This window comes from Danio rerio, chromosome 14, assembly GCF_049306965.1.
Source record: "Danio rerio strain Tuebingen ecotype United States chromosome 14, GRCz12tu, whole genome shotgun sequence".
NCBI classification, from domain to species: Eukaryota; Metazoa; Chordata; class Actinopteri; order Cypriniformes; family Danionidae; genus Danio; species Danio rerio.
In genome coordinates, this window is record NC_133189.1 from 16,883,963 (window position 1) to 16,998,883 (window position 114,921).

The 114,921-nt window shown below is 35.6% G+C and overlaps 7 protein-coding genes across 15 annotated transcripts in view; 2 read left to right on the forward strand and 5 right to left on the reverse strand.

Annotated features, from left to right (window-relative positions):
- The window catches only part of rab9b (RAB9B, member RAS oncogene family), a 9,465-nt gene extending 8,068 nt beyond the window's left edge, over positions 1-1,397 (reverse strand). For both annotated transcript variants that reach the window (XM_001339226.9, XM_009307804.5), the window contains exon 1: positions 1,336-1,397. The gene's annotated coding sequence lies outside the window, so the exon portion shown is untranslated. The remainder of the gene's footprint in view (positions 1-1,335) is intronic.
- A 263-nt stretch (positions 1,398-1,660) lies between these two features.
- On the forward strand, positions 1,661-16,653 carry fut11 (fucosyltransferase 11 (alpha (1,3) fucosyltransferase)). The gene is given in 4 exon segments (NM_001077174.1): positions 1,661-1,770; positions 3,015-3,687; positions 11,001-11,623; positions 15,799-16,653. Coding segments are annotated over 3 exon segments (1,452 nt in total). The 5' UTR covers positions 1,661-1,770; positions 3,015-3,021; the 3' UTR covers positions 15,962-16,653.
- Positions 16,613-36,847, reverse strand: znf185 (zinc finger protein 185 with LIM domain; the record flags this gene model as incomplete). Its single annotated transcript, NM_001077536.1, is given in 21 exon segments — positions 16,613-17,140; positions 17,309-17,411; positions 19,294-19,359; positions 20,135-20,185; positions 20,274-20,336; positions 22,171-22,197; positions 24,660-24,694; positions 27,917-27,974; positions 28,116-29,634; positions 29,743-30,161; positions 30,245-30,304; positions 30,468-30,524; positions 30,669-30,749; positions 30,839-30,919; positions 31,008-31,055; positions 31,194-31,253; positions 31,343-31,375; positions 33,400-33,504; positions 33,611-33,722; positions 34,037-34,072; positions 36,790-36,847. Coding segments are annotated over 20 exon segments (3,087 nt in total), but the record flags the coding sequence as incomplete, so codon positions are not given.
- A 3,540-nt stretch (positions 36,848-40,387) lies between these two features.
- On the reverse strand, positions 40,388-58,351 carry nsdhl (NAD(P) dependent 3-beta-hydroxysteroid dehydrogenase NSDHL). 3 transcript variants are annotated; one of them, XM_073921411.1, is made up of 11 exons: positions 58,233-58,351; positions 55,377-55,396; positions 52,904-52,947; positions 52,693-52,807; positions 52,416-52,466; positions 49,923-50,084; positions 49,683-49,829; positions 46,909-47,037; positions 46,616-46,758; positions 44,556-44,658; positions 40,388-41,006 (listed from the first exon to the last, which is right to left on the reverse strand). In XM_073921411.1, exons 3-11 carry the CDS (start codon positions 52,906-52,908, stop codon positions 40,674-40,676), a joined length of 1,188 nt encoding a protein of 395 aa, XP_073777512.1. In that variant the 5' UTR covers positions 52,909-52,947; positions 55,377-55,396; positions 58,233-58,351; the 3' UTR covers positions 40,388-40,673.
- cetn2 (centrin, EF-hand protein, 2) lies at positions 55,784-59,605 on the forward strand. Its single transcript, XM_001345030.7, has 5 exons — positions 55,784-55,811; positions 56,227-56,385; positions 56,579-56,707; positions 57,381-57,518; positions 58,634-59,605. Exons 1-5 carry the CDS (start codon positions 55,809-55,811, stop codon positions 58,721-58,723), a joined length of 519 nt encoding a protein of 172 aa, XP_001345066.1. The 5' UTR covers positions 55,784-55,808; the 3' UTR covers positions 58,724-59,605.
- A 1,559-nt stretch (positions 59,606-61,164) lies between these two features.
- gcna (germ cell nuclear acidic peptidase) lies at positions 61,165-81,436 on the reverse strand. Of its 3 annotated transcripts, none has more exon segments than NM_001013573.1 (13): positions 61,165-61,794; positions 64,370-64,574; positions 64,651-64,786; positions 68,684-68,828; positions 69,401-69,569; positions 71,863-72,213; positions 75,604-75,680; positions 75,779-75,845; positions 76,976-77,025; positions 79,549-79,615; positions 79,721-79,892; positions 79,985-80,098; positions 81,326-81,436. In NM_001013573.1, coding segments are annotated over 12 exon segments (1,761 nt in total). In that variant the 5' UTR covers positions 80,075-80,098; positions 81,326-81,436; the 3' UTR covers positions 61,165-61,562.
- A 768-nt stretch (positions 81,437-82,204) lies between these two features.
- On the reverse strand, positions 82,205-105,321 carry ogt.2 (O-linked N-acetylglucosamine (GlcNAc) transferase, tandem duplicate 2). Of its 4 annotated transcripts, none has more exons than NM_001386799.1 (23): positions 100,077-100,234; positions 99,783-99,843; positions 97,865-98,015; positions 97,318-97,561; positions 96,650-96,718; positions 92,762-92,878; positions 92,602-92,681; positions 92,320-92,515; positions 90,698-90,838; positions 90,519-90,619; positions 90,270-90,423; positions 90,082-90,183; positions 89,819-89,998; positions 89,566-89,724; positions 89,402-89,491; positions 88,544-88,669; positions 87,951-88,121; positions 87,703-87,819; positions 87,458-87,622; positions 85,538-85,690; positions 85,089-85,341; positions 83,033-83,156; positions 82,210-82,957 (listed from the first exon to the last, which is right to left on the reverse strand). In NM_001386799.1, the coding sequence occupies exons 2-23, from the start codon at positions 99,817-99,819 to the stop codon at positions 82,777-82,779; spliced, it is 3,111 nt and encodes a 1,036-aa protein (NP_001373728.1). In that variant the 5' UTR covers positions 99,820-99,843; positions 100,077-100,234; the 3' UTR covers positions 82,210-82,776. The 4 variants fall into 4 exon arrangements, with proteins under 4 accessions (XP_068069340.1, XP_021336805.1, NP_001373728.1 ...); NM_001386798.1 differs by having other exon boundaries at positions 97,865-98,045; XM_068213239.1 differs by lacking the exons at positions 99,783-99,843; positions 100,077-100,234 and adding an exon at positions 105,247-105,321 and having other exon boundaries at positions 82,205-82,957.
- Between the last annotated feature and the right edge of the window lie 9,600 nt (positions 105,322-114,921).

The window sequence follows — 114,921 nt, forward strand, 5'->3', positions numbered from 1 at the left end:
TTTAAGACCTCGCAAACACCCTGACTATAATGGTTGTCGGTTTCCTACATTTTTCAATATATCTTCTTTTTTTTTTTTTTTTTAACTCAGACTGATTTGAAAAGAGTATGAAGACAGAATGTTGGAGTGAACTATCCCTTTAAGAATAATCTGCCAGGCATCAAACTGATGTCACCAGAGATTGAAAACCATTCTTGATCATGATTAAAAAATAACCAAGACAAGCTATGTTTTTGTGGATTAACTGGCACAGATTATTTGCTCACCTCTAAAAAATGTCAGGGTACAATAACAAAGTAAAGAGTGTCAATTTTGATACCCTTTAAAAATCCAAAATCTCAAAGCATTGTGATAAGTTTCAGGTGCTGGCAAAATAATTTCCTTCAAAGATTTAGCAGTGTTACACTGAGAACAGCGTAAACGTAACGTAAATTTAATTTTTGCTAATGTGACCAAAACATAGTAACATAGTAACTCAAAATATCAATTACAAAACACAACACATACAAAAATGGTTTATATTAAACTGTGAAAAAAATAAAAATAGGAGAGCTGTCACTGGGTGGCCTTTTGAAATTTGAATTTGAAATTTGTATTTCAAATGTGCATTTTTAGTACCTAAAATTCAAGAAGTGGACTCTTTAGGTACAAATGTGTTCTTTTTGAAGTACCACCCAAGACTCATACAGCTCTTGTAGCTTTATTTCTGAGTGTGTCTAGCACCTGCTATATTTGTTAGCACTCCAAAAAAACTAATAATAATAATAATAATAATAAGGGATTTCCCTTTCTAATGTGAAACAATAAATTCTAACATTGTACCAATTTCGCCAGAAAAAAATGGTTACCAAATGGTCACAAACTGCTGTAGTACTGACAGCTTAGCTACTACACAATAAAGGCGGAATTCAATACGCTATTTTAACATGTAACAGTTACTTATTTTTATTTTAACGCATACAAAAGCAGGAAGCATATGATTTTTTTTGTCTCTGCGCATGCGCAAACATGCATGACAGCTCTGTTTTTAGCATACAAGTGCTCAAGCTAAGGCATATCTTACTTATATTAGACTGTATTCCACAAACTCAGCTCGCACTATAATGAATAAACATTTCAAATACTTTTGTTTTGCATTTGTTGTCATTTAACATGAGCAAATTCCCAGCCCCGTTAGCTCCATTTAGCTCAATGACTAGCAGTTTTTCATTGTTTATTAAATAAACTCCAGCACAGTTACGCAAACGTAAATCTACATCAAGAAATTCGTTGCTTTGGGGAAAATGTATTCTAGTGTTAAAGGACTTGAATCATGTAAAAAGGTCTATGAATTACCTCATATTGTACCGCGAGCAGTGCTGTTGGCAGCAGCAGCAAAGATTTAACGCGCTGCGAGTGAGGGAGGGAGAGAAAGAGAGCGATAGTGGAGTTTGTGTGAGATTGAGTGATTGAAGTGAATAGCACAAAAAACTGTCCGATTTGTTTTTATTACATACATTTTAGTTATGATTTTCATTTTATCGAATGGTCAAATAAATTGACCTATAATTGAAATCTTTTGGTGTTTAATTTTTTAGACTATGGATTTTCTCATCCAGAACTCAAGGTGGCAGTAGCCCACTGTTTTGCTTTTCCCATTGGCATTCCTCAAAGCAGGAAGAAAACTCATGCAACAGCAGCATCCTGTGTCCATTCTGTTTTGTTACAAGATAGTAGTGAGGAAAAACAGTGGAAATGCAGCAACAAAACATACGTCTGTCCTGAAATAAAGTAAGCAAACACGCGATCAAATAATTCTAACGTTACTTAAAAAACGTCAGTGTTTTTTCGAAAACATATATTTGGATTTACCTTTTACTTCTTTATTGGAAGCATTTCTGGACATACAGGCACAAATTATGGCTAAACTGTTCTTTTATTAAGCTTTTGTTGAAGCCTGGGTAACTATTGGGCTCAGAAGGTTCTCTAAATTAGACGACTTTGTAGGTTTTAAGTCCCAAAATTGTAGCAGTTTAGCATGATTTGTGATGTAATTTATTTTCTGTTCGTTTACTATTACATGGACCTAAACTTTTCTAAATATTTTGTACGGCTCTATCACTGGAATATATATATATATATATATATATATATATATATATATATATATATATATATATATATATATATATATATATATATATAGTTTTCTACTCAGCCAAATAAACAAAACACACTAAATACAAATATTATTAAAGACAAGTGAACAGTTTTAAAATGAAAACAAAACAAACTAAATTATGACAAATTAAACAGAATAAAGCTGAAAATTAAAAACAAAAAAGACTTCTGTAACAAGCAGGAAAGAATAACACTTTGTATTTTTAATTTCACAAATTAATCTTTAATAAACTAATCTTATTCCTAATCTTTAATGACTAAGTTTCAGTCAAATGCAGTAAGTGGTTTTCACTTAGTCTTCTGAATTTTAGTTAATATTTTAAAGGCACTTCAGTCAGCATATACAGTTAAAATCAGAATTATTAAACCCCCTTTATGCAACCCTATTATGTTTAGAAATGTGTTACAAAAAATCTCTCTGTTAAACAGAAATTGAGGGAAAAATAAACAGGGTCGGCTAATAATTCAGAGGTTTAATAATTCTGAATTCAACTGCATTTTCTATTGTTTTAAAACCAAATGCACAGATATAAAATACTGGCACACCTTTTAGATTTCTTTCAGCTCTTTACAGACATTGACTGTGTTCATGAGGATACTCACCAAAAGAGGCATTTTGACATAATCTTGGTGTGTGTGTGCTCAAAGAAAACGGTCAATCTGTGAGAATATCCAAAGTCATTGTGCGAGGATTTAGCACTGACATATTCTAATCTGTGTTAGAATATGTCATGTACTGGTTTATTTTTGCCCTTGTTCTCTATTAATATTCATAGTACAGTGTAAATACTTGAATTATGTTGCAATATATAAATGAATTAATCCAGTGTTTTAACCAAATGTACTTTTCTCAGGTCAACTATGGCGCTTTGCCTGTGGCTATTTTTGGTCCTGCCAATATGCTGCTGGTGTCAGGGGGCAGTGGACCTAGGAGACAGTGGTGTTTTTCAGCCCCAGAGTGCCCTCACTGACATGGAGTTTGCCTCTGTCAGCACCTACCGCGGCCCTGGAAACACTGACCCTCGCCCAAATAAAGAGCTGCCAATCCTTCTATGGTGGAGCTCCAATCTGTTCCCACACTTCCCTGGAGATACAGAGCGTGTGGACTGTGCCCACTCATCCTGTCTAGTCACAAGCAACCGTAAGGTTCAGCTGTATCGCCGCACGGCATCTATTATTTTCTATGGCACAGACTTCCGGGCATATGAAGCTCCGCTGCCGCGGTTACCTCATCAAACCTGGGCACTTTTTCATGAAGAGTCACCCATGAATAACTATCTTCTGTCTCACAGTGTTGGAATCAGATTGTTTAACTACACGGCCACATTTAGGAGGGAGTCAGACTACCCATTAACACTGCAGTGGTTGCCCTCGCTGGATTATCTTCTGGCACCTACGGCTATCTCTCTGCAAGAAAAGAACCACTGGAGACAGGCTGGTCTAGCACCTGTTCTCTACATGCAGTCCCACTGCGATGTGCCTTCAGATCGGGACCGCTTTGTTCAAGAGCTGATGAAATATATAGAGGTAATGCTTAAAGATTTCAAACTTAGTTAACAAAATTCTATTTTTTCTCTTTAAATAGACAACATAAGTGTCCTCTTAGTGAATATCCTGAATAATGCATTTGTAAACATTAAAAATGCCCATATTATGGATTATTAAAGTTCTCTTGTGCATGCAAGGTCAAAAACATTTTCATTGTTTCATAATAGGCATGCCATGTAATAAGAATTGTGTGTAAACTGACACAGGAGCATTGCACAAGCGCTTAGGGCTAGACTGCTGGCATGTTGTTGTTTAAAGACTTTAAACATTGATTCCACACACACTTGTTTTTAGACCATGACAAACTGCTCTTTACAGTGCAGAGCACAGCGTCTTCACAGCATGATCCACTTCAGTGTTTAGGGGGAGGGGTTCAAATTTTCCTGGATTCCACAAGCAACAAGTAGGCTGGCAATATTTCACTCAGATGTCACCACAAAACTGCTTGGGATCCATTTGGAGAACAACTTGTTTTAACAAATCTTGAAAAGACTTTCTTTTGCTTTCATTACCTTTATTCATGATGCACCTTCAGTTTTAAATTTCAGCAGAATGTTTTCATTTATTTAGAAAATATAGGTCAATTTAAAAAATCCGTAACAGGAGCACTTTAATATGTAAATATGTACTGCAAGATTAATTCTGAATAACACAATTTACAGAGGGGCAGCCTGGACAACAGACGAAACATAAGATTATAGTAATGTGGATATGTTTGAACCAGCTTTGCCTTTTATATATCATCTTATATAATAGATTTTAAAGCCTTCAACTTAGTCATGTAAAGGTTAAAGAAGCCTTTCAGTGTCACATTTAATTTCTTTTTAAAATGTTTTTCAGCTTGTTCATGTTTTTACTTTTTTTCTTTCTTTTATTTTTTCACTTTTTTCAGTTGGCAGACCTTCACAGACTCAACAAAATGTCATAGAAGGTCAATTAATAGTTCAAAGGTCCTTTACAGACAGTTTGTTTTGGCAAAAATCTATGCTTCAGGTTTTCAAAGCAAACAAACTTTATTTTGACTAATTTTGTTCCAAATCACATCACAACAATTTTGGTTCAAGGATATTTTAGGGCCATATAAATAAAATGCACCACACAGTTTTTTGTCCTAAGTTTTCTCAAAAATTAAAAATGTATTTGATCAATTTTCTTGATTTTTGTCATTGTTTTAATTTTCATGTGTTCTATAATAATACTGACACATGCTATTTTAGGTAGTTTGTTGTTGAAGTCTTACAACAAGGATCGAACAGCCATGCACAATTTAGCTTCAACCTTAATTAAACAGACACAATCAAACTAATTAAGTTTTTCAGGCATGTTTGAATGCAGATATTACGAGTGACCATGACAACATCTGAAAAAAAGACATCAGCATTTCTTTCTACAGCTGAACTGCTCATGCAAAGTCATATCAAATATGACCATATATTTAAAATAAAAAACACCAGGGCATCAGTGAAACAGAGACAGTTAGCATAGGAAAACATAGCTTCTTGAGTTAATGCGTTATTTTACATTTAAAGTATTTACTTTTTTAAGTTTAATAGAAAAAGTAATGTAATGTGTGACATTTATAAAAAATTGTACACAAGTTCCCACTTTTATACACGTTGATCAGTTTTAATAGATGTAAAAGTGCACTTGTGTTTCTACCTTTTTTATTGATCAAGTGCTAGAGGTTGATTTGATATTTAGAATGTAAGCAGTATTAAACAATTTTTTTGAAAGAATAATAATCCCTTTAATGCAATTACAGTACATGTTGAAGGTCAGTGAATTTAAGCTAATTATTTATTAAAAAAGGACAAGCCATTCTCGGATTAATTTTTGTGTGACTGAAATGTGGACAATAGCTATGTTTCCATTCAAATATATTAATAAAATGTATGTGGAAAACTGGAATATCACATAAAAGAAATAGGAATAAAGCAGTGTTTCCATCCAATGAATCAAAGAGAACAAAATTGTTACTTCCTGATTAAACAGGTGCCAAATATCAACAGGTAAAAAAGAATTTACTGCCGTAGAAGCTACGTCAATCTTTTCTATTTTTAATAAATGTACTTGCGCCTCAGAAGACAATACTGACGCACCATGAATGCGTGAGGGCGGCGTTTGAAGCTATGACGTGGACAATGGAGAACAGACGCTCTTGACACGCTCCAGACACTCTGGAGGTCATTAATAATATAATAACATTAATACTGAAATGGTTAAGGTGTTTTAGAATGGCCAAAACAACATTTAAGATGTGTTACAGTGTGCTTCTCCCGCTGGTTTGTCCATTCACTCACATTTTCATCATCATATAATCTCCTATAACAATCATATTTTAATGCACATAATGTAATTTGTTCAGTAAAAGTGTTTCCATCGTAGTTTATGCACATCTTTTCTATCGCATAAAAGTTTATCCTACTTAGTTATGCACATGTTTTTATGCATATTTTCAAAAGTTATGTGCATAATGATGTTTCTATCAATTGTTTTTATGCACATCTGCAAAATTAGCATTAAAATAGGTTGGTGTAAACGTAAGGCTAAGGCGAGAAATACCGCTTCGTCTTTAAAAAAGGGGAGGAGACCGACAAAAACTCGAGTTTAGAGAATAAAACCTGCTCCTGACCAGGTTAGGTTCACGGAGTAAGTTACCACAGTAACTGACTCAGAGTAAAGTTACCTCTCTTTCAGAAACAGGCTTGACTTACCCTGCTCTCTCCAGTTAAACAAACCTGCCAGTTTGAAACGGAAAACCCAGAGTTTCTCTCGTTTCAGGGGTGAAATACTCTCAGTTTTCACTTAACCTCCATTCTGAAACGGGGCCTTAGTATCCAAGTTTAGTTCAAATTTGTTTCAACACACCTGCCAGGAAGTTTATAGTATGCTAGTTAGAGCTTAATTAGCTGGCTCAGGTGTATTTGATCAGGGTTGGAGCTAAACTCTTCAGGACATTGGCCCTCCAGGACCAAGTTTGGACACTACTTGCTCAGGGCATGTAGCTTTATCTGAAAAGAGTGCATTAATTCTATATGTCAATAGTTTTCTAATATCTACATAGAGTGTAAGTGATTTAGGTAAGAAACTTTTTTATGCTCATTTATAACCAAAGAATTTACTCCTGAAGTAAAAAGCTTGTTTTGACCATATTTGGAATGGTCTTGAATATTAATGAGCTTTGCTCTCATGCTCCACAGCTTGTGTCACTGCCACACACATTTGTACTGATATGTCATGAATAATGTACTCTGAAATACACAGAATAATCATACTTAAGTTGTCAAAAAATGTATTTAAGTTGATGCCTTGTTAAATGACAATTATTTCAACTGTAAGGGAGAAGACATTTACATTAGGAGCGAGTGAGCTGTCTTTATAACTGCACCTCAGTAATGTTTTATTGATAAAATGTTGGCTAAATTTTAATTCTACAAAACAAAAAGGACAGACAGACTTGTATTTAAAGTTGTATTTTGTAAGAGCTGAGTGACATAACAGTGCATAAATAAACTCTAGTTCAGCAGTGTAACATTGCTCTCTACAAACGTAAACGTGTCTGATGCCTCATTATGAGAATAAACAGTAAATTTTACAGTATTCATCTCAGGTGTCAAACTCAGCTACACGGTTTAGCTTTAACCCTAATTAAACAGTCCTTCACGATTGTTTGAAACCTACAGGTAAGTGTGTTAAAGCAAGGTTGGAGGACTGCAGCCCTCCAAGTTTGATGCCCCTGGTATATATCTTAAACTAACAAAAGATAAAGTAAACCTTTTCGTGGTTGCATTAAATTTATATGTCAAATTGATCTTTCCCATATTTACTGTTCTGAGTGAACTGATAAAATCTCTGTACCTGCAACATAGTGTGCCATTTTCAAAATAAGAGTCCCATATACAAAGCAAGCATAATACAAGTTCACATAAACTTAAATAAGGGAGAAAATAACATTATTGTAGACTCTCTAGGAAACCTTGTGACAACTCAAAACGCAGCCCAGGGCATGTATATGATCATGGTCCTTTGTGCATTGTAACAGTTGGTGTTTTTTTCTAATTGGTCTGTTTTTCACCAGGATTTAGTACTCAAAGAATTTACATGAGAATGAGGAAACTGATGTTTGTGACTATATGGTATTTCATATCCTTGTACTAAACTTATGCCTAGGTGAAGGGTGTGAAAATCTACACAGTTTAGTTCCAAACCTGCTCTAATACACTTACCTGTTGCTGTTAAACAAGCCCAATAGACTCAATTAGTACAATCAGTTTGTTTAATCAGTGTTTAATTAGAGCTGGAACTAATCTGTGCAGAGCTGCGGCCCTCCAGGAACTGAGTTTGACACTCCTGGACTAGGTATATCCAGATTTTCATTCTGTAGCACATCTAAAGTGTCTTTAATGCAAGAAAATATCTATAAAATCTGAATGAATCTAATTGAAAATAGTGTTGTCACCTTTTTACTCGAGTTTGCACTCCTAAAGGTCACAAACAAACAGTGACTAAACAGAACAAACTCATACAAAGAGTCAAAGGAAATTTGAATATGAATGAATAGATAAAAAATACGGTACAATGATGTGCAGGTTAATTAATACACTGGTTAGTATATGTATGAATTAGAGATTTTTAGAAGGTGTGTGTGTCTCTCTCAGTGTTTCTATGTCCTGTTTGGAAGAGTTTGCAGGGTTTTTTTTGGAGCATCTTATTTTGCTGTTGCCACGGTGACCAGAGAAATGTTCTGAGTTGAGATATAGAGGGTAGTAACTTTAACACATGGATTGCTTATTGGTTAAGAGGTGCTGTGGATTATATTTGTTAAATAATAACAAATAATTGTTTGTCTGGTATATCTCAGACGCTATAAGGGAAAAGCCTGATAGTTGCACGTGTTGAGCTTCTGTGTTTTTGCTAGGGCTGCACAATACAAAAATAGTCTTTGCTTTAATTTATCTATGCATGTTATTAATATAGACTGCACAGTGGGTAGCGCCTTACAGTCTCACAAGTCTAAAAACATGCGCTAAAGGTGAATTGGGTAAGCTAAATTGTTCACAGTGTATGTGTGTAAATGAGTGTATGGGTTTCCCAGTGATGGGTTGCAGCTATAAGGACATCCACTACATAACAAAAATGTGCTGGATAAGTTGGTGGTTCATTCCACTGTTGAAACCTCATATTAATAAAGGGACTAAGCTAAAAAGAAAATTAATTTTATGAAGATATTTATTTACCTATTTTTTGGATCGCTTTCAATTAGTGGTCATGGGAAATAATCAATCTGAAATCGAAGGGGTCTGCCATGGTGTTCCTCAGGGGTCGGTCTTGGGTCCAATATGGACTGGGAGTACCACTTTTATGCTGATGATACCCAAATTTATATCAGCTCCAAATCCAATCTGTCTGCTACTGCCTCAGTTTGCTCATTGTGTGCTGTAAATTAAAATGAGGATGCACCAATTTTTTTTTAATTAAATGGTTTTAAAGCAGAGGTTCTCCTTATTGGCACTCTCAAAGACAGTGAGTTTAAATTAAGTTTGGATCATGCTGTTGTCTGTCAATCTTACAAAGCAAGTAACCTTGGTGTGATTTTTGACACTCATCTGTTACTAGACTCAAACATTAGGAGCATAACAAAATTTGCATTTTATCATCTGAGGAATATTGCAAGAATCAGGTTTTTGCCTCACTCTGAAAGTCACATTCATGCATTTGTCACTTTTAGGATCTGGTTAACCTGCTAAATTAATCAAACGACTGCAGTACATTCAAAACTCAGCAGCACGCATTCTCACGCACACATCACTGGTGTGCTTTATAGCTTGCATTGGCTACCATTTCAGTTCTGTATCATTTTTATGACACTCACACTTGCATATAAAGCTCTACATGGTACAGCTCCTTCCTAGATCTGACATTGTCTCTCAGTACACACCTTCTCGTTCCCTGCGATCTGCTGATATGCTCACCCTTTAACAGCCACCCTGTAGATTAAAATCAATGGGGGAGAGAGCCTTCTCCGTTGCTGCACCCATATGGAATGTTCTCCGTTATTCTGTTAGAAATGCTTCCACACTAGATAGTTTTAAGATGTTAAAAACTCATCTTTTTAAGACTGCATTTTTAAAATTCTTGATTATTCTGAAGTGCATATATTTTAGAATTGTTTTATGTGTACTTGGGTTTTATTGCATGGTTGATTTCTCTGTTGTAGCACTTTGGGTTTTAGAAAAGTGCTTTATAAATAAAATTTATCATTATTATTATTATTATTATTAAGATTAAGATACACTGACCTATCAGATCACACTAATCAGTCTAGTATTCAAGACATGTGGTGAAATTTTATTCACACCACAAAAAATAAAACAAGTGCAATGTCACAACGACTGCATGGTAATGGAAAAAAAAAATATTTTGTCATATTTTGTTTTTCTGCAATATATTTTGCGATAAATACAATTTTAGATGACTTGAGTAGTTTTTTTGTATATATATATATATATATATATATATATATATATATATATATATATATATATATATATATATATATATAATTTTAGGTTGATTGGAGCAAAGATGCAAACCAAACAAAAACGGTGCTTGTCTGAGAAGTCTTATAGTCTTCAGACACAGAACTTGAATAATTAAATGCAAAATATCACAGTATAATCTTCATCGTATAAATAATCGTTGTAATCTAAAACTACAGTTTTATTGTAATTTCTTGCACTTTTTGTTCTTCACTTTCGTCAATTGGGGAAGTTTGTTCCTCGCCACTGGCTTGGTTGGTTTTGGGACTTGTGGAGCTGTGCATTGACAGATTTGCTCTTCAGTGTTTGGACTTTCAGCAGTGAAAATTAAACCCCACTGAACTGAACTAAACTGAACTTCAACTTTGAAAACTGGACAGACAAATTCAATTTACTAGAACTTGTATGTTAAGCTGCTTTGACACAATCTTTGTTGTAAAAGCGCTATAGAAATAAACATGAATTGAATGAAATGGAGTTTAATCTCTCTTGAAATGCTTAATAATAATCACAGGTCTAAAAACATGTAAATTATAAACTTTCTTTTTGGACAAACTTTGGAATTGTGAACTATTGTACCTGATTAACTAGACACTGCACATGCTATAATGTGACTGTCGTGGATATGCGCATTGTGATATTGATGCTTAAATTATATATTGTGCAGCTCCAGTTTGCACACATGATCGAATACAGCAAACTTTGATGTAAATGTATGCTTAAGCTAAATTATCATAATTTTTGTCTCCTTAGATTGACTCATACGGGAAGTGCCTTAACAACAAACCCCTGCCTGAATATCTGGAGGACACCAGCACAGCCACTAGTGAGGACCGGCGCTTCATGAGTTTTGTGGCCCGTTATAAGTTCCACCTGGCCCTGGAGAATGGCCTTTGTCCAGACTATATGACTGAGAAGCTCTGGCGACCCATGCACCAGGGCTGTGTGCCTATTTACAGGGGCTCAACAACGGTAGCCGACTGGCTCCCAAACAATCATTCCGCCATTCTCGTTGAGGATTTTTCCACTCCACGAGAGCTCGCCGACTTCATCAAAGCTTTGGATCAAGATGACGTGGAGTATTTGCGTTATCTAAAGTACAAAACACCCAGTGAGATCACTAACTTGCGTTTGCTGGAGGGGTTGGAGAGCAGAGAGTGGGGCGTCAATGACATGAGTAAACCAAACTACTTGAACGGTTTTGAGTGTTTTGTGTGTGACAAAGAAAATGAACGTCTGGCAGCGAGAAAAGCTCACAGAAAGAACCCGAAACAGAACCAACCTCCTCAACCAAAGATGGCCAACAGCTCACACATGGGCTGCCCGCTACCCAGTCCAGGATACGGACCTGTGGAAAATGTTGAACCAAATGATAGGTAAACCCAACTTCAATACCAATATTGTTACCAATAGCAATGCTGTATTTTGAACCTAGTGGGTTTTTCACGTAGGTTGTTTGCAAGGCTGGGAAGGTTAATTTTAAAATGTATTTTACTAAAGATTAGTATTTTATTGCACGCTTTGAAAAGTAACTATTAATGTACAGTGCATCCGGAAAGTATTCATACTTCATAGTGCTTCACTTTTTCACATTTTTTGTTATAGCCTTATTTCAGAATGGATTCAATTAATTTATTTCCTCAAAATTATACATCCAATACCCCATAATGACATGTGAAAATAGAGTCTTTGAAATTGTTGCAAATTTATTAAAAATAAAAAAAAAAAACTGAAAAATCACATGTACGTAAGTATTCACAGCCTTTGCTCAATACTTAGTTGATGCACATTTGGCAGCAATTACAGCAATGTCACAAGAATATGATGCCACAAGCTTGACACCTGTCTATGGAAAGTTTTGGCCATTCCTATTTCTCTTTGCAGTACCTCACAAGCGCTATCAGGTTGGAAGGGAAATAACAGTGCACAGTCATTTTCAGATTTCTCCAGAGATGTTCAATAGGATTTTGGTCTGGGCTCTGGCTCGGCCATTCATGGACAATCACTGAGTTGTAGTGAAGCCACTCTATGGATATTTTGGTAGTGTGCTTTGTGTCATTGTCCTGCTGGAAGATGAACTGTTGTCCCAGTCTGAGGTCAAGAGCACTCTGAAGCAGGTTTTCATTCAGGATATCTCTGTACATTGCTGCATTCATCTTTTCCTCTATCCTGACTAGTCTTCCAGTTCTTGCTGCTGATAAACATCCCCACAGCATGATGCTGTAACCACCATGCTTTACTGTAGGGATGGTATTAGCCTGGGAATAAGCAGTGCCTGGTTTTCTCTAAACGTAATGACTGGCATTCACATTAATTTAAGTCTCTTCAAACCAGATAATTTTGTTTATTATGGTCTGAGAGTCCTTCAGATGCCTTTTTTTCAAATTCCAGGCGGGATTAGCCTGGTGATGAGCGGTACCTGTTTTTTCCAAATATAATGCCTGGCATTCACTCCAAAGAGTTCAATTTTAGTCTCATCAGACCAGAGATTTTTATTTCTTATGGTCTGAGAGTCCTTCAGATGCCTTTTGGCAAATTCCAGGCGGGGAGTGGCTTCTGTCTGGCCACTCTACCATATACTCTACCACTCTACCAATTCCACCGAATTGGCTCCATCACCGTCTCTCCTCTCCACCAATAGCTGGTGTGTGGTGAGCGCACTGGCGCCGTTGTCCTGTGGCTGCCGTCGCATCATCCAAGTGGATGCTGCACACTGGTGGTGGTGTGGAGAGACCCCCCTCATGATTGTGAAGCGCTTTGGGTGTATGGCCATACACAATAAATGCGCTATATAAATACACATTACATTACATAGCCCTGATTGGCCAATTTCTGCACAGATGGTTGTCCTTCTGTGAGGTTCTCCTCTCTCCACAGAAGAATGCTGGAGCTCAGACAGAGTGACCATCGGGTTATTGATCACCTCCATGACAAAGGCCCTTCTGCTCCGATCACTCAGCTTAGATGGCCGGCCAGCTCTAGGAAGAGTCCTGGTGGTTTCAAACATCTTCCACTTGCGATGATGGAGGCCACTTTGCTCATTGAAACTTTCAGTGTTCTTGTCTTGGAGGTCTACAGACAATTTCTTTTTCTTCATGCTTGGTTTGTGCTTTGACTTGCACTGTCAACCCTGGGTGCTTATATGGACAGGTGTATGCCTTTTCAAATCATTACCAATCAACTGAATTCACCACAGTAGAACTCCAATTAAGCTGCTGAAACATCTCAAGAATGATCGGTGGAAACAGAATGTACCTGAGCTCAATTTAGAAATTCACGGCAAGGGCTGTGAATACTTATGTACATGTGATTTTTCAGGTTTTTTATTTTTTAATAAATTTGCTACAAACTAAAAATATCTTTTTTCACATTATCTTTAAGGGGTATTGTGTGTAGGATTTTGAGAAAATAAATCAATTTAATCCATTTCGGAATAAGTATGTAGCATAAAAAAAAATTGAAAACAAAATAAACAGATACACTGTATTTTATTAGATTAATCTGGTTTAGTTGCTTAAAGTGGTAGTTCACCCAAAAATAAGAATTCTGTCATTATTTACTCTCCCTTCGCTTGTATTAAGTCTGTTGGTTTTTAATTTTTTTTTTCTGTTTAACAAAATAAGATATTTTGAAGAAAACTGGAAACCTGCAACTAGGGGTGTGCAATTTGAGGAGTACATCTAATATTTTTTATTTATTTAATTTTTTTACAGATATTGCGATTCCATTTAAATTCAAGATTGAATTTTGCTGTCAAGCTTCAGTTCAATATTCGGTATCCTAGCTGACTTTGAAACCTTTTTCTTTGATATGATTTCATTTAATGATTTCATTTAATGCATAATGCTTCTGAAGCTGCAGTCACCATCATCCCACTTGTCAGCACTTTCCTGTTCGTTTTATTGTGGGCTTTCTACATAGTTTGGTTGCACAATTCTAAATGGGCAGAACGAAAGTGTGCTCACTCCATTGGCAAGTAAGACTGTCACACACAGATGGCAGTCAAGCATTTACTCTAAGTGGAAGAAATTATATAATTTATATATAATTTATATCACAGCCTCTTGCAATTAGCTAATCGCAATGTTTCCAATTGCCATTACGATTCAATCGATTAATCGCACAGCCCTACCTGCAAACACTTCCTACTATAGAAGCCAATGTTTCCAGGTTTTCAGCTTTCTTTCAAAATATCTTATGTTGTATTTAACAGAAGAAATAAACCTTTAAATGTTTGGAAAAATAATGTTTGTTATTTTTGGGTGAACTATCCTCTTAATATACACACTTTAGATACCTAACAAATTTAAGGATCTGAATTTCATTGTAATTTTAAATAGTGGTAACCAAAATACAGTTACATCTTAATTTATATTGTCACAGTTATAAATTACATTTAAATACATAAAGTCATTACATGTATTTTGATAAGGCCCAGTAAACTAGGCCGAACTCAAAAAATATATTAAGTAATATTTTTAATCATTTAACTGATACTATTAATCGGTTAAAAACGCACCCTATCGAGAGAGAATCGATTATTTTGAGCATCCCTAGCTTAAGCTCAACCTCTCTCATTGGTAGTATGTTGAGTATTGATAAATCAAAACAATATTGTCTGTTTTAAAAAAAAAAAGGAGGATTTACATTATGTACTACCCTCTCTTCATGCTTCAGCTCAGATTACATTAAACATTGAATAAAAATTTCAAAGCACTTCACGGGACCTATAGCACTACGGTGCCCTCGGCAAACCAAGTTTGATTCCGGCTCAAAGTCTTTTGCTGATCCATCCCCCCTCTCTCTGCTCCTCACACATTCCTGTACATTCTACTCGTTGTCCTGTCCAATCAAAGGTACAGAAAAAAAACTTAATAATATTAATAATTATAATAACAATAAAATAGCCAACAAGAACTTTGTTTAAAGTATACCAGGAACTTTACTCCATAGGCCTGGTTGTATGACTCTGCAGATGGACACGATGGTCTCTTTTATTTCATTCAAAGTATCACTGGCACCATCTTGTGCCTCAGTTTTCTGTGAAAAAGAAACCAGCAGATGTAGACCTTTGGTAATATAATTGTAGTGCTAGTCATTGTGCTGGAATGATTGTTTTCTACACTGTAATGAATGATTTTGCAATGGATCACTGCACATTTGACGCATGCATCAAGAATGCAGAGCGAGTTGTCAAAAATAATTTGGAGAAGCTTCTTCTTATAGGATAAGGACAGACAGTCTCATGAATAATAATGACAAACTGGTGCTTTAGCATTGATTGCTGTGCATTCTTTGATGTCAAACACAAATTGTTCTAAAATACCACAAGAATACTTAAATGTTACTTAAAGTTTTCTCCTATAAATAAATGAACAAATACCGCCGTTGCAACACAAATGCCTCTAAATAGAAAAAAAAACTTCAGCTTGCAAGATTTCTTTTGTGAAGTAACAATCAATTTTTTAGTCTTGAAACTTGAAATGTGTGGCAGTGCTTTTTGGTGTGGCTTTAAAGCAAGACATGGAGTGTGACGTGTGTTTGTTCTCAGCTGGCTCCAGATGTGGCCGCAGGACTACTGGCAGAGTCTGGATCAGGCAGAGGGTTTGGAGTCGCTCATCAGACACAATGTTTCCGAGCCATCGTTACTGTGGCAGCACATCCAGAGCATCGCTGTGAGGAGAGCCAGAGGCCTATCAAATGACTCGAGGTGACGGCTCACATCAAAACTTCCTCTGACAGCTCAAGACTCAACATATTTTTGGCAGCAGGTTTAATTTGACAAGCCACCCAAGGCTGATGTGCCGCTGTCAGAGTTTGTGCAATTTCTAATTCATCTTATGTTTAAATTCTCCTTTGAGTATTGTATATTATGTATTTATAATGAATGTTTTTTTAGCTTTTCAAAGCGCTGATATTGATTGCCTCACAAAATCACTCAGGCTTGCTTGTCAGAAGATCTCATAGAAGAAAATGACTGCAGTTATGATGAAATCTTTGGCTAATAGTTAATCTGAGGTAAAACGTGTCATATTTTTCATTACAAAAGGGAAAAAAAAACATGGCTTATTTTTAGGATGCTATGATTTTAACATGACTTTTTTTTTTTTTTTTTGAGAGTTGAGGACATTATATCCATTCAGAAATGCATTCCTTGAGGAATTTATCATTGAAATGAGCAATTTCCACTTTATAGCTACAAATTATGGTATTGAGACTTGTTATAGAATCACAAAAATGTCCCTTTTTTCATTGATGTGGATACATCATTTCATGATATTCACCTAGATTACTCCAGGAACTGTTTATTTATAGTGTTTAAGCATCTCAGTATTTCTTAAGCAGTATTTATATATATTTTTATTGCACATTCTTGTAACAAAAACAATAAAAGAATACAGCTTTATTCATGACAATGGTTACACATTTTATAACAATGCTACGGAAAAAGTTTCTTTAAAATATTCAATGATGATTAAATACAACTAGGATAAATACATTCTTGTCGATTTGACAACTGAACAAGGAACAGAATCCCCCCAAAATAGAAAGAAAGAAATCCTGGGATCCCTGCAACATACATTCCTGATGTTCTAACACTAGAAAACTTATTAATAAAAACATTCAGAACTCTAAAAATATTCTAAACCACGTGATATGCTTTAAATGTTTTGCATCAGTAAGGAAAAAAATCAAGTTGAATGTGTAATCTGTTAGTATAAAATGTAGCTCCCTTCAAAAAAATGAAGTAGACTATTTTGGTGAGGGTTTGTTTTAGGTAAGGTAAGATCTCATTATAGCAGGTTGGAATAGCAACTCTCACAATGAACTGTCCCACGATGCAGAAACATATTGTAGAGCAAGTCTCCCATTGGTTTACTGCAAATAGCACACTAGGGTGGAGGAAAAAAGAAATTCAATACATATTTCATGAAAACATGTTGTCATATAACTGAGTACAGAGGCGTAGTATTTCATTAACAAGATATAAAGGAAAAAAACCTGCACATTGTGCCATAAAATGTGAGAATATCTGGGGGAGAGCAGAAATTGTTCTGTACCTTAAAGCAGGATGGGTGACAGGATATGTTCAGGTGCTCAATTGTGATTTTGACATCACTTCCCACCTTTTCTCCACAGTACGTACAAGCGGTCATTTCACTTCTACATAGACAAAATGAGGTCATTAGGTAAAGCTCAAATGACTACGGTTATTAAAGTTAGTTAAAGCCATTTGTATTATATGCAACCATTTTATTTCAGCAAATTTTCAAGGAAACATTTCTTGTTTTTTAAATAGTTTAATTTTACTAAAACAAAATTTGTTAAGCTATAAGGCTGTTGAATTCTTGATTCTAATTGGCTGATGAACATTCATAGGTGTGCAATTATTTGCAGATAAACAGCTAGTTGCTGGCAAGTTCTGACCATATTATTGTTTCGAATCACTTCACTGAACTATTTTACTGCCTATAACAGTTGAATATTATGTAACGTGAAAGAATGTAATATGACATACAGCTTGTGGCCAAATCACCACTTGGATGTACATTATTTTCTAATAATTCAACTAGATAGATAGATCTAGATAGAACTGTTGTGTAAATGAAATATCACACACATCATAGCACTGTGATATGGCTGTATATCAGCACCTCTTTATTGTTCTCGGCTGCATGAATCACAGCAGTGTTGATATACAGATACATCGCAATGTTACTTTTGCTCATTTATTAAACTGCTTTCTTCAAAACTTGATTCTGATTGGTCAATCACAACATTTAAAAGTATGTTATTCCCAAATAACAATCTCTGATACTAATAACATAAGCTCTAATAACACATGGATACTACGAACAATCTTAACCATTAGTAAATACATTCAAGAACAGCGCATGACAGAAAGGAATATGAATGTTTGGCACCAATATTTGACTGAAAAATAAGTTGGTAGGCTGTATTTAGCCTTTTTTGTGTTAGCTTTAGATTTAATTATAGATTTAATAAATGATTACAGCTCAGATCAATGGCTGTTTCTCAATATGCGTTCTTGCATCCTTGTGTTCTCTTGTAATACCAACATCAACCATCGAAGTTCAGTTCCAAAACTCAAGACCGCAAGAACGGAGGAGAGTTCCCGAGCAGACTCGAGCATTAAACTCTTTCCAGAAGTCCCAAAAGTCATTTCTGCTGAATAAACGAGGTGGGAAGCGCAGCATTCTATACCTGTATGTTATTAAAGTTCAGAGATATAGCTTATTTATCTCAGTAGTTTACCCTAAATGAGACTGTGAAAGCAAACATTTATGAAAATCTTAATAAAGGCATGAACACATTAGGGGTGTTTATTTGCTGGAATTTGTATTAGAATCTGTCTGCAAAGTATATTTGTAAGGTTTTTATGCATGTTATATATACTGAAAAGGGGAAAAACAATAAATCGTTGTATAAATGCTGTAATGTTTAAATAATTTTCCCTTAAAAATACGTGAAAGACCATAGGAAGAATGCAGCATCTCCCGAGTTTGTTCTTTTAAGGTAACCTGGCAGTACAACTCTCCACAAGAACCCAAGTCTATTCTGTGTGTTCTTGGAATTGAGAAACAGTCATTTTGTCTTATTGTTTATGTTTTGTGTAGTAATAAGTGGGATAATGTACAATTAGCTGGTTATTTTCGCTGTAGAAATGCATTCTTACACAACTGCTGATACCCCTGTCAGGCTTTATACTGGGAGAACAACCCTAGATCTGCAGAAGTTAAACTATTTATGAAACCTACAATAGCATTTCAGTGATAGCATAACAACATACAAATCTAACAAAATTCAATCAATTTCCTATTTACTCATACCCTTCACTGCCTTTAAAACTGTCTGAATATTCATATGTTTTATACTATACAAAATGAGTTCTGGTACTCTGTATGGAAAATACATACGAAAGTCCTGTTTTGACTTTAATAACATTTAAGGCTTGTTTTGCAGCATTTATATAAGAAACCTCTGCCAATCAAAAACAGTTTAAAAACAAGTATAAACATGTTACCTGGTGTAGTAGCTGGGGCTGCTGTAGTTGTAGCTGGAAGTTGTTGATGACACATAATCAGAGCTGCTACAAAGGGGAGATTTGTTTAGTTGTTTGATGTCATTATGTATGACAAATAAAATTAGGTCAGTCACAGGATCATTTATTTATTTTGCATTACTACTATACACATTATCTACATAAAAGCCCAACTGAAAGTGTTGGGGGGGGGGGATTACAAAGGATTATTTTAACATATTTTTGTCTCTTTTTCTTTTCATTAAACAATTGTATTTGTATTGCTAAAATGTGGTATGCTTTGCACACTAATGAAGCATTTTTGCAGAAGTAAATGGAGCTGATAGAGATGCAACAACCTGATTGTCTAAAATTAACTTGAGCTCTGCAGCAAACATCCTGAGAGCACAGAATTTGCAGTTGAGAATTCTTGTGCTTTTGATGTTGTGCAGAGAATTCATATAAAAAGAGGATGTATGTATGGGTGCGGCCAATGGAGGACTGGAGAATCATTGACAAGTGATGTATTTCACTAAACTCCACCTGTTAATTTCAGCTGCCTATAAGTTGACGTCAGGAAATGAAGTGGTTGCGCATCCCTGAATGTAACTCTTGCATTGCATTGAGGATAACAGAATTCTGTGAATCGAATTATTCATTTGTATCCAATAAATTACAAATATATTTAACACTGAAGAGAAACTCTCCTGAACATGCATGGTATTGATTAGATATTCTACAAGCAACACTAGAAAGTAGTGTTGAAATCTGAAGTAAACTCAATAATAACTGGTGATCACTGTTACCATGTAGAATTATCTAATGGATAAAACGCCTTGCTTACCTGCCATCTACAGCAGAGTTATCCACATATTCCTTAACATAGACAAAGTTCCTAAAAACAGGAGAAAGGGGTTTCAGTTAGACAACACGCTCAGGTATTTCATGACCAGCTTTCGTTCCAATAACATAATCTCACATACTTCTTGGATTCAGATTCTGGTAACTTCCGGTCCCTCTCCTCTGTGCTGGTGCTGGTTTTAGTGCTTCAAAACAGAAATAGTACAGTATGTTATTAAACTTGTACTTCTTTGCTCTATGCCAATCAATATTGTAGTTTAACTGTATCTATATGTTCCTAAAGTCAAGAAACAAGATCTTTCAAGAAGCAATGAGTAACCCAAGACAAAGCAGGGCTGTTCTTATTTAGCTGTCATCCTAGTCAACCTGTCCTATATTCAAGTGCTCCTTTTTTGAATTTTGGACAAAAGATTGCAAACAGGAAATGTTGGTTTAACCCTGATGACCAATATTTTAATCCTAAATGACCAGATCAGAATGCTAAAATGCTTCTTGGCTTTTTTTTTCCCAGAAATTGAGCTACTAGAAAAAGACGTATCTGCTCTATTACAGTGGGTTCATTCTTAGAAAAACAATATTTGTGAGAATACACAAACAGCTCCCATGAGAGTTAAAATTGACCTTATAATCATAAGTCACATTTGCATTTCTCTCACTGTTGTTGAACCTCACGGTTCACGGTACTCATATAGACTTGTTTAACTCAGATGGTTTGTAGCAATCTTTTTCCTCAAACGTTGAGTTGACCTAACTTATTGAGTTTTACAGTACTCAATTGCTTTGAGTTCTCTTCATTTATTTGGTTTTACTGTGCTCAGATTTCTTGGTTTACTCAAATGGATTGAGTTCACAGTACTCATCTGGATTAGTTCTTGAACTTAAATGGTTTGTAGCAATCGGTTTCCTCAAATGGTTTGAGCTACCTTAACTTATTAGGTTTTACAGTTTGGACCTGTATTGGCTTGATATAACTCATACCTATATAAACTTAAGAGGCTTCGTATTATGGAACTGTCTGTGGCAAGGATGCAAAACTGCAATAACTAAGATAAAAGATTTGCTATTGTGATTTTGTTTTTGTCGAAAAAGTCCAATGTATCTACTTTTGTTAAAAGTGTTCTTGTAAAGAAGTTAAATGCAGAGGTAAATTAATTAATTTATTTACTTTAGTTATTTATTGATATGTATTGTAACTTTTATTATTATTATTTTTCTCTCTTCTTGTTTTTGGCTCTGATTTGTTTCTTTTTTTGTTTAATTATTTATTATTGTCGCCAAGGGTGTATGGGGTGGTGTATTAATGTAAACTGCAGTTGGATGTTATCCTTGTCTATAACAATGTATGCTAGATTATTTCCAACTGTTCATTAAAAATTGGATCACAAAAAAGGCATTATATCGATCGAAAGTAAACTGTGGGGTTCCCGCAAGGCTCAATTCTTGGTCCCTTGCTTTTTACATTATATATATAGTACCTTTTGGCAGTATCTTTAAAAACGTGGAGTTACATGTACAACACACAACAGTACTGTATATCTCCTCACAACATGATCATTTGTATGAATTCTGTAGTTATTCAGGTAATTACTGTACTATCCTGTAAATAAATCATTGTGTACTACCTTTGTAATATAAACATGCTCAAGATGTTAGTTTGCATGAAACATATCAACATTATGAGTTAGACCTTAAACTGGATAAAATCCAAGCTAGAAAATCTTCCATGAGGTCTACAGGATAACATAAAACTAAACTACAGAATCATCATGTTCAATTTAATACCAACCAGTTGTTCAAGCAATTGTGAAAACAAGCAGCAATGCTATAATTACAGCAGAAACCCGGTGTTTAGTTGTCCCATGACTTCAAATGTCAAACACTAAGTTCTTATGGAATGTTTACTTCAATCACCCATGTGAACAATGAGACGTGCTTGCATTTTTTAACAGTTAAACAGAAGCTAAAAAAATAAATCATTAATCTGTGTAAACTTTCATTTGAAAACACTACAACTCTTACCTCTCCATTTCTGTCCTCCAGGTACTCCTGTGAAGGAAAAAGCAGGTGTTACTTTCAAAAGAGTTTAGAAGACTGCCTTTATTTCCAGAGAGCGTATGCACTCGTGTGAAGTGCGCTTTATAAGTGAAAGCTTATTTATCTCAGGTGGAGTTTTAGGGTTGGGCTTGCTACTTCCTCCTCCAGGACTTCAACCCATTACGTTATTGACTTTTCATAGGAAAGATCTACATGCAAACGATATAAATCAACACAGACAGGTCTACCCTGCTTGTTCAAGAAATGAGTGCTGCTGCTAAAAATAAAAAGTCATCCAGATCCTTTTAGTGTCTACAGTCTTAGTGTCGCATACTATCAATACAAAGTATCAATATTGGTGTCACTTATAAAAGATAAAAAGTCTAAATTATAATTGAATCATTATATAGCAGGTCCAAAAATGTGTCAAGACAAAAACGAGACATTACATATGAGGTTGGGAATTCACTGATATGCGTACCTTATCTTATCTGTAACAATATATCTGTACTAGTGTGAATAATGCATATATATCTGACTATGGGCCACAAACCCATACAGTAAGTGTCATTTTTGGATAAACATCACTTGAAAACTGAATAAATAAACTGTCCATTGATGCTTTAAAGACATTTGATGCATATATTTGGCTAAGATACATCTATGTAGCAAATCCGCCTTTTAAAGAAGATTTTACATTCAACTGTTGGCATTGCAGATTACTAATCAAAAATGAAACTTTGACCGATTTATGGCAGGAAATTGACATCATTTTGACTTAATCAGCGTATCTTTGGCTATTAGCAAAAAACATAGTAAAAGAAATGTTTTTGTTGTCCAGTAAGACATTATTAATTGTTTTGAAATCATAGCACTGCAAAAAATGCCTTTCTTATCTTCTTGATTTAAGAATTTTTAGATATTTGGACTAGAAACAAGACAAAAAATCTAAATAAGAAATTTTTTTTTTTTTTTTTTTTTTTTTTTGCAGTGAGGATGAGCTACAATTCATTATTTCATAATAATGATAATGCATTTTATTTAAAGGCGCATTTCCTGACACTCAAGGTCACCGTACAGGACAGTCAGTTCAAATAAAATCAAAATAAAAGTCAATACAATACAATACAATTTTAAAAAAAAAGTGCAATTGAGTTAAAGAGAGTATGCTGTTTAAACAGATGTGTTTTGAGTTTGGATTTAAATTGTAAAAGAGAGTTTAGATTACGGAGATCAGGAGGACGTGAATTCCAAAGCTGAGGAGCAGAGTGGCTGAAAGCTCTGCTCCCCATGGTGACAAGGCGGACAGAGGGAAAAGTGAGGTGAATAGAAGAAGAAGACTTGAGTGTTCGAGAAGGTGTGGCGATATGAACAAGAATAGCAAAGTATGGAGGAGTCAAATTGTGGATGGCTTAAAAAGTGAGAAGAAGTATTTTATAATTAATTCTGAAGAAGATGGGAAGCCAGTGAAGCTGTTGTAGAAAGGGTGTGATGTGACAGATAGAGGGAGTTTTTGTGATAATACGAGCTGCAGCGTTCTGTACCAGTTGTAATTTATGAAGGGTTTTAATAGGGAGGTCAAACAGAAGGATATTACAGTAGTCTAAACGGGATGTGACTAAACTATGAAAAAGGTTGGCGGTTGAATGAGGTTTGAGGGAAGGACATAAATGATTTATATTTCGGGAGGTGGAAATAAGTGAACCGGGTGACACTATTAACATGTGCAGTGAATGAAAGAGTGCTGTTGAAGATGATCACCAGACTCTTAATGAGAAAATCATCTGTGGGACTAGAAAAGCTAAGGGATTTTGTTTAAAGTGGATTGTGTACCTATGAGAAGAAGTTCGATTGTATTATCATTTAATTTCAGAAAGTGAGGTGAACCAGGATTTGATATCTGAAAAGCAGTTAGTAAGGGATGAAGGTGTAAGTTTGAGGTTGGGTTTAGTTGATAGGTTGAGCTGGGTATCATCTGCATAGCAATGAAAATGGATTTGGTGTTTTGGTGGTGATTTGGAGGAAAATATAACCTAGTAGGTAGATGATAAATAGCAGGGGACCCAGAACTGAACCCTGGGGCACACAGGTAGTGATAACAAGGTGAAAGACTTTAATTGAATGAACCGAGTGCAACCTGAGAGGTATGAATGAAACCAGCTAAGAGGTGGGTTACCAATAGACATTATATTTATATGAAAAATAAAATGGTAAACCATTTTAATCTTAGAGAACCAAACAATGAATCACGTTTGATTTAATATAGCAATAATCCTAGTTTCATTAATATGAATATGTTTGAAAAATTGCAATATCATAAATATTCATATTTATAATTCTACAACAAATATGAATTAAATGAAATAACAAATAAATAGTCATGTAAATTGATTTGTACACTGACTGTGCAACCATAAAGCAAAACTGACAAAGCATATGGCAACATAGCCTGATTAACGTATGTGCCCAGTTACCTTGAGTCCAGGAGGTGATGAGGACTGTACTGAGAACTATGAGAAACAGAAAAAATACATTGGCTGCCATGTGTACACACAAGATTAATACACAATACATTGAGAATCGTCACCATCTCAATCATGCCATCATGGCAATTATTAAATATTTGTAAATGTTTCTTACATAAGTCTATAGGGAAATTTGCATTTAGAATTCAAGCCTCTTTGTACACATATTTAAATGAGGGCATCCATTTTACAGAGCAGCATCAACAATGTTGTCTTTGCATATTGCACTCCTCAGGGGTGCTAAATTAATTAACATAATAATCATATTTAAATACAGCTTCACTTACCCGTTGCCTGTAAGTAAATCCTGACTGAGCAGATCTTTTCCCGGATCAGCTTTCCTAGGACTTCTGAAAAAAAAAATACAATATTAACCTCTCTCTCCTATTTATTTATTTATTCATTCATTTTCTTTTTGGCTTAGTCCCTTTGGGGTTGCCACAACGGAATGAACCGCCAACTTATCCAGCATATGTTTTACGCAGCGGATGCTCTTCCAGCCGCAACCCATCACTGGGAAACTTCCATACACACTCATTCACTCACACACATTTACCACTACGGTCAATTTTAGTATACCCAATTCACCTGTACCAAATGTCTTTGGACTTGTGGGGGAAACCGGAGCACCTGGAGGAAACCCACGGGAACACGGGGAGAACATGCAAACTCCACACAGAATTGCAAACCAGCGACCTTCTTGCTGTAAGGTGAACGGGCTACCCACTGCGCCATCGCGTTGCCCTTATTTATTAATTTATGTAATAAACTTTTTTATGGTCAACAATTATCTGCTAGAGTGCTCAAATTCTAGAATGATTACAAAATATCAGGTTTCTACAATCTAAAGGTCTGTTATTACTACATAGTTTAATACATTTTTGTGTATTACACTATGTAGTGTATTATTTTGTAAAACTTCACACTGTCCACACCCTGTTTTTTTTTTTTTTTTTGTATTTTGTTTTGTTTTTTCATACTGTTTACATTGGACAGTACACATTTTTTATTTTGAAAACTTCGTGAAATCCAATACTATGCAAAAAATACAGAAAAAAATGTGGTTTAAAATGACTAGAAAACAAAAATGTTGTTAAATGTATTTCTTACAAGCAACTAATATAGAACGATAAATTTGAAAACAAAATTTATTTATTTACTTAATTTATTTGAGGTTCTCAACTTGAAAACTTACATAAAACTGGGTTTTAAATGGAGGTTGTGTTATTTATAAATGACTCTAAATGATGAGGAAAAAGTAATTTGGCTAATATAATAAAGTTTGTTGTCTGAATTTTGTTAGTTGTTGTCCTAACTTGAATATACTGATGCAAACTTTTATGTTATTTTTTTGTTTGTTTGCTTGTTCTAAACAATGTTTAGAGTGTATTTTATAAAAATGATATTGCTACATAATATAGTCATGTTCAACCATGTCACAGTAAATCTGCTGTTCATATATTTTTGATTTGAAGAGATAACGATTCTACAAAATGAAATATTGATGCTGATTATAAACAGAGTATGTATATAGTATAAAAAGGTGAGATTAGTTGACTTCATTTAAAAGAATTGATTAATCCTGTTGCTTTTAAAGAGATTTGTTGAATTTACTTAGTCTGTTAACCCACTGCCTTTAATTATTAAGTAAATGAACTAAGAATACAAACATATTTGTTGTACATAATTACAAAAATTATGTCAACTTAACAGTTCCAAAATAAATTTTATTTAAAGTAATGTCAACTTGTTAGGTGTAAAGGAACACTCCACTTTTTTCGGAAATATAGGGTCATTTTATAGGTCACTGAGAGTTAAACATTAGGGTTTTACCTTTTTTTAATCCATTCATCTCTGAGTATGGTGGGAGCACTTTTAGCTTAGCTTAGCTAAGTTAGTTTAGCTGCAGATGGTACAGCAGTAAAAGTCCTTGCTTATTACACCAGAATTGAAGTATAGTTCCTAGCCATATTTACATACAAAATATAGCAAGTATTAATTTTCTGTTGGTCTTAGTACAAGATGTAACTACCGTTTTTAGCATGAAACTTTAAATAGGAAAAGAAAAACTTGATTTTTTTCGAGCGAGATGTTAATGCTAACACATGGGGGGTTTGGGTGGTGTGAAAGACCCACCCCTCACTGACAAAGGTCCAGAATTTGTCCCATACATAAGCTGACTTCAGCTAATCAGGTTTGGCAATGCTAACAAAAATTTTCATTTTACAAGTTGATGCAAGTGAAGTCATCCTTCGCTACTGTATTGTTTTTAAACAAAGAAAACATTTTACTAGTAACTTTTCAAATCTTGGACTTATTCTTGAAAAAAAAAAAAGCGAACCATATTAAAATTAATTTGAATACTATTTTGACTATCCTTATCCATGAATTTACAAATGTACTTTTTTTACAAGAGAGGCAAGAAAAATCATGAAGCTCTATATTATTATTTTAATTATTATTATTGTTGTTATTTATTAATATTATTATTGTGTTTTCATAATTTTTTTATTCAAATGGCCAAATTGGGAGGAAAGTTGAATGTGCTGGCCAGTTTGTTATTTGCCTTTTAAATGAAAATAGGTTACACTTCTTAATTTAAAACTTTAACAGATTTATTTTTTTTCCTAATGATATATGACGCAATTCAATTTTATTTTAAAAATAAGTAGCTATTTGTCACATTTCTTTATTCTAAATCTTTAGGAAATATTTTTGGTAATCCAGCTAAAAATAGTGCTTGAAATGTCACTAAAATGCAGTATGATAATTAAATGGAAATTGAGGTGTATAACTGCGAAAAGGTCCAATTTTTGAGAAAAAAAGCCACCCCTTTCACCAGGCTGGCTACAGGCCTGTAATGGGCTAATCCGATTCAATAATTTATGCTAAACTAAGCTAAGCTATGTGCTCCTGTTAGACCTGGATATTGGCTGAATGAATTCCAAAATGGTGAATCTTATCTCTAAGTGACATCTAAATAAATAAATAGAGTAGCAAAATTGCACTTTACACTATATTTATATCTCTAATATTAAAGGCAGTAAGTGCGTTAAGTCAACATGACAGTGAGGTCATTCTTTGCTCTGAACCCATTAATAGTGGGATGCTTGAAACCCCTTTATATGTGAATGCCACTGAGATTAATGAGCATCATATTTACATGACAGGGCCACAATGTATTAATCAGATTGTCTTGTATACCTGGCAGGCTCAGTGTCGAAGGATATCAGGGTGTCAGACAGGGCAATCAGGCTTTCGGCACTGCAAATGACAAAAAAAACAAACAAACAAAAAAAGCATGATCAGAATGTAGCTCTAGATGTTTTTATCTAAAGAAACGTACATTCAACCTGATAAGGAATGAGTTCAATTTTATTCAATATGAACATTAATAGAGCAAACCTTTTGTCTGGAACTGGTTCAGGTTTGGGCTCTGGTTTGAGCTGAGTTCCAGATTTAGGTTCAGGAGTTGTTTTGGTCTCAGTCACTGGTTTAGGTTCAGATGTGGGTTTAGGATCAGTTGATGTTTTAATTTCAACTGCGGGCTTAGCTTCAGCTGTTTTGGGTTTAGTTTCAACTGCCTGAGGTGCTGTTTTAATTTCCACTGGTTTAGGATCACTTGCTGTTGGAATTTTTATTGTAGTTTTAATTTCTTCCACTAATTTAGAGTCAGTTGCTGTTTTAGTTTGTGTTGTAGGCTTAGTTTCAGTTGCAGATTTAGGTTCAGCTGTTGTTGTAGGCTTAGTTTCAACTGTTTTAGGCTCTGGTGTGGGTTTAGGATCACTTTCTGTGCTCATTTTTATCGTAGTTTTAATTTCTTCCAATAGTTTAGACTCAGTTGCGGTTTTAGCTTGTGCTGTAGGTTTAGGTTCAGTTGTGGATTTTGATTCAGTTGTTGTTGAAGGCTTGGTTTCAACTGGCTTAGGTTCTGATGTGGGTTTCGAATCACTTTCTGTGCTCAATTTTATTGTAGTTTTAATTTCTTCAAGTAGTTTAGACTCAGTTGCTGTTTTAGTTTGTGCCGTAGGTTTAGTTTCAGTGGAGGATTTAGGGTCAGCTGTTGTTGTTGGTTTGATTTCAACTGGTTTAGGTTCTGATGTGGATTTAGCATCACTTGCTGTTGTTGTTTTTATTGAAGCTTTAATTTCTTCCATTAGTTTAGACTCTGCTGCTGTTTTAGCTTGTGCCGTAGGTTTAGGTTCAGCTGTTGTTGCAGGTTTGGTTTCAACTGCTTTAGGTTCTGATGTTGGTTTAGGGTCACTTGCTGTAACTATTGTAGTTTTAGTTTCCTCCACAAGTTTGGAGTCAGTTGCTGTTTTAGTTTGTGTTGTAGGTTTAACTTCAGTTGTCTCTGTAGGCTTTGTTACAACCACTGTAGGTATCAGTGTTGGTTTGGAATCACTTGCTTCTCGAGTTTTCATTATAGGTTTAATTTCAGTTGTTTTTGTTACTTGTGTGGTGGGTTTAGTTTCAACAACTGTCTTAGTTTCTGATGTAAGTTTAGGTTCAGTTGCTGTTGTAGTTTGTGTTGTAGGTTTGGTTTCAGTTGCTGATTTAGGTTCTGATGCTGCTGTAATCTGTATAGTAGGTTTAGTTTCAGCAAGTGGTTTAGGCTGAGATGTGGATTTAGTTTCAGTTACCGTTGTAGTTTGTGTAGTAAGTTTAGTTTCAGGAACTAGTTTAGGATCAGATGCTGATATAAGCTGTATGGTAGGTTTAGTTTCAGTCTGTGGTTTAGGCTGAGATGTGGATTTAGGTTCAGTTACTGTAGTAGTTTGTGTTGTAGGTTTGGTTTCAGGTGCTTTTTTAGGATCAGATGCTGCTGCAAGCTGTGTGGCAGGTTTAGTTTCAGCCAGTGGTTTAGGTTCAGTTACTGTTGTGATTTGTGTAGTAGGCTTGTTTTCAGGTGCTAGTTTAGGATCTGATGCTGCTGCAAGCTGTGTGGCAGGTTTAGTTTCAGCCAGTGGTTTAGGTTCAGTTACTGTTGTGATTTGTGTAGTAGGCTTGTTTTCAGGTGCTAGTTTAGGATCTGATGCTGCTGCAAGCTGTGTGGCAGGTTTAGTTTCAGCCAGTGGTTTAGGTTCAGTTACTGTTGTGATTTGTGTAGTAGGCTTGTTTTCAGGTGCTAGTTTGGGATCCGATGTTGCTGCAAGCTGTGTAGTAGGTTTAGTTTCAGCCAGTGGTTTAGGTTCAGTTACTGTTGGTGCTGATTTTGAATCTGGTGTTTTTGTAGTTTCAGATGCTGGTTTAGGTTGTGATGCAGATTTGGCTTCAGGTGCAGTTTTAGGCTGTGTTGAGTTTTCTACTGCTGGTTTAGAATCTGTTGTGGGTTTAGTTTCAGTTGTTTTAGATTCTGTGCTAATTGCAGGCTTTGTTTCAGGTGCTGCTGGGTTGACCTCCTTCACCACTGGTTTCTTCACAGGGGATTCTTCATTACTTGATTTCACACTGCAAATAGAGTAAAACTCTATATGTAAGAGAGTTGATAAAATAAAGCATGATGAATTATTGACAGAAGTTGTGTATTTTACCTTTGCTGTGGCACAGATTTTACAGTTGCTGGAGTGTCATCATCATCACTGATAACTACCCTACAAAAGCATATAAAGTATATGGTAAAGTAGGAGAACCAAACTTAATTTAAGCATGTACAAAATGATTAATCTTTTTCTGTTCCATATAATTAATGTATTCACTTCTTATGTTTTAATCTACTTAATTTAGTACCAGTTAACCCAAATATTACTTAGGTACCTTTTGGCAACAAAGGAAGCACTAATGTCATCAGAGTTGTTGGGTTTGTCTGTAGATCTGAAAACATTTCACAGTGTAAACATTTACCATTTTACATGTCAAAAATCATGACATGCCCATGGTACCCTTCTAAATGCACAGCTTTATATTAGAAATTTCAAAACCATATTAACGTTAATCCTATTAACATAAGATACTTACTCATATTTCTTCGTAGCAGACATTACGTATGAACGTCGATTTCCTGACGAACCTCTAAGCACACTGGAGGCTGCCTCCATCCTACAAGCAAAGGAGACATATTTTAATGAATATGAACATGATATAATAAAATTAATAGATAAAAAAGGTAGTGATGTGTGGTCTTTCACCTCTTATCCATTTCCTCTGTACTCAAAGTTGGTTCAGACTGCACTGTTTTTCCATTACTGGACCTAATTGTGTGAGGTGCTCTGGAAGAATACAAAATATGGAAATAAACATAATTGAATTATATTAGTGTTAGAATATGTTCAAACACGTTGTTTTTGGCTTACTTACATTTTCTTGTAACTTTCTGATGGTTTTTTTGCCAAGTTATTTACTCCACTAAAAGAAGAGAAACACAAATCATACTTTACTTTACTTACAGTATACACTTTATATTCGCAGCTCAGTACATGAAATACATGCATGTTGATCTTACAGAATTGAATTAAGTGATAAAAGTCAATAGAATTAGCTTACACAAATCCATTGCTAAATGACGTCGATGGTGGTTTGGAATCAGTTTTTGTGTACACCCCTCTGCAAAAGTCAATTATTATATATAAGGAATTTCGATAGATAAGTAGTGTTAACAAAAACAATGTCAACTGACCAAGTAGTCTTATTACCTGATTATGTATCCAGATGTGTTTGTTTTTGATCTGTAAAAATAAAAACAGTGTTTACATTTTAAAAAGACAGCATTTCACAGATCTCATTTATATATTACAAATGTATTTACTCCATACACACATTTTCTACAAGCCAATCTACATGTTAAAAAGCACACTAATACATCATTTTAGATTTTTATGCATCTATTGAAAGAAAATCTTATACCTGAAATCACACATTGAACAGTAACCTTGCCAAACGTTGGAGTTTGTGAAAGTCAACTCACAACAATTTATGCTTATTATGAAGTAATTAACTGCAAAGCTCTTGACACGGTATCCTGCACTTCACATTATTTATAACAGAACTGATACATGCATTGTGTACCCCAGGGTTTGGTTATTGGCCCCTACCACTATTTTGAAATACACAAGACTGTAAATACTACAATACACTGTTTTTCCAGTACTATGCCAATAAAAAGGAGTTCTATTGTTTATTCCAACTTGATAATCGTACAGTGGCAGCAAAGATCTAGGGCTCTATCATACACCCGACGCAATTTGGCGCAAGGTGCGATGCAATTGTTGTTTGCTAGTTTCAGCTTGGCGCAAGAGTCGTTTTGACGTTTAATGCTACGCTGATTAAATAGCAAATGCATTTGCGCTCATATGTGCGCCCATAGGCGTTCTGGTCTAAAAAGGAAGGCGTGTTGAGGCAAATTGCTGGTGCATTGTTATTTTGAGAAACTATAATGGTTTATGTTCTATAGACCAGAACAAAGCCGGTCTAAAGTCCAGCTCAGTTAGTTAGTTGTGCGCCTTACTTACATACTGCTTAATACACACAAGATGTAGAGCAATACCCAAATATCTCTACATATGAAAAAGAATAAAAATATTAAGGATATATATAGGATATAATAAGGATACATAGGATATAAATGTAAAGGATTGAAATATTACAAAACATATTATTTTCTAGCCTACATAAATATACAAACCATACTTTCATGCCTTCTTCATCTCTGAGGCTTTTTCAGTTTATTCGTGACAATTTGCTTTTGTATAATGTTATTATTATTAGCAGTATTATTTATTATATCCATTATAAATTTATATTTGTTTTATTAAAAACAAGCTTAGATTTGCCCACCTGGCAGGTTTTAGACCATATGGTGCATAGCATGTGTATTTGGATATAACTCGTTATATCGTTATACTCGTTATATAACTGGTTATTATTGCTCATTTATTCGTTTGCTGGAAATTATAACTGAATTTAGAAATAGTTTTAAACAAATCTTTGCGCTTAACAAACAAAATTAATTATTTATAGGCTAATTGATGTCTGTGCATACAAGGTTTCCCTATCCACGAGAGTGAAAGTAGGCCTAAATAATGAGGAGGCTTATCTCTCATTCTTAAGATGAAGATGCTCTGTTTAACTGTTTTCTTGATAGAAAAACGCTGTTTTTCCACTTACGAAGTCCGTCATTTAAATAGCAAGTTTGCTATGGCGCGATGCAAAGGGAATGGGAGATGAGATCCATAACTTATTAAGAAAATAAGCTCAACACTTTTAGACCATGCGCCACGGCGCAAAGCGGATTTTTCCGTCCTTATATTAGCAAAAGTGGATTCTGACACGCCCTGAATGCGTTTGCGCCCTGCGCTTTTCACTTTGCGCATGGATTGTCAAAAAAGAGCCCCTTGATTTTTCTGGTGGTCATCTCAGTTAAAAACCTAGTGGAGTCAAAGCTTATCATCTTCTGATGAAGTTCAGAGCACACAAACATTTAGTTAACACATCCAGATCTATCAAAAATTTGGGTGTAGTGTTCGACTGGCAGCTCAACTCCACAGACAACATCCCAAAAGACAAGTCGTGCAGCTTTTTTTTCTCTTATTCCATTCTTCTGTAACTATAAACTGATAACATTGCTGTGCCAGCATAAACACCTTAAATAAACCCCAAAGAAGACTACACTTTCTCATTTAAACATTTGTAGCTCTGACCTGCTCATTGAATAAATACAAATATGGATGTTGTACAGGGGTATAGATCATACTTCTCTGTGTCAGTTTTGGGCTGAGGCGATTTGGTCGTGGGTGATGAAACAGGACTTGTTTCTTCGAAAACACTACTAGAGCGGTTTGCTCGCACCTCAGCAAGCCTACAAAGAAGAAAACGTTACAAATATTGGTAAGGCGTTACCATGTTTTCCCATTTGATTACATAGATTAATTAATGTCCTTGTAAATAGTACAGCAACTCCTCACCATGGTTTCTCCACGTCAGTATTTTCTGGCTCTTGTCTCTGTATCCAGCTGCCATCTCCTTTCAGAGCAGTGCGGACTTTAGTGGTTTGGAAAACCGACTGTCTGTCTCCCTCTGCAAACAAAGCAGTTTATCAATGCATAAAGACATCTTTTAATAGCACAAGACTATTATTTTAATTCATTCAGTGTCAGGATGACTACTCTAAATGTTCAAACGAAAAGGTACAAATGAATGTTAGTGAGTGTGTTAAGCAATGTGTGACATGCTGCATGACAGGATTTGATGCTGACGCAGGCTATCATTATTCAGGTTGTAAGAGTGGAATGCCATAAATTAATAGCAGTGACTTGTGAAGTTTGACTTGTTTCATAAGAGTTTCAGTAGCGAATCAAAACACTGGTATTTGAAACTTCATTGGTACTTACGTTTGGACATTGCTAATGGAACTCAGGTCAAGGCTTCTAAATAAAAAATAAAAAAGACAGTCATTAAACATACATTTTTAAAAATGTAATGATATTTATTATCCATTTAGGCCCACATATGGTAAAAACTTCAGTCAAATTGACTACATTAACAGTATAACTAAGGCAGACTATATTTACATATTATATACAAATATACGCACAGTTGATTATTAGCCTCCCTTTGAATATTTTTTCTTTTTTCAATATTTCTCAAATGATGTTTAACAGATCAAGGAAATTTTCACAGTATGTCTGATTTCACAGTATTTTCTTCTGGAGAAAGTCCTATTTGTTTCAGTTTGGCTAGGATAAAAACAGTTTTTGATTTTTTAAAAGCCATTTTAAGATATTTTTTTTTTCGATAGTCTACAGAACAAGACATCATCATACAAAACCTTGCCTAATTACCCTAACCTGCCTAGTTGACCTAATTAACCTAGTTAGGCCTTTAAATGTCACATTAACCTGAATAGAAGTGTCTTGAAAAATATCTAGTAATATATTATTCACTGTCTTCATGGCAAAGACAAAATAAATCTGTTATTAGAAATGAGTTATTAAAACTGTAATGTTTGAAAATGTATTGAAAAAAAACTTCTCTCCGTTAAACAGAAATTCAACTTCAACTGTATATGTATGTATTTACTTTTTCAGCAAATCAGCATTTTGAAATGATGTCTAAAAGATTGCTTGATACTGAAGACTGGGTTCATAGATGTTTATTCAATAGAACATTTGGCTGAGAGGAATTGATTTCATTTTAAAATGTATTTGGTCACACTTTATTTTAATGGTCCGTTAGTTGAATTTAAGTTACATTGCATCTACATGCCAACTAGTTCTCATTAGATTATAAGTAGACTGTTAGGTTGGGGTAAGTGTAAGTTTAAATTAACTTGCAAAGTTTCTCATAGTCAGTTAAATGTCTGTTGAAGGAGCAGTATCAACAGATATTAAGCAGACAGTCAACTAATACTCAATTGGACCATCGAAATAAAGTGTTACTGTAATTTTTTTAATAGAAAACAGGTATTTTAAACCTATATATATATATATATATATATATATATATATATATATAGATGAAAAGCTGTGATATTATTAAAAACATTCAAATTAAGTATGCAGAATTACGTGCCTGAAATGATCAATTGCAGGCACACAATTTATCCAAAAGCAGGTCATGAATTGTCCATTCAAATTAAAATGTCACACAAAAATGTTGCACTTCAAGAGATTGCCACACACTTCTTCAGGAAATTCTCTATGAAACTATTCATTTCAACATCACAATCGTGAATGGCACACTCATATAGTTTCAGTAACACTACTTAAATTACTTGTTTGATTCCTACATAGGCCACAAATTATTCTTTTTGGAGCTTATGTTATAGTAATCCAGCAACCAAAATTCCTAAGTAAATTTTTTTAATCACTTACACTGTAAAAAAAAAAAAAAATGAAATGCTAAGTTCCACACAACTGATTTGTGTTGGGACAACATAAAGGAATTAAGTTAGACTCAGACTCATCTTTATTATCCTGTTTAGGGAAACTAAAATTGCAGCAAGGTGCCGTAACACAGGCAAAGTTCCATTTACACATTAACAAAATAAAATATTACCACACAACATACAATACATAATTTTGTTGGTCCATCTCCCATTATAAAATAATTTCTAATTCTATTTGTCCTGCAAATTTAAGTTGATTGAACATTAAACAATTAAGTAGTCCCCCAAAAACACTCAAGAATTGTGATGTTTATGTTCATTTTAAATAAGTAGTCTGAACAAACAACAAACCACATTTTCTGAGTGTAGAAGAGCCTGTCCATCCTGCCAAAACACATACCCACAATATATAGTATGCACAAACTGAACAAATGACTGTTCTGAACATTTTGCTTGAAAACGTAATCCTGAACATGATCCTACCAAGTTTGATGACACTGGGAATGGCATTACCACCCATCATTTCTGTAATTGGTTGCTTAACATCCTTGTGTGTATTTGTTTTGTAACACTTTGTCACACTAATACTTTGACTCAACAGTCTACTTTCTCATGACCAACGCCATATGACGGGTGTCCACACTCGGTCCTAGAGGGCTGATGTCCTGGAGAGTTTAGCTCCAAATCTAATCAAACACACCTGAACTAGCTAATCAAGCTCTTATAAGATATACTAAAAACTTCCTGGCAGGTGTGTTGAAGCAAGTTGGAGCTAAACTCAGCAGGACATCAGCCCACCAGGACCGATTTTGGACACCTCCGCCATAAGAGAACCTTTGATTTATAACAAAATTCTAAATCTATCTCACCTGAGTGAATTTGACCGTTCTCGATTTTTCCAAAACAAACTCAATTAAAAATAAAGACATTACTATTATTAAAAGCTAAAACAAAGTCCAAACCAAAACAAAAGTCTCTCCTATAGCTCCCAATGCACAACAGCGACACAAAATGACCTTCGTGAGTCAACACAGCTTAAACACAAGAGGAAGCATGTTTGTATAGTGACAGTGACAGTCAGTCAAAGCCAAATCAACACTATCAACACAACGACACTTTCACTTGTACTATAGAAGATGAAACAAGCAGATATACAGTATAACTAGAATAAAATGGTAACCTCAAGTTTAATTAGCCAATAATTAGTCAGCAAACAGTCCTAGAAAATAAAATGTTAAGTTTTATCAGATGACCCACCTGATTAATATGATTCTATAGCTGCAGTTCGGTAACAGATGCACTGATCAGTGTAAGTGATTTAAGCTGACTGATTGAGCTGTGAGTTGAGCACACATTAAGGGGAGGAGTTCGCACTCTCCTCCAGCAAGCAGGTACGGGTGTGGGCACGAGACCTGCCCAGCCAGTTGGGTAGGCCTGGCCAACCAAACCTATAGGTGTGTACCTGCTTGTGTGTGTCTGTGTACTTCGTGTTTTGGTTGCAATTGGAGTTTTGATACTCTCTCTCACCTTTTTTTGCTGAATTATGTTGCAGTACATCCCAAACCGAGACATATCTGCAGCAAACAATTGCTGGAAGTGATGTCACTGGTTGAATCTCCTGTACAAAACAGAAAGATAGTTTGTAATCAAGCTAAAACAGCAGGGTAAAGATGAATTCCAATTCAAATTTAAAATTAGTTTGAATAATAATTTGACTATAGTTATTATTTTGGTCACTTTATTTTGATGGTCCATTTGTTAAATTAAGTTATATTGCATCTACATGTCAACTGATTCTCATTAGATTATAAGCAGACTGTTAGGTTGGGGTCAGGGTTAGTGTAAGTGACATAAACTTGCAAGGTTTCTTGTATACAGTTAAATGTCTGTTGAAGGAGCAGTATCAACAGATATTAAGCAGACAGTCTACTAACACTCAAGTAGACCATCAAAATAAAGTGTTACCTCTATTTTTAACTACACCTTTTGATTTATTAACCCTGTTTTACATCATATTTTGGTTAATGTTGATGTTCTATTCGAAAATAAATTTTTATAGTTTGATTGGTAGTTTTTATTAGTCTTTAAGGTTGATGGAATTAATGATATGCATAATGTCATTAGTTTTGGATGGAGAAAACAAATGGTTTATCTGATATTAATATTAAGTTGATACGTTTTCCTTTATTTGAAATTCAGAAATTCATCATAAAATGTGTTCAGGTCTTTGCTTGAGATAACAAATTAATTGAGCAAATTCTGTTTTACATCATTAAAAACATACAGTGTTCAGCATATACAAGTACGCCCCTCACAAATCTATCTTTTAAAAGCATATGTTTAATAGGAAACTAAACAATATTTTTTGTGCATATACGTTAGATTAGTCAGTACTGAAGCCAAATCTGGAGCTTACTGTATCTAACAATAAACTTACGATAACGGTCCAAAAACTAGTACACCCAAATTTATGTTTTAGAAAAATATTCAATACAAATTTTAAAAAGAGGAAAACTCAAGAAGCAAAAAAAAAAAAGGAAAGGAAAAATTTAGTTGACATTTTTGTAGGTTGTAATTTTTTCAATATTTTGCTTAAATTTAATTGTATTATCTTTCAAATTATGTTTGGTGACTAAAATATTAATTTAATGAATAAATCTGTTAATAAATCACTTATCATTAGATTATCTCTATTAAATGTAAACAGCTAGAGCTTTCGAAAGCAACACCTGCCTACAAACTAAGCTCATTGAACTCATTGGAGGTGAACGGCTGAGTCAGTGTTTCTAAATAAAGATTATGAGACCAATCTAAAGCGCAGTGTTTTAAAACCAGTGGAGTGTGTATACCGTCTCCAGGAGACTCACTATCCCAATGACCAGCATTCTGCTGCCATCAGCCACATTCACACCCCTGTGTACATACGAAGCAGTTTCACTGAGGGTTACACCTAGGCTATGAGACAGGAACAGGTTTGACGACTGTGGGTCATGCTGATAGCGATTCATATCTTGAAGCTGGGAATGTGAGTAATCTGAACAACACCCCCACCTCCCATCCAACGCCTGCTGGAGGAATCACAAAAATGTATCTTTGGTAAAACATTACAGTCATTTGCTTTTTTATGCAGGATAAACCATATCATTCAAGGATACCGAGCAAGAAATAATTTCAAGCTGATTTTGTAGAGACTACAGAAGCTGTTAGAGGCGTGAATATTCAACCGATAATTACTATTATCCCTATTTTTGTGGATCATCAACTTTTTGTTTTTCTGATCGTCATCTTTTTTCCCACAATTAACAACAATAGTGTCGTCATTTTACATACAGTGTTTGTATTTACAAACCCAAAAGTCTGGTCCATATTAGCATAAAATGCAAATAAATATATCTGTTAATTGTCTCATATTTTTCATCCATCGACTTAAAAGTCTACCAAATTACCTGTTTAGTATAGCATGATCATAGCTAAACAAGTTATCCTTTGTTTCTGGAAGACAAAATGTCATGAAATGAAAAATGAAAGAATAAGATTCCACTTCTGGGAATTTGAAATTTGATCAAATGTGGGATCCAGTCCTTTTTTTCCCCCCAAAAACACCATAAAGACTAATAGTGTTGTTTAATTTCTGAAGATTTGTAAGTTGTTGTTTTTTTTCTTTTCTTCCTTTACATCTATTGCTGTGTCTCTTCGTTGGGCATATATGTCCTATTCATATTAATCGAAAATTCAAATCATCTATTCAACTTGAATTTAATAACTTTTGGTCAATATGGTCTGTAGATTATGAGAATAAATTAACAAATTAACATTTGTCAAACCGCCTGGGACAAGTTTGTTCAAATGGGTTTTAGACAAAATTCAAAATAGTAAAAAAAATAGTTGTGACGAAAAATGATGTCATAGGGTGCCTTTGAATAAGTTTGAGCCAAAGAATCAGTTGAGAATTCTGATTGTAGCCTATTCGGTTCAAAAGTTTTAAAGATAAACACAAGTGTGACTCTGAAGACTGGAGTAATGAAGCTGAAAATTCATCATTAAAATGACTGAAATAAATTATTTAGTTAAATTATAAACTACTTTTAGGTGCGACGCAAGAAGGTCCTGGTTCAAGCCTCGGCTGGGTCAGCTGGCGTTTCTGTGTGGAGTTTGCATGTTCTCCCTACGTTCGCGTGGGTTTCCTCCGGTTTCCCCCACAGTCCAAAGACATGTGGTACAGGTGAATTGGGTAAGCTAAATTGTGCTGCTGGAAGGGCATCCACTGCATAAAAATGTGCTGGATAAGTTTGCGGTTCATTCCACTGTGGCAACCCCAGATTAATAAAGGGAATAAAGCCGAAAAGAAAATAAATGAATGAATATGAATTATTTTATAGTGCAATAAGAGTTCACAATTATACAATTTGTTCTGTATTTTTGATTAAATAATTGCAGCCTTAGTAAGCAGGAGAAGCTTCTTTTAAAACATTTAAAAATCCTACTGACCCCAAACTTTTGACACATTGTGTGCATAGATCACTTAAAATATGGTATACCTCATTTATTCGCCATGTTTGCTGTACTCTATTTGTATTAAAAAGTTTATATTAAATTTGTTCTCCCAGCATCTCTAAACTCATTTTTAACCATCAACTAATTTTAACGTACTATCTATGCTGGAACAGAAACCTCTAAGGTTTTGTTAAAAGAAAAAAGTTGACATTTATGTTATGTTTTGAGGATAAACAAAGTCACATGAGTTCGGTTGATGAAGGTGAGTAAATGAAGACACCATGTTCATTCTTCTTTGAGAACTATTAGAGGAATTAAAAAAGGGAAGATTAAGTATCTATGAAGAAAAACATGACAGTCATTTGCTTGATTCAAAATTTATACTGCCAAGTTTCCAAAAAAGTGAATACATAATAACTGTTACATAAAGTACATGAATTCTTCTGGACCAAAGTCAGAAAAGACATTACTCTTCTGTATTAAACATCATTGTTCATGTACACATCCTGTTGAAACAGTACATTTACAATAGGAATCATTAAGTGCTTTGTTAGTATAGCCTAGTAAACCCTGTTGATCCAACAGATCCTTCCTAGGCTCGTCTTGCAGTTCAGAAGAAGCAATGTCAGTCAAGCTTCACTGTGAAGTCATTCTCCGTTCCGCAGATGTGGGTAGCTCTCCACAGTGCGCACTACTGCTTCCTGTAAAGGCACCAGGGGCCGGTAACCCATGTCCTGCTTGGCACGAGCGCAGCTGTAGTAATGATGAGTGCCAGCAAGAGCTACTCGCATGGGGCTGAAGGTGGGTTTGAACTGAATCAGCGGTCGCAGTATGAGGGAAATAAACCACAGCAGCAGAGCTATCCCATAGACCAGCGCATAGGGCAGGTGGTATCGTGGAGCGCTGTAGCCCAGGCCAACCAGAATCTGAGACATGAAATCCCAGAATCGCACCGGCTCGTCATTGGTTATGTGGTAAGCCTGTTAGGACAACAACAATGGAATGGAATGTGGTGCAGATTTTGTGCTTTTACAATAATTATTATAAATCAGAATAAATTTTGCACTTAAAAGACACAGTGTGTAATTTTCACCTCTAGAGGGCGCATATTCACAACAAATAAAGGTGTAGTTTGATGACACCGTGACTATCATGGGCAGGGCTCGAGAATAAGGACTGCCAAATGGCCCGGGGCCAGCATGCGAGGCGCTCAGGAAAGTAGACAGTATAGTTACTCGCCCAATTGGGCCAGTGCTGCCTTGTCACCAAAGTTTAATTTGGCTGTGAGTCTGCGACTGATTGTCAAATGTGTGCAAAGAGGGTGCTTTTCACACCTAGACTTTTGTTTTGGAACCTGTCTATGTCCAGTTTGTGCAGTTCATTTGGCTTATGTGAATCCCGCAATTGCGGTTGGATTGTAGCGAGAAAGCAATATGATCCAATGAACTAACGAACCAGGCTATATGACAGTGTATTATAGTTGCTATATCACATTGAATTATGATTGTGTAATAGCCATATGCGGCTATATGAAAAGAGAAATATGAGTATGGCGGGATGTCATCATATCAGTAAATGTGCATTTCATGTGGAATACAAAAAGTGATAGCATGCTGAAATATTACAGAGTGCCGTTTATCCGTTAGGTAAATTGACAGAAATTTCTATCTGATAACTAATAATATTTTGTATTAGGTCTGTTCTATCACCTCGAAAGATTTTTTTTCCAAATTAAATTACATCACAATTGTAATTTTAATGTAATTTTAAATTGTCGGTTTATGCTGAAGTTATGTTTTGCTTTTGAAACATTTAAAATATGTGGCTAAAAAAAAGCTATTAAGTTTGTCTTTTTTTTGGTGGGGCCAGTGAAAATTTTGGCAGAAATAAAAAGTAAAAATCTGATCCGATCATGCCAGTAGAAAAAAACCTTAGCGTTGAACACTGATGGCAGTTGTAGTCTTCATTACATCCTATGCAAATTCTACAGAAATCTTGTTCATGGCTGAAGTATTGAAAATTTTATATCAAGACAGTATGAAGTAAGGCTGATTTATACTTTCGCCTGGCTCTGCAGCGTGAGCATCTGTTGAGTGCGCAAGCACAGCCGTGAACTGTGAAGGTTTATATACTTGAAGCGCTTATCATTGTACTATTATTTCTAATAGGGGACAACTCAGAGTAACTGTCATGAAAAAACAGTAGGAAAGAAGTCAGCGAGTTGCTAAATGAATGAATTTTACTATAAACAGTATAAAATGAATAGCTACTGGATAATATTGAAGGACACTTTTTAGAATGTTTGCTTTCAATACGGTTGTTTAAATGTGTAACTTGGGCTAAAACAACCTGTGCACAATATGCATTGTTTTTCCTCAAAAGCTAACCTAAAGGACTTCACATCAGGTAGTTGTTTTGGATTTCTAAAGGTGTTGCATGTACAAATTCGTCAGATTCTGCTCCAAGTCTTTCATCATCGGATGCGGAGCCGTGAACAAATTTACAAAAGATGTGCAAATCATGTCACATGCACCCAAAGTATATATATATATATATATATACACACATACAGTCTTCAGACTGAAAGCCATCAAAGTGAAACGAGACCACTGAAGAAACTTCTGATAAAAGACGAGCGTTATGGGAGACAAAAGCTGTAGAGCTTTTATTATTCTACATTTGACCACTTTGGGTTCTTCTGCTCGTGATCACATGAGAAAGCAGCAGCATTGTTTTATCATACCAAAAACGTAAAACACAAAACATATTAAAACATCTTTGGAGTTTCTCGGTATCTAAACAACCTCACTAGAAATGGAAGGTGTATGATATCATTAGCGTGGCGACACAGCACACTGCCTGTGTTACTAAATAAAATAGCTTATTTGGTTAGAATTTAACATTTTTCAAACATTCGGGATAAAGTACATATCTCAGCAAAACATTTACTGTAACACTGTTCTAAAGGTTTTTTAATATTTAAATGAAAAAATAATTTATATATTGTGCGGAAGTTTGCTATAATATTTAGTGTCAAACAAGTGTGAAACAGTTAATGATTGTCTGAAGTGACTGGAATTTTGTGAATGGTTCAGTGGATCATAAATGATTTGCCACAAATTACTCAAGAGTTTACAAAAGAATATTACTACTGATTTGAAAAATACATCCTCATAAAACATGCAAGAGTGTGTGAGTGTTTCCCAGTGTTGATTTGTGGCTCGAAGGGCATCCACTGCATAAAGCATTTGCTGGATAAGTTGGCAGTTCATTCTGCTGTGGCAACCCCTGATATTAATAAAGGGACTAAGCCGAAAAGAAAATGAATGAATGAATGTTCAAGAAACTGTGCGCGAACAGTCTGTCACACCTAATTTTCCCACAGAGTAAATGGTGCTGTCACGGCTGCTGCCAAAGTTACAGTGTATGATGTCATGATCTATTAACCACTGCTTAAAGGTACAATATAGTTCACCCAAAAATGAAAATTCTGTCATCATTTACTCATGCTCCACATATTCCAAACCTGTTTAAGTTTCTTTCTTCTGTTGAACACAAAGGAAGATACAGTATACTGATGATTTTTGGAAAAAAGCACACATTGACTTCCATAGTATTTTTTTTTTTTTGCTCCTACTTGTGTATTTTTTCCAAAATATACTTCATGTTGTGTTCAACAGAAGAAAGATATTCATAAAAGTTCAGAACCAACAGAGTGTGTGTAAATCTTACTTTTTGGGTGAACTATCCCTTTAGTGGATATAGCTACTGGGCTTCTGTGGTTACTTGCACAGTTCTCAATTCTTTCCCATGGAATATTAGTTGTGAAAAAAGTTTATATGGGTACAACATTTATGATGATGTAGCATGCTACTATCAGTTATTTGGCCAGCTAAAACGGGTTACACTACAAGATTACAATCATGCATTCGTATTAGTTAGACAGTTTAATTGAAGAATTTGTGCCCAACTAATCCTATAAAATGTACAAACATTTAAAGACAGTCGGATGCTCTATAATTTTAAACATCACACTAAAAATACTTTCTATTACATAGAGCATTTTCTCATTACTCATTATGCCTTGATAATGGATAAGGACGTGTTAAGAATCTGAATCAAAGCTGCATTTCTTAAATGACTGACAACCCTGTGGGAGCCTTATTTTTATAAATGCATTTTCCTGGAAATGGAAGCGCTGATCATTTGCACTTAAAAATAAGAACACAAAAGCAGTCACTGCTGAAATACATTTTCAAAGGGTATGCTTTTATACTTGTTTAGGTACTAATTTGTGCACTTAGGCTACTAATATGCAGCTTTAAGGTACTAATATGAACCTTTTAGGCCCAAAGGTGCAGGTTTTTAAAGATTTCTTTAAAAGAAAGGGTCTGTACCTTTATTTATAAGAGTGTGGCTTGTTTATACAGTACACACACACAAACACGTGGAACTAGATTTATGAATGCCCTTCTAGAAACATCTATTACTCATTCAGTCTCTCACATTCTCTCACACACATTCCTTACCTGACCACAGAGTGGAGAATCAGCCTTAAGGTGTTCTGCTGCTAAAATATGTCCATGAACTACATTCTCCACGTAAGTGAAGTCCACAAGATTAGATCCATCTCTTAAAATAAAGAGCAAAGCAGCATCAGTATGTGATTCATTTAAAAATCAAACCATGTCCAAAAGTTTAAGATCTGAAATCGGAGACTAATAATCTACTTTAATAAAGTAAAAATATGCTAACTAAAATTAAATAAACAGATTTTTGCACTGAGTCAGTGGTTAAATGAAAATAACCATTTAAAAAAAATAGCTTGAGAACATGATCGTCAATATTTTTTTTCTCCTTTTGCTATATTTATTTTTTACTCTTTTTTTTTTTTTTTTTTTAACTCTTATTACTTTAAATTAAATAAATAAAAGTAAATCCTCCCTTTACTAAACAGGACAGTTTGCCAGCATCATTATTGATAGATTATTAATAATATGTTCTTAAAAACCTTTAGTGAGGTTAAAAAAATACATGAAGGCATGGTTTGAACACTTTTCTGGAATTATTACAAGCCATTAAAACACAAAACTTCACTGGGTAAGACATCAAAGTGAGTGCATGATTCACATTTTCCAAAACACTGCATACTGTACACTATAGTGTGGGCAGTATGTCAAAACCTTTCCATCATAGTAAGCAGACGTTCCACCTCTGCATCATAGTCACTGTCACATGACAAATAAGCCAGAGGGCATAGTTATGATTTTTTTTCTTCTTTTGAACCCTGCTCACACTATAGGAGTTTTAGGCCTGTAACTAATGATTTACCAATGCTGAATATCTCATTTAAGAATCTTGTTTGAAGAATTTTAGCCTGTATGTGACATTAAAACAAGCTGCTTTTTAAGAAGACTTCAAGGAGTTTACACTTAGCTGATGATTGATTATAAGGTGTGTTTGGCATGCTGTCCCCGGAGAGATCCCCGAGTTCATAAGATCCTTCAGCCCAGTGCTCACCCCTGTTTGCAGGGCAAGAGGGGAGCTTGAGCTCAGGTAGATCCTAAAACCTACACTGCTGTGTACAGCTAATGAGCAATTAGGGATTGTTGTAAAGAGACAACTACTTAATAGGAGCACATCTATAGTGTCGATTTGGTTTAGTCAATTAACTTAAGTTGCATGTTTTTGGAAGGTGGGAGAAAACCGTAAAACCCACACGAGCAAGGGGAGAACATGTAAACTGCACAGAAATGTCAACTGGCTTGGTAAGGACTAGAACCATTGACGTTCTTGATGTGGGGCAACAGTGCAAACCACTGCCACTAACGTGCCGCCCATCTAGGAAAGGAGGAGGAGGAAGGGAGGAAGGGGGGGATTCATCAAAACTAAGATGACAACGGTATGGAACTTAGGTTATTTATGGAGACAGGAATTGTCTGATTGGTGAATCGAGGCAGTGGCGCAGTAGGTAGTGCTGTCGCCTCACAGCAAGAAGGTCGCTGGGTCGCTGGTTCGAACCTCGGCTCAGTTGGCGTTTCTGTGTGGAGTTTGCATGTTCTCCCTGCCTTTGCGTGGGTTTCCTCCGGGTGCTCTGGTTTCCCCCACAGTCCAAAGACATGCGGTACGGAATTGGGTAGGCTAAATTGTCCGTAGTGTATGAGTGTGTGTGAAAATTGTTTTTCCTACTATGGAAGTCAGTGGTTACTTGTCTCCAGCTTTCTTCAAAATATCTTCTTATGTTCAACAGATGAAAGAAACTTGTTCAGGTTTGGAACCTCTTGGGGATGAGTATGTAAGTAGTGACTACATTTTCATTTTTGGGTGAATTATACATTTACTTATTTGAGCAAGCTGCTGCTCTTTGCTGCTAATGTTTAATTTGAAACCATATTTATATTTAATTATACAGCATGTGATTTTTACCAATTTGTTCAGTGTGACTTTTCATATCAAAACGTTTGCTGACAGTGAAGCAAACTTTCAAAGTGACAGACTGCCACCTAGTGGATTAAACTAGCAGTGGCATTTCAATGGGGCGATAGAAAGACCTTCAAGAAGCTTTCCGCAAAATGTCAGTCTTGCTCACCCGATGATGAACTTCATCTTTCCTCTGCGGGCTGTATCTACCAGAATGGGCACTAACTGAGGGTCACGAGGGCCAAAAATGCCATGAGGACGAATAGCGACAGTAAGGAAACCCTTCTCTTTACTGCATGCCTCTAGCACCAACTGAACGGACAGATAACAAATCAAAATGTTAAATATTAGCACATCAAACAAACACAAATTTATTAAAATCTCAAGTGAATCAAATCAGTGGAGATCTATGATTTAAGAACAACATTATAGATTATAGGGAACTGTAATGGTCATTCCTACCTTCTCCTGTTTGATTTTCGTTTCTGTATAGTAATCAATTGGCTTTTTTGCATAAGGCAAATCTTCTTTTCCATTCTTGATGTCAGTTCCTTCAAACACCACACTAGCACTGCTGGTCAATATTAATTTCTGTAAAAAAATAGAAATAAAAAATAAAAATAAATAAATAAAAACATGAATGTCAATAACATAATTTTTAAAAAAATGTAAATAAACACTGTCAACCTCAATAGAAAAAAATCACTGTTAATCCCATGGTGGACACAGACAAAGGTCTAAATGAATCAATGCAAAAGAAATGCATGGGCACACTTTGGAATGCTGCTGAGTCTTACATTGCAGGGCCATTAAAGTGTCCATTTTTTATGAAGAAAGGGAGTTATATACACCACCTGAATTCAGATTTTTGGAAAACTATGACTTTTTTTGTAATTCTGAAAATTGTCACTTAAGTTACCATAGGCTACATTTATTCATTTCATTTTAAAAATAGCACAAAATAAAGTAATTATTTTAAATAAGAACAGAATTCTGATTAAATGTGTAATTCTAATTTAGGTCTAATTTATTCCAATTATGGAAAAGCTAAATTTTCATTTATAACCAAACTACCCAACTAATTTAACAAATAGATAAATAAAAATTGTGTGAACAACACTGTAAAATCTTATTACAAAAATATATTTATCCACCCATCTATGAATATATTTTACCAATTATTTTTTCTTACAGTAAAATGAAGTTCAACTGTCAGCAGCCATTCCTTCAACCTCTTCAGTGCCACATCCTCTTTAAGAAATCTTCCTAATATGCTGATTTGGTGCTCAATAAACATTTGCTGCCTAATATCTTTAAAGACAACTGTACAAGATTTTAGGGCTGGGCGATTTGGCCTAAAATTAAAATTGAATTAATTTTATTTGAACATTCATTCATTCATTCTGCATTTATTTTCTTTAAGGCTTAGTCCCTTTATTAATCCGGGGTCGCCACAGCGGAATGAACCGCCAACTTATCCAGCACGTTTTTACGCAGCAGATGCCCTTCCAGCATCAACCCATCTTTGGAAAACATCCACAGACACATACATAAACACACACACTCATACACTACTTACAATTTAGCCTAACCAATTCACCTGTACCGTGGTGCAAAGTAACACAATAGTAACAAACAGAGCAGGGTCGTGAGACTCCACATGGTAAGGTAAGTTATTGAAAAAAATGGACTTGGAAAAATTTGATTGATTATTGGTTCTGAAGGTCAATTTCAATTAATCGCCCAGCCCTACAAGATTTGATGTTCAATAAAATTGTTTAAATTCTTTTTTTACATTGCAACTCTCTAAAGTGTTACTTTAACATACAATGATGTAAAGTTAGTTAAGTGCATGCATTTTTGACAGAAAAAAAAAACATTTCTTTCTTTAAAAAAATTACTATTTTACTGACCTTTTTTTTTCGTAACGTCACAGTTCAACATATACAAAACAAGCAAACTGTGCAATGGACAGTACTTGGTATTAATTCAAATAACACAAATTTATGAAGTGTAACATGCTCCTGGATCAACAGAAGTGTTTATGTTTAATTAGGCTTACCATCAAGATTTAGTGCTTCTACATTATTGTAATACACCTATTATTTATTTTTGACTGTAGGAATAACCTACGGCTAGGTTAGGTTTAGGGTTTAGGGCAGGGATGTCAAACTTAGATCCTTGAAGGCCGCAGCCCTGCAGTTTAGTTCCAACCCTGCTCCAACACACTCACCTGTAGGTTTCAAACAAGCCTGAAGAACTCAAGTACTTTGTAATTAAAAAGTAAAAGTACGTAGAGTTTAGGGTTGCACAATACTGGGGAAAACGAGCATTGCAATGTTTTATTTTTCTCCAATACATATTGGGGTACTGAGTGTTATTCACTAGATGAAATGAATTCCTCTATATGGAAAGAATAGATAATTTTAGATGATTTTGCAAGGGAGTGCATCGAAATAAAATATAATAAACCAACTACAAGCATCGATACACACAGTAGAGCAAATACACCAATGAAATAAACAGTATTTTATGGTTTTCTGGGAGTCTGCAAATAATCAAATGTAAAATAACACTGTATTGACCTTATTCTGCGATGCAGAAGTGTGTTTGTTTTTGTGATTGTATTAGAACTTCCTACTCATTTCTCCTATAGGCAAATGAATTGGAATAATAAATGGCAGAAAACAATCAAATACTCGCTCTACAAACAAGCTTGTTCCTGACTATACATAAAAAGAAGAATAATATATTAAGAAAATATTAATATTTAAAACTTAATATTAATTTAAGTTGTTTTTAACTTCTAAATATCAATGGAAGTGAATGAGACCGGAAGTCTCGAGCCAAAAAAATTTCCAATGGATGTGCCCGGTGAAGAATAAGGTCAAGTCTTCATCGTATACTTAATTACAATTAATATTGAAGTTATAATCATTATACATTTTTGCTTTAAACTGGTTTAGATTGCTCAAAGTCACATGTCTTAAAAACACATGCAAACTAATTTTATGTTTAATAACTTTATGGTTAACCTTTGCAATGACTTCACAGGTAATATACGTTTTCAACTGTGGCTCCAACTAAAATACAGACTTGAGGTCGCAGATTCTGTGATGTGACTACTGCAGACGCACACATTGCAATATCAATGCTGAAACAATATACAGTGCAGCCCTAATACAAGTTCCATTTGATGTGTCTGCCAACACATGATTTTGATATGTAATACATGCCTGTACTCCTGCCTCATGGCAAGCCTGTATGACAGTCCGTGTCCCATCAATATTGACCCTCTGAAAGAGAGCGCCATCATCGCTTCCTGGTGCAGGTGAGGCACAATGAAACACTATAGAGACTTCTTTCAAAGCCATCACCAATGCCTGAAAAGCAAAGCCAAATATCAGGACAACGAGGTAAAAACAGTATAACAGTGTCAGCTTGATTCTGCCAGATCAATCTGAAACAATTCACACCTGTTTGTCACAGAGGTCCCCTTGGTAAAACGTCACTCCTGGAAGTTCATAGGCTTGTCTGATATCAAACACATTCACAGTGTATCCTCGGTGTACTAAGCGCTCCACAAGATGCCTGCCTAAAAATCCAGATCCTCCAATGACAGTACATCGCTTGCTGCTCTGCAAAGGAAAAATGTTTTTATTGTTACTTTTAGTTTTTGTTTTATTTAGGAAGATGTATTGGCTTTTGACATAAGTGTAATACTAAATATGCAAACAAATGCATTTGTAAAAGTACAACACAATTCACTACTTATAGCAAAAACAAATAATGAACATGAAGGAACAATGTTTGAACAGTCTGCAATGATTTGATACTGTGATCACCAGGGGCGGATTTAACCAATAAGCGAGGTAAGCAGCCGCTTAGGGCCCAAGGAAATCTGGGGGCCCTCAATAAATATCAAGAGTAGTGCTTCCCAAATTTTTTGGTGTGTGCACCCCTTTCTAATATTTGACATCTGTCAAGGACCCCTTATTAAACTTCATATTTTTAACTACAATAACTAAATACACATATTTTCTGTGTATGTGATTAAAATAAAAATAATAAAATATGTGAATTTAATGGACGAGCTTTTATGAAGTTGACAATTTTCACAGCATCAAGTACAAACAAACGTTCATCTGGCATGTTTTTTAACAGACATATCTTGTAAGTGGCTGTGTCTTGTTTTATAAGTGCCAGACCATATATGAGGGTTTAAGACTGCTATTAGCTAAAACCTCACCATAGACTACACATTGCGGATTTGGATTTTCTGCATCTCCAATCCATGTAAACCCGAAACCAATGTAACTGTCGCTATATTTGCGTTTCTTACTTAACATTTTTTTCACATTCTAGTGTAGGCCTTATTCTCTTCATCAGTACATCTCTGCTGGATTTCTCTGCTCCCGCCTGCACCTCATTCGTTCATTATCCTCTGAGTCCATATATTTAAGGCAGCTGCACATCTCCATAGAAAAGGCCGATGGAGATGGTTCATCCCTACTGTCACTTGACTCTTTTAAAGTGTCAGTTTTTAACCAGGTTTAAACCGCGAGATGAGGGAGTATACATTGGTTTTAAATTACAATTTGTAATGTGATTTCTCTCTCTCAGTGAATTTCTTTTCTCTAAAAAATATGACACGTAAAGTTTACTGAAGATAAATGCATAAAAATAAGAAATGATTTTACGCCATTACAAACATTCTTTCGCGCACTCCTGGTGGTCAGACTACGCACCCCAGTTTGGGTGAGTTATAAATACCTATAAACTAAATACAACATTTTTATCTACCATATTTTTTATGGTGAGAGTTAAACAAATACAATTTAAAAGTAATTAAATATTATTCATTCATTTTCTGCTTAGACCCTTTATTATTCCGGGGTTGCCACAGCGGAATAAAACTTTCCAGCACATTTTTTAAGCAGCGGATGCCCTTCCAGCTGCAACCCATCTCTGGGAAACATCCATACACACTCATTCACACTCACTACGTACAATTTATCTTACCCAATTCACCTATATCACATGTCTTTGGACTGTGGGGGAAACCGAAGCACTTCGAGAAAACCTACGCGAACGCAGGGAGATCATGCACACAGAAACGCCAACTGACCCAGCCAAGGCTCAAACCAGTGACCTTCTTGCTGTGAGGCAACAACACTACCTACTGCGCCACTGTGTCGCCATCTAATTAAATATTATTTAGTATAAAATAAAATATAATTTTATTATAATGTATTGTCATGTAATACTAATAAGAATATTACCAAATAAAAAGATCCATCATGAAGCAGTCCAGCTGTCAAATTTATAATAAATATATATATATATATATATATATATATATATATATATATATATATATATATATATATAATTATTATTATTATTTTATTTTATTGTAGTTTAATTAATTTTAAGAAAATGGATCACTTAAAATGAAGAGATTGCATTCATTTAAGATGTCTAGAAAGATGATTGAATGAAATAAAAAATAGTAGAAAGTAGAAAGGATGCATTTCAGGGCTTTGCCCCAATGGCTGGAATTGCTTAGGGCCCCAAAATCACTAAATCCACCACTGGTGCTCACCATATAAATACATCATATGCAAAACTTAATTTACAGATGTATGCATTTTTTGTAAACTATATATCAGACCTTTTAAATCCATGTATTGCTCAAATGAACAATTTATACAGATTAAATGTTTTACTGTCATCAATGATCAATTTATAATGTATTTCTAAGTTAAAAGCCCCAATTTATTTAGTAATCGTTAATGCTTTCAAACATTATGTTGTCATAATATTCATATAAAAATGTATTGGTTTTGCAGCTGAAATCTTGCCACCATATTTTATTACACAACACTGTTCTAAGGTGCACCGTTGAAATATGATAGACATGCAAAAGTTAATGGTAAAAAGCGTAAATCAGGCGTAAAAGTACTCACTGGTCTGATACGAGTTGCCATGTGTGCTTCTTCCAGCTCCCGACAGCAAGTCTATAGATCAGTTAAGAACATTCATCTGTTTAATTTCCATTCTTCAAAAGCATTCGTGTTGACCTTTTACTACTGAACATTTACTACTATCTCCGGATAACTTACAGTCTTAATAAAAATGCTCAGAACCGTTAACACCTACTTTTAAGAGCTAATTTTGCTCCTGCTCAATATACGAGAAATTACTTTTTCTAATTTTTGTAAAAAGAATTTAAGCAACACTCACCTGAAAAACTTGGACAAGAGTTACAGCTTTATTGATACTGGGCGAAAGACGAATATCCTCATGGTCAGAGAGCGGAGAAACGTCTGATTGGCCGAGCAAACTCTCAGCAATCAATCTGACAAGCAAGTTTAACCAATAAAATGAAAGCTACGTCAAAGAGTGCCACCGCACGGTCCAATCAGCAAAAACAATTTTAATATAGTCAACCAACCCCATGACAGCTTCTTCAGCCCATAGACTGCTTCAGCCACATCCCTACAGGAGATTTTTTTGCAGTTTATATTAGTGGCATGGCATTTAATATATAAACACAGCTTCACTCCCCATAGGCATTATATCTGGAATAACCATGATATTTGTTATAAAAATAAATCTATATTTTTTCCTAATTGGTTCAAGAATAGTATATAATAGTTTCCCAACTTTTAAAAAATAATGATCATTTACTTTCTCATTCTGAGATCATAAGTAAATACTGTATTCCTATAACCCCACGAGAGTTTGCCATAGTCATGGACGCAATTCCCAGTGGAGCTACTCTGCCTTTAAAAACAATTCTCTTGATTCTGTTCTCCCCTTTTACTTCATTAATTAATGCTTGTCAAACAGTGATTGGAAAAATTTGTTTCACGCTGAACCCTTCTCTCAGAAATAGAAAGATTCAGCTTCTTTTTCAGAATGAAATAATCTCTATTTCCCATGTCATATTCACTGGAATATTCTATTTCATGATATTTCTTGGAAGACTGTTGTGGTCTTTACCCAACAAGTTTTAATTACAAATAAGGTAAAGAGGTTTCCTTCAAAATGCTACATCCAGTTTATCCAGTAAATGTTTATATAAAACATGCTTCCTAAGAAGGATGCCTTTTGTTCCTTTTGTGAAATAATAGATGAATCTGTCGATCATCTTTTTCAGGATTTGCCCATGTTTTGATTTTTTGGAATGATTTTGGTTTATTTATGTGTCTCTCTTTTAGATATTTTTTTTCTATGTCAAACAAGGATGTTTAATTTGGTACTTATCATGTTGATGAAGTAAAAAATTTATATTTTCTAATTAATTTATTTATTTTACTAGCAATTTTTTATAAATAAATTCAAATTTTTGTCTGTGAAGCCCATTCTTCTTATTTTTAGTAAAGTTTTGAAATATTATTTGAATACAATCTTTACCTCAAGCAATGTTAAAGTTTTAAAATCAATAACACTATGTGACCCCTGGCATAATGTTTTGTTTCTCTTTTTGTTTTGTTCAGTTGTCTATTTTTTGTTGTTATAGGATTTAAACCTTTTCTGTATATTTTTTTACACTTGTTGAACGTTCCAATAAAAAAGGTGTAAGATTCCAGATGTAATAGGAAGATAATAATTGTATTATAGTGAGTTAGTGTAATTTGCTTGTCAATTACATTATGAGTTAATAAAACAGAAATAATTATAAAGATTTAAACATTTTCATACACACAGACAAAATACAAAAAGCTTACTACTCAATTATGTTATAAGACGGAAATTAGAAGAGTGGTATTGTGCTATTCTAAATTCATAATCAGCTTTCTGTACACAGAAACAGAATTACCAGTAACCAATCAGAAGTCATGGTGATAAAACATTGATGTGGGGAACTTGAATGAGGTAAAAAAAAAAAAAAAATGTAATGCAATTACAACAGTTAGAAATGGAAACAGATAGACGTATAGTACACAATGCAAACAACAAGAGATATGGCACAATTTTAAAGAAATATAGTAATGTAAAAGCAAAAGAAAAATAATGAGAAAGAAAAAGAAACAATAAAAAATAATAGTAAATAAAAAAAAAATAAAAGAGGGCACATGAAAAAATAACACAAATTAATGCAGTATATTAAATAAAGCACGTTTTATAAGTTTTAATTGCTTTCTTGTTATAAGACTTTATAATGGTTTTCAAGTATATTTTCAGTTCTTGTTTAAAAAATACAAAATTTGCTTTACATTGAGTACATTTTTATTTATGTATAAAAAAAATTCCAATAAATAATATGAGGTTTATACAAAAGTTTTAATTAAGAAATTGTTTTTCTTTAATGTAAAACCCCAACATTATATGTCTACAGCTTAAAGAAAAAACACCAAAAACCTCTGGTGCGATTAGAAAATTTGCCTCAGACCAGAAAGATTTAACAAAGGGACATTCCCAAAACAAGTGAGCAACAGACTCAGAAGTCTCACAGAAAGAGCAAGAGACGTCAATGTCATTTTTGGATTTCTGTAAAAATTGTTACAATTATTACAAAAAACCTGGATAAAATCTGTGAATCATTTTAAAATATATTTCTTTCTTTTTATTTGTTAAAAACAATTTTGGGGAAGTGACCAAATAAACGACCGTTTATTACCATCAAAAAGCTTGTTCCATTAAGAAATAGAAGAGAAATGAGGTAAAACTTTTTTGCAAATATGTAAAATTGGTGATTGATATAAAAAAAAGCCCTAAACTCTCTTCTAATATTTGTTTTTTTTTTTGGATTTTTCTAATCTAATTTAAATTTCAAAGCCCCTTTATTATTTGCTTATTTTTTCATTTATTTTTAGCAATTTATTTATAAAGCTTTTAATTTTTATTATTGAGATGCATAATATGTTAGTCCTATTTTGTTACTCAACCTTAAGACAATATGTAATATAGTATGTACTTACCATTTTGTTTGTATGTTCAGCTGGAAACAAACAAACAAAAAAGTTTATGGTAATAATAAAATCTTTAGAACAGAAACCCCTTATTAATGCATTAATTTTCAGAACATTTTTTTTTTAAGAAAAGGTACAATCATTATTGTAATTTTATACGAATCTTACTATGGCGAATAGACCTGAATTCGGGCTGTGCAGGAGATGCGTTCTGTTCTGAAGTGCTTAGCTACGTAGTCTAGTTATTATACATGAGCAATTTCACCCTGCGGTGTGTAGCTCTGGTTATGTGGAAGATTACTCCCGCCCACCGACTCCTTTCAGCCAATCAGATTGCCATCCCGGCAGAACGTCGCAGTACGTAATTAATATTCATACAACAAACCTTCCCCATAGTATGGTTATCATCATTCTCCACTTGCAGGTCTTCTCTCGGTTAAGATGGTGAGTCACGACGAATGCAACTATGCCGCAATCTGTGTGATTTGTGTTTGTACATTTTTGTATTGGCGTCGCCCCTTTTTAGCGAAGGTTTCACATCAATAGAAATATATATTTTTCCTTCCTCGTCATATACAGAAACCGTATGTGTGGCTTATTATTATCTTCCCATCGACAAACAATTCTGTGAAAAACTGCATGGCTAATTAAATGCTACGTTAATCTTGGTTAAAAGCATTGTCATTGTCATTTTTAACAAACAAGCTTATTATTTTAAGAAGAAGAATCCTCATATTCACGGCATCTCTTTTGTATTTATAACATATACTCTGTATTGTACATTCCACACTAACACTGTTCTCAGGTTTGTCTTATTTATTCATTTTTTTCATTATTTTTCTACTCTATTCATACATAGGCCACTAGTCCCAAAAGACCCTCACTGGGGGCTGTGGCCCCACGTAAAAAAGCCAGTCCAAAATCTGAACTGACAGAAGAGCAAAAGCAGGAAATCCGTGAGGCGTTCGAGCTCTTTGACACTGATGGCTCTGGTTATATTGAGGTGAAGGAGTTAAAGGTAAGATATAATGCCACAAACACACTCTAAAATCCCTCTGATCTCCTCTTAAACTTTAAAATGGTTTCAAATGAAACAAATATGGAAATTTAAGTTTTTTTAATGGTACCCTCACACTCTTGGACTACTGTCCCTTGTATAAATAAGCATAAATAAAAGCCTTTTGTGTAAATAATGAGTTATTTTGCTGCAGGTGGCCATGAGAGCACTGGGCTTCGAGCCTAAAAAGGAGGAGATCAAGAAAATGATTGCAGAGGTTGATAAAGAGGCTACGGGAAAGATCTCTTTCACTGACTTTCTGTCAGTGATGACCCAAAAAATGGTAAGAATGAACTAGAGAATGTTTTTTTATATGGTTAGTCAAATATTTTAGCCCTCCTTTTTCTCTTTTTCTAATATTTCCCAAATTATGTTTAACAGAGCAAGGAATTATTTACAGTATTTCTTTTAATATTTTTGCTTATCAAGAAAGTCTTATTTTATTTCAGCTAGAGTAAAAGCAGTTTTTAATTTTATTAAAACCATTTTAAAGTCATTATTATTAGCCCCCTTAATCCTTGTGCACTGTTTTTACTACCCTTTTGTCATATTAGAGATGAAAATACCCACTGAATTAAACTGCTGTAAAAATGCATGCGATATATTTATTTCCCCCCCCCATAAATCTGTTAATCAACCTCAAGTCCTGATCAAAACTACTATTGTTTAGAAAATTACAGGATTTGAACTCTTTAATTGCCAAGGTTACAAATAACGTGACTGATTTAGTGAAAAAAAAACACAAAATTCTTTTTATTTTAATATAAAAAGTAGTTGGTGGTCTAGATTTTTAATATTCTTTTATCAGTCTTCTTTTTCAATCTTCTTTCTGTCAAACAGAAAATGGATATAAAAATATACAGGGGGCTAATAATTCTGACTTCAACTGTATATAAGGAAATATGTTAATTGCAGGCAGATTGAAACAAAATGATTTTTACTGTCCAAATCTTTAGGCTGAAAAAGACTCTAAAGAAGAAATTCTTAAGGCTTTTCGGTTGTTTGATGATGATGAGACTGGAAAAATATCTTTCCGGAATCTAAAGCGAGTGGCGAAGGAACTCGGGGAGAACCTCACAGACGAGGAGTTACAGGTAACAGAAATCATCACATACGCAAATTTCTAACCAGTCAATCACATGGCAGCAACTCTGCATTTAGGCATGTAGACATGATCACGGCGACCTGCTGCAGTTTAAACCAAGCATCAGGATGGAAAAGAAAGGTGATTTAAGTGACTTTGAACATGGCATGATTGCTGGTGCCAGACGGGCTGGTCTGAGTATTTCAGATACTGCTGATCTGCTGGGATTTTTATGCACAACCATTTCTAGGGTTAACAGAGAATGGTCTGAAAAAGAGAAAATATCCAGTGAGTGGCAGTTCTGTGGGCGCAAATGCCTTGTGGATGCCAGTGGTTAGAGGAGAATAACCAAACTGGTTTGAGCTGATAGAAAGGCAACAGTAACTCAATCACTTGTTACAACTAAGGTATGCAGAAGAGCATTTCTGAATGCACAACCGTCAGACACTCCTGTTAGCTAAGAACAGGAAACAAGCTACAATTCGCACAGGCTCACCAAAATCGGACAATAGAAGATTGAAAAAAAACTTTGCCTGGTCTGATAAGTCTCGATTTCTGCTGCGACATTTGGATGGTAGGGTCAGAATTTTATGTTAACAGCATAAAAAGCATGGATCCATCCTACCTTGTATCAACGGTTCAGGCTGGTGGTGGTGGAGTAATGCTGTGGGAGATATTTTCTTGGCACACTTTAAACCCATTAGTACCCAAAGCCACAGCCTACCTGAGTATTGTTGCTGACCAAGTCTTTCCCTTTATGATCACAGTGTTCCCAATTTCTGATGGCTACTTCCAGCAAGATTTCATTAAGCGCATCTCAATCTAATAGAGCACCTTTGGAATGTGGTGGAACAGGAAATTCGCAAAATGCATGTGCAGCCAACAAATCTGCAGCAACTGTGTGATGCTATCATGTCAAAATGGACCAAAAATCTGTGAGGAATATTTCCAGTACCTTGTTGAATCTATGCCATGAAGGATTAAGGCATTTCTCAAGGCAAAGGGGGTCCAACCAAGTACTAGTAAGGTGTGCCTAATAAAGTGGTCGGTGAGTGTATCTTAGAAATCAGTGAGCTTGAAAACTGATTTTTTTTTTTTTTTTTTTACGTGCGTGGCTGTCTGTAGGAAATGATTGATGAAGCAGACAGAGATGGCGATGGGGAAGTAAACCAGCAGGAATTTCTTCGCATCATGAAGAAAACAAGTTTGTACTGAATGTTATCTGAAGCACATTAACTTCTATGTAAACATCATTTTTACTTATGATTTCACACGTTTGTGCACAGTACCATTCCAAAAACCTTGATGCCTGTTGAACCCAGTGGTCATTTCAGATCTGCGTGGGTTTGCCAAATAGCAACACGTCAGCTGTTTACACTATATATTCTCAAATATTATCAGTAAAGATAAAAAGTAGCATATAAACAGAGGTTGTATTGATGAAGTCATTTATTGATGCTTTATGTGGATAAATCTTACCCAGATAGAATTTTTTTGTGGGGTCATGTTTCAAAATAAATTAAATAATTATAAAATACTTTTCTATAAAAGCTTATTTGTTGATCAGATTAATAACTATCCCAAAACACTTTTTAAAAAATGCATTTCAGAATTACTACTAAAACTCTATATACAGATGAAGACTGTAATGAAGTTATTACCCTCCTGTGAAATTTTTGTTGTAGTTGTTTTTTAACAGAGCAAGGACATTTTTCACAGTATTTATCATTATATTTTTCTTCTGGAGGAGGTCTTATTTCTTTTGGTTTGGCTAGAATAGATTTTTTTTTTTATTTAAAATGTTTACGGTCAACATTATTAGCGCCCTTAAGAAATATTTTTATTGATTAGCTACTGAACAAACCATTGCTGTCCAATGACTTCCCTAATTAACCAAGCAAAGCCTTTAAACGGCAACTTAAGCTAAATACTATTAACTTGTTAAAACCTAGTAAAATATTATATTTTGTCGTCATAGCAAAAACAAAAGAAATTAGTTACTAAAACTATTATGTTTAAAAACGTGTTTATATGTTGTAAAAATGAATAAAATGTTTAACAAAAAGTAAAAAAATTAGAAAATTGAATAGACATTTCACAGATGGGTTAATTCTTTTGTCTTCAACTATATATATATATATATATATATATATATATATATATATATATATATATATATATATATAAACACACACACACACATATATATATATATGTGTGTGTGTGTGTGTTTATATACACACACATACACACACACATATATATATATACATATATATATATATATATACATACATATATATATATATATATATATATATATATATATATATATATATATACACATACATATATATATATATATATATATATATATATACATACACATACATATATATTTATATATATATATATATATATGAAAAAGTCAGTAATGAGAAAGTACGGAGAATAATATTCAACAAAGTGTGCTGCTTCATTTGAAATTAAAATATGGATAGAAAATGTTTAATTATCCTATCACTACATGAAGCAATGAAACGACCCCAAAAATAAACATTTTATGTGTAATATATATTTTTACCTTTTTACGTTTCTGCCTTATGGTTCGTAAAAGTTTTTTATGAACGGTTTAGAGCTCATTAAACAGTCGAACATACTGTTGAAGGATTATTGAAGTTTACACTCCCTTCGGTTGACTTTAGCATCAGTGCTCACTGCGCTTTCAGGGACGTCTGTACTACAAACCCTTCTCTGTGCCTCAGCCGCTTTAGAGGATTTCTCTGCAGTTTTAGTAAACATATACTGTGATCTATAGTAGTATTTTTCCTCTTTGTGTTTCTTTTATGCACCATCTACCTTCAAAATCAGTTTTGTATTTGTGTACATTTGAGACGTTAAGTATTGTTTAAACAAATAAATTATATTAAGCAGCTGGTATTGAGACAATCGGTGTCATTTTGTTGCATCAATTGATTTTTCTTTAGTTTGATTTCCATTATGATAATAATGCAAAAAATAAGAGAATGCAACACCTCCTTTGGATGAAACATTCATTCATTCATTCATTTTCTTGTCGGCTTAGTCCCTTTATTTTTCCAGGGTTGCCACAGCGGAATGAACCGCCAACTTATCCAGCACGTTTTTACGCAGCGGATGCCCTTCCAGCTCTGGGAAACATCTACAAACTCATTCATACACACAATCATACACTACGGACAATTTAGCCTACCCAATTCACCTGTACCGCATTTCTTTGGACTGTGGGGGAAACCGGAGAAACCGGAGGAAACCCACGCGAACGCAGGGAGAACATGCAAACTCCTCACAGAAACGCCAACTGAGCCAAGGTTCGAACCAGCTACCTTCTTGCTGTGAGACGACAGCACTACCTACTGCCTGTCTATTTATCTATGCTATAATTATTTTTCCACATCTATAAATGTTTCTTGAGCAGCAAATCAGCATTACAGAATGAATTCCAATGGATCATAAAGATTGTAATGGCTGCTGAAAACTGAAAAAAGTTTTACCATCACAAATGGAAAATTTATTTAAATTTTTATATTAAATGTTAGTACAGTTTCTACAATATTTTCTTTTTTTAAATACAGCAAAAGTGAACAACTACTTTAAAAACAAAGCATCCATTTGTGTAGATTTAATAAAGAACAGTTTATTATTTTTAAAAAATAACATTCAAACAAACAAAATATAAAGATAAAAACATACATATCCCTTAAGGCAGTCAATTTAAATAGTTAAACTCACAAGGAGGTAATTGAACATCTAAACATGGCTCGTATCATTAGGCTTAAATGGACTCCAACCATAAAGTCATTTCACATTATAAAACTAGTTTAATCATAAAAAGTCTGATGGAGGTTGACATGGTCATAAACGTCTGTTCAATTACCAGTAAGTTAAAGCTACATATGAACAGAACTCAAGCAACAGCAGAAGTCTTGATGGTTTGAGGTATTTAGGACTTTTGTGTGTGTGTGTGTGTGTGTGTGTGTGTGTGTGTGTGTGTGTGTGTGTGTGTAAACGGAGATCAACTTTGACTGAGACGAGTCTTGCTGGCAAAGTCGGCACTGAGTTTGCGCATGATCTCAGCATGACTCTGGCCGGTTAATTCTTGTTTAGTTGAGCCGTAGTTCTCTTTCACAAAGGTGGCGAAGGGTGTGGGTGCCCGAGGCTTCGAGGGAGTCAACAAAACCAGCTGTCCGGTGCATAAAGCACAAACAAACTTTGTGGTGTCCAACGATTTAGAGTGGCGCCCGATCCTGTGACCAACATTAGCATAGACAATTAGAGATATTAGCTGGAGAAGTTTGACCCCAAGTAATATAGACAATCGCTTTAGCAAACACTAATGTATTTTTACTGTGTAAACATGCTGTCAAATTTATACACAAATTGCATGTAATTTAATACCATAGATACTTAAAGGCACAATATTTTGCCACTAGAGGGCGCATATTCACAACAAACAAAGGCGTAGTTTAATGATGCCATGACTAAATGTGGAATCATGGGAGTCGTGGTCTTCATTACATCCTATGGGACTTATCATGGTAGTATGAAGCAGCGTCAGCGGCTGAATGTAATTGAAATAAAACAAGGCCACAGACGAAATTGCTAATTGTGGACTTCCAGTTCTTCCGGTCTTAGTCACATGGGGAAAGAGCAGCGCTGTTTTATGATAATAAAGATATTTTAAAGTTCTGATATAAGGCTGCTCTGTGCAGTCTATAAAATGCAAAACATATTAAAGCATCTTTGGAGTTTACCCATTTCTATAAAACAAAACCAGACATTGAGTGTATGACGTCTTTAGCATGACAAAACAGGACACAGTGCGTGTCACTCGATAAAATTGTTTATTTGTCTGGATTTGAACACTCTTCGAACATTTGGCTAAATATATAACACTGCTCTAGTGTGCTTTTAATTTAATACCAATAAATATAAAGTGTCTTTATTATGTCTTATTACATCATATAGAGAGACACCATTAACTAAAATAAAGGACTAGAAAAAGAAAACTATTTCCAATATAGCTTATAGATACTATTACACCAAACATCCTTTCTATTATAAATTACAGTCTGACTAGTAAACATCATTCTATTCTGGTTTCAGATCAGGTCACATCACAGAATCACAACACAGATGTTCTATTAGGTGTTGCTACCAGGTTCAGCCAAATCTTAGCTCAGCTTTTGATATGATTGACCGTAGTATTGAAAGTTTAAACTATTACGTGGCCATCCAAGGAACTGCTCTAAGACAGCTTGACTCTAATCTTCAAAATAACATATTTTCTATTAAAATTTGATTCTTTTCATCATCATTTTTATTGATTTTATTATGACTGGTGGGACCTCAAGGTTCCATTTTAGAACCAGTGCTATTTATTTGCTTACTCTTATTTCTATTCATATAAGAAATACAAGAACAATATCTCATACCAGACACCTTTTTCCACTCCTTCCAATTATGTCATAATCTTTTATTTAAATAGTAACTAAATATTTTCTAATAATAATAATTTACTAATACACGATGTGACTGTTTGGATGGAATACTGAAATATTAGATTGTGTCTTCTTAACAAACTCCTGGAATTTCTAAAGTTATAAAATCCTAATTGACTTTTTGAGGGACACTCTGAATCACACCTTTAAAAAAAAAAAAAAAAAGATTGCTGAATTGAAATTACCGTGGAGACATGGAAAGCGGTCTTGAACAGGGTTAACTCCTCCTCAATCTGTGCACGTCCCAGGCTAATACAATGCAAGGTAGTGCATAGAGCTCATTGGTCCAAGAGCAGGCTAGCTCGCATCAATCCGTCTATAGACCCTGAGTGCGACAGGTGTCATTCTGGTACAGCTACTTTATTCCATATGTTTTGGTCCTGTCCTTCCCTGCTTTCTTTTTGGAGACAAATATTTCTCTCGCTATCAGCTATTACCACTGTTGATATCCCACCATGTCCAATTATTGGTTTATTTGGGGTTCTTACGCCCGACCTTACTTTACCCTCTCATTTTGTAGACTTTGTAGCCTTCATAACTTTTCTGGCTAGGCGATTAATTCTTCTGAACTGGAAGAGCCCTCACCCTCCTCCTCACTTTTGTTGGATAAGAAATGTTTTTATTTTATGAAATTTAAAAAAAAAATAGGTACTCTCTTCACCAAACTAGCACTATTTTAAATAAATTGTGGGAACCCCTTCGCAAATATGTCCAAAATCTTCAGCTTGACCCTGCTTCTTCTGATTGAGTCCCCACCCCCTAATGCCCAGCTTTTATGGGAAACTATTTCTGGTCAACACATTGTAGACTTGTTTTTTTATGTATATAAGATTGCACTAGTGTTGTTGTTTTTTATTTTATTTATCTATTTATTTTTACTATCTTATTTTTATTTATTATTATTATTTATTTATTTTTATTATTATTATTTGCTCAAAATACTCTTCAGTGTATTTGCTTATTTTGTTACATGTTTTTGTCTTTGTAAATTGTTGTAATGTTTTACAATGTATAATTAAAACATTAAAAAAAAAAGATTGCTATCAAGATTCACTAAGCAGAATTTTAAAAGCACCTATCAACAACGATGTATGAAACACAACTCCCACAGAAGACATTTTCAAACCAAACAGCTTTGTTTTGGACAAAGCAGTGAATTTGTGTGAACATGTTGTTAAATTCAGTAGGATTTCACCTTCATGCAATTTTCATGCAATATTCTCACATACAACGATTGTTACTGTGATGACTGGATTTCGATTGTAAAAATTGAGATTCATTGACACTCAATGAAAAAAAAAAAAAACAGTTGTACACTTACGTGTTCTTACACCGGTTACACTGATACTGGAACTTGTAGTTGATGTCATAACTGTGGCAGCGGGAAACCATCGGGAGCTCAGGATGAGCCAGCATTGCTTTACGAGCATAAAGCCTCCAGAAGGGCCCGTGTCCATCACGAACATTGTTTATGAGCCATGTGGCCGCATGACACATTTCATGGATTAAAGTATCCCGTAACCGATCTGTAAGAGCAAACACTAGTGTTAGCTGCCAAGTGTCGAGAGATGATTTTAGTTTTTAAACTGTAATGACACCTACCTGCAGAGTCGCACACTTTGACAGACAGCTCAATACGGGCATATCGTTTCCCAGTGCCACGCTCCTGACCAGAGATGCAATATCCTGCAGTCTTACGCATCTTATTGTTCCATGTGACAGACATGTCGACAGGAAGCTGTGGAGGGGGTTGAAATTCAGAATATGCATGATTTTTAAACAATTTTAATAAAAGTCCCTGTGTAAACCTCAAGTAGCCAACTGAAACATTAGACTAACATTACAGAACTTTAACACTGTATTACAATGCATCTTGAACCATGAAACGTTTTTTTCCATCCCACTGACAATTTGCATGTTTATTTATTTTTTTTATAATAATTTTTTTCACCTTCATAGTATAGGACAGTAGGGTGGAGACAGGTATATGTTTAGGGAGAAGAGAAAGAGGGGAAGGATCGCAAAAGGACCTTGAGCCAGCAATCGAACTGGTGTCGCCATGACCACATCAGTGCTATGTGTCGATGCACTTAACGACTAGGCTATGGACCCTTTTTACATCAGCATTCAACATTTTTTTACTCATGTACATTTATATGTATTTATGTATATATTACATAATCTATTCAATAAATCACAAAAACTAATTACCACTTATGTGAGGTGTTTACAGGACAGTGAATTTGACCTTGTTCTCTCTTCTGGTTACAGGTATTTTTTTTTCCTTTTTCTGAAAGTCTTGATAACACTATCATTGAGTTTTTCTTTAATTGAGCAAATAGGATTGTAAAAAAAAAAATGGTGTACTCTGCGTTCTAAGTTTACCCAACTATAACGACATCCACTGCTAAAAATGTTAAAAGTTTTATAGGCTATATGCACACGGACAATTTAATTTAATAATTTGTTTTTCAGCCAGGCAGTCCGGCGGCTTCCGGTAAACTGTCTTTCCATTGCAAAATTGTCATGTTTAAGATCTAATTTCTTTAAAAATCAGCAATCTTTACTGCCTGTTAGATGTTCAATATGAAGTGGGTCTCAGATGGTCTCAGAAAGTCATTTCCCCCCCGCCATGTCTTTAAAATATGAGTTTATTTTACCACAGTATTTCCGATGGAATTTCTGGGCTAGCCTGTTGCTACTGATGGCGCTAGTGGTTACAACGGTCTTACATATCGTTTTACGCTTAAACAACTAATTGAATGGTCAAGTCTATTTAACTGAGTATTGCCTTACAACATCGATGCTGCAAAAACAACCTTTTGAAATTGAAAATAGTCACATTAGGCTTTCACCGGAAGTTTATAGTCGGCTTTAAAACTCTGGCTGTGCGCAGAGAACACCGACATGTTTGATGACAAGAAACAGGCAAGTACAGACACCAACAAATCTAATAGGATTTTAATCCTATTAAAATGTAATTTTTTATTTGTAAATGTCATTTTGTCCCACTGAGTCACAAAAACGCACATTGACGTGAATTCTAATTTTCTCCTTATTCAATAAGATTCTGTAATGCTGGTACAATAGTCTCTTTTTATCTTTTAGGTGCAGTTAATACAGTTAATTTATGATGAATTATTATGTCATTCTTACAGTTAATAAATAATAATGCTAAAGTTTATAATAAAATAATAAATGCAGAACATCCAACCACCTCTTTTTAACTTAATTACTTCCTTTTGGGGCATGAAAAAACACACTTGGGAAAAGAAACGGTAACAAGGATGCAAGACCCCTGCTCTTGCTATGCAAATACAAAAATGACATATACTTACACACGTTTATTTGAAATCAAATCTGTTGTTCGTGCTAGTCACCAAAAACTAGGGATGTCCCGATCAGTGTTTTTTTTGCCCTCGAGTCAGAGTCATTTGATTTTGAGTATCTACCGACACAAAAACCCAATCCGATACTTCTATAATAAATAAAGGCTTGGTAAAGACATGGGAGTTACAGTACAGACAAACTTTGTATGTCTGTGGTGAACAAAACATGGGGTACACCTTAAAACAGGACAAGTGGTTTGTCAGAAATCTTCTTCTAAAGGGCTGGCAGAGCTTTCTCTGTGAAATAGTGGTAAGACAGCATATCAAATCGAGGTTCTACATTTGTTTTTGAGGTGTCTTTTCAGGTTTGTTGTGTTAAATGTAGCCTTTTCCTTTTCATCTCTTGCAATACCAAGTGTTCATATCTCAGTATTTTAGCAATGGCAATTTTGTCATCATCAACTTTATAATAACTCCAGACCACAGACATAGGGCCTACTCACACTATGCCATCCGTACCGTGCCCAGGCCCGTTTCCCGGATCGTTTGAGAAGTGTGAGTGCGCCGAATCGGGCTCAAGCACGGTTCACTTGGCCGGCCCTGTCCCAGTTGGAAGAGGTGTGCCTGAGCGCGGATCACTTGGGCTTTGGCGCGGTACGCTTGTGTGTGAGTGCAAAACGCGCTAAAGCCCGAAACTGAAAGCGAGACGTGACTTTTAAGGGACTGTTTCATATAGATTTATTAATCATTACTGTTCAGTGAACGCAAACTGCCGTCGTTTATTAAAGACGCAAACTCCTCACTTCACGACAGCTGCGCGCCTTCAGCAGACCTCCTCATTCCTGCAGCACGAGAGCTTTATGATTGTTTATGAGCGCCAAAAGTGGCGGATCTGTACGGCAAAATATCTGACTGCGTGTCCCCGCATCCCTAAGGACTGTTTGGCGAAATATTTGACCGCATATCAAACGACTAAAACTATATAACTAGAGAAATCTCCACTGTGCTGCTGAGTGAGAGAGCGCTTCTCACTGAACAGCCCAGCAGCGATGACGTAAGCGTGCCAAAGCTCGTTTGTGGTGTGAGCGCGGGCCGTCGGGGGAGACGGGAGGGGAGACAAGCCTGCTTTGGCCCGGTTCGAGGCAACTCTACCTAGTGCGAGTACGGCCATACTCGCACTTTCTGCTTCAAGCTGCTCCCATGTTCTACTTTGCCTAACACTGGCATATAACCATTTAACCAATAGCGTATATGCAATCAAGTGATGTCATGCTGCACGCATTTCTCTTTCTATGTGAAGTCAAGAAAGAGGTCTAACTCTGTGCCACTTCATATATATATATATATATATATATATATATATATATATATATATATATATATATATATATATATATATATTTTTTTTTTATTTATATATATATATATATATATATATATATATATATATATATATATATATATATATATATATATATATATATATATTTATTTATATACATATATATATATATATATATATATATATATATATATATATATATATTTATATATTTATATATATATATATATAATTTTTTTTTTTTTTTAATTTATATATATATATATATATATATATATATATATATATATATATATTTATATACATATATATATATATATATATATATATATATATATATATATATATTTTTTTTTTTTTTTTTAAATTTTATATATATATATATATATATATATATATATATATATATATATATATATATATATATATATATATATATATATATATATATATATACATATATATATATATATATATATATATATATATATATATATATATATATATATATATTTATATACATATATATATATATATATATATATATATATATATATATATATATATATATATATATATTTATATATATACATATATATATATATATATATATATATATATATATATATACATATATTTATATATACATACATATATACACACACATATAATGTCTGATTCAAGTCTGAAACTGTGTGATCAGGCCTGAATTTTGATCATGTGATTGGATCTAAACATCCCTACCATAACAGATCCTATTGTGCAATAAAATGCATTGAGGATGACAAAAAATAAAAATAAATAAAAAAACACAACAACAACCTATCTTCTCATACAACGTGGATGTTCATTTTATACAAATAGTGTGGGCTTAAACAGACTTCTATCCACAAACAATACAAATAGTAATGTCTGCAAACACCACAATAAAAAAATGAATGGCAGGTTTTCATACAGTATGTACCTGACTGTCGAACACACTCGTGTTGTAGAGCTGGTAAAGTTTGCTGGTGAGTTCGTCTTTGTTCTGTTTGAAACTCCGGCAGTACACTGACCCAGGTGCTGACAGAGACTGGAGGAAGCAGCCGGGAGTTTTACACACAACCACCCTGACAAGAACATAACCATAATCCACAGTTGAGTGACAATTCACCATAAGGCAGCATTAGTTCATGTATTTAACAAACAATAAAAAACACAAATCTATTAATTCATCTTTGTTATTGAATGAAAATAAAGTTGTTCAATGGTAGATCCCGTTATGCTTTCAGACATATTCATTTTTAGATAATGTAATACCAATCTTTAAACTTCAGAAAGGGAAAAAAATAAGATTTGGTGCAATTGCCAACCCTCCTGTTAGAAATTTTCAGTAGTCTTTGCAGATAACCCTGATTTTCAAATCAAAACATATGAACATATCTGGACAAATTGAAAAAAGTAAATGACCCATCATTAAATCTAATTTGAAATTTGGGAGAAACTTCACACTTTATACAAATATTAAAATTTAAACACTTAAATATTAGCATTCACTGAACCTCAATACTAAATACATCCAGAAAAAAAACTGAGAATTGTTATGTGGTCCCATTTTACCAAAAATTATATTTATAATAAACACTTGAAAAATATTATACACATGAAAAATTTCTATTTAAAGTTTGATGGTTAGCAGTACCTGCTGTTGGGCAGTGCTCTGGGCTCAGTATGGCTCAGAACTGGTCTGCTGCTGGGCATCTGCTGCACTGGCGTGTGGATTACAGGAGAATCTTTAACTGGTACTTGGCTCCCAGTTTTTCTACCAGTAGCAGATGGTGTCGACAAACAAGGACGTTGTGGTTTGGGTTCTAGTTAGAGAGAATGAATGTAAACAGAAAAAAACTATAATGAGCCTACGGATCCTTTATTTCTTTTATTTTTATTACTGCTTGTTTTGGCACATTCAGGCACATAATTTGAGAAATTGTTTATAAACATAAAAATGTGTAGTTTTGATTTGAAGCCATATAGTGGTCATGGTATAATTTACAAGATACCTTCACAAATTGATAACATTTTATTCATTTATTACTGAAAAATAGTAACTAGTTACAGTTACTTCACTCAAAAAGTAACTTAATTACTTTATTGCATTACTGTGAAAAGTAATTTGAGTTACTTTTCCACAGAATATTTTTAATGCTCCCATTAATGCCCTTATAATGTCACTGTTGCATTCTCACAACTGAAAAAAACAAATCGGACTTAAATTAGTGTTTAAAAATAACTTTAAGTCAGACCAGCAGCACAAAAATAAAAATATATCACAAGGTGATAAACCAGCTGAATAATATATTCAGAAAAAAAAAAAAAACTAAAGTTGCTTCAGCATCAAAGTTGTAGTATTTAACCCTCAAACATGTTCCTTCAAAGCTTGAGTATAAAAACTAGCAACAATATACAACAAACATTAAACCTTTATGAAATAAATAAATGAAAGTAATCTGAATTATCAATTGGTGAAACTCAGGTGTTGTATCAAAATCTGACTTAAGGACAAATCTGACTTTGCTTTGTCACACTGCTCCTTCAGTTAGTTTTAAACTCACAGTAGTTTATCATAAACCTTTCATCGATTCCCGCAATTGAGAGCAAGAACGAACATAGAAGTGTTGTCTCCAGCACCTACATTTGTTCAAAATAATCTAAAACGCCAAATAGGACGAATTTATGTCGCATTTTCTAAAATGATACTATCTGTATTTAGCTTTTCGCTTTTATGGTGGCTCTGAACTGTCAAAACACCTCTTAAAACACTTTTTCAGACGTTGTATATTTCTGTACATTGCTGTAACACGTTCTATTTAAGCTGGTTTCAGTTCTTAGTTCTTTCATTTTCATTTTACTTAAGACATATTTATTAAACTTGTTTGTTAATTAAGTGCCATTTTGTTATTTAACCTATTATTGTTATACAACAGTCAAGTTGCATGTTAATTTGCTACGTGAAAAAAAGGAAAATTATTTATTTTTGGCATGCTATAAAATCATAAATATAGATCTATATAATCACCTTGCAATTTTGAAATTATAGCTTTTTTTGCTTTAAGCAGGCAATTCAGTTCATAAGATCAGTTCAAACTTTTATGAAGTTTTTAAATTAAAATCAGTTGTTCACTGTATAAAAATATAACGTTTTGAAATATTTCTATTTCTCGGCAATGGTATAACAGCTATCAGGCTTCAAATCTTAAGAGTTATTGGTCACCAATATCGGCCAAAAAATCCATATCGGTGCATCCTTATTAGTAATAATAATTAATAATATTACGTTAATAGTCTCGGTCTATCTTGCAGGCAATCGTTCTCTCTCACAAGCACACTTGATCTCTCTTGTGCGCACGGTCTCTCTCACCCACACACTTTGTGTACCACACGAGCATTCAGTCTCTGCTTTCGTTTGACTTTTGTCCATCCTGACGTCTAATACAGACATCTTCTTTACAGTTGTTGATTGACATCTACTAATCCCACAGTGTCGCCGCAGTAAACAGGAAGATTTACAGATTTACAGCTAGACTGCAATAAAAATGCATTAACTTACCAAGTAACAGACAAACGCATCATATTGTAACGATAACAAGTTACTATATTTTAAAAGTAATGCGTTACAACATTAGTTACTGTCAACAATTACTGGTAACGCTTTTTTGCCCAACACTGCTAATGGACAGTATATAACCTGTGCCTATAATTGCATGACTTTTTTGATGCGCATGCTGGAATTTATTCAGTAAATGTGGTTCCATAAAAGTTTGTACATTTTTTATCAGGTAAAAACTTTATCCAACTCAACACAACAGTGTGCTTTAAGTTTTTAGGCTCATTTTAAAAAGTTGAGTTGAGCTGTTTTTTTTTTTTTTAAATGTACATAAAACAGGTGGATGAAAACAGTTACTGTGACCAGCTGACCTTGAATGTTTTCATCCGACTTTCTCCACTGAAAAATTCTCAAGCTCAGTCATCACTGATTAAAGCCAAGAATAAAAATTTGCTTGCTCTTTGTTATAAAATCCAGTGCCATTCATGTTAACAAGCAAACAATATAAACCACATTTAGAACTACAAACCGAACGAAAACTATAGTAATGTGAGCTGTACCTGCAGAGGGCATTGGGCTCGCACTTGTTCTCCCACCTAGATTCTGCCTGACTCTGTCCAATAATGACTGGAACTCTTCCTCGGAGCTGCACGTGTCATCTCGACTGGTGTGGGACTTCACGGTGATTGTTGGTTGAGGCACACGAGGCTTTTCAGTCTCCTCTCTGTCTTTACTTGTGGCTTGATGTTCATCAGATGGTGGTCGGCTGTGTCTGGTCCTCCAAGTGCTCTTGATAACAATATTACAGTCGTCATCACTGTCACTTAGGAAGACGGGAGAATTGCAAAGCGATGGAGCTGGTTTCTTGGTCTTCTGAACGGATTTAGGAGTTTTAACAGTTTTGGCTTTCCCTGTGCAGAAACAAAAGAACTCCTTAAGGCTAATTTACACCGCACAGACGAACGCCAACAAACAAGACTGTCAGAGTTTGTTAGATTAGTAGATGCTTTCAACAGACTGAACATGCTCAATTGCCACTTATTGAGTAGTGTAAAAAGATTTTCCAACAAATAGCAATTAATTATTCTGACCAGAGAAATTATAGGATTCGCGTAAATGTCATTTTATTTTGAAAAATGTTGGAAACAAGTAACCATTTACTTCCATATTATTTGTTTTCCTACTATGGAAGGCAATAGTTTCCCATTTCACCAAGGTTTCATCAAGTTAAATTTAAGACGTGTACAGGGCTAAATGCTAAGACTATCCCAGTTAGAAAAGACTTTCACTTACTCTATCAAAAAATGATTCAAATTTAATGCATTTAATAATACAATTATAATATTTTAATATATCCATTCACAAACCCTATAACCTAGGGCTGTAACGATACACGATATAAAATCGAAATCGCGACACTCAGATCTACGATCCTGTGTCGCGGTGTGATAAGGGAGAATCGCGACACACCCCGTGATACCTTTCCAATAACGTCACGCGTGCCTGCAAAAGTTGAGCTAGTTGAAGAAGAACGTGAGGAAACACTTTTTTCCGCTCGACATTACGAGCACTGCTCCGTTTAAGCCCTCGCAATTAGCGTTTAACCGGGAGAGCTCGCACGGAGCTCTTAGTAAGGGTCTGTCTGAATGTGTCAGGAATATCAAAAACAAAACCAACTTAACCCCTCTTGACAACAGACAACAGCAGAAACATTGCCAGTGCTGTCAAAGCATTGTTGTTAATGTGGCTGCGCAGAGAGGGATGGGCGTTCACCAGATGCCCCGACTCCTCTGCAGAGGAAACTTTTCTGTAACCTTGCTGTGCGCTTTCTGTTTGAACCTTTGATAGTTAACGTTACGTGCTGACTGACAGCGCGATGCTTGAGGCCAGGAAACAGGACGAAGCTTTCAGTTAAGATGAAGACAGTTTCTATAGTTATACTTTATTTATAGATAAAGGTATATGACTCTGGTTATAATCACTCTATCTTGCTGGAGTTTATAGCCATTTCGCTTTACTTCAGGACGCATAATGCCGCTCTGAAGGTCTAATCGCTGTTTTAAGTTATCCAGAGCTGTATGAATGTACAAATCTTGAATATAACAATAGCATTAAATATTACAATTGTAACAACACAGACAGCAACACTTATGCACAATCGATACCCAGCTGATTCAGTCGTTTCATAAGAGGACCGCGCCTCTTCTCTTCTTTTTTCCTTGTCAACATAAAGGCAGTGAGATGCGCCTTGTTTTCGGATTATAAAGCATGTATGCACATTAATGCAATAGCATATTTAAACAACAAAACTGTTTACAAAAAGTCTACATATGCGTGCGTTGTTGTCTTTTCATCATGCAGCACGCGCACTTGAACCGCGAGGGAGAGAGAGGAAACCATCAGGACTTATTCTTTAAAATAATGATTTCTATTAAAATGTAAAAGGTTTTGTTATAATAATAATAACAGCGGGGCATTAAATAAATGCGTATTTTTTCCGTGGAGTGGCAATTTGAGGAAGTCTGTCAAATTTTTATTTGACGGAAGAAAAAACGTGATTGGAAAAAAACAGCCTATGCCGGTTGTTAAAAAGAATCAGTCAGTATTTTCGTTTTGTAATTAATTAAATGAAATAAATTAATTATGTAAATGAAAATAATTTAGGGCAGTCCTATTTATTTTATTCATTTTATTTAAATTATTCTGCTCTTCTGTGCTAAACACTGCAGGTGCGTGAAGATGCTCTTTTGTTCTATTCTGTTATTAATATGCTAGCATTTAAAAATAAATCAGTAGCCTATTTTAAAATGCAATATTTAATGTGTCAGACACAAAATAGACACGTCAATTTGTTTAATATAAAATTAATAGTAATCTGACCAGTTAACCGTTATTATAATAACCGATTAATGAGCGGCGGTTGTCTGTTAGCAAAATTAACCGAAATGAGCATCCCTAGTAGCCATTTAATTTACTTTTTCTATGTAAGAGAACTTGATTGAAAAAGAATTTTTAACATGCTTGAACCATCTACAAAATGGAGTTTAGTTCTGTTTGGTTTTTCAAAAGTATTTTGTTACAAAGAAGACAAAAATGATATAATTCTATTTTATAAAAAAATATTTTTAAAAATCTTTTTTTCCCCACCCCACACGAAAAAAAAAATCGTGATACGAATCGAATCGTGGGTCAAAAATCGTGATACGAATCGATTCGTGGGTTTGGTGTATCGTTACAGACCTACTATAACCCTTAACAAGAACAGAACAAAACATTAGCTGTGAATAACTTCAGTCTACAATAAAAATAATTTAATAAAAAACATAGGTCAGGACAGTATCCTCAGCAATAAATAAATGGTGAATTTTTATGCAAATGTTACAGTAAGGAAAGTAATTAAATGCTATTTTAAAAAAATGTAAAGGTTTATTGAGATGGATTGTTGGTGATTGTATGGGTGTCAGATTGGGTAGTTGTGGACAGATTGGGTAGCAATACATGAAAAAAGGAAAATTAAGACTTGTTAAAAAGAGATTTAAGACATACAAAACAATATTTCAGCAGATTTAAGACTTTGAGGCCTAAAATTTAGCTTTTGAGATTTAAGACTTTCTAAGACCCTGCAGAAACCCTGGAGTGTGTAAATATGGAGTATTTTTACTTTTTTTTCTGTTTACTATCCGTTAAAAGAAATATGATTCGTACATGACTTGCTCAGATCATTTTTGAGAAATGGATTAACTGATTCATTCAAATAATAAGTTATTAAAAGATTAGGATGACCAAGTATGGAAAGTAAATCTGAAATATATCAGAACTGCAAAATTTCGAAATTCAGTTCAATTCACCTTTATTTGTACAGTGCTTTTACAATGTAAATTGTGTCAAAGCAGCTTCACAAAGAAGATCATGGTAAATTGAAATAGTGTCAGTTCAGTTTTTAGAGTTAAGTTCAGTTTAGCTCAGTTCAGTGTGGTATATATTTTGAGAATGCTGCATGTATACATTCATACATACTTATTTATGCTTAGATTTTAAGTTTTAAAATGGCATGAACAAAGAAGATTTAAGGTTTTTGTTCTTCATTGTGATTGTCAAAACCTAATTTTAAGAACTGACTGCATGATTGTAGTGAGTGACATTAATCAGAGTCAAAGATCGGGAGTTCTTCCGATTAAAGTGTGCGAACTAAAAGTGTGAATGAGTAAATAATTTCTAATACAACAGCAATACGTCCTAAAATAATGCGAAATGTCAATTTTAATTTTATGGTGATATAAAACACTTAAAGAAAAACATACCTTTATAAATGGAAGGCTTCTTCTCAGTGACAAAATCATCATCAGATGACATGCTGTCCACTATGAAGTGTTTCAAACTTGGGGAAGAACAATAGAATTAATGATTAATGATATCAGATAATGTCATGATAATATACTACAAAAACTAGCTTACAGCAAGATCTGTTACACTGACCTTTCATCACTGCTGCTCATAGACTGCGGTTGGACTTTAGCCTTTGGTGTTTTCACTCTGTTTAAAACTGGAAATAAAAATACAAATTGTTAAGTAGGGCTGCAAGATTTGGAGAAAAAAAATCTAACTGCGATTTATCTGATAAAAATTGCATTTTGCAACAAAAAATATGATTTACTATAAATTCATAAAAGAGCTGCAGGTTTGATGTGGTGGTTTTAAAAGCACCAAAGAAAGACCGAACATAATCACAAAGTACGCTACACTATGTTACTGTTTATTTAAAATCATTTTTTTCCAAAAAAGTTGTCAGTCGTCATGACATAATTCAAAAATAACTACAGTGTTTTAAAACAAATTATAAATAGATATATAAAATGTTTACATTTAGATTGTAATAGATTACAATTTTAGATTTTACTTCACAGCACAAGAATTATTGTATTAAAATGTATAACTTTAAATACATTTATATTTATATTTTAATTGTAATCGATTTTGTTCAACATAAGCAGTCAGATATATGAACTGCTCAAAGAAAACACTAATTTTGAACTTATCAAACAAAACTCAAGTACAGGCACAGAACAACACGAGAACTTATAGCAAATAAATAAATGTAAATATTCATTTTTGAACGTTGTCGAACGAGTACCTAAACACCTGTGGCTCTGGCGTTATTCATCGATGAGTAACGATGATACAAATAAATGGCCGCGAGCTATTATGCAGTTATCACAGCTGATCTATGATAGATGCGGTGGAGAAAACTTGCTCTGCAGGCAAGCTTGTGTGTGTGGATCTACAAAAAAATATATAATAAATTATTCGCTGAGGAGATGAATTATTCGAGAGAGGAGATGAAACGTCACCTCATGTAAACAGGTCAAAGGTCCAAAGGGGGAGAGAGTGAGAGAAGGATAGCAGAGATGGAGTTTACAGATTTCATTTTCTCCAGAGTAGTGAAATAGGGGCTTGTGGGTTCTGCTGTAACAGTTGTCTGCTTTTTAAGTAACGTTAGTTGGATCGTTTTAATTTATCGCGCTCGCCTCCCTCGCCATAGTAATAATCGAAATAATGGCAGCTTTTGCGGTTTGAAAATTGCACCTTTTCAAATCGAGATTTTGGTTTAAAAACAATTCATCGTGAAATGATCAAAATGAGGAATATAAAGTGAAAGCAGTTGAATGAACTTACACAATTCAAATTCATTATCACTTTCTGAAGACAGAACTGGAACTGGTTCTCTAAAACAAAAGAGAAATTTAGATATTTCACTTCACATTTTCAGTTACTATATTTCACCATATACTGTAGCACAAGTTCTACTGCCTGGATAATGATATTTAGCAAACAAAAAAAGCAATAGTATTAATGCGTGTGTAAGGATGGCTACATCTCTCCATAATATTAAACCTTGAAAACTGTTATGGAAATCCACATGAGACAGGACTACGAGAATGGTCAGGCACTAAAACAATAAACTTTCTTATCTGAAAAGAAGATTAGCTAGGAAACCAGTTGTTTAGGTTGTCTCGATCATGCATCCTGAGCATCCCTCTTTGCCCTGGATTTTACCTTCTCCACCAGAGCAGCTCCACACAGAATGTCCAAGTTTTAATATGGTGTATCTTGTGGCTCTATATTTATGTCTGGTGTAATTTGAAATGTCTCTGTGTGATAGGTAAAGTGGCCTTAATTTTATTAAAATATTTTACAATCCCCCTTATATCAGTTAATTTGGGTTTTGACTTTGATAAGATCTTTGCCAGATGCTCCACTCCTAGGAAAATTGTCTTCACATCAACTCATGATCAGGCAAGAGTCATGGTGAAGCTTTTATTGTCTCGAATTTATGGAGATTTGAGTGTTTAGGCCAGGGGCGTCCAAACTCGTTCCTTGAGGGCCGATGTCCTGGAAAATTAATCTCCAACTTGCTTCTACACATCTGCCAGGAAGTTACTAGTATATCCAAGCGCTTGATTAGCTAGTTCAGGTGTGTTTGATTAGGGTTGAAGCTAAACTCTCCAGGACACCAGCCCTCCAGGACCGAGTTAGGACACCCCTGATTTAGGCGAAAGGTGCAGAAATGTCTAGGGGATTTTGTAGCCAGTGTATAAGTCTCTGAGCTCTGCATCAGGACTTTTATTTATTTATAATTTATTTATTGCCACATTAGCAATTTATGGCTATTTTGTGGCAAAATTGATATACATAAGATATTACATGATAAAAACAAATTCGTACTACACTAAAAAAAAATGTTACTTAGAAAAATATATAAAATATAAATAGATAAAATTCACACAAAAATATATTCAAAGTTTAATATAATTTTTCACTTCTATTAAATGTCCAAAGTACTCTCCTTATAGAAGTTTTGACTAACGGAATTTAAATGTCTACATTCCAATAAAATATTTTTTATGGAAAGAGAAGCCTGGCAGTAATTACATTTAGGTGATTCTTCGTTATTCAATAAAAATAAAAGTGCCAACCTAGAATGTCCAATTCGACACCTGGTATAGATCGTCTGATCATGCCTGGTCTCAAAATTATAATCTGATAAATGTCTTTTATTTCATTATTTTAATTTCATGCAATTTATTGTTGATGCACATCAGGACTTATTTGCTGCAATGAATTTCTACATGGCCAGGTATTAATCTCTAACTCTGTGTTGTATTTTTGAGTAACTGATGTTGTTCAATTGAAATTGGCTTATTTTGTTTAATTATGTGAATCAGATTGGAAAGTCTTTACCTGACAAATAAATGTCAAATTCTTGTTTAACATCTCCTGAAATCAGCCTAAACAATCTACTAGATTTAAATGATGTTTCCGCAGTCTGCGACCAGGATTAGTCATACATTCAGGCTCAATGGATAGAGCATAGGCACAGCATTAGAGACCTGTTGATTTCTGACAATGACTGACATAGTATGATATAATCTAGTGGCTAAAAAAAACTTTCTTTATGTATGAGCAAGCATGGCACGGCCTAATATTACTTAAAGGAAATTAGTTTACAATTATATCCTCTGTCTAAGAACCAGAACTGGCGAGGATGTGTCCGTGAGCAGACGACTCTGTCCAGCATACAGACTCTAAGCGGCTTTGGGTAAACGATGAACCATTAACTGAAAATAAGGATTTATTAGGGTACTCAATCTAAATTAGACCAAATCACAACCTATAAGGTAATCCGCTTGAATTGGATGAATGTAAATTTAAATAATTATAAATTTGAATCAGATTAAATTTGGAGCTGGAAACAAATCAAAATACATTTTAACAAGTAGAAATATTTCTTTTCACATGTGCTGAAAAGGCTTACATGCATTTAACCTTCACTCGTACTGTTAGTTCTGTCATAGATGGACCCTTTTACGTGCTGTTAAGGTATGAAGCACTTCTCATTCTAAAGTCACTTACAAACCACTTATTTAATAGTGAACATCAAAATAACAGCAGTAATGTAATGTGATGTACTTTCATTATTTTTTAACAAAAATGTTTAGGATTTTTTAAATACAGACCCTTACTTTTTGATAAATTCAGTTTAAATATTTAAACAAAAAAAAATTGACAAAATTATCAAGAACCGGCACCTAAAAATGATATCCTTGCAGCAAAAGTGTATAAGCACGCATTTTATGAATAAATAAATAGATAAAACTTGTAAATAAAGTTCCCTAAAGTTTGTATAACGGCTAATAAAATGTATGATATAATAGCTAGATTATAAAGTGTGTTCCCACAATTCTCACCTTGGTTTCTGAGCAGATGAAGCAGACTGTTTAAATGTAGATTTTGGAGTAGCCTTTGAAGCAAGAACTGAAAAATGAAAAAGAAATATTTATTATTATAATATTTATTATTACAAAGTCATATAGCAGGAGTCCATGTATGGACATAAAAAGATTCACAAACCAAACATACACTTCTCAAAGTCTTCATCATCTGAAGTCAACAGTATGTGTTCCTCTTGAGACCGGTTCTCTTTTCCTGAGGAGTTGTCAGAGTCGGACAGCTCCAGTCTCTGTGCTGGACCTGTGCTTGAATCAGAACTGGCCAAAGCTGGACGTCTGGTCTTCTTCAGGCTCTTCCTTAACTGAAAGAGACGTTTAAGGGACAAGTTGTGATGAGATGTCATGAGATGGGTTGTTATGCAATTACAGTGTATGTTAATTAGAAGTACTACACCTTCTCCTCAGCGTCATCAAGACCACCATCTCTGTCCCATCCCAGCTTTGTGGAGACTCTCTGAAATAGTGATAAAGTACCAGGATCCATCGTTGCTTCGGAAAACTACCGATCCTAAGCAATTCACATAAATAAAGCCATGGAACAATGTGATCAAATTGTTTGATTTAAACTAGATTAATAACATTTAATCAACAAGTATGTTTTATAATCAATATTTAAGTATGTATTTTGTTTACGGGCTGCTTGATATTGGTTAACAATTGACATTACGTTTTTTTTTTTTTTTTTTTTTTTGCGATATAGAGTATAATTTAACTACTTGAAAAGAATAGCTTATTTGAAAAGAATTCAAATTATGTTGAATGGATCTGCATAAAATATAATCAACCAATCACAAGTACTGTTAAATACTGCAGAGCAGTGATACAAATGAAATAAACAGTATTTTACAGTTGTCTGAAAGTCTAGCAGTATTCAGGTAAACAAATTGAATAAACAAATGTAGAATAGCATCGTATAGTCTTTATCTAATATATGCATAAAAACTATTAATATTACTTCAACATGCTACATATTTTATAATGTCTTTCTTGTGCCTGTATATTTTAAACTGGCTTTGAAATTATTACAGTCATTGGTCTTAAAAACAAAAGAAAACGATAAACTTGTTTATGTGCACATTACGATATCGATGCTGAAACTATGTATTGTACAGCCCTAATTTAACCTTAGGTTGACTGTATACACATTTACGTCAAATATTGAGGTAAAGTTGTTTTTAAATTTGCACATTCAGTTTTACATTAATAATATAATTTCAGAAAAATATGCTTTGCAAATTTAAATAAGAAACTCATATTATCAGCTAATGACTACCAAGAAACAACATTGTTTACAGTGCTGATAAATATTAAATAGCGCTGTTTGCGATAAGTTTACTTGCATGCGACTTCAGAATGAAAATGTAGCGTGGTTGACAATATAGAAACCATGCCATGTTGTCCCTGCTCAAGAATGAACAAATTTGCGAGTATAAAAACAACTTTACCTCAATAACTGTAGGTAACGTTACTGACCAATGACTGACACGCAGCAACTAGACGTCCATTCCTCATGAGGATGTAACGTTATATATCTCTAAAATCAAATAATAAATACACATGCCTAATAAAAACAATTAATGGACTATTCTAATCTAACACATTCTATGCATTACAAGTGTCTGCGACATCTATGGTACTTCTCTAAACAATTGGCCATGTGACAAACGCAAAAGACAACTAACGGAAAGATGTCTTCAACTCATATACCTGATTTGCTCGTTCAAAGTAACGTTACCTCTTTAACAATGTTGGCGTATCGCGCCCGACATCAAAATAGCCAGAGCTTTAAACCATCAGCGAGTAAACTACGATGTGTGTGGATGGAAAACAACGTTCAAATTTTGCCAACCGGAATTTGTCATGTGAAGACAGAAAAACTTCCGGTCTCAGCAGCGCTGCTCGAGTGATCAGGCAGAAATCGCAATAAGTCCATATCAAAATTAGATTTATCTACACGATTAGTCCTTAAGTTCAACGAATTTGTCTTTAAATGCATAGACAGACACACGTATATATAAATTATACAAAATAATCAAAAGACATGGCTTTATGCAAAATTATATAAAGCAATGTGAATAAGAAACAATATATTTTAAATAAAAAAAGTGTTGTGTATGACTCAATTAACTAGAAATGACTCCTTGTGGAGTTTTCTTTTCTACTTATCATTATAACATTTTTCCTATTTACATACCTTTGTAGTGTATGCAAACATTATTTGAAGCATCACTTTCAAAAGGCTATATTTACTTTACTTTGAACACAACCGTAGAAATCTGAATGAGCTGGGGAACTACTGGTTTGGGGAAAAGTGCCCAAAATCCCTAGCAATGCAACATTGTCAAGGTTTATTAACCATATATTCATTTTACAGGACACAATCATTATGTTATATATATATATATATATATATATATATATATATATATATATATATATATATATATATATATATATATATATATATATATATATATATATATACTGGCAACTTTTCTTGACAGCAAAATAGACAACAATAACCATTTAGCATATTAGTAACAATGTCATATTGGATTAGCTCATAAAATGAAAGGAATGTTTAAAAAAAAAAACACTGCAATATATGCAAATCTTCAAGGTTTCATCATCTCTTTATTTTAGTTTACGTAAAGAGCCTTGAATGGACACCAACAGAGCAAACAAATCAAGAATATCTTATCAGAAAGACAGTGTACAAAACCAGAACATACTTACCTAGACCTTTCCTAGTAAAATCATTTTTAAAAAAATAAAAAAGGAAAAAGAAGTCAAGTGTCAATAAAAGAGCAGTTTGCAGGCCTTTTGTCAGTGTACAAAGTCCCTCCACTGTACAGCTTGTTCACACAGGCACATTTCCAAATGAAAGATGTTGTTTCTATTTTTGATAGCATCCAGACCAAAACGTGATCCGAAGTATGCATCCCAGATGATGTTTAAGTCATGATGACAGCTAAAATAGGTCAAGCACATAAGTTAAATAAAAGACCGAATCTGTGCCAATATTCTCTTTAAATAGAGGAAAGATCCAGAAAACAAACAATAATACAAAATCAGTGGAGTCATACAACACAGAGAGAGTTTTCTGATGGGAAAGAGGTCTGAGTCTTTGTGCACCCCGCTGTCCAGTACGACGGGATGGATGGCTCATGCAATGGAAATTTTAGGTCAGGTGCTCTCGCTGGTCTCCAGAGACTGCATTTTGACCAGGTGGTCAGGTTTGCCTCCGCTAGCGTGATTCTCCCACATCTGCAGGTAAAGTTTCTCCAGGTTCACGGTGTACTGTTTGGTGTTGAAGAGAGGGCTGCAGATCCGCTGCTTCCAGACGCGGGCACGCACCTTCTTCAGGCTGTGCAGAATGAACAACATGTTTCATAGTGTACTTTACAAACCTTTTAGAGGGGAAATGACAAAAGGAACTTACAATTCCATATCAGTGCCAAGCTTTACTGCAATGTCTTCATACTCCTGACGGCTCCGGGCGATGAGTTCAGGACAGCCAAGACAGGTGAGCTGAGATGCAGCAACACATGAAGCCAACGTCTCTCCTGCAGAACACAGTGTGAATGGATAAACTTCAGTTTCTTGAAGAAATTGTCAAATGTTTGCTTGTGCATAAGTCACGCAGTGAAGTGGCTGATTTAACTTTTTCCAATTAACATTGTATATTTTATACTATACAAGTGCTACCAGATTTTTCAAATTGCTTGTTTAGATTGCATGTGTGCCATAAATATTCTTACACTGCCAAGTTTCACTGAATTGTGAAATTCACTGAATTGAATAAGGCAATAGCCTTCTTGGCTGAAATAAAATGACTATTTTCTCCAACAAGGCAAGCTGAGTTACACAGACCAAAATAAAGACAATGCATTCTGTGTCGGAGAAAAACTGACTGTAGATAAACAAGTATGTTTACTTAGCATGTTTCTTGAATACCTGGTATTTTTACGCTTTAGAAGTGTCAAAATCTTACATAAAACACATTTAATGATTAGGTTATGCACTCTGATCCCTGGCTAACATGCTACAAGTGTCCAATAGTTGGTACCCTAAACCATAAAGTTTATTCCGCACTGATAGAATACATACAGCTTGTGCAGTGACATCAGTGACATGCAGTCTAAACCAGTGGTTCTCAAAAAGGGTAATCAAAAGGCCCATCTGGATTCATTTTGTGACCTGCTTTATCTTGAAGAATAATGTATATATATATATATATATATATTTTTTTTTTTGTTATAATTTAAAGTACTGCAAATATTAAGCTTTAAGTTTGGATCATTTAAATGCAGTTGATATTTCCAAAAGAAAAGTGCACCAGCATGGCCACTTTTAATTTTGAATAAGCCCTCCTGGGTGCTTTGTATACACCCTGAAATAGGGCTGGACGATATTGGAAAAATCTAATATTGCAAGATTTTTTTATTATGTGATACACATTGTGATATGAATACAAGATGAGTTGAGTTGAGTAAATTTTTTGGTACCCAGAGGTACCAAACTCTTTTTGCAGCAAAGGTGAAAAACTATTTGGAAAGAATTGATAATTTTAGATTTATCGGCTGGGCCGATAAATGATATACTGTAATATCGAATCGCAATAAAATTTATGTCGATAACAATGATAAGCTTCGGACTTTTTTTATTCTGTATTGATTTAAGAGCCAATCACACAGCATAAATGTGCAACAATAGGAATCTAAAAGTGTGTTGATGTTAGATATGTACCAAATTTCCAGCCACCAAAAAGTTATTGGCTGAATATTTGTTATGCCATTTAATGGACCCTTCTAATTTTTGTGGCTTCAGTTATTGTTGGGAAACTCTTTTAAATGTGGAAGCACTTATATCATTCAATTTGAAAAACAGTTATTGAGATTGCATTTTTGCCATATCGCCCAGCCCTAATTGGGATGATTCTGTATAGAATATAGTAAACTATTTACAAGCATAAATAACAAATACAATAAACAAAAAAAAGTACAAATTAAATAAACAGCATTTTATTGTTTTCCAGAGGAGTCGAGCTGTATTCAGGTATACTGTATTCAAATAATAAAATAATACTGCATCGTCTTCATTTTATAAACTATTCCATAAAATTAATCGTTGTTAAGTTGTTATGTTAAAAACGGTACAATTTATTATGCCTGAATGCTTTCAAAACCCTCACACAGTCGCCTCAAAAAATACTTGCCAAATCATCAATTATAAGCCAGACTTGACTTTGCATATACTCGCGATGACCACCCTGAATATAAAGAAAAGATAATGTAATAGTTTGTGTTATATGCCTGCAGGTTAAGTAAAAGTACACCTAATCTACTTGGTAAAGTACGATTCTTGAGAAAAACTATTTCAGCATTTGTAAACTGTTACTTTACAGTACACTTTGAAAGGTTGTGTTAAATTATTTAAGTACACTTGGTTGCTAGAATTATATTATAGTGTTTTTGTATGATCCAAGCTTGTATTACCTGGCATTGTAACCATGGGGGTTCCAGCCCAGAGCACGTCCATGCCTGTGGTGTGGCCATTACAAAGCGGGGTGTCCAGGCACACATCAGCCAACTGTCCACGTCGTACATGCTCCTCTTTGGGAGCCACAGGAGAGAAGATGATGCGAGAGGCAGGCAGGCCCAGATTCTGAGCGTACTGCTGGATATTGGGCTCACCCACGGCTGGGAAGCGCAGCAGCCAGATCACACTGTTGGGCACACGCTTCAGGATCTGGTAATCAACAATGAGCACAGTGAGTAGAGCTGCTGCAGAATCAGTTTTACAATAAGCACATGCTGTTTAGTTAAGTTAATCCACTGTAAAATGTTACTCAATTTTGATTTACACAAAAAACTATACTCACAAATAATATAACTATATTAGAGGGAAAATATGTATATATAACAGAAAAATTGTTGAATTTTACATTGGCCCACATCTGCAGGGTTGGAGGGTCAATCTTATAGAGCTGGTTGAAGTTGCAATAGACAATTGAATCATCAGGAAGCCCATATTGTGAGCGGGTGGTCACCACAATTGTTTTAAGAACTTCTTCTCCTGTTGCTGCTTTATTGTTAATCTAAAGAAAAAAGTAAAAACACAGATGTTACTTGTTTAGGTTCTGAAACAATCATGAGGTGCAGTGATGGGATCCTGCCAATTTCCCGTCTTCGTATTAGTCTAACATATAAAACAATTGAGAGATTTTAGATGACTTCAGCTCGCACCATTAATTAGGGGGTCATGCACAGGACATGCTTTACATCTTAAAATGGTATTCTACACATTGCTAAGGAACGTGAAAAGATGCTGAATAGAGTGGCGGAACTATGATGTCAATTTGTATGCAAAAACCTGGAAACGAGCTGGCATTATAGCAGTTTCAGTTCTCTTGTCCCAAAGTCAATAGGTTTTTTGAATGGGATTACGATTAAATCGCTTAAATAAGGTTCGTGGCTAACACAAACTCAAGACACTTTCACATTTTATTCTACGACATAACACATCAGTTACAATCCACTCTTGATTTTTAAAAATCTTTTATGCTTTTTTAAAAAGACGGTTGCTATCATGTTGCTAAATAGGACTACCGGCAATGTCGGAGACATTATACGTCAGCAAGATGAACTCACTGGAATGCAGCTCGCTTGCATTGGGCAGTTGGATTTGTCTCATTAAAGTATTTTTATAAATAATATTTTAATTAATAATTTTTAATTGGGAATTTATATTGTGTGTAGATAATGCCTTTACTTGTTACTTTGTTGATAATTTATTTTAATAAAACAATTTTATGAAGATACTGTTTACCAGTGTAGCCAGTCTGTTTCCTGCTCTCAGTAATGCAAATGTGCGAATAAATTCGTAAAAATACATAAATATTTTCATTTTATTTATCATATTAACATGATCAATTGATTTTTTTCCATAGTGTGTTTTTTTCTTTATGTGAACACATTTAATTCTATCTTAACTGCAATATTTACACTCCTTTTTAAAATGTATAGCATATGTGACTGTATGGGCTCCTTTTCACTGTACTTGTGGTGTGCTGTGACAAAAAAGAATATTGAATGTCGTTCTCTACCCATGAAGGAACTTGCAGGCATTTGATAGACCTGTTAATCACACCTCATCCAGGCATGTATGACGCGCGCATGTTTATGTAAATGTCTTATGATAATACTATGTACGCACATTTATAAAACATGTAGTACATGTTTTAAAACTTTTACAACAACCATAAGGCAAAACAAATGTATTTTCCAGAAAAAAACTATCCAAAAGGCGCGTAGGTCTATATACACATGTGGTTTTCTGCGCATTTGTATTTATTTACAATATATAGTGTGAATTATAATATAAAAAAAATGAGAGATTAAATGCTTGTCATGGACCAGATTTCTAAAAATAAGCTTGAAAAGTTGTCTGTAGCAGGGAGGTGTTGACGTCACAAGCGTGCGCCCAGAAGGCACTGTAGTCCGTTTATAACTTAATGTTAGCTTTTCAGTTTTTGCGTTTGCATTTATGATGTAAAAAGTGATAAAAGTTACATTTTCATGTAAGGATTATCCGGTTGGATAAAACCTGTAAGTGTAATGCACTGTGTTTAAACAGACATATTATTTGCAAATCTTGAAAAGCCTTTGAAAAGGATTTTATCGAGAGAACCAGTTTTATGCTGGCAGCCAATTGGTCTACAGCTCCTACGTCACAGTTCCTCCATCCTATGGCAGTGACAGTGTACAGTGTGCATACCTCATAGAAAATAATGTTTACGATTCTAAAAAACGTAGTAGGACATGCATCAGTCTGACAACTGCTGAGGGCCTTTAGAGGGCCATACCTGTGTGGTGGCCAGGCCATTGCTGACGGTAAAGCCGTTGATGGTGACCTGGATCTGGCCTTGGTTAATCATGTTAATGATGGCCTCAGCAGCGGTGTTCATAGGGATGATGGGCATGGACAGGGCACCATTACTATCAGCCGCCACTTGATCATCACATTCCATCTGAAAGAAGGTAATTGATAAGAAAACATAAGCATGTCTGTTTTACATGATAATAGAAATGGAGTGATGTTTTTACTAGCCTTCAAAACTTTGACATCCGGCAGGCTTTCCAGGAACACTTTTAGATCAATGCCATTCAGCACAATGCGATTGTCAAAAATGTGCCCATTTGACTTGATGTCGACAATTGCTTTTTTCTATTGGGTAAAAAAACACAAATCTTCACTAAATCTTCAGCTAATTTTTTTCCATAGATGCCAAAAAAACATTTTAGTGCTACTTTTTGAGCACACACAATAAAAAAACATTTTAAAAAAAAGAATCGTACCTTAAGGTGTGGGAACATGTTAGCATGATCCCCAATGAAAAATGAATTTGGCATGTACACCAGAGTCTCTGAGTACTGCTTTGCAACCTCAATGGGAGAAGTCACCTTATCCCCAACTATGTAGTCCATAAATGGAGCTCCACTGGTGCCTGGGTATCCAAGCCACATGACCTAAAAATATTGTGAGAAACAATTAATATTAAGCCAGCCCTTTTTATATGATCAGGAACCAATACAATGCCAATACAACACAATCTTACAATATTTACTCAACAATAACAAATTAAATTGATCAAGAGTAGCAATTAAAACATTATTGGAGGGCTGGTGTCCAGCAGATTTTAGCTCCAGCTTGCCTTATCACATCTGCATGGATATTTCAAGAAAGCCTAGTAGTGCTTGATTAGCTAGCCAAGTTGTGTCTGATTGGGGCTGGAACTAAATTTTGCAGGACATCAGCCCTCCAGACTTCCTATTCAATGCATGTTACATAACTCTCATATTTAAAAATGCATAAATTCCAAGCACAGATACACACACACACACTTCTTTAAGTAAATTACATTCAATAAATGGTTCTTTCAGATGCCAACCTGAATGGGTGCTGGCCGCAATGCGAACAGCTCATTGCGTGCTCCTTTAGTATAACCGTTCATGTTGACCAGGATGTGGATTCCATCTTGATGGATCCTGTCTGCAGCTTTTCCATTACAGGGAATCTTTTAAAGACAAAAAAAATCATGAAATTAAAACAGACAAAAAAAAAGAAAAGATTAAAGCGTGTTGTGGCAGTTTTTCAAAGCAGTTTTAAAAAGTGGTGGGGCATCATTGCTATTAATTCAATATCCATTACATTAACACCAGAAGCAGCTTCAACAAAACTTTAATCAGCACAAACCAGCACAAATTAAGTAAGGACAGACAGTAGAGACATCTGCCGATGTTTTGAATTTTGTGGTTCGCAAACTTCACACAGGTCAATAATAGCAAAAAAATTATATAACTAGAAGAAACACTTACATTATATTGTTCCTAAATTACAATGATTCAAATTATGCACCTTAAAATGGTAACACTTTATTTTGATTGTCCATTTGAGTATTAGTAGACTGTCTGGTTAATATCTGTCGATACTGCTCCTTCAACAGACATTTAACTGATTATAAGAAACTAACCCTAACCCCAACCTAACAGTCTACTTATAATCTAATGAGAATTAGTTGGCATGCATATGCAATGTAAGATAAATTCAACATACGGACCATCAAAATAAAGTGTAACCCTTAAAACTGGTACAATCACAGTGGAACATTCAGCCTATAGTATTTTTAACCATATTGTAATTTCTTCCTTACAAAACACAGTTTTTTTCTTTTGTCTATTTTTTGTCAAAACCTGAGATAAGAAATGTGTAGTTCTGCTTAGAATTAGCCCAGGACAGATATCCTCACATGTGAAAGGTCAATGAAGTGATGAGCCTCAGCCATGACTTTAACTCTGAAGTTGGTGCCGTCATCTGGGCTGAGAGCATAGCAGAACACCTGCAAAAATACAGCAGTATGTTTACAAGATCACCACAGTACAGAAGTATCTACATAACAATCCTACTGCTCACCTCAAACTTCTCAGAGTTGTGCATGCCAGGGATTGATTGCATGAGATGGGAAGTAGGATGGTTGCCAAAGTCAGAGCTAATGTAACCCACTCGCAATCGACCTGAACTGGCTTTCAGGTCCTTTGGATGCTCATAAGCAGTTTTATGAAGAGCATTGATCTGTTGAACAAAGAAAAAATAAACACTGAAGCTCATACAGATAAAACATACAATACAAATAAAAAATAAATGTCAATATTTGTAATAAACACACCTTGTCAAGACACAAGTTGCCATGTCTCTCTGCAATGGCCTTGCGGAAACCGTGTGAGAGAGGATAAAGCATGCTGTGATGCGGATGCACAGACGGCAGGCGGTTCTTCTCCAATTGATCAGCAACAATGCTCACCAGTTTCTTCATGCGCTCGTCATAATCAGTCCAATCACATACAATCTAAACACCAGGGAACAATGCAAAAATCATACAAGAATGCCCAATGTGCAATAAAAAGAGACAAATTTAGTAAGCCTGCATACCTGTAGACAATGAGCAAGGTTACAATAAGCATCTGGGAAATCTGGCTTGAGCTTCAGCGCAGTGCGATAAGATGCAATTGCTTCAGGAATGTTCCCAGAGTCCTTTAATTGACAAATGTTGCCATTTAAAATCAAAACAACAAAACTACACACAACTTTAATAAAGCGTATTAATTAAAGATTCCTACTTTGTGTATGGAAGCCAAATTACTGTGAGCATCAGCAAAAGCAGGGTTAATCTGAATGGCTCGAGTGTAGCACCGCAGTGCCCCCTGAATATCCTGCATCTCTTTCAGAGTGTTGCCCATGTTGGAGTAAGCATCCGCAAATGTGGGGCTGATTCTGTTAGGGTTCGAGTACAAACAGACAGTAAGAAATCTTTAAAAGACACCAATAAATAAAAAATAAATAAAAGTGTGGCTAAAAAAGAATCTTGCCTGATGGCCTCCTCATAATGCATGAGGGCTTCTTGAAGTTTTCCTTGCTGCTGCAGGACACTGGCAAGGTTTGAATGGGCAGCAGCAAAATCTGGGAACACCTTTACAAAAAAAATATGAAATATATATTATTTAAAACAAATCAGAGGTTTTCAAATGGACTTTTCTGGTCCACTCACCTCCAGTGCTTTCCTGTAGAGCTGCACGGCCTCCTCAATGTTGCCCTGCTCACGCTTGATATTGGCCAGATTGTTAAGGGAATCAGCGTGGGTTGGGCACAGACGCAGAGCAGTGTTGTAACACTCTTCAGCTTCAGAAACCTAACAGAAAAAATAAAAATAACTAGACAGTGAAACTAGTTAGTTGACCAAAATTGGAAATTCTCTTATTAATCACTCACCCCCATGTTGTTCCAATCCCCTGAGAACTTTATTCATTTTTGGAACATAAATTGAGGATGAAATTTAAGAGCTCTCTCATCCTCCACAGACAGTAACGCAATGGTCCTGAGATGTCCAAAGACCAGAAATATAGTCATAACAATCCATGTGATTTCAGTGGTTCAACTGTAATAATATGAAGATCCAAGAACACTTTGTATTTGTGCAAACAAAAACACAAAAGGTGAAGACAAAGTAAAAACAACTTTGTACACCAATGCCCTCTGTATCAGATCAGGGTACACATTTACTACAGTCAATATGCTGCTGGCTCTAAAGGCCAAGACACACCAGGTCTACAGTCAGCCATTGGCCTATGTTTTGCAGTGTCGATCTGGCTTGTTGGTTCAGTTTGTTTTACATATCGCCTACACCTTTGTACAGATGCCAGTAGACAACACAGTTGATTTTCGTCAGCACTAGTTGTTTGGCACCGACTTGGTGGTCATGGCCATAATGGCAACACATAGCACCGCCCAAAGTAAATGTGCACCATATTTACAGTGTTCTTGAAGCGTTATGATTACAGTTAAATCCCAGATACCACATAGAATCTTTTGACAGTGTCTTTGGTTTCTTTTCTTGACTTTGAATGTCTCAGGACCATCGCTGTCTATGGAGTATGAGGGAGCTCTCAGATTTCATCTAAAATATCTTAGGGTGTACTCGCCTTAAACGGAGCCCGTGTGCAAGTGTCTGTCCTCCCTTTTCCCCAAGCGGCCCGCATTCAAACATTTTTACCTTCCGAGCCTGATTACACTATCAATAATGCAACTGCACTAACTGCTTTAGTTATATTGTTTTGATTAATATGAATGATTAATACATCCATATGAAACATCCCTTAAAAGTGACGTTGCATCTTCAGCTTCACGCCATACCGAAATGCAACCTGGCCAGCCTCTACAAACTGGGCCAGGGCCAGCCAACTCACACTTGTCAAACAAACTGGGATATGGGGGTCAAACATGCCAGGGAGTGGTTTGGATAGCCTAGTGTAAGTACACCCTTAATTTGTGTTTTCAAGTTGAACAAAGGTCTTAGGAGATTGGAACCACATGAGATTAAGAAATTTAAAACAGACTTTTCATTTCTGGATGATCTATTTTAAAATGTGTGGTCATACTTGCTACAGTAAATGTTAAGGTCATTTTAATAGGTATATTCATTTAAAGTTGAAAAGTTCCCAACACAAATTTTGCAATGGTTCAAGCTGGTGAAATTATCATGAAAATTTAATTAACTGACAAACAAAAAATCTGCTTAATTCGAAAGCGATTACTGTTGGCTTAAAATTAAGCCTTCACAACTGTAGCAATGTGTCCATTGTCAGAAGCAAGAACGCAAGTGTGGGTTCTTACATTGCATTTTTCCTTCATAGCATTAGCAAGATTGCAGTATGCATCAGGAAAGTGTGGCTGCAGCTCAATGGCATGACGGTATGTGTCAATGGCCAGGTCGATCAGACCCTGTTCATAATACACACAAGCCAGGTTTCCATGGACAACCGCGTGATTTGGGCTCAGACTAAGGGCTCGCAGATACGCAGCAACGGCTCTGCAGAGGAAACCATTGACAAGCATGAGACTGACTCTAAATTATTATGATATCAAAATATAATGATAGAAGAAGTGACCCTTTACCTGTCAAAGATACGAGCCTCTTTCAGAACATTACCCAAGTTGATGTAAGCATCCAGAAAGCTTGCGTCCAATGTCACTGCCTGTAAACCCATTAAAGAGCCAAATGAACGTTACATTAAATCATATTATTTTTCAAAGTGAGATTGTCGTATTTACCAACCTTTTCAAAATGATGGATGGCCAGCCAGATCTCACCCTGGGCATTGAACACGCAGCCCAGGTTACTCCAGGCAACAGCAAAGTTTGGCTGAGTTTCAATTGCCTTCAGGTAACAACGCTTGAACAGATTTACAACAAAACAGGAGGTAGTGGACAGAGGAGGAGTTGTAAAAGAGTAGAAATCAAAAGACAAAAGAAAAAGAGCAGACAAAAAATAGATTAATCCTCCAATCTCATAAAAAACAAAAGTGAGCCTACAGCATGGGCTTGCGTGCACAAATTTCTGCCGCGCTAAACTGCACATTTTTCCTACGCTGCGCAAATCCAACCAACACACCAACTTACATTCTTCAGTTATGCAGTTTTGAATGAACTTTACTATTACAAGGTTGCATTTAAGACTAGAAAAAAGTGACCTGATGCAGAGAAAAGTCACAAGACATTTTCTAATGAATGTAATTACATTATATAAGTAAATTTCACAACCTTAAATGAAAGTGTAGCATGCAGGTGGATATCCCTGTAATGCAAGCGCATAATGCTAGGCAGGTGACCTGCACTGTAGTCACTGCTTGCGCTATTTCTTCGAGCACCTGCATTTGCCTGCGCTAACGTTAGCAAAATGTGCAGACTGCACCCCTGTGATGATCCAACTCCTCACCAGACTGTCACACAAAACTTTAAAACCCTCTAGCCTTTGGAGCATCAAAAGAAATGAGATCTTACTATGAAATCTATTAAGGCCTTAGGAGGCTATTCATTGAAGAGTTAGCACTATGAAAGGGCCAATGTCAATTTCATGTTTAGGGTTAGGTAGCCACTGGGTGCCATGCTAGCAAGAAGGGCAAACAGGTCTGCAGTCTGCAAGGCAGGGGATGAGGGGAGGGGAAAATCGCAGTTCAAGCTTTTTCATCGCAGCTTTTCGCTGCGCGGCCCTTGCGTCACTGCAGGCTCACAGCGCATCATCTGCTCAGCAGAACACTGCAACTCCAAATAAAGGAGAAAAATAAATTATAATTAAAAGCAACAGGAAAAAAATCAACACGTAAGAGAGTTAGAAGGTTGTTACTATACATTACACTTGTCATTCACTTTTATTTAATAGTTTTCTGGCTTGTTTTTGTTCCTTAAAGGAAGTCACAAGACAGAACTCAGGCATTGGAGTAGATGTTTGTCTTTCTTTTCTCTTACAAACCCGTTACCATATTTTTGGACTTTGTCTGGGGGCGGCCGCAGCTGGAAGAGGAGAAGACTGATGATGCCCTAGAGTTCCTGTCCACCGGACCACACCTACGCAGGAATAGTGTCACCCACCTGAAACCTTCTAAATAACAATATCAGTGGTGGAAAAACCAAAAGAGACAAAATAAGAAAACAAGAGCGTTAGTAAAAGTTGGCAATTAAGACATTTCATATGGACATCAACACTTGTATTGACAAAGCAAAACAAGTCCAACATAAAAAAGTAAAGAAAAGAAAAATGATCTGATACAAGTTTAAACCCATGCAATGAAAGGGATTTCACAGTTTCAAAAACAGGAATATGTTTGCAAGGGGTCAAGAGTGAAGAAAGGCTTTTAGTTGAGTTTTACAAACAGATCTTTCCATTATAGAATCCCATTTTCAAATACAGGTACAGGAGGGAGGAGAACTGGCTTGATCTTGCCCAAAAGAACTGATCACATTGCTTTGGGGTTATTATTAATAATCATAACATCCAAGAGGGAAAAAATGTAATCAATGATCTTTATTTTCCTTTGTTGTACGCTTTGTTTACATGGTTTAATAACTTGTTTGCATTTTCCTGTCCTGGCCAATGGATAAGGAAAAAAGCCTGGGGTTTAAAAACTTCATAATCATCTAGAAGCCTCCACAGCTCTAAAATAAAGAGGTCATTGCTTTTTGCTGCACGTGTATAATTCTCTCTATCATGATATCTGACGCGTGCAGTGGAGTGCAAATAGTGATCTGTCTGCCTGACACAGTCCAGGGCTGATGCAGTGTTGGAAACACATAAACCCTACCAAACCCGGTTAACTCCATCTGAATGGTCAACATTGTAATTTGATGTAGTGATGGGAGAAAGTGAGGATGCAAATGGTTCAGGTTCAAGTCAGATGCACAATGGTGCCCTTGAAGAGGATCTGTTGGGCTGACCTAGGGGTCAGGCAGACAGTTCAAAGCGCGCACACTCCACAAGCCCTGAGCAAGCGCGTGGGGGGAGTTAGAAGCAACAGAATTGGTGGGGGGCCATTGGCACCCTTGACACTTCCCCACTTCACCCCCCTGAGGCACTAAATAAGAAGGCTTCTAACTAACAGGTGGAGAACTCTCTTTACAATATCAAGTCAACAACCCAAAGACTCACCAAAACCACAAAAGGTGTGTAGTGGTTGGTAATGCTGGAAAGTTAAAGCCAAATGCAAATGTTGAAAGAATTAAATGATTTTGTATAACACAAATTACAAGAATTCAATAGGTGTGTTAAAAGCCTTCTTATTTTTTGCATAGCAAAGATCACTACCTCCATCAGTTCTTTTATTTTCTCTAAGACCGAGCCAGCAAAATCCATCCAATAGACTAAAGGGAAGAAAAACCTGGTGGCATAGGTTTTAGGACCCTTGTTTGGCAAGATACAGAAGAGCCTAGCCTTTCTTTTTTTGTATGGCGTCAAATGGGGGCAGAACAGGCAGTAATCAGACTTAGAGAAAAATTAGAGTAGTTGGACAGAGGGGGTGTGTCTCTAACCTAGCCATTTCAATGAATAAAACAAAATGATACAGTAGAAGGAAAAGTTTAACCTTGTTGAATTTTAAGAGACTTTTAGTGCAGGGCTTCTCAAAGTCCAGACTCTGGTGCAGATATAAAGAGAATTTAATCGAGACCCAGCTCAATTTTATTTTTCTATTGTGGGTAAGGCATTAAAATGTGGATTCGCCACTTTGATAAGTGCAATTTGAACTTGTACTCTTTCTTTTAATGAGTCCAAGATGAAACCGAAGCCAATGTTTAAAGGTTCCTGCCAATGATAACTGATATAATAGGACAAAAGTCCTCACCAATGGAAGTGTATGAATGGCCGAGGATGCCAGTTTTCAGAAAAGAAAGGTTGACAGTTTTTAATGTGGATTCGCCACTTTGATAAGTGCAATTTGAACTTGTACTCTTTCTTTTTATGAGTCTAAGATGAAACCGAAGCCAATGTTTAAAGGTTCCTGCCAATGATAACTGACATAATAGGACAAAACTCCTCACCAATGGAAGTGTATGAATGGCCGAGGATGCCAGTTTTCAGAAAAGAAAGGTTGACAGTTTTTAGAGATCATCCGGCAGAGAGGTATGAACATATTTTGTTCCAATAAAACACAAAACTGTTTGATTTGTAATGGGTTGGAGTTGTGAAGAGTGGAAATGTCAAACATTACTATGAAACAAAGTATAGTCAGCTGACGAAGCACAGACAGCGCCACATCAGAATGCTCTGTATTTTGCGTCATGTTTTATCTGACCAAACACTGACTGTGTTTTGTTCATAAAAATAACTGACACTTACATTAAGTGTCATTTGGTCACATTTGCATTGGTTATTAATGTATTTTTTATGCAAAAGATCTTTGTTTCTTACACTTTGTTGTAACCAATTTTTTTTCCAGGCCTTAGACACTAATGAAAGTTCAAATTCAGAACTTTGCATTGGGACTTTGAGAACCCCCGTTTTAGTGAGTGAAAAGCAGGTGACCGGATGGCTCTGAGTACACACTTTTCTAGTTCTACTGAGGTTAGAACTGTAGGATGATAGGCTAGATGGTGATAATAGCCTACAGATTGATTTTAAAGAAAAAGCAAAATCATTACATAAAAGTGAAAGGGCCGATATTTTTTAACATACCTTTGCCTCTTCAAGGCGCCCAAGCGCTTTAAGCAGGTTACCCAGGTCACTGCGTACACAATACAGATCCTGCAAAATAAAAATAAAAACAATAATCATTATATTTTTAAGTTTCTTCATTATTTTTTTACGTTTCAGGCCATATTTAAAATTTGACAAACACTTAAACTGTGAATATTTGTTGCATTCCGAGTCTGTATACTGTTATACTGCAAAATAATGACAAATTTACAAAAACAAACTTATCCAAAATGCAGACAAATTTGATAATGCAAAAAACTTGTTTTCTGCACTTACACTATCCATTTATGTCTATCTAGTCTCAAAGCAAACAAGGGAGTGAATATGTTAAAACAAAATGTCTGAGAAAAAGAGACTTTGGAAAAAATGAATCAGCAGTTTAAATAGAATTCTACAAGAACAAAACTACCAGCAGTTTATATATGATAGGTGCTGGTTGAATGGTATTACTCACAGTACCATTACAAAGCAAACACAAGTGCTCAAACAAACTGATTTATGAATCTTAAATTTGTTAAATGAGATAAACAGCACATTACTGCATTGTGTCACTATTCACTTCTTGCATTCAGTTTGTTAGTTCAAGACAAGCTCCAGTTCAGGACACCCGAACATGAACCAGGCTGGCCAAATTTAAAAAAACTTACAGGATTACAATGAAGAGCAGACACATATGCTTGAACTGCTCCCTCCATGTCCCCTGCTGCCACCAAAGCCGCTGCCAGATTGATGTATCCATCGATGAAGTCTGGTTTGAGACGAAGAGCTTGACGATAACGTTCAATGGCCTCCTGCAGTTGACCTCGTTCCTTGTGAACGTTGCCCAGGTTAGAGTAGGCCTCAGCTAGCATGGGGTTCTGCTTGGTGGCCAGAGTGCTAAATTGAAATGACCTACGTGCATTTTCAAGTAAATCAGACAAATGTTTGTTGTTTTAATTATATTGTGACTAAAATGTACAATTTAAAAACTTTAAAATGAAAATTTATTAAGAATCACATGCAGAATTCTAAGAGCATGAATTATAAAACTAAAAAGGGATTTTTACATGTTAACTAGCATGTATTTGTTTTGCAAAAAGGTCGCAACCTATATTTTCGATACTAAGAAAAATCTGCAACGCCATTATGACAAATGTCATACCACTCCATCTTCCCAAAAAAAAAAAAAAAGAATCATAAAGTTTTTCATCTCACATGTCTAGCCTGCGACACTGGAAGTGGATAGAGGAGAGCAGCAGCAGCACACCAGTATTATCCGGCTCTTGCCTCCACAGCTGCATACAGTGGTGCTCTGCTGCCTCAAAATCTCCTGACTGATATTCACGGTGCGCCAGCTCTGCCAACCCTTGGAAGGAAAGAACATGTTTGGTTGGTTCTGAAGCACCAACACAACCCAGAGGAGGGGAAAACGGCATGTTAGAAGAAATGGAAATAATGTAAAAAATAATAATAATAAATAAATAATAAAACTTCATATAAACACTATTCAGTGCAAAACCATTTAATGCAGTTATGATAGGTGCATAATATGTCACAAAAATTATCAATATCACGACAATAGTATATGCAATAAACATATTGCAGATGCATGATAAATTGCATTTTTTGCATTGCTTATCTAAATTATAAACAAATGGGGCCTTACTATCTTTATCCCCACCTAACCAACTAGTTCTGTTATTGGCTGGAGCAGGTAAACCCAGAGCTGAAATTCAAACACTAATCATGGGAGTCAAAACAAGAGGAAAATTACAAGAACCAATCAGTCACAATATTTTTCAGAAAGTTGTCACTAATTAAGCATTTTAAAGGCTAATCTTTTTAGTCTAAATTTGAATCAATTAGATATGTAAATATAAATTTTATCTGTTCATTTTAACAACATTTCATAAATGACTTAAAAAATAACTAATAATTTCAATAATAGCATTTTTCTAAGGAAAGGTTGTATAAGGGTTATTTCAATATTTAAAAACAATATTGTATATTTTTCCAGCATAGTGCAGCCCTAACTATGGCATTTTTTCTAACACCAGCACTAATGGTTCCTCAAAGGATTATAGCAATTTTGATAAACTATAAATCAACAAACAAACAGACCAACAAGAAACAAATTAATGGTTAATTAAAAAAATACTGCATTTAACATTTATAATAAAAGTTATAAATAATAAATGCAGATGTTGAATTGAATGGGGACAAAAATGTAAACTGGAGAAGAGCATAATGTGATAAGAACATGTGAAGAACAAATTAAGTTATTTGTTGCAAAGTTGGTGAAAATTCAGAATTTAGAACAAACTTCCTTTCAAATCACAAGTTACTAAGTCACAACAGGTATTTCTAAAATTATATTTTGATACATTTATATTTATGCCCATACATATTCATTTTCCCTCTGATTAAACATACTTGGCTCCATTTTAAGCTACAGCATTTTGTGAAACATTTAATTTGTCCACCATCATGACTCATAAAACTATTATGTGCTGGCATAATTTTCAACAAAAATTAAAAAAAAAAAGTTTTTTTATTACTCTATTGTTATGATTTTATTACTACTCATGCTTAAGTCCTAACCTTTGTGACTTTCTGTTATTAAACAGAATATGTTTATGGGTTTGAACACAAAAGAAGATATTTTGCTAAATGTTGAATGCTGTAATCACTCAGTTCTACAGTAGGTTAATAAACAAATGCTACGGAAGACAATGCTCAAGGTTTTAAACAAGCAGATTTAATGATGACAAAACTTTCATATCCCTTTATAGGTGCAAAAACGTGGTTTTTAAACTTTTACTACAGAAAATTCTATTGTACATTCTCTGCATTTTACAAGGACACCTGACTTACCATTGTGACAACCTTAGCAAGTTTCTACTTTGTTGACACTAATGTCGTTAAAAACGGTTTATATCTGCCTTTAAAATTTGAATATGAATTGTAAACTTTCTGTTATCCTATTTAACACTGTCACTGTCAGAAATTACAATATTAAGTGACAAATAAACCATTCTTTAAATAAAAAATTAAATAAATCTAAAGGTGGTTATACCATCGTCACTACAGCGCTGAATATGTGGACTCAAACATTAGCTTATGTCTTGTTTACCTGTGCTGTCAGCCGCGTTTCCCACCGAGCTCGCCATCTCTCCTTCACTCTTTACTGGATCCTGTGCAACGGTTGACAGTGTATCGATTTAGGATATGTAAAATATAAAGGTCTCAAGTTTGTTATATTTAGTTATTTTTAACTAGATTTGTATAATATTGCAAGAAACGCTAAAATTGCATTTTAAACAGCGGGTGGTCATCGTGCAGCTACAGAGGTGACGCTAAAAGACAATACATTAAACATTTAGTCTAAACTGCTGATAAAAGGCGAGTTTGTGTTCAGTATTTTTACCATTGCGGTATTTTGAGCAAAACAAGGCTTTTCAGTTTCCAGCGAAATGGCGGATGTAACCGGGGGAAGCAGCCTTTTCCTTCTGAACGTTTGTTCCTTGTACGCAAACAAACTAAACGTCTTGCGTAGTTGCCCAGTTATCATACGTATCTTTGAATGGAAAAACGCATGACGGTCATAGTTAACGTACGCTATACCGGTTTCTACGGCAAGTCAAATGGTTCAAAATACAGTCTCGTTTCTCCCAGAAACTCGAAAATAGCTCTAAAGAGATATTTGGAATCAGGGTCTCTAGGAAAAACTTATTCATTTTTCGGGAGACACATTATTCTAATTTCAAAACCCAAGGATAAAAGAGCATTAAATAATCTTCGACCTATCACACTTCTTAATACAGATTACAAAATATTATCAGGGGTAATTGCTGCTAGATTAAAGGTCGGTCTTCCTCAAATAATTAGCGAAACTCAATCAGGATTCTTAAAAGGTAGATCTATTCAAAACAATGTTAGGCTTGTTCTGGACATGCTAGAATGCAATAATTTTATTGAAGAAGAGGATTTTTTTAAGCATTTCATAAAGTAGAACACCAGTTTCTTTTTCAAACCCCAAAGTTTTTTGGTTTTGTTTTTCAAATTTGATAAATATCATTAAAATGCTTTACAAGGACATAGTTCAGTTGCTAATAAACAAAAAGGTGAACAGAGGAATAAGTCAAGTATGTGGAAGCTCTCTATTATTCATTTTGGTTGAAGAACTATTAGCAATTCTTGTAAAAAAAAAAAAAAAAAAAGAAACAAAGAAAATATTGCAGGGATTAAATTTAAGGAACACAATTTTTAGTTTATTAATTTAGTTCATTAATTAGTCAGCTAACTGATGATACGACTCTTTTTTTTAAAAGACCATACACAAATCCCCTTAGCTCTTAAGCTAGTTGAATGTTTTTCTAAAGCCTCAAGTTTACAATTCAATTACATCAAAATGTGAATTGATGGCCATCCACGAGAACCCTTTGACCTCATTTTATAACATCTCCGTTAAAAATAACTAAAATATTTTATTATTATTATTATTATTATTATTGTTGTTATAATTACGTTTCCCAGCGATGGGGCACCCACTGTGTAAAAACGTGCTGGATAAGATGGCGGTTCATTCCACTGTGGCGACCCTGGATTAATAAAGGGACAAGAACAAGAAGTCGACAAGAAAATGAAAGTATTTCTAGATTAATTTATGCATGCTTTGCATTATCCATTTTATCCAAAAAGTTAAAATAAATAAATAAAATGAATTATGATTTCATTTTGAGTAAATAGTATCATTATATTAGGAAAGATGACATTATTAAGGAATATAGTGAAGGTGGATTAAAGGCTATAGATTTTGATATTATGAATGGAGTACTTAAACTTAAATGGCAGCAAACATTTATAAAAAATGAGGATTCTTATTGGTTTATAATCCCTTCTTATTTGTTTAAAAAACTAGGAGGTATAAAGCTTTGTTTATAATGTGACTTTGAATTATCTAAAATTTCACTGAAACTTTCCAATTTTCATAAGCAGGTTTTGTATTGGAAAATGCTGTACAAACATAACTTTAGTCCTCATAATGTGTCATTATGGAACAATCGCTGTATTTTAACGCAACGTAAATCTTTTTTTTTTTTTTTTTTGGAGGACTGGTGGCAAAATGGTATTTGGTCAGCACTGCATATTTTGCATAAGAATGGTTGTTTTGATAGTTGCAATTAGCTTGGTACTATCTTTAAATTTATTGTGTTAAAAAAGATTATTTAAAAGTATTAGATGTATTCCCTTACCATTAATTAATATATTAAAAGAGATACTCCACTGTCACACCAAAAATTCTGGATAATAAAGTAGGTAAGCTAAATTTTATTGACAAGAAATGTACAAATACGTTTATTAGAAAGTGTCTTATACAGGAATACTAGCTGGTCCTATTAAAAGAAATTATATTTTCCAAACTTTTAATAAGAATTTAGTTTTAAAAACTCGAAAATACAAAGAAGTACATTTTAAAATTATCTATGATATTTTCCCTGCAAAGGAGTTTCTGAGAAAAAGATTTAAACGTGAAATGTATTGTTTGTCAATTTTGCAATAGTGATATTGAAACTGTTGAACATCTATTTCTACATTGTTATTTGGTTAATTCTTTCTGGTCTAATGTGAACAACCGGATAAAATAATACATTTCAAGGTTTCCTTCTATTTGTTGGGACATTGTGAAATTTGGAGTACATTTGGACAGCAAAAATGATGACTTAACTGTAAATTGTTTACACATTTTACTTAAATTCTTCATTCACAAATGTAGAATTTTGAAAACAGCTCCTCAACTGATTGTGCTTAAAAAGGAGTTTGCCACAAATGCCACCTAGAAGCTTTAAAAATAATGAAGGGTGAGAAGGCTAAACAATTGTATGATTTGTTTCTAGAATATGGTTTTATTTAACCCCTTACAGAGTTTCTGTTTAAAGTCTGCACGGGTTACTCTTTTTTGTACATTGTATTCATTTTTGTCTAATTTTAGGGTTTGTATTTGATTCACTGTATATCTGACATGTCTCAGTCAGTTTGTGCAAGATTATTTTTGAACTGAGTTTGGACAAAATTTTTTTGTTTTTGAAAGGCAAAAAAAAAAAAAAAAAAAAAAACAGGGCCCTATTATACACCCGCCGCAGTGGGGCGCAAGACGCGGCGCAATAGCCTTTTAGTTTCTGCTTGGTGCAAGAGTCATTTTGAGGCGTTGCGCTATGCTGTTTAAATAGCAAATGCATTAGCGCTCATTTGTGCGCCCATAGGCGTTCTGGTCTAAAAAGGAAGGCGTTCTGAGGCGGACCGCTGGCGCAATGCTATTTTGAGAAACTATAATAGGTTTTTCATTAGACCAAAACTAACCCGGTCTAAACTCCGGCGCAGAGTTGCACCTCGCTTACGCACTGCTTAATACGCACAAGAGAGCAATAGGCAAATATCTTTACATATGAAAAAATTTTAATATTAAGGATATATATAGGATATTATAAGAATAGATATAGGATATAAATATAAAGGATTAAAATATTACAAAACATATTATTTTCTAGCCTATATAAATATGAAAAACCACTGCTTTTATGTCTTCTTCATCTCAGGAGGCTTTTTCAGGTCATTCATAACAATTTGCTTTTGTATAATGTTATCATTATTAACAGTATTATTTAATATATCCATATTTATTTTTTTTTATTAAAAACAAGCTTAGATTTGCCCACCTGTCAGGTTTGAGATCATTCGGGGCATGGCAGGTATATTTGGAAATAACTTAGTATTTTGACCACACTTATCATTATTGTTCATTTATTTGTTTGCTAGAAATTAGAACTGAATTTAGAAATAGTTTTGAAACAAATCTTTGCACTTAACAAACGAAATTAATTATTTATAGGCTAATTGATGTCTGTGCATAAAGGTTTCCCGATCCAAGAGCGAAAGTGAAAAGTAGATCATTTATCTCTCATTCTCAGGCAGTAGATGCTCTGTTTCAACAGTTTTCTGTTAAAAAAACTGTCAACTGTGAACTGTTTGCTTGTGAAATGCTCATTTTTTCCACTTAGACTTACTTTGCGTCCTGTAAATAGCGAATGCGTTATTGGCGCGACGCAGCTGGGTCTTAAAAGGAATGGGAGATGAGACTCTAATTGGTTTATTCTCAAAACACACCTATAACTCATTAAGAAAATAAACTCAACCCTTTTAGACCATGCGCCTTGGCGCAAGGCAGATTTCCCGTCCTTAAATTAGTAAAAACGCGTCTTGACATGCCCTGAAAGCGTTTGCGCCCTGCGTTTTGCGCTCTGCGCATGGACCGTCAAAATAGAGCCCTTAGGCTATCTTCTGGGACCCTTCTGGGTCCGTGAACCATCCGTTTATTTGATTATTCCTTTTATTCTGGAAAACAAAACATCAGAAAAACAGTAAATATTTTGTTTTTCTGTTTATTCTGTAGGCATAAAAAACAAAAACTCATCTGTTATTCTGCTTATTAGCATAAAATAGAATATAAAAATAACAGCCTCTTCTGTTATCAATTAGGTTTTTATAAATATGCAAATGAATGAGAAGTTCTGAAAGCTATAGACCAATTGCCATGTTTGTAAATATTCAGGATGCGCGCACAGGGAGGTGGCAAAAAAAAAAAAAAAAAAAAAGGGAGCACTAGCATTTACAGTGAATGACATCCGATGCGGTACAGAGTTTGTTGTTATCTTACAAATAAGATATATTGATTACATAGTATACATATTATTTACATATATGCTTTCAGCATATTATAACAGCTTGTCACCCAGTGATAAGCACAGTGATTCTACTAAATTAACATTGAAGTGAGCGGCGTTCATCTGACAGATTCATTTGCAAAAGACAAAATGGTTCCAAGTGATTTTACAAGAGAGAAGTTAAAGTCCTACAAGTCTTTGGATGCCAACAATGTTGTTCTGTGTGGTCATGTGCAAGAAATAATGCTCCATGATTACCAGATTCAACACTATGTAGTGCTTAAACCAGAGGTTCTGCCTAGCCAAAGACAAGAAGACGGAACTTTACAAGGCCTGGGTAATTAATCATCAACAAGCAAAACAACTGCATTCTGACATGAACTACACCTGTACGGCAGGGTATGTGAACCCACACATAGAGGTAAAGTTGGTTTTATATTTGCATATTCAGACTTTCTCCTTAATAATATAATTGCATAAAGTGAAGTTTATTTATAAACTAATTTCGAGAGGAGCACTTATGATTAATAGCACCTGGTCCACATTAGCTAGCACTGATTTACCAATCAGCCATCTTCGTCTTGAAGAAGCAGCTTCACTATAGCTAGCTCCGTTAAAGGACCAACCATAAACCAGCATGGACAACCAAAGCAACAGCAACAGCAGCAGCAATAACAACAACAACTCCGAGAGCCCCGCTCTCCTGGGAAACCAAGTTCAATCCAGCCCCGCCAGGCTCCCTCGCCGAATTCGAGGCTCCGATAAGAGGCAGAAGAATAATTCGGTCAACTTCCTCCCGATTACTCACCCATCAAGGATCCCCTTTTCCTTCTGCATCCAGACAACACATCACTTCACCCGATTCATCATACTTACCATACCAGAACATCGGAAACTCCTAGCTGACACCGGAATCACCACCCCCTGTACCCTCCATAAACAACAACTACTAGACTTGTACCACTCAGTAGTCAAGGAAACCCCTCTCCTACGTCAACACCACGATGAAATCCCTGGAGCAGCAGTACACGTCACGCCCCCTACCCACAGCCTTCACTTGCTCAACCAAGAAAAAACGCAAAAAAGAAAGGATCTAAAAGAAACTACGCCCCCAGCCGCACGTCACCAGGACCGAACCAGCAAGAAACTCAGACATTCATTCACCCTTCCAGCTCTCAACTACAGGACTTCCAACCGGAAATAGATCTTCCAAGTGGCCACCAGCACCTCCTTCTAACCTTACTTTAAGCCCACCCCTTCCTGCTACTCTAACTCTCCCACAAACTCAAAATGCCTCTCTTCCTCCTAACCCCCTAACCCAAACCCAGTCTTTTCATCCTAACCCCTTAGCCCAAACCCAGTCTTTTCCTCCTAACCCACCCCTAGTCTCTACTTCCATCTCTACTGGTCCTCCTCCTCCTCCAGCTAATGATCCCTCTTCTTTTCCTCCCCCTCCATTCCTCCCTGCACTCTCTAGCATAGATCCTTCCCAGTATCCTGCACCCGTTTCCGGGGCACGCCCCTTATACACACTTTGCACAGCTTCACCCCTGTCTACCCAGCCCCAACGCACTGGCTTTGGAACCTCTCTCAGTCTCCAGTTCAACAAGAGAACACATCCTCTCAGGTGCTGACGTGGACCTCTTCACTCTCCTTTCACCCATTACACCTCCCTCGGCAGAACGACAGGTAGATTGCGGCAAATTCTCCATCACACTAAAACCACCCCCAAGCACACAATCACAAACTTTATCTGTAGCAGAATTCAACATAGCTTTTTCTTGTTTCACTGAAACCATCTGTTCAGTATTCCCCCATAAGAGGTGCGAGCTGAACTGTTACAGGGCTATCATCTTGGAGCCCACGCTTTCTTATGGGGGAACTCATTTCGATACATATCACAACCGTATCTCCGGAAAATGCTCAAAACGTCTCACCCAGTGGAATCAGCTCGTGTACTGGGTGGCTATATACACATAGATCACCACAATATTCTTGCCGCAATCTAACCTGCGCAGTCTGCCGTTCCTCACTTCACTCCACCACTTCATGCCCGCTTGTCACTCCTTTCTCTGATTCAGCCAGCCCAGCTACCAGATCCACAAGTTACGCCCTCGCCCCACCAGTTCCAACATTCCCTCTCTCCTTTCCTCTTCTCCCCCTTCTCTTTTCCAAAACTGCCAAAATTTGAACATAGTTAGATGCTTTAGAAACCCTTGCAAGTTCTTGCACTTATGCAACCCGAGCATTTTTTTAAATTACCACGACATAGACCAAGCTATCTCCCTAATCAAAATCGCAGGTCGCAGTGCTTGGCTTGCTAAAGAAGACATAACTTCAGCGTTTAAAATCATGCCCATCCACCCCAACTTCTGGCACGTTTTCGGCATTCAGTGGCGTTCAAAATTCTACTTTGCATTCAGATTAACTTTCGGATGTAGAAGTAGCCCTAAAATATTTGACATGCTTTCCGAAGCCTTATTCTGAATCTTGCAAAAGATTACGGCATTCCTTACCTTTTCCACCTGTTGGATGACTTTCTCATTATCGCCCCTCCGTCCGCGCCAACAGCTAAACACCTCGCGGTCACCCAAAAGGTTTTCTCCGAGCTTGGACCCGAAACTTCTATCGAATTTCTGGAAATCAACCTAGATTCTAAGAAATTCCAAGCCTCCCTCCCCAAAGAGAAAATCGACCCCATTATTACCCTTTTAGCCTGCTTACTCGAAAAACAAAAAAGCAAAAAAACGCGAACTCCCTTCCATTCTCGGACACCTAAATTTCGCCATGCGCATAATTCCCCAAGTTCGTCCTGTCATGACTCATCTCCTCCAGCTCGCTAATTCAGTTGTCGGTCTAGAAGACCTTATTTCCCTGTCCAAACCCAGCCGCGACGAGCTTAGTTTATGCATTTCCTTCCTTAAACTCAGGAACGGTTGCTCCTTTTTCCACAGTGATCTAATCTCATTAGGATTTTACCAGGGACGCTGGTTCGCCTTTCCCTGGCCCCAACAAATGATTGACAGTGACGCTCATCAACACGCACAATCATCTGCTCTATTCGAATTATACCCGACAGTAGTCGCCACTATATTATGGGAGATGAATGGACCCCTTCTAGCGTTCTCTTTCACTGCGATAACGAGGCCACCGTGCAGTGCATCAATAAAGGGCGCTTTCACTCCACTTCCCTAATTCCTTTATTAAGGTGGCTCATCTGGACTGCAGCCAAAAAATTATTCATTATAACTGCTAAACATGTTCCAGGTGTTAAAAACCAAATTGTTTCAAGAAATTTCAGCTGTTGGCACCAGAAGCGGATCTCCACCCAACCCCAGTCCCTCATTATTCACAACTGATATTACCATAAACCACCCCCTCTACAAGCTTCGTGAAACTTCATTGTCCCTCATTCTTAAAGCTATAGCTCCCCGGACCCTGCAGTCATACCTGTCAGCATAGAATACATTTAAACACTTCCACTCTATGTATCAAGCCCAATTTCCAGATTTTTCTCATAACCATTTTTTCATAACCTCATTTATCTCCTACTTGCACACCATTAAGAATATTCAAGCAAGCTCTATTAAAAAGTTACCTAAGTGGCATACATTTCTTCAATAAATTAATTCAAGGAACCCCTTCTGATGCTATCACTTACACACAAACCAGCCTTTTCATAAAAGGCATACAGAAAATTCATCCATCCTTCCCCGATCTCAGACAGCCCATTACCCTCAGTATACTTTCTAAATGCATTTCCACCATCCGCAAAGGCTACCAGTCCCCACACACAGCCCGTACGCTCAACGCTATGTTTAACCTAGCGTTTTTCGAATTTCTCAGGCGCTCTGAGATAACTAATACTTCCAATTTCAACTCAAGTATCCACCCCACAATTTCAAATTTAACTTTGCTGGAAGGAGAAACCTTCTCCTTCTTCATTACACAAAGTAAAACTGACCAGTCCAGAAATTAACACTTCATTTACATATTTGACCTCCTCTCCCCCACAAACCCCTTCCAAACACTCCTAGCTTTCTCACTACAGGAAAAGTCAGAATTCCAATCCCTATCCCCGCTTTTTGTGGATGAAAATAACCATCCATTCACATGCTACTGGCTCCAAAAACACCTAAAAGACGTCCTCTGCCTCTCAGGGTTCCCCCCAGACTCCTTTTCTAGCCATTCCTTTAGAATCGGAGCTGCCACCACAGCAGCCCACAAAGGGCTCTCACAATAACAAATTCAGACCCTCGGCCAATGGTCCTCAGATGCTTTCAAATCATACATCCACTTCCACCTTAAAGCCGCTCAGCAGACCCTCAACTTCCTCCAGTAGTTAAAGCACGAGTACTTACTGCACCCGCCTTCCCTCCTAGCTTATTAGTGCTCTCTCTTCTCCTAGCTTTTCCCCCTTTTTCTTCTGTCCTCACATGCAGCTTCTCAGCTGACTCCAGTAGGAGTTTTCTGCTCTTCCATCTCAATCCTACTGCAGGAGTCCTCACTGCCCAATCCCCTCACGACTCCTGCAGGACACTGATCCCCAGCTTCACTCCAGCAGGAGTGCCCCTCAGCTACTCCCACAGGAGTAACCCCCCGCCCGGTCATTAGTAAACCCTTTATTCCTTCAGCATCGAGTGCTCCGCTTCCTTCTAGCGTCGAAGTCTTAAACTCTTTCTTATCCAGCGTTGAGTAATCCACTTCCTTTAAGTGTTGAGTCTTCTGCCCCTCCTCCCTCCTTACTACTTTCTTGCTGGGTTCTTCTGCTTCTTTTTCCTTCCAGCATTTAGTTCTTCCCTACTTTCTTTCTTAAGCGACAACTTTTTACTTACTTCCGCATAGGCCCTTATACCCTAGCTCTGACTCCCGCAGGAGTTATTCCGAGCTCAGCATCCTTGCCCTTCTCCCTCTCGTAGGAGTCTACACCGCCCCATCCCTTTCCCGACTCCAACGAGGAGTGCCCACAAGCATTAATTCCTGCAGTAATCAGTCACTGCCCAAGTCTGGCCCTTAGAGAAAAAAAAACTTTCGTTGAAGTACTTTGCTTCTTCTCTTTAGCATCGATGCTCCACTTCCTTTAGCGTTGAAGTACTCTGCTTCTTCTTCTCTCTAGCGTTGATGCTCCGCTTCCTTTAAGGTTGAAGTACTCTGCTTCTTCTTTCTAGCGTCGATGCTCTGCTTCCTTTAGCTTTGAAGTACTCTGCTTTTTCTTCCTTCTAGCGTCGATGCTCCGCTTCCTTTGGTGTTGTAGTACTCCGTTTTTTCTTCCTTCTAGCGTTGATGCTCTGCTTCCTTTAGCTTTGTAGTACTTTTATTTCTAGCGTGATGCTCTGCTTCCTTTTAAGCATAGAAATACTCTGCTTCTCCCTCTCAGCAACAAGGGCTCGCTTCCCTACAGCTATAAGTCCCTTTGCTTCCCTGCTTCCCCCTTTTTTCTTTTTAAACACCAAATCTCTTCAACCACCTTTCTTTCTTCTAGAAAAGCCTTCAAAGCTTCATTTCTTTCTTAAGCATAGGCCCTCACTCCCTAGCTCTGACCCCCGCAGGAGTGGTCCCTGAGCTTGGCTCCCACAGGAGTCTATGGCCCCTCCCCGTCTTCACTTCACTGGGCTCCCCGGTTTCCTCCCACAGACCAAAAACATGTAACATAAGTAAATTGACAAATCTAAATTGACAGCACAGACACTTCATAACATTATAATCTACTTTTAACATTTATCAAGCAGGGGAGTTCTCGAGACCTACGTGAACTCAGACTTCCCTCTCGCCCTGCAATGGGGTGGGGGGGGGGGGGGGGGCTTGGGCTTGAGGATCTCATGAGTTCAAGGCTCTCTCCCGGGACAGCATGCCAAACACGCTCTATAATCAATCATCAGCTAAGGGCGAACACTTGAAAGTATTATTTGTAAACTCTAAATAACAAAATCATATTAGCATATTAGCTATCAAAGTAAAACATTGTTTACAGTCAAATAAACAGTTTTATTGTTGTTTTCAATTCATACATGCAGGTTATTTCAGACCAGATATACAAAGTGGTGTGGTAAACAATATAGGGAGCGCGTCACAAGTTGTCACTGAATGAATGAGTGAATATAAAACCAAGTTTACCTAAATAACTTACACTGTCACGTTTCATTCTTAGCATTCAGTGTCCACAGTTTAATTAACCATATGTAACTGTTTTTGCTGTACTCATTACTGCAATCAAAAATGAGCAATGTGTATGATTCAGCATCACGTGAACTTACCTAATATAACATAAGAACTGCAGAGTCAAGCATTTTTAATTGGGTAGTCACTTCATACAGCTCCCTTTTGGCCAAAGACGTCTGCAGTTGGCATTAAAGCAGTGTGGTGTACGGTAAAAGTTAAATTTTCAATTTTTGGACTCGAATTTGGCATCCTACTGCACATCACGACATATTTACTATTGCAGCCTGTCTTTTTTTTTTTTGCAACTGGGGACCCGCGTGACGTCATGCGTAATGCAAGCTGGTAATTGGTCTATAGTTTTGATTTTTGAATGTTAAGCTCGACAGCATTCAATTTCAAACACAATATAAGGAAAAATAGGAAAAATAAATTTACTTTTTGTACTCACTGAAGTTGGCTGAGCGGTGTGACATGGCAAAATCACATCCATTCAATAAAAGAATATGGACAAATTGACAAAAACATGATGTGTGTAAAGGTTTAACCAACTATATTATAACTTCAGTATTTCATCATTTCACATTATGTCCATAAAGACTGATCCAGTCTTGTGGGACATCAAAAGCACTTTATTTTGATAATGACCCATTTGCATTTATTATGTCAGTAAATGCAAAGAAAATTACTTTCCTAGTGCATAGGAAAAGCCTAGCGGCATTGTGATTGGCCAGATTACCTGTCAATCAAACGGCAAACGAAAGGTGAGTTTCGGCGAGTTTTACATTTCCCACCGGTCATAGCCCACCTCACTCTCCCTCGTCTGAGTACACTGCATTGTTTGGCCTTCTCGAGATTATTTCCACGCAGAAAGCGTAAAAGACACATCTGGAAAACAGCAATCACCTTGATTGTTTTTTGTTGCCGCAATGTATTGTGGGAAACGCACTGTGCAATTTAAAACAGCTAAAAAAAAAAACAAGTAAAGATTTAAACAAGGAATATGACAGCACTTTGTGTGAAAAGCTATGTAGACTCTTTGGTTGCAGTCTAGGCAGCAGTTGAAAATGTAGCCCACCCTCGAGGAGAAATTGTACCAAAACAACCTATATCATTTGGCTTTAAATTGGCAATGAAAATTCGGAAATTGCAGCCAGCAGAACCTGGGAACTTTTCTTCTTACTTGTATCTCTTGTCATTGTTGACTCAGAGCTATGAACAAACCTGCAAAAACAATAGAGAAAAACACTTAAATAAAGAGATAAATAAGCAAATCTATGCAGGGCCAGTTGGCATTTCCGTGTGGACTTTGCATGTTCTCCCCATGTTCACCTAGGTTTCTCCACAAATCCAAAGACATGCACTATACATGTGAATTGGGTAAGCTAAAATTGGCCATAGTGTATAAGCCTGGTTTATACTTCTGCGTCAAGTGACCAGCGTAACCAACGGCGCATGCAATGCTGTGCACTTATGGCTTGTTTACACTGACTGGTACAGTACGGTTCGGGTCAGTACGGGTATCAGGCTTGCGTTTTCACTACCAAGGGTACCCTTTTAGTGGGCGTGGTGTATGAAAAAGTTTCAGTCAACGTCATTTTCGCTTGAGAAAATGTCTACAATAAAGCTGTACGGGTCGCTCGCATATCATATGAAAAGCACTTCTCACAAAACAGAAGCTTTACATACATAAATACTTCTCTATAAATGTTTATTACTAATTTTTTTATGAACATGAGTTGATTATACTGCAGATCAATGACTAAATAGCTTACTGTAACGTCTGTAATTATATTAAACAAATAAACAAATGAACATATATGAACACTTACAGCCCCTTACAGTCCCCAATATGGTACCAACTACAGAAAAAGTACACACAGCAGACAATTTGTCCTTAATTAGGTTCAAAACAACACAAAGTATAGCCTAGTGAGTGAAAACCTCTCATCTGTGTCTGTAATCTTCAGCAGCACATGCAGCCTATGTTAGAGAGTCATTCCATCATTCCCAGTTCATATTAGTCCAAAAGGTGATGATAAAAATTAAAACAAGGCAGTTTGTTCACGTTGGCTGAAGAAATAACGTGCTACTTGGCTCCCCCTTTTTTTCCGCGCTCCACTCTCGCGTTTGTCCTTTTCTTTCTGAATGGGTCATTCTCGCGTTTGTCAGCTTCTCACAGGATCTGGTTTGCAAAGCACCTCAATAATCAAGTCCACGGTATTATTATCAGCTCAAGAAGTTTGTTATTTCAGATATAGACGCGCAGCAAGCGCAAGCAAGAAATCGAACCTGCTTGCTCTTTAGACTGGCTCGTGAAAAACTACAAGGCACAGGGTAGATTCTGCTCTACTCCATGGGTTTGTGGCTGTTCATCAAGATGACGGCAAGGTTTGTTTGAGCTCGGATTGACCATGGCTAGTTATTATATATGTATATATAATTCCGCTGTAATGTCTCGCTGTGTATTTCAAAGATGGCGTGTCCTTTGTTTACATTCTGGCTTGTTGCGCAAGCGAATGACATATCTTTGTAAACCAATAGCGTTCAGCTGTGCATCTAGCTCCACCTTTTGGTACCCTTTCTTGTGTTTGGGACCCTTTCGAAAGGGTGCCGAAAAAGCGGTACGGTCCTAAACTGCTTATTGATTTGTCAGAATTCACGTGCGGGAAAATGCCAATGAACTCCTGCCAGTAAACAAAACCGGCAGACACAAAATGTCGCTTTTTACTCTGGAGGGACAACTGCGCTGGCTGATTCTATTACATTTGTATACGAATAGTATACAAACTATACATTTCGAGAATGAAGCGTGGCCGTGGCTGGAAAAATGTTTTAATGCATCACATGTCACTTCAGGAGGACGTGTGAATTAATTTAGCTAAACTGCGACATGGTCATCTTGCGGAAATATTGATAACGATGCACGAGTTAATGGCTTTCCCTCTCTCTCTCTGTTGGTAAAGCACTGTCAACAAATATTTTTCCTCCATATCCCATAATGCACAACGCATCAGCCTACGGCAGCTGGATTAGTCCAAAAAGAGCAGTTCTTTTTGCGGTTGGACCTGTTTTAGTACGGATCATATTCTCAAACGAACTGCTCCAGGGTTCGTTTGAAAGCGTACTGAGACCACCTCTTCAAGCAGGTCTTGGTACGCTTATTTGGTCCGTTTTGGTGCGCACTCGAGTAAGATTGCTGCATTCTCACCTGCCCAAACGAACCACACCAAAAGGGAAAACGAACTCTAGTGCAATTCAATCAAACTAAACATGGCAGGTGTGAAAGCACCCTAAAAGCGTACCAAACCAAACCGTACCGTACCACTCAGTGGAAACGGGCCTTTATACTTCTGCGCTGTCTCTGTTGGTCTGCATTAACACTTCCAAAACGCTAGTTGGCAGTGAGATGTTAATGTGACTCTGTGTCGAGTTTCTTCACTGGTGTTTTGCTCTTTCTGAACACTTCCGTGATGTACAAGTGGCTCAAACTTGCTCATTTTGAGGCAGGAACCAGCGGACGTGCAACAACTTTAACTAGGAGGTAAACACAAAACAAAACTTTCCATCCGGAGCTCCTTCACGGGACTCCACACTTGTAAACAATCGCTCCATCAGGCTCGCACGTGGCTCTCGGTCCCGCCCAGACTCATCAGCGCTATCAAGCCGACCAATCACAGAGCTTGCGCTACGTGTTGTTGTGACGTGTAGTTAAATTTTTTGAGAGGTGCACGTCAGCGACGCCGACGGCCACGGCGAAGGGCTATGCGTCAGCGCCGAAGCATACGCCGGCGTTTGACGCAGAAGTATAAATCAGCCTTAAGTTGGCATTTCATTCCGTTGTGGTGACCCCTGATTAATAAAGGGACTAAGCTGAAAAAAATGTCAATAAATCTATCCATAAATCTCTACATAAATAAAACAATAAATACACAAATATATAATTAAATGAGTACATAACTCCACAAATCCCTGGATAAATAAGTACATAATTAATTCATTCATTAATTAATTAATAATGCAGGCTGATAAATGATAAAATAAATTACACCAATGTTGGGGGAAAGAGAAAATGCTCAACTGAAATGATTGGAGGGAGGTCTTTATGCTTACATTGGTAAATGGTCAGAACAATTTTGCATTGTATTTTTTGGACTGGCTTCCGATGATTGACAGCCTCTTTCTTATTTCTTTTCTATATTTTCCTGTTTCTCCAACATTAGTGTAATTTATCTTATTATTTATCAGCCCGCACTATTAATTGTTTCTGTGTCTATCTATGCAGGAATTCAAGGATTCTTTCGCTAAAGTGACTCAATGGCTAGCACAACAAGAAGGACCTGGGTTCAAGACCTGGCAGCTGTAGACCTGGGGCCTCATGTATGAAGACTTGTG

Coding starts and splice junctions, on each gene's coding strand:
- cetn2 (XM_001345030.7), top strand. Junction 56,386..56,578: donor TTGAGGTGAAGGAGTTAAAG/GTAAGATATAAT, acceptor ATTTTGCTGCAG/GTGGCCATGAGAGCACTGGG. Junction 57,519..58,633: donor TCACAGACGAGGAGTTACAG/GTAACAGAAATC, acceptor GGCTGTCTGTAG/GAAATGATTGATGAAGCAGA.
- gcna (XM_021481016.3), bottom strand. CDS start 80,074: ATGGATCCTGGTACTTTATCACTATTTCAGAGAGTCTCCACAAAGCTG. Junction 75,846..76,975: donor TGATAATGAATTTGAATTGT/GTAAGTTCATTC, acceptor TTTTATTTCCAG/TTTTAAACAGAGTGAAAACA. Junction 68,829..69,400: donor AGAGCACTGCCCAACAGCAG/GTACTGCTAACC, acceptor TGTTCTTGTCAG/GGTGGTTGTGTGTAAAACTC.
- ogt.2 (NM_001386798.1), bottom strand. CDS start 99,819: ATGGCGAGCTCGGTGGGAAACGCGGCTGACAGCACAG. Junction 89,725..89,818: donor GCAACTTGTGTCTTGACAAG/GTGTGTTTATTA, acceptor TTTGTTCAACAG/ATCAATGCTCTTCATAAAAC. Junction 87,623..87,702: donor CGGATGTCAAAGTTTTGAAG/GCTAGTAAAAAC, acceptor ACCTTCTTTCAG/ATGGAATGTGATGATCAAGT.
- nsdhl (XM_073921411.1), bottom strand. Junction 47,038..49,682: donor GCCATGAGGCAGGAGTACAG/GCATGTATTACA, acceptor ATTTTTTTACAG/AAATTAATATTGACCAGCAG. Junction 46,759..46,908: donor CGAAAATCAAACAGGAGAAG/GTAGGAATGACC, acceptor CTGTCCGTTCAG/TTGGTGCTAGAGGCATGCAG.